The sequence below is a fragment of the Canis lupus genome, chromosome 31 (genome assembly GCF_011100685.1).
Source record: "Canis lupus familiaris isolate Mischka breed German Shepherd chromosome 31, alternate assembly UU_Cfam_GSD_1.0, whole genome shotgun sequence".
Lineage (NCBI taxonomy): Eukaryota > Metazoa > Chordata > Mammalia > Carnivora > Canidae > Canis > Canis lupus.
The window spans coordinates 36818608-36960212 of record NC_049252.1 but is presented as its reverse complement, the minus strand read 5'-3'; the positions used below and the strand labels follow the sequence as shown (position 1 = coordinate 36960212).

The window sequence follows — 141605 nt, the reverse complement described above, 5'->3', positions numbered from 1 at the left end:
AACAGATTCCATGTCAGAGGCTGTTCAGTTTTTTTTTTTTCCCCCAAGCCTGGCTTTTTACTGTGAAATGAAAGCAAAGTGGCACTTTCTAGGATTCTCAGTGGGGTTTGCCAGTTTTTGAAGCAGAAAATTGCAAGCCCTACATTTGGTGTTCTGCTTTGCTGGTTCCAATTTCGTGACAAAGAAATGAAAAAACTAGAATAATAAAGCTGTTTTCATGGCTCCTCTGGTTTTTGTTTTTATTTATTTATTTATTTTTTTGCTGGCATGCTGGGAGAGGGAAGATGTCTGAAGGAGAAAGAGCCTGCTCAGGGTCCTGGCATGTCTGCAGGGACCGGGACCTGCGTCCATGTGTCCTGCCGGGTGGCTCACGTGGGGCGGCATGCGCAGGGACAGTGACGACAGAGAAGACGCTCTCGTGAGCCTGCACTTCCAGGGCCAGAGGGGATGGCATACAGACCATCAGCTGGAGAGGCCAACAGACTGAAACCTGCCTCACAAGCAGCTCGGCACAGAGCCTCTGCTCCTTGTGTGAAATACTCTAATGAAAGAAAAGGAAGTGGTTTTTAGGTCCAGTGCAAAGTGCTACTTTATCCTTTCAGCATACGGGGCTTGTTTTGCAAAGCAAACAAGGAAGCACTGTCCTTCATTTAAGATCCTGTGATTATTTGCCTCCATTCCCCAGTTTTTTTAATCTGACCCCAAGAGCAGAAATAGCACCATATACACGTGCTGGACCCGTGCCCAGTTAAACTTGCCAGATCGAGTCTGGCTTACTTATAACACAGCATGCCCTTGGTCCCTGTAACGCAGCGTGCTCATGGTCCGTATGGCGCAGCGAGCCCAGTCTTCTGTAACGCAGCACTGTCCTCACAGTCCTGGGGGCTGCACGCCCAGGGTCCCTGTATTTTAGCAGTTGATTCCTGGTTTGAAGTTGCCTTGAACCTAACAGAGTGAAATATCCAGAGGTCCGTAAAGCTGATACCACGGATGTAAGCAGGTGCTTGTTGTAAAGCAGGTCACTGCACGCAATGTGAATAGCATGATTTTAAAAATAAGTATACAGACTAATAGAGGTATTAAGAAACTATCCCTGAAAAACCATAGGCCCTGGGGATCCCTGGGTGGCTCAGCGGTTCAGTGCCTGCCTTTGGCCCAGGGCATGATCCTGGAGTCCTGGGATCGAGTCCCACGTCGGGCTCCTGGCATGGAGCCTGCTTCTCCTTCTGCCTGAGTCTCTGCCTCTCATGAGTAAATAAATAAAATCTTAAAAAAACAAAACAAAACAAGAAAAACCCCATAGGCCCAGATAATTGCAAGGGAATTTTACCAAACTTCAAGGACCAGATAGTCCTAGTGTGTCAGAGTATTTCAGGATTGAAAAGGAAGGAACACTTCCTAATTCTTTTTTTCTTTTTTCTTTTTTAAAGATTTTATTTATTCATTCATGGTAGACAGAGAGAGAGAGAGAGAGAATGGCAGAGACACAGGCAGAGGGAGAAGCAGGCTCCATGCCGGGAGCCTGATGCGGGACTCGATCCCAGGACTCCAGTATCGCGCCCTGGACCAAAGGCAGGCACCAAACCGCTGAGCCACCCAGGGATCCCCTACTTCCTAATTCTTTTTTGGGAAGCAAGTATACTTGGATACTTAAACCAGGTAAAGACAGCATAAAGGAAAAAAATAATGTACTGGTATCAGTGATGAGTAGCAATGCAAACATAGTAAGTTTCAGCAGCCGGCATCTAGCACCACTTAAAAATAATACCCCGTGGCTGAGAAGGATTTATCCTCAAAATGTAAGGTTTGTTCAAAATTAGGAGATCTATTCCTATAATATATTAACACATCTGAGGAAAAAATTCACACGCTTATCTCCATAGATACCAGTCTTTTACAAAACTCAATATTCTTGATGAAAAATACTCAAGAAAATGGGAATTGAGGGATATTTTACAGATCTTGGTGAAGACACATGTAATCTGGCATTTTAGCCGTGTTCAAGTGTGCAGGTGAGTGGTAGTAAGCACATTCACATATGTTGTCAACCTTCCGAAGGATACATCTTTGGCCTGGTAACATTATATACCTTCATCCTAAAGCCTACATCTTACTGTGTGAAGAGACCGGAGGCATTTCCGCTAAGATCAGGACCAAGGCGAGAGTGCCCGCCCCTCTCCAGTATGGTGCTCGGGGTGTTCGTGCAGCTGCACGAGAGGAATCCGTCGATCAGAGGCATCACAACTGGTGAAGAAGTCACACCATCTCTACTTGCAGATGACATGGTGTATCTGGAAAACCCCAGAATCCGTGAAAATAGTCTCCATATACCATATACACAATAAACAGAAGACATAATAAAAATTCCATTTAAAATAGCAACAAAGAAGGGTTTGCTTAGAAATGAGATTAAGAAATGTGCAGACTCCTGTAATGAACACTTTTTTTTTCTTTAGACGATTTTATTTGAGAGAGCACAGGAGAAGGGAGAAGCAGGCTCTGTGCTGAGCAGGGAGCCCGATGCGGACTCAATCCCAGGACCCTGTGATCATGACCTGAGCTGAAGGCAGATGCCCAACTGACTGAGCCACCAGGGGGCCCCTATAATGAAAATTTTAAGTCTTTGAAGACCATAAAGAAGACTTGAACAAATGAAAAGGCCTCTCTGCTCTTGGGTAGGATAACTAAACTTTGTTTGCCCTACTTTATTAAATTTAAAGTAATCCCCATAAAAATATTAGCTGTTTTATGGAGTTGGCAAGTAGGGAGTGAAGTTCATGTGGAAAGTCACACATACAGAAACAGCCAGGGAAGCAAGAGAAACGATGAGGGGGACTGACTGTCCTAGCCTTAGCATGCGAGTGGGTCTCTAACCACAGCTGTGGCACAGGCATGTGTGTGGACAGACCAGTGGGGTGGCTTCGAAGAACATGCAGAGTGGTCTCCGTGTATGTGGACGTTGAGCGTATGACAAGGTGGTGTCTCCAATCACTGGGTAAGGAGGAAATTTTTTTTTAAATTAAAGATTAAATTAAAGATTCAGTCTCACTCCATACACAAGAATGAAATCCAAATGATTAGGAAGTAAATAAATGAAACCACACAGTGGATTTCTTGTAACTGATGTAGGGAAAGTCTGACAAAGCCTCAGAATCCAGAGGCAATAAGGAAAGGGTCTGATAGGTTTGGCTACATACAAATAAAAATGTTTTACATGGCAGTACGGACTGGAAACAAAGTACAAAGTTGGAAAAATAGGGCAGCCCCGGTGGCTCAGTGGTTTAGCGCCACCTTCAGCCCAGGGCGTGATCCTGGAGACCCGGGATCGAGTCCCACATCGGGCTCCCTGCATGGAGCCTGCTTCTGCCTGTGTCTCGTGAATAAATAAAATCTTTAAAAAAAAGTGGGAAAAATACTTGGGACACATGCCATAAAGAGTTGCCTCTGTCCCTTTGTGGTATCTGTGACCTGGCGAGTGGTTAAAAGAAATGAGAGATAGGACCCAAAACCAGGTGAAGTGGGAGGACAACACGAAATAATCATGAAAAAGATCCAGTAAAGACTTTCAAACATGGAGAAGAATCTGGACAGGCTCCTACCTAGAGAAAGGCCGGGTGAAGGGGCAGTGGAGCATTTTCTCACCGGATGCCCGGGGCGTGCGTACGGGGAGGCCCTCCCCGTGTTGCTGATGGGGACGCACATGGACGCTGTTCTGGAGGGAAGTCGGCAAGACCTGAGGAGCGACACCTGCTCCTGCAGATCCTCGTCCACCGGTGTGAAAATACACCCCCACGAGGTGGCGAGCATGACCTGTCCTCGCCACGTCCGAAACCGTGCAAGCGTCCATCCCCGGGAGGGTGGCGAGGGAGCTCGGTGTGCCCGCGCCGCGACCAGGTGCAGCTCCCGCGGTGGCGGGGGGGGGGGGGGAGTGGGGTGGGTGTCCGCCAACGGGCAGAGGCGTTAGCGGGATGTCCCGGGCCACGGCAGGCTGCCTCTGTGTACGAAGAACATGTGCAGCGCCAGGGCGTGTACGCAGTAGCAACACAGGAGGGTTAACCAGACCCTGGAGGGAGTGGCGGGAAGCAGGGGCCAGGGGTGACGAGCAGGGGTGACAGGTAGTTGGTGGGGAAGGGATGTGCACGCAGGCCACGGACCGTCTGAAGGGGGCGGGGTGGGAAGAGCCATCGTGGGTCGCCGGGGAGCACAGTGGTTTGACCGGATGCTGTACGTTGACGGACAGGGCCAGCGGGAACACCGTGCCGCGGAGTGTGGACCGTCCCCGGGGGCCGGGCTGGCCAGGCCGAGTCGCGCACCCGGGGGAGGGGACCTGTCAGCGTGCCGCGGACCAGCCGGGTCCTCACTGTCCCAGCGAGAAGTTACAAGTGGGGAAGAGCGGGGCTGCGAGGGGCGGGTGCGGCCGGGTTGGAGTCGGATGGGCGGGAGTCTGGTCTTCACGCACGTGGGCGCACATGCCTGTGGCTTCGGCGCGGCCCGCTGCCCGCCGCTCCCATCCGTTGGCAGTGAGCACCGAGCCCTGGCTCCGCATTACCGTTCGCCCGCGTCGGGAAGCAGGGCCCCGGAGGACCGGCACGGGGAGGCGCACAGGCCGAGCCGGAGCGTCTCGGAACCAGAGGCAAGAAGTGCTGGAAAGAGCCGGGCGCTTGTTGGAAGCACCCAGAGCCACCCGAACAGGGGTCCCGGTGGTTGAAGCCGGGACGCTTCGAAGATGACCAGCGATGATAGAGTTGGATTATAACCCAAGCAGAACGTAAATACCCGCAAACGCCTGCTGCCGTGAAGAAATCACTGGAGACAAAACACCTCGGGGAGCAGGGGTGGCTCTTTCTGATGGCACAATTCCAGCTAATAAACGTGGGACAGCGGGGCCCTGGGATCTCCCCGAACACCCGAACACCGCGGCGGTGATCGCTGCTGCGGGACCCCCGGGGGCTGCCCAGTGCCGTGGGCAGGAGCGTCAGCAGCAGCAGGAGTCATGCACAGGTGCAAGTACCTCCCTCGAGGCATTTATATACTTATTTTTAAAAGATTTTATTTATTTGAAAGAGAATAGGAGTGAGGGCCTGTGATGCGGGATGCAGCAGAGACAGAGGTAGGAGCAGACTCCCCCTATACACCCCGGGACTCGATCCCAGGACCCTGAGATCATGACCTGAGCCGAGGGCAGACGTTTCACTGACGGAGCCACCCAGGCGTCCCTGTTTTAATTTTTTATTAAAAATTTTTTTCTAAAGATTTTTAAAGTAATCTGTACACGGGCTCAAACTCATGACCCCAAGATCAAGACTTGCCCAGTTCCACCAACTGAGCTGGCCACACCCCAAGTGCAAATGCTATTTATTTATTTATTTAAATCAATTAATTAATTTGCAGATGCTCTTTTAAATGTGGGACGCGCTTGGCCTATTTGTGGGAAGGAATAGGCAGAGGGAGCAGTTGATGAGGTAGGGAGGAGGATTGAGGGGGGGAGGCCAGGCAGGGTGAGAGGCTGCCCTTCCTGCCTCCATGGGATCGGCTGCATTTTGGGGTGGGGGTTACCTGATGCGCAGCAGGGTGGAGAGATCTAAAATGCTGGCAGCTGAGGACAGAGAGCGCTTCTGTCCCCCCAGCAGCTTTCCTGGGCTCCTCCTGATGCCTCCCCCACCCCACACTTGGGACCCAGTGTGAGAGGGACCCCGGGCCTTGGGGCAAGTCGACAGGTTTAGCGAACAAAAAGACCTTGGCAGCCCGCCTTGGGGATCCCACACGTTGGGTCGCCTTCCTTGGTACTTGCTTGACAAGGGCTGCTCTCTGTCGTCTTCTTTCAGGGTCCACCGGCCCTCTGTCCCCCCACCTCCCGGGATCAACCAGGCTGTCTGGCTCTCCACTGCAGGGACCTGTGTGTGTGTGTGTGTGCACGCACGCGCACATGTGTGCAAGTGTGTGTGCCTCGCTGCTGCCCGCCCTTCTGTGTCCTGACGCTGCCCCACCTCCCCTGGAAAGCACCCAGAGGTGATGGGGCAGTGGCAGCTGGCCTTTGCCCCAGGTGCCCCTGTGCCCTCCGGGTGCCCCCGTGGCTGTCTCCAGGACAGTTGCCTCATCTGCTTTGCAGACTCCACACCGCGTGCCAGGCATTCCTGGGAGTGGCCGCGCCCTTGCTGCCTGCACCGAAGACCTTTGTCCTTTCTGGCCTCTGCTCAAGGTGGTGATGTCACACTCACCCTGTGGGGAAGGGGACAGACCTCCTTGTTCCACACCCAGCCCTCTGCTGTCCCCACTCTTGACCCCGACCGGCAGTGTGGAAGGCCGGGCCTGGAGAGGCCTGGGATTGCAGTGATCACCCGAGGAGTCCAGGAGCGGGCGTGGCTGGAGGACACCGTCATCCGGAGAATTCTCAGCAGTAAATCCAACCCAGCCAGGAGACGAATGATCACTCACACCTGCCTTTGTGGTCACCATCCGCTGAGCGTGTGAGAGCCCCTGGAAGCCAGTATTCAGGGCAGCGTGATGGATGGTGCAGCATCCGAGTCCTGGCGGGCCGGCGGGTGACGGGGCGTAGGGAGCTCAGAGGCGGGAAGACCCAGCATGTCCCGGGGAGCCACTGCACTGGGGGTGACAGCTCCCCTTGCAGCGGGAGACGGGAGATTAGCAGGGACCGCACATCCGCAGGTAACGGCGAGGGACAGCGACCCTCTCTGCCCCATGTTCCAGGTCTTTCCTACTATAAGCCACAATGTAATATCTTTTTATTTTTTATTTTTTTAAAGATTTACTTATTTATTTATGATAGACAGAGAGAGAGAGAGAGAGAGAGAGAGAGGCAGAGACACAGGAGGAGGGAGAAGCAGGCTCCAGGCAAGGAGCCCGACACAGGACTCAATCCCAGGACTTCGGGATCGCGCCCTGGGCCAAAGGCAGGCGCCAAACCTCTGAGCCACCCAGGGATCCCTGTAATATTTTTTAAACCAAATTCTAGGGCAGCCCAGGTGGCTTAGCGGTTTAGCGCCGCCTTCGGCCCAGGCCGTGATCCTGGAGTCCTGGGATCGAGTCCCACGTCGGGCTCCCTGCATGGAGCCTGCTTCTCCCTCTGCCTGTGTCTCTGCCTCTCTCTCTCTCTCTGGGTCTCTCATGAATAAATAAACAAAATCTTAAAAGAACAAATTCTATATACAGTCAGGATCCCCTGCAAAAAAAGAGAGGAAATAAATATACATATACCTACATATGTGTATGTATTTAAGAATTCACATGTACATGCCTGAGGCCCTGCACACCCCCATCGGCAACTCTTGTGGGTATTTCTATCACCACGGGTTAGTGTGCTGCTTCTAGAACTTCATGTAAGCGGAATCAGGCAATATGGGGTCTTGGTCTGGCTTCTTTGGCTCTGCATGGTGTTTCAAGACTCATCTGCTATTGTGTGTGTTAGCGCCTTGTTCATTTTAATTGTGTGTCTCCCTCCGGATGAATGTGCCACCGTTTGATTTTTCACGGACTTGGTGGTTGGTTTTCAGTTTTTGGCCATTGTGAATAAAACTGCTGCGAGCACTTCTGCACAAGCCTTTTTGCGGACATATGTGTGTGTTTGGGTTGAGTGTCTTGGGATAGGATTGCTGGGTCCTTGGTGCCTCTGTAACTATTAAGAACGGCCAGTTTTCCAAAAACGGTTATATCATTTTACGCCCCTGCAGGTGGCGCGTGATGGTTTCATCCACTCCACACCCTTGCCAATGTGGTATCGTTTTGTTTCTGCTTTTTTGTTTGTTTGTTTCTGCTTTTTTATTTATTTTATTTTTATTTTTATTTTATTTTTTTAAAGATTTTATTTATTTATTCATGATAGTCACACAGAGAGAGAGAGAGAGGCAGAGACACAGGCAGAGGGAGAAGCAGGCTCCATGCAGGGAGCCCGATGTGGGATTCGATCCCGGGTCTCCAGGATCGCGCCCTGGGCCAAAGGCAGGCGCCAAACCTCTGCGCCACCCAGGGATCCCTGTTTCTGCTTTTTTAAACCATCATTTTAAAGCATGGTTTGATTAGAGATGTATGTTCATAGTGGGAGAATGAGAAAATACAGACCTGTTGGAAGATACTAGTCTGTTTAGTCTCCTCTAACAGAATCCCACAGACCGGGCAGTTCATCAACAACACACATGTATTTCCCACACTTCTGGAGGCCAGGAGTCCAAGACCAAGATGCTGGCAGATTTGGTGTTGGGGAGGCCCCTTCCTGCTTCACAGCTGGCAGCTTCTTGCTGAGTCCTCAGGTCGGGAAAAGGAGAGGGCACTCCTGGGGTCTCTTTCATAAGGGCACTGGTCCCAGCATGGGGCTCCCATCTCATGACCTAATCACCTCCAAAGGCCCCGCCTCCTCATGCCATCACCTTGGGGGTTAGGTTTCAATATATGAATTTCGGGGGGGTGGGATGCAAACATTCAGTCTATAACAGAAGGCTCGGACAAGATAGTTGACTGTGATCATGGGAAGTCATGTAGCTTGCTCTCCTGCAGTCTCCTCTGCACAGCGGGGGTAATAAGAATGCTCACTCCCTGGGGTTGAAGAGGAATCCACATGTATTCATCTGTGTCTTGCTTGGAGCACATGTGTGGCACATGATAAGCCCTTACTAAATGTTAGCTCGTTAGATACAGAGTGAGAAATACGTATGTTTTATATATTGCCATATTTAGAATTGTAAGCTGTAGGACACTGTATTAAATCATTGAAGAAATAATTATTAAGCTCTATGTGTCAGCCTCTGGGGATCCAAAGCTGACCAGGAATATAAACTTTTAAGAATTACTATTTTAAAAGATTTTATTTATTTATTCATGAGAGACACAGGCAGAGGGAGAAGCAGGCTCTCTGCGGGGAGCCTGATGCGGGACTCGATCCCAGGACCGCCCTGAGTCAAAGGCAGATGCTCAACCACTGAGCCCCCCAGGCATCCCTAAGAATTACTATTATTGCAGTTCTTTTATACCAGCTCTTAATCTACATATATTGAGGGAAGGGAAGTTTAGATTCAGTAGACAATCCAGAGGTGCCAGGAATATGCAACAAGCGGACCCTATTTGGACAGACTGTTTATCCTTGCTCTGCTGTTTCCTCTGACCTTTTATAGACCACGCAGGATGGGGAGCTGGGTGGAGGGACGCCCAGGTAACTGCAGGTAGGCTGCAAAGGAGTGGGGGAGGCTGGTGATGAGAGCTCAGGAGGTCATCTTATTTTATGTAGACCGTGCAGCAGAATGGATGGGATCGCTCGCCCAAGGCCGGGTTGCTCTGTGTCTGTTCTAAAGCTTACCACGCCTGTGCCATTCGTATCCAGATCAGCCACCTGAGCCCTTGGTACTTTCCACATCCCATGCACCATCTGGCTGTCCACCTTTAATTGCAGAGGCAGCCGGCATCCAAGGACACCCCCTCCTGGACCCACCGAGGCCGTGGGCAGCGAGGCTCGCCCTCCACACCTCGGTGGGCGTTCATCAGGATATGCCGAGCTACGATTCAGGCACGGCGTGCAGGCAAAATGCTCTTGGCTTCTGGTTCAGAACAGCTTGTGCCGATCAAACCCTGCTCACCAACATTTTCTATTTTTATTTTCTAACCTGAACATGTTAGTTTACCAGCCTGTTAGGGAGACTGTCAGCCAGCGTGCACAGATTGTAAGTGCACAGCACATGCCTTTGTGTGTGGACACCACAGCTGGGTTTCTCCCTGTCCCGACTGCTTGTGTCTGCTGCTCTCAAGTCAGGGGACAGAGCAGCAGCAGCAGCCTGTGAAAGCCCCTTCCTCTGGAGCCTTCTTGTGCTCCCTGGTAGCCATACTCTGATTGCTATCACTGCATATTGGTTTTGCCTGTGTTTGATTTTTTTTTTTAATTCAGAGATTTTATTTATTTATTTAGAGTGAGCGTAAGTGGAAGGGAGGAGCAGAGGGAAAGGGCAGAGAGAGAATCACAAGCAGACGCCCCGCTGGGCATGGAGCCTGTTGTAGGGCTCAGTCTCACTACCCTGAGATCATGACCTGAGCTGAAATCAAAGTCAGACACTTAGCTGACTGAGCCACCCAGGCGCCCCTGGTTTTGCCTGTGTTTGAACTTGATATTGGTAGAATCACTATGTTCCTTTCTATGTCTGGCTTTTCTGTTTTACATCGAGGTGTGAGAATCACCCTCATTGTTGGGAGTAGGCCTTGCCTTACAGTTTCCCTCGTTCCCTTGTGCTGCACTGACTGACCTCCTGTGCATCACGATTGCCAGTGCATGTCTCCGAGTGAGGGGCCCCACAGAGGAGTTGGGGGAGGCCAGGCTGTTGCTGCTCAGGAGTGCACACAGCCGCAGGTGCCAGAGCCAGGGGCTGAACTGGTTTGACCACCTCCAAAGTCCAGCCTTGCCTATGTGATGAGTCATGGTCCCCTTGAAATAAGACACTGTTTTCTTTGTCTTTATATACCTGAGCCTCGTGCAGCTCTCCCCAACACATAAGAGGCACTCAGAATTACATGGGAGGATCCTGGGAAGATGGTGGAGCAGGAAGCACCAGGAATCAGTCTCCCCATCTGGACAACTATTGCCCTGGCACAATCTGATGTGACCATTTTGGAACTCTGGAGTCACTGAAGACTTGCACCTTCCAGGAGAGGGCTTGGATTGTAAACTGTGGTTAATTTTGATGACTTTCAGCTTGTAGCCCTTTTTTTCCCTTCATTTTTCACTTTGTTTTGCCCATTTCAGAAGCCAGAAATTAAGGACTCGGACTTTTTTTTTTTTAAAGATTTTTTTAAAATTTTTATTTATTTATGATAGTCACACACAGAGAGAGAGAGAGAGAGAGAGAGAGAGAGAGAGAGAGGCAGAGACATAGGCAGAGAGAGAAGCAGGCTCCATGCACCGGGAGCCCGATGTGGGATTCGATCCCGGGTCTCCAGGATTGCGCCCTGGGCCAAAGGCAGGCGCCAAACCACTGCGCCACCCAGGGATCCCCTTAAATATTTTATTTATTCATTCATGAGAGATGAGAGAGAGGAGAGAGAGGAGAGAGAGGAGAGAGAGAGAGAGAGAAAGAGGCAGAGACACAGGCAGAGGGAGAAGCAGGCTCCATTCAGGGAGCCCGATGTGGGACTCAATCCCGGGTCTCCAGGATCACGCCCTAGGGCAGAGGCAGAGGCTCAACTGCTGAGCCACCTAGGTGTCCAGGATTCTGACATTCAAAAACAACTGCACACGTGGGGGAAATTAGAAAGTGACTGTGTACGTCAAGGTAAGGGTCAGAAAAGAACTGAGGTTTTAAGTTTATACCTCAGGTTGATCCTTGGCACAGAGACAGCCTACATCAATCAGAAAAAACCGATAGACAATAATGAAACCCTAACAAAATCAATAGAGCAAACCTTGGGGAAGGGGGGATAATCTGATTTTCACAGTTAACTGTGTGATTAGATTCAGACATCCAGTTTTCAACAAAAAAATCACAAACAATAAAGTGTGGTCTATTCAAAGGGAAAAAATAAATCAATAGAAACTCTCCCTGAAGAAAAGACTTGATGGCAGATCTATTAGAGGAAGACTTTTAAACAAGGGTCTTAAACATGCTTAAAAAATTGAAAGGAGATGGAGAGAGAGAGTCAAGAAAATGAATTGCGAACAAAACAGAAATACCAGCAAAGAGAACTAGAAACCAAAAAGAAATTCTGGGACTTCACATTAAAAACTGAAGTGAGAAAAAAAAAGAAAAAAAAAAAGAAGAAAAAAAAGAAAAAAAAAAAAAAAAAAACTGAAGTGAAAAAATGCACCAAATGGAATCGGAGGCAGATTGGGGGCAGAAGAAAGAATCAGCACACTTATAGATAAGACCATTGAAATGATCCAGTCTGAGGAACAGAAGGAAAGAAGAATGAAGAAAAGTGAATGGAGCCTGTGGGCCGTGGGCCACGGAAGGTATCAAATACAGTTTTGTGACATCTGGGCAGTGACAGAGCCATTTTTGTATGTGACTGGAAGTTAACCTGTTATGCATTCAGATTAGAGGGCTATAACTTTAGAAAAAAAATTTTTTTTCAATTTTTATTTATTTATGATAGTCACAGAGAGAGAGAGAGAGGCAGAGACATAGGCTGAGGGAGAAGCAGGCTCCATGCACCGGGAGCCCGATGTGGGATTCGATCCCGGGTCTCCAGGATCGCGCCCTGGGCCAAAGGCAGGTGCCAAACCGCTGCGCCACCCAGGGATCCCAGGCTATAACTTTAGGATGGGAAGTGTGATCTCCATGATAACCACAAAGAAAATAGCTATAGAATACACCAAAAGAAAATGAGAGAGGAATTTAAACATGTCATGATTAAAAAAAAAAAAAAAAAAAGTCAAACACAAGAGAAGAAAGTATTGCAGGAAATGAGCAAAAAGCTGTAAGGCATATGGAAAATAGTAGCAGAATGACAGAAGTCCCTCCTTATCAGTAAATGCTTTAAATGTAAATGGATTAAACTCTCCAAAAGACAGAGATTGGCAGAACAGATAAAAACACATGACCGAGGGGCGCCTGGGTGGCTTAGTGAAGCGTTGGCCCTCCACTCTGCTCAGATCACGATCTTGGGGTCCTGGGATCGAGCCTCGAGCCTCATGTTGGGCTCCCTGCTCAGTGGGGAGTCTGCTTCTCCCTCTCCCTTGCTCCCCCCCATTCTCTTGCTCTCTCTCAAATAAATAAATAAATAAAATCTTTAAAAACGAAGAAAAAACACATGACCCAACAACATGCTGTCCATAAGAGACTTACCTCCAAAGACACAAAGATATTCCAAGATATTTTTTTGATTCTATAGTATTCAAAAGAGAGCAGGAGTGGCTGCTAATATCAGACAAAATAAAAGGCCATAAGACATGAGAAGGATGTTATATATTAATGAAAAGTTCAGTACAGCAAAAAGATGTAAGCAATTGTAAACATTTACCCACCAAATGATAAAGAATCAAAATACATAAAGCAAAAACTGAGAGAACTGAAGGAGGTAGGAGACTCAGTACGCGCTTGCAGTGATGGATACGACCCCGGGCAGAAGGACTCGTGAGACACAATAAAGTGACTATTCCAGCCAACGTGTGCAGGACGCTCCACCTGCAGCCACGCACATGAGCTTCTCCAGTGGACATGGACCTTCTCCAGGATGAAACACCTGTCAGGACACAAGTCTCAGTAGATGTAAAAAGATAGATGTGATGCAAGGGCTTTTCCCTGCAGTGGGATGAAGATAGAAGTTCCTAACACAAGAGCTGGAAGACTCACAGAACAACACTCCCAATCAACCAGTGGATCAAAAAAGAAATGACAAGGGAAATTAGAAAATAATTAGGGACAGATGAAAATGAAAACATACCAAAGCTCACAGGATGCAGCAAGAGTGGCGCTAAAGGGAGAGTTTATATCTATCAATGCCTACATTAAAAACCAAAGATCTCAACTCAACAATCTAAGTTTCTGGAAGAAGAACGAGTGAGATGCAAAGCTAGCAGAGAGAAGAAAGAAAGATTAGAGCAGTGGTAAGTGAAATAGGGAATAGAAGAACAGTAGAGAAAAGATCAAGAAAATGGATAAACTTGTAGCTGAGCAGACTAAGAAAAAAAAAAGACTCAAATTGTCAAAATCAGAAATGGAAGTGGGGGCTTTATTTTATTTTTATTTTTTTAATTTTTATAATAAATTTATTTTTTATTGGTGTTCAATTTGCCAACATACAGAGTAACACCCAGTGCTCATCCCATCAAGTGCCCCCCTAAGTGCCCGTCACCCAGTCACCCCCACCCCCCGCCCTCCTCCCCTTCCACCACCTCTAGTTCGTTTCTCAGAGTTAGGAGTCTTTCATGTTCTGTCTCCCTTTTCTGATATTTCCCACACATTTCTTCTCCCTTCCCTTCTATTCCCTTTCACTATTATTTATATCCCCCAAATGAATGAGACCATATAATGTTTGTCCTTCTCTGTTTGACTTACTTCACTCAGCATAATACCCTCCAGGTCCATCCACGTTGAAGCAAATGGTGGGTATTTGTCGTGAGTACACGTCTTAACGCAATTCTGTGAGGCCAGTATTCCCCTGATACCAAAGTCAGACACTATAAGAAAAAAACTACAGACCAATATCCCTGTGAACATAGATGCAAAAATCTTCAACAAAACACTGGCAAACCAAATTCAGCAGCAGAGTAAAAGGATGAATACACCATGACCAAGTGTGATTTATTCCTGGGATGCAAGATGCTCTAACATGAAAATTGATCAATGTCATAAACCATTGAATGAAGGGGAAAAAAAACCCACATGATTAACTAAGTGTGGAAAAAGCATGTGACAAAATTCAACAGTCTTTTGTAATAAAACACTTGACAAACTAGGTATAGAAGGGCCCTCCCTCAATGCAGTAAAGGCCATCTGTGAAAAACCCACACTGAACATTATACTCTATGGGGAAAGACTTAAAGCTTTCCCTCTAAGACCAAGAACAGGTAAGAAGACTCATTTTTGCCACTTTTATTCAACTAGTACTGGAAGTTCTAGCTGGAGCAGTTAGGCAAGAGAAATAAGCATTGGAATAAACATTGGAAAAGAAGTAAAATTATTTCAGTTCACAGATATATGGTCTTATATGTAGAAAACCCTTAAGTTTCCATTTTAAAAAAGCCCCCAAGGGATCCCTGGGTGGCGCAGCGGTTTGGCGCCTGCCTTTGGCCCAGGGCGCGATCCTGGAGATCCGGGATCGAGTCCCATGTCGGGCTCCCGGTGCATGGAGCCTGCTTCTCCCTCTGCCTATGTCTCTGCCTCTCTCTCTCTCTCTGTGACTATCATAAATAAATAAAAATTAAAAAAAAAATAAAAAAGCCCCCCAAAAAACAACTGTTGGGACTAAAAAAAATGAATTCAGCAAAGTAGCAAGATGTAAAGTCAACACCCAAAAATCAGTTGCATTTCTATATACTAGCAATGAGCAATCTGGAAAGGAAATCACAGGGGCACCTGGGTGGCTCAGCCGGTGAAGCATCTGCCTTTGGCTCAGGTCATGATCCTGGAATCCCGGGATGGAGCCCTGGGTCAGGTCGTGCTTCCTGTTCAGTGGGGAGTCCACTTCTCCCTCTCCCTTTACTCCTATCCCTGCTTGTGCTCTCTCTTCCTCACTCTAGTTCACTCACTCTCTCAAATAAATAAATAAAATCTTAAAGAAGAAATCACAGAAGCAATTCCATTTACATTAGCTTAAAAAGCAAAAAAAACAAAACGAAAACAACTTAGTAGTTAACCTAGAGAGACACTTGTACAATGAAGCATTTTTGAAAAGAACATTTTCACGATTTGAACATTTTTGAAAAAAATTAAAGAAGACACAAATGGGGATCCCTGGGTGCCTCAGTGGTTTAGTGCCTGCCTTGGGCCCAGGGTGTGATCCTGGAGACCCGGGATCGAGTCCCGCGTCGGGCTCCCTGCATGGGGCCTGCTTCTCTCTCTGCCTGTGTCTCTGCCTCCTTCTCTCTCTGTGTCTCTCATAAATAAATAAAATCTTAAAAAAAAAAAAGATACAAATGGGAATACTTTCCATGCTCATGGGTTGGAACATGAACATTGTTAGCATGTCAGTACTACCCAGAGCCATCTACAGATTCAGTGCCATAAGTATCAAAATCCCAAGGACATTTTTTGCAGAAGTGGAAAAACTGTAAAGTTCAAATGGAATCTCAGGGGACCCTTTATAGCCAAAACGCTCTTGAGAAAGAACAGAGCCAGAGGACTCACACTCCCCGATTTCAAAACTTATTATAAAGCTACCGTAATCAAAACACTGTGGTATTGGCATAAAGACAGACACATAGACCAATGGAGTAGAATGAAGAGCCCAGAAATTACCTTGGCCAGAAATGACCTTTGCATTTATGGTCAGATGATTTCTGATGAGGGTGTCGAGACCATCTGATGGGGGTAAAGGACAGTCTTTTTATCAAATGGTGCTGAAAACTGGACATCCACATGCAACAGAATGAAGTTGGACCCCTGTCTCACACTGTGTCCAAAAATTCATTCAAAATGAAGAAAGACCAGGATGTTAGACTTAAAACAATAATGCTCTTAGAAGAGAACATTAGGAGTAAGATTTCACGACCTTGGACTTGGCAGTGGTTTCTTGGATATGCTGCCAAAGGCATAGACAACAAAAGGAAAAACAGGCAGATTGCAGCTCACGAACATTTTTAAAAATTGCATGTCAAAAGACACCATCAAAAGAGTAAAAAGGCAACTGCTAGGATGGGAGAAAATATTTGCAAGTCATATATCTGATAAGGGATTAATACAAAACAACCCAATTAAAAATTGGACAAAGGACTTGAATAGCTATTTCTCCAAAGAAGACATACATGTGGCCATAAGCATGTGAAAAAATGCTCCCTATCACTCATCATTAGGGGAATGCAAATCAAACCCACAAAAAGCTATCATCTCACGCCCCTTAGGAAGGCGATCAGCTTGGCTCTCTATTGATTCACTTCTTTTGACATGTCCCATTGCGCCGAGTGCTCTCGTAGTTTCTAAACAAGGAGATTTCAGGTTCATCTGGTACCTTCCCTGCCCAAGCCCTAGCTAGGGTCAGCATCTCTCCAGGGAGGCTGGTTCTATAGGTTGGGGATGGGCATTTGGAAACCAGGGCCTGGGTGCTGGTTGCACTTGTGGCTGTTGCGGCCTGAGCCCCTCCCAGGGGACAGCAGGAGCCCACGGGCCTGAGCACATGGCTTCCACGTGGATGCATTTCTATGTCCACCTGCAGGCACTGGAGACCAGGAGCACCCACGGAGCGAGCCCTCCAGTGCAACGCCACAGAGTTCATTCTGTTTTCTCCTTTTCCACATTCGCAATTCCCCTTTCCAACGGCAAGAACCGGATCAGTCCCCTGGCCCTGACCAATCCCATGGATGGCACCACTGCTAGTGTGGAGGCCCTGCCCACTCGCTCTGGCTGTGATGCCCGGTGGCCACCACCCTGGCTGCTCCTTCTCCCCACTAGTGAGCCCTCCCCACCCTGTGGGGCCTGGAACTCTGCACCGGGCCGCGCTGGGGCCAGAACCTGTGGCTGCCTCCTCGTCTTCTGAGCTGCGCCAGGCAGTGGACACGGGGGCCTCACCGGCACAGACCCCTGCTCTCCCTGGGCCCAGCCCCTGCATCCCGCGAGGGGCCTGCTGCCTTTGCACCCCTGCCACCTGTCCTCCGAGATCCGCGGTCCTGCAGCAGCACGCCTGAGCTAAGCCACAGCCCTGCCCAGCTACTGGCTTCCGGATGCGCTGTTACAGGAAGGGAAGGAAATAAGGCCAGGGTCTGTTAATTCCTTCTTGTGGTTTGGTTTTACATATTTTTTTGAAAGTGTTATTTAGCGGTTCATAGGCTCAAACTTTGTCTCCCGGTTCCTAGGGAACTGTTCCTTTTGTTACTGACCAAGGGACGTTCATTATCCCTGGCCATGCTCTTGGCCTCAAAGGCAGCTTGACTTAGTGTCAAGATTGCAGCATCACCCTCTCGTGTGCTTGCCCCACCCCCTTCCCGACTCCTTTTTGCTTCTTTACATTTTAGGAATATTTATATTTCCTGTAAATAGCAGGTGGCTGAATTTTTTTCTTCTCTAAGAAATCTGTCTTGTGGGGGTGTCTGGGTGACTGTCGGTGAAGCGTCTGCCTTCGGCTTGGGTGGTGATCTCCAGGTCCTGGGATGGAGTCCCGCATCGGGCTCCCTGCTCAGCGGGGCGTCCGTGTCTCCCTCTGCCCCCACCCCCAGCTCATGTGCTCTCCATCTTTAATAAAATAAATAAATAAAATCTTTAAAAATTTTTAAAAAATCAGTCTTTGTTTGATTTATTATTTATTTATTTTTAAATACATTTATTTTTTATTGGTGTTCAATTTGCCAACATACAGAATAACACCCAGTGCTCATCCCGTCAAGTTCTCCCCTCAGTGCCCGTCACCCATTCACCCCCACCCCCCGCCCTCCTCCCGTTTTATTTATTCATATATTAGGAACCATATTTAGCCAAATATGATTCTATGAGCTGTAATTACTGATACATCAGCCCCAAGTTGACCCATCCTGTGTTTTCAGTTTACCGCACCCCGTGCCTCCGGGGCCTCCTCCCACCCCCTTCTCTCTGGTGGACGGTACTCCTCCACCCCCGTGCTCTGCTCATACATTCAGCTTCTCTTCTCAGGGCCATAATCTGATCAAACTAAGGACATTTGTCATTGACAGTCACGGGATAACGACCTCGTCCTGGCAGTGAGTGATCATTAGTCACCCCGGGCCTGGGCTTGCACTTGATAAGGAGGCACAACAGCCACCCGGAAGCTCTGGGAAGACGGGACGGCACGTGTGGCCAGGCTCAGCCTCAACAAGCCTCTCCCACCAGGCACGCGCCCTCCATCACATGTTCTGTCCCCTGCCACCTTCTGTCTTCATCTTGTCCGCTGCAGCTCACCTCCAGATGTGAAATTTAAGTTCACTGATACTTAGGTTCATCTTACATTTCTCCTCTTGCCTGATCTCTGCCTGAAGCTCCTCTTTGCAGCTTGCCCACTTCTTCCATTTACCAGTTGAGAGACAAAAATAAAACCTCAAAGGCACACAGAGAAAAAAGCTAAATGTTCTCTGTGGCAGCTATGGGCTAACAGCTGACATCTCAATAGCAGCAAGACAGCTGGAACGTAGTGGAATAATCAGGCTGCACACTGAGGACTGGTAAACGTGGCTAAGTTATTGTTCATAAGTGAAATACAGACATTTTTGAACAAGCAATGGCAAAGGGGGCTTACCCAAGACAGGAGATGTAAAGCCAGAGCGAGAAAGTTATGATGCCAAGGGGAAGGTTTACAGAGTGGGAGATGTGGGTGAATAGGAACGTGTTGGCTGTAAAATGAAAATAAAGGTGAGGGAGACTCATGTGAGTTGTTAGAACAGCAAGGGTAGACCCCGCAACCCAGGCCACAGTGAGGCAAACAGCAAGGGCAGTCGGGGGAAGGACCCAAGCGATGTGCATGCTGTAGGACAGGCAGAGCTGGAACCTTCAGATGGGCTCGATCTAGGCAGACAGTTAAAAATGCGAGTGGCCCCACTGGAAAACTGAAAGGAGAATAAGTGTATGACTCTCAAACAGTAGAGAAATGGAAGAGAAAAATTTTAATCCAGAAAATGAGGAAAGAACATAGAGAGAAATCCCCCTGCCAGCAGGTGGTGGGAAGAGGTTTGAGGGTCCAGGGGTGCTGGACCAGTGGATGTTCTGTGCTCATCTTGGGACTAGTGATGGGGGTCCTTGGGCTCCGGGCCAGCTGATGCTCTGTTCTCTTGAAGACTTAAGACTAGTGACAGGGATCTATGGGCACTGGGGCCAGTGGATGCTCTGTTTTCCTGCAGACTTAGAACTAGTGACGGGGGTCCATGGGCAGCAGGTCCAGTGGATTCTCTGTCCTCCTCCAGACTTAACACTAGTGACATGGGTCCGTGGGCACCAGGTTCAGTGCATTCTCTGTTCTCCTGCAGACTTAGGACTAGTGACAGAAGTCCGTGGCTGCCAGGCCCAGTGAATGCTCTTTCCTCCAGACTTGAGACTAGTGATGGGGATCCCTGGGCACCAGATCCACCAGATGTTCTTCTCTCCTCCAGACTTGGGACTAGTGATGGGGATTCCCTGGGCACCAGATCCAGCAGATGCTCTTGTCTCCTCCAGACTTGGGACTAGGTGATGGGGATCCCTGGGTGCGAGATCCAGCAGATGCTTTTCTCTCCTCCAGACTTGGGACTAGTGATGGGGGTCCCTGGGCACAGGGCCAAGTGGATGCTCTGATCTCCTCCAGACTTGGGACTGGAGATGGGGATCCCTGGGCGCCAGATCCAGCAGATGCTCTTGTCTCCTCCACACTTGGGACTGGTGATGGGGATCCCTGGGTGTGAGATCCAGCAGATGCTTTTCTCTCCTCCAGATTTGGGACTTGTGGTGGGGGTCCCTGGGCACCAGATCCAGCAGATGCTCTTCTCTCCTCCAGATTTGGGACTAATGATGGGGATCTTTGGGCCCAGGGCCCAGTGGATGCTCTGATCTCCTTCAGTCTTGGGACTAGGGATGGGGATCTTTGGGCGCAGGGCCAAGCAGATGCTCTGATCTCCTCTAGTCTTGGGACTAGTGATGGGGATCTTTGGGCGCAGGGCCCAGTAGATGCTCTGATCTCCTTCAGTCTTGGGACTAGTGATGGGGATCTTTGGGTGCAGGGCCTAGCAGATGCTCTGATCTCCTCTAGTCTTGGGACTAGTGATGGGGATCTTTGGGCGCAGGGCCCAGTAGATGCTCTGATCTCCTTCAGTCTTGGGACTAGTGATGGGGATCTTTGGGCGCAGGGCCCAGTAGATGCTCTGATCTCCTTCAGTCTTGGGACTAGTGATGGGGATCTTTGGGTGCAGGGCCCAGTAGATGCTCTGATTTCCTCCAGTCTTGGGACTGGTGATGGGGATCTTTGGGCACAGGGCCCAGTAGATGCTCTGATCTCCTCCAGACTTGGGACTGGTGATGGGGGTCCCTGGGTGCCGGATCCAGCAGATGCTCTTCTCTCCTCCAGACTTGGGACTGGTGATGGGGATCCCTGGGCACCAGATTCAGTAGATGGTCTTCTCTCCTCCAGGCTTGGGACTGGTGATAGGGGTCCCTGGGTGCCCCATCCAGCAGATGCTCTTCTATCCTCCAGACTTGGGACTGGTGATGGGGGTCCCTGGGCACCAGATTCAGTAGATGGTCTTCTGTCCTCCAGGCTTGGGACTGGTGATGGGGGTCCCTGGGCGCCGGATCCAGCAGATGCTCTTCTATCCTCCAGACTTGGGACTGGTGATGGGGGTCCCTGGGCACCTGATTCAGCAGATGCTCTTCTCTCCTCCAGACTTGGGACTAGTGATGGAGATCCCTGGGCACCAGATTCAGTAGATGTTCTTCTATCCTCCAGGTTTGGGACTGGTGATAGGGGTCCCAGGGTGCCCCATCCAGCAGATGCTCTTCTCTCCTCCAGACTTGGGACTGGTGATGGGGATCCCTGGGCACCAGATCCAGCAGATGCTCTTCTCTCCTCCAGACTTGGGACTGGTGATGGGGATCCCTGGGCGCCAGATCCAGCAGATGCTCTTCTCTCCTCCAGACTTGGGACTGGTGATGGTGGTCCCTGGGCACCAGATCCAGCAGATGCTCTTCTCTCCTCCAGGCTTGGGACTGGTGATGGGGATCCCTGGGCGCCAGATCCAGCAGATGCTCTTCTCTTCTCCAGACTTGGGACTGGTGATGGAGATCTCTGGGCACCAGATTCAGCAGATGCTCTTCTCTCCTCCAGGCTTGGGACTGGTGATGGGGTTCCCTGGGCACCAGATCCAGCAGATGCTCTTCTCTCTTCCAGACTTGGGACTGGTGATGGGGATCCCTGGGCACCAGATCCAGCAGATGCTCTTCTCTCCTCCAGACTTGGGACTGGTGATGGGGATCCCTGGGTGCCAGATCCACCAGATGCTCTTCTCTCCTCCAGACTTGGGACTGGTGATGGGGATCCCTGGGTGCCAGATCCACCAGATGCTCTTCTCTCCTCCAGACTTGGGACTGGTGATGGTGGTCCCTGGGCACCAGATCCAGCAGATGCTCTTCTCTCCTCCAGGCTTGGGACTGGTGATGGGGATCCCTGGGTGCCAGATCCACCAGATGCTTTTCTCTCCTCCAGACTTGGGACTGGTGATGGGGGTCCCTGGGCACCAGATCCAGCAGATGCTCTTCTCTCCTCCAGACTTGGGACTGGTGATGGAGATCCCTGGGCACCAGATTCAGCAGATGCTCTTCTCTCCTCCAGGCTTGAGACTGGTGATGGGGATCCCTGGGCACCAGATCCAGCAGATGCTCTTCTCTCCTCCAGACTTGGGACTGGTGATGGGGATCCCTGGGCACCAGATCCAGCAGATGCTCTTCTCTCCTCCAGACTTGGGACTGGTGATGGGGATCCCTGGGCACCAGATCCAGCAGATGCTCTTCTCTCCTCCAGACTTGGGACTGGTGATGGGGATCCCTGGGCACCAGATCCAGCAGATGCTCTTCTCTCCTCCAGACTTGGGACTGATGATGGGGATCCCTGGGTGCCAGATCCAGCAGATGCTCTTCTCTCCTCCAGGCTTGGGACTGGTGGTGGGGGTCCTGGGGCACCAGGTCCAGTGGATATTCTGTATTCCTCCAGATTTAGGATTAGTGTTGGGTGTCCATGATTATCAGGTGTAATAGATGCTCTGTTCTCCTCCACACTTAGGACTAGTGACAGGGGTCTGTTTCCACAGGGCCCAGCGGGTGCTCTGTTCTCCTGCAGACTTAGGATAAGTGATGAGGGTCCATGGGCAGCAGGTGCAGCAAATACTCTCTTCTCCTCTAGATTTAGGACTAGTGATGGGGATCCATCAGTGCTGGGGCTAGTGGTTGCTCTATTCTCATCCAGTCTTAGGACTAGTGACAAGTGTCCATGGGCACCAGGTCCAGTGGATGCTCTATTCTCTTGTTGATTTAGGACTAATGGTAGGGGTCCGTGTTCACCAGGTCCATTGGATTCTCTGTTCTCATCCAGTCTTGGGACTAGAGATGCAGGTCTCTGGTCATTAGGCCCAGTGGATGCTCCGATCTCCAGACTTGGGACTAGTGATGGGGTTGCTGGTGCACCAGGTGTAGTGGATATTCTGTGTTCATCCAGACTTAGGACTAGTGATGGGAGTCCATCAGTGCTGGGGCTAGTGGTTGCTCTGTACTCATCTAGACTTAGGACTAGTGATGGGGGTCCATGGGTTTCGGGTCCAGTGGCTGCTGTGTTTTCCTCCACACTTAGGACTAGTGACAGGGGTCTGTTTCCACAGGGCCCAGTGGAGGGTCTGTTTTCCTGCAGACTTAGGACAAGTAAGGAGGGTTCATGGGCACCAGGTCCAGTGGATACTCTGTTCCTCTGTAGACTCAGGACTAGTGATGGGGGTCCATGGGCACCAGGCCCAGTGGTTGCTCTGTTGTCATCCAGGCTTGGGACTAGTGATGGGGGTTCATGGGCACCAGATCCAATGGATACTATGTTCTTCTCCAGTCTTAGCACTAGTGACGGGGGTCTGTGGGCACCGGGTCCAGCAGATGCTCTGTTCACCTCCTGTCTTGGTCCTAGTGATGGGGGTCTGTCGGGGTGGGGGCCAGTGGATGCTCTGTTCTCCACCAGTGTCTGGCCACATGGAGGACACTGAAGCTGTAGCTCGAAATGTAGCAGGAGTGGCGTTTATCCTCTCTGCTTCCTGCAATGACATAAGGTGTGTCAGGAGCATATGTGTTTTCTTCTCAGCTAAATTGAGTCGTGAAGGCAGAGACTGTGATATATTAAAAAAAGTGTATTTATATAAATCATTCTTCAAAGAATGCCCTTGAGTGACATTTAGTGTATTCACTGTTTTGCAAGCACAGTAAGTGTGTGGTGAGTGTAAAAGGACACAATGGGTTTTGAAAACTTAGTTGGAAAAAAGAATGTGAATGGTCATGAATAATTTTTATATGGATGTTATGTTTTCTTATCGAGATACCATTTACATAATGTAAAACTCACCATCTTAAAATGTATAAATTCGGCAATTTTTAGTATATTCATTTTGTTGTATAGCCCTTACTGCTAATTCCAGAATATTTCCATCACCCCAAAAGGAAACCCACACCCACTAAACAGTCACCCCCATTCCCTCTCCCAGCCCTAGGCTCCCACCAGTCTGCTTTCTGTGTGAAGATAAGTTTCTGTTTGACTCACTGTTCTTCACTTCTGGCACCAAATATGTGGGGTTTCCACACCGAACAGATCTCCATTCCTCTGATACCATGGGGCATCCTACAGTTCAGTTCAATCCGGCACTAAGCCAGGCTCAGCCCCACCAACCACCCTCCCCAGATGCTGGGGACAAGGAGTCAGTTCCGGGTTCCCACACTTTGTCTGACTTGGCTACAAACTGGGGGTTCCCTCAGCTCCCTCCTTGTGTTTGGTCATTTGCTAGAATGGCTCACAGAACTCAATTTATTTTAAGTGATGCTGATAAGCAGCCAGATGAAGAGGTACCAGGGGCAGGCCCAGAAGCCCCGAGCACAGGAGCTTATGTCCTATGGTGTTGTGGTATGCCACCCTCCTGGCAGGTGGGTGTGTTTACCAACCTGGAAGCTCTCTGAACTAGGATTTTATTTATTTTATTTTATTTTATTTTATTTTTGTTTTTTTCAACTAGGATTTTAATGGAAGCCTCAGTACATAAGCACTATTGATTAAATCATTGGCTGTCGGTAATTAATTCTCTAAGTCCTCAAGGATATGAATCTTACTCCTCTTTCAAGCCTGGCAGCTGAAGCCCAGAAGGTTATTAGCAAAGGATAGGTCCTAAATTTGGATCCAGCTATTTGGCTTCAGAGGCAAAGCCCAGAGTCCCTGCTGCCCCGGGGCAGTGCCCTGTGGCTGCACCTGGGAGCCTATCTTCACCCCCCTCACCTCCCACTCAGAGCCCGCAGTGTCCCAAGGAGGACACTTCAAGGGCATGTGAAGAAATGCACTTCCAGGCTCTTCCCGAGGCGGTGGGATGATTGGATCTGTGTCTCCTGAGAAGCCCTCTCTCTGTCAGCAGCAGTCAGACGTGATCAGAGAACTAATGCCCATTAAATTGTCAATGATGCATCAACTCTCCACTTCTTTTTAGCCATGAAAAAGTTTCTAATCCGATAATTTCTTATTCTTCCTTTCAATTACTCTTGCTTCTAACTGTGCAATCAAAGCAGGATCAGATAATGCTCTTTTTCCCTCCCGAGGGTTTTTAATTTCCATCTCCTAGAAGGGATTAGAGGTGCTTTCAGTTTTTCTTCATAGATTGAGGTTTGCCACTGGAAGCCTCTTCCTTCCTCTCATTTTGTATTTGAATAACGGACACTTCCTTAAATGGGTTTCTGATGGAGGAATGAAAAAAAAAAAAAGAATTTTCCGTGGGGAGACTTAGTGGCAGGCAGACCCCGCATGTGATCCTTAGGTCGGGGGGGAGTTGCACTTCGTTTCTGGGGGGCAGGCTACACAGATGCAGCTGCAGGAAAGTGCAGAGCAAATCATCCAGAGCAGAACTAGAAAGCACCTTCTCATCCAGTGTTGACAGCAGAGAAAATTGAGAGCCCCAGGGGAGGAAAGGCGAGTGGAGTGAGAATGTGCATGTGTGCGCACACGTGCCTGTGTGCCCGCACATGTGCGTGAGTGTGCACGTGTGCATGCATACGTGCATGTTTGCAGGGTCTGGACCCTTTGCTGGGAAGGAAATGCACACAACGGTCACTCTTAGTTCCTGAGAACTTTGCCCCAGAGGGCTGTTGGGGAGGCTTCGAAGCCTCTGGGCTTGCTCCTTCCTGCCGCGTGTCTTCTCCAGAAGCACTCCTCCTGCTGTCCCAGCTCCCGGTGGGCCCTGTCCTGACAGCACATTCAGTCTCCAATGTGCAGAGGACCCGTTTCCATGCATTTCTGGAGAACACGGGCTCTCTCGTGATCTCGCTTGGGTTTCATTTCTTCTTTTCCAGAGCACATAAACTCTACACGTCAGAAGGCATGAATATTCTGCAGCAGAGGTAGTGCTCCAGCCCTGGGGCTCTCCCCTGAGTTTGGTGGAGAACCCATGAGCCCCGCACGGAAGCCCCCAGGAGTCCCTGATGGACATCTCCACCCCATCAAGGTGGGCTTCGGCTGCAGTCACTCTTTGTACTTGGGCAGTCGCTTAAAGCCAGTTCTCCGAAGAGCCAATTTGCCAAGTGACCAACTCCCGGAATTTATTGTCTCTTTGAACTAATTCGCTTTGGCTGAGCAGTTTTCAATTTGTGTTCCTATCAGTATATTCCCATTGCTCTCTTGTCTCTGCCTCAGTGCTGTGCAGATGGACAGAGAGGGGGCTCAGAAGACACCGGGGAGCACATTTTATGCATATAACTTTGACTACAGAGAGTTCTAATCAGCCAGTTCTTTATTAAAGTAATTATCATAAACAACTTTATACTGAAAAACGGATTCAAGCCTGTATTCTTATGGATTTATTCCTTCACTTTTTCCACATGAAGAATCTTTCCATCTGAGAAAGAGGCTGCTGGTTGCCTGGCCAATGTCTATACTCCCTTTTGCCTTTAACAGAAGCCCCTTCTTTTGTGGGGGCATCACTGTGCCCAGTAAACAAATCACATCTCCCTGCGAGGTCTAGAGAGATGTAAGCAAATGTGTCTGGATGGGATCCTCATTTTAAAAGTCCTGTAAAAGGTCTCACCTGGGAGGCATGCTCTTTGCCTGTCTGCTTGACTTCCTCTCTACCTGGAATGTGCTCGCAATGATGGATTCTGCAGTGAGACCATGAGGTGACTCCGGTGATGAATGCTCAGAAACCAAATATGCAAATGGACAGTGGCCAGACCATGTGTAAAAGTAGAACTCTAACCCCACAGGCTCCAGCCCAGGAAGCCAGCCCATTATCTGCAGTAACCAGCCCAGGAAGCCAGCCAGCATGTTACAAGGCAGATGTGTAGGAATTCAGACTACTATCTCCAATAACCAGTTCAGGAAGCCAAACGATAACCCCTGTCACAATTGGCCCCAAATGTCTATGACTTGACAGCTTCTCTAATTTTTTTCCCTGCCCTAACCTTTGGACCAACCAGAGGAAACCACACATACATTGCTAATGAATCATGTAGGATGACCCACTTCTAGTTACCTGCCCACAGCTTCCTCGGGCCACAACCTCCACTCAGGGCATGCCCAGAGCCTTCCTGCTCTCCACAAGGAGGCTTCCCCACTCCTCTGCCTGCCTGGGAGTTTCCACCAAAGGCAGATGACCCCCTGCGGTAGCAAGCTCTGAATACATAGCCTTTGCTTTTCTCATTTGGGTTTCATTTATTTCCATGCTGCCAGGTGTTGAGGATGGTGAAGCAGAACCATGAAAGGACATGGAACTCTGATCAAAGGGCAGGTGGTCTACTCGCCCAGGACTGTGTGGTTGAGAGCAAAGTGTCCTCCCGATCAGGAACACTTCTCCACAGAGGCAGAGGAGAGAGAAAGCACTTTTATTACTGAACAAGCATTTAGCTAGAATGTGGCATGCATCATAGGCAATCAGCTAAAGAGACTGCAGACAGAAAGGGCTCTTACTCTTGTATGAAGCTATGTAGATATGGCCCATTATCGTCGTGCGTCCAAGATGGAACTACCGCATTTCTCATAACTTTATGAGCAGGCGTTTGTTTGCATTTGGAGTCAGGTGCCAGCTGAAATCATACCCTCTCCGCCCTGGGTCAGGGAGATGGGGCATTGCCTTCCCTGATGGTCATACTTCAGAGGCACTCTCCTGGGCCCATGAGGAGTGAGGCCTGCAAGAGGCTTGTTTCACTTTCAATCTACAATGCCTGTCTCCAGCCTTCGCAACACAAAAGAAAATAAGCCTTTATCATGTGTAAGCCACTCTCATCTTGATTTTTTTTTTTTTAATAATTAGTAGCTAAACACAGTATCCAATGAAAACACAGTTTAGTGTTTTTTTCCCCAAGTCTGGACAATTCTCTTATCTTGAATACTGATTGCCACTCTCTTTGTTGTTGTTGTTTTAAGATTTTATGTATTTATTCATGAGACACACACAGAGAGAGGCAGAGGGAGAAGCAGGCTCCCTGTAGGGAGCCCGATGCGGGACTCCATCCCAGGACCCCAGGATCATGGCCTGAGCTGAAGGCAGATGCTCAACCACTGAGCCACCCAGGCGCCCTGCCACCCTCTTTGTTCTGTCCTCCGAAGCTCTCATTCTATCTTCCTCATCTAAAGTTTTCTCTCCATGCTGCTCAGCCTTTATCTCCCTGTACCACACATCTGGCGTCCGGTTCTTTAATTCTCTCTTCCTCTGCTATATAATCCTTATGTTAAGTGTTGTATTTTAATGAATAATAGGTATAGCTCACATTTTTGTTTTCTTTTTTGAAAGTTCTTCTTAAAAAAAAAGATTCCCTGTTTATGCATCAAATGCTATCCCTCATCATTATGCTTAAAGGAAGCCTCTTCAAATACAAAGACGTACATACATAGTTAAAGGTGTAAAGGATACATTGTGTAGACACAAATGAAAACTGTAGCTGGAGTGGCAGTAGCGATATTGATCAAATATCAAAGCCAATTTCAGCGGGAGGACTGTCGCCAGAGAGGAAGGGGTCAAGTGATCGGAGATACCAGAATCCTAAATGCGTATGTCCTAACATCAGAACTTCAAAATACATAAAGAAAGTCCTGAAAAAACTGAGTCTTGAAGCAAACACACCCACAGTCACGGCTGTAGACTTCTGTGCCACCTTCTCAGTAATCAATAGAACAAGAGAACGGAAGGCCCTGGGCCTGGGGAGTGGCGTGCCTGCCTCATCTGCGGGCCTTCATGTGGGGTTGAGCTGTCTCTGCTCAGGAGCTGGCTGCCCGGCCTGTTTGGGTTTGTTGTTGCCATGGTCACCTCCATGCAGATGTGAAGCCCCTCTGACTGCAGGCTGCAGTGGCCTCGTGGAGCGGGGTGCCGTGCTGGAGGGGAGGGTCTTTCTCAGGCTTCCTTGGGCCTTCTCAGCTTCAGCTGTCCCTATAGGACGGCCCCATAGAGGGGGTCCCTCTTCAGGTCCTTACGCCTCCTGACACTGCTGGGTCTGCTTCTGCCCCAGGGGTGAGACTGTCTGATGCCTTTCCCTCAGCCAGAGGCTTTGCTTATGAGAGTCTAGGAAGCACGTGGATCCTGAGGAACCACTGGTCACCCCATGCGCACCTGTGTCACCCAGAGGGCTCTCCGTATGGGACTCCATCTGTTCCCAACTGTCATACTGATCAGCCTTTAAAAACTTAAGATTTACCTGAACCTCTCTCTGTCCATTTGTGCGGTGGTCACATCTTTCTTCTGTGCCCCATCAAAGATGAAACAGTTTGTGCCCTTTCTCTCTCTCTCTCTCTCCTTGAAGGGTCTCATTCCTTTTTGGAATTCAGTTTACTTTGTTCCTTTGTGACTCATCATCTGACTTTCACCGTTGCTAGCGGGGGAGGGATGTTCTGTGCAGCTTTTGGCATTCTGAGTGGAAATGCAAGTCTCTTAGGTATTTTATTGCAACCCAAAGCTAACTGTTTCACTCTGTGAGTTCATCTTTTGGTGAGAATTTCCACTGTAGGAGTCCAGGGTAATAGCAGTATCCCCTGAGATATGTATCCTATCATGAGGCCACAGCAGGAAACAGATGGTACAGAAAACTGGGTCACCTAGGAAAGTGACAATGAGGGGAAGGCAGGGCCAGAGAACCCAGTGTCCTAGGGCTCACAGGAACAGGTGCTGTGGCATCTGGAAGGGTAAGGTCTGCAAGGGCGAGGGAGGAAACGTTCTGGGGTCCAGAGAGGGTGGCCACATGGAGAGGACTGGCAGCAGCTGTGTCCATCAGTGAAAGGTCTCAGCCAGTTTGTGGCTAGACATAAAACAAAGGAGGATATAGGAGAACTTAACACTGTTACCAACCAAGAGGACCTAATCAGCATTCACAGGCTGCTTCCCCCAACCACAGCACAGAACACACGCTTTCTCTCTCTCTCTCTCTCTCTCTTTTTAAAGATTTTATTTATTTATTCATGAGAGACACACAGAAAGAGAGAGAGGCAGAGACACAGGCAGAGGGAGAATCAGGCTCCATGCAGGGAGCCCGATGTGGGACTCGATCCTGGGTCTCCAGGATCAGGCCCTGGGCTGAAGGCAGCGCTAAACCACTGAGCCACCCGGACTGCCCAGAACACAAGCTTCTCAAATGTTCATGGAACATACCCCAAGGTAGATGACATCATGAGCCATAAAACACACTTCAACAGGTTAGAATTGAAATCATGCAGAGTATGTTCTTGGGCCACAGCACAGTCGAACTAGGTATCAGTAACGGGAAGCCAACAGGAAAATCTCCAAACAGTTGGAACTAATGAGCTCACTGCCAAAGAACCCATGAATCAAAGAAGTCTCAATGAAAATTAAAAACAAAAAACAAAAAACATTGGATTGAATGAAAGTGAAAATACAACACATCAAAGCAGGGGTGAGAAATTTTTAGCACTAAATCCTTATAATAGAAAAGAGGGAAAAATCTCAAATCAGCAGTCTGGGCTCCGCCCTTAACAAAAAGAAGAGGAAAATAAACCCAGAACAAGCAGAAGGAAGGAGACAATAAAGATAAGAGATGAAATCAATGAAACTGAAGACAGAAACAATAGAGAAGGTCAACAAAACAAAGCTGGTTCTTTGAAAAGATCACTGAACCTCTAGCAGGATTGACAAAGACACAAGGAGAGAAGAGACAGATAACAAAACCAGGAGCAGAAGTGGGGACATCACCACAGACCCCACGGACGTCAGACGGGTAATAAGGGGACACTTTAAACAAACCCTCCACACAAAAGTTTTATGACTTGTATGAGATGGACCACTTCTTTGAAAAGCACAAACTAGCAACCTCACCTATTATGAAATATATACTTTGAATAACTCTGTAACTATTAAGGAAATTGAATCAGTCATTAAAATCTACCCCCCTGCCCTGCACCCAAATTCCAGATCTAGATGTTCCCATTGAAGACTTCTTTCAGGCTTTTAAAGAAGGACGACGACCAGTTCTACACAATCTCCAGTAGAAAAAAGACAAGAAGGAAGCCCTTCCCAATTCATTTTATGAAGTTAGTGTCACCCTGACAACAAAAACCAGACAGCACAAAACAGGAAAACTAGACCAGTACTCCTTAGGAATATAGATGCAAAAGCTCTGAACAAAGTTTAGCAACTGTAATTCAGGAGTTATGTATAAAAAGAATTACTGCGACCAAGCGGAGTTTATTTCAGGGATGCAAGGCTGGTTTAATATTCAAAAACTAACCAATATAATCCACTACTTTAACAGACTGAAGAAGAAAAAAACCATAAGATCAAATTAATTGACGCAGAGGAAGCATTTGATGAAATACAGCGGCCGTTCTTGAGAAGAGCTCTCAGAGAAACAGGAAGGAGCGGAACTCTCTCAAGCCGATAAAGAGCATCTACAGAAGTTACATTCATGCTTTGCCCCCTAAGATCCAGAGAAAAGCAGGGTTGTCTTTTCTCACCACTGTTGTTCAGCGTGGTTTTGGGTATTCTCGAAGGGCAATCAGGGAAGAAAAGGAAGGAGAGACCCACACTTCTCTCCTGTGCCGTGGGCTGCAATGGTTGTTACTGTGTCAGCGTCTCCTGGGGTAGAGCAAAGGACTGAAGAGCAGGGTCCCCCCTGCGGAGCTGGCCGGGCCAGGGGTGGGGGGGCCCAAGGTCAGGGAGTAGCTGTAGCCACCAAGTCTAAGATCACTGAGCGCTTCATCTCTGACAGGTCCTCTGGCCAGATGACCATGGGCACCCATGTGCATGTTCATGGTGTGATACCAGGAGCGCTTCTACAGAGCCCAGCATCTTCCACCTCACTGTCCCCACCCAAGCCCCAGGAGGCCGACCAGGGTGAAAGTGGGGCTGTGCCCAACCCTCACCGGGCCAAGTCAGAGGCCTTCTTCCACGAGGCAAGTGGGTGTGAGCCCTGTCCTGTGATCTCAGCCTGTGGGGCCTCCACCCAGAACTTGACCTTGGGCCCTGCTAGCACGCCCTTGGGCCTCCTGCACCCAGGGGCCCTATTGTCACCTCCGCAGGCACCTTACCTCAGAGGACTCTGGCCATGCCAACTCCGCAGTCCCTTGCCCTACCCCCGATGAACAATGTGGTGCCCCTAGCGCCGGTGTGATGCTGTCCCTGACTTCCCAAGGTTGGGACTGATGCCACTCATCTCAGAGCTGGCGGGAGAGCTGATAACAGAGACCACGAGGTACGTCTGGGCAGCCCTCCAAGGACCACATGGAAGCTTTCAGGAGCTTCAGAGCTGAGCCCCTTCAATGGGAGTTGGAGGCTCGCAGCATCAGAATGGCAAAGTGACTCTCTGGCTGCTCCTCCTGGGGTTTGCTATGTGGGCCTTCACTCCTGAAATCGCGTGGGTAGAAGAGGGAGGTTAAAACGGGGCAGCCAGAGGGCCTGGGGCAGCCAGAGGGCCTGGGGCAATGCTGCCAGTTGTGTGTTTAGATGGTGGGTGTCCTCACTCGGGTAGATGGCAGGATGTATGTCCTTCTGTCATGAAGTGGAGTTTGTCCCTGTCCCCCTTAAATCTGGGCTTGACCAGGTGACCTGCTGTGGCCGATGGGACATAATGTAAGAGCTGAGTGCATGCCAAGGCATGGAAAGTACTTGAGCACTGGGGCTTACCCTCTCTGGCTGCTGGGACCATTCGCCACCATGAGTGTGGACCATGTTAGCTAGTCTGCTGCATGGTGAGGGTGACAGACACCTGGCTGAAATTCCAGCTGACATCAAACACTCCAGAAGTGTGGCCAAGGCCATTTAGGCCAACCAGCTCCAGCTGAGCTGGGCCAGACCAGAAATCCTGTCCTGCTAACCTGCAAACCCATGGGAAAGAGTAAGCAACGTTGTTCCAAGTCGCTAAGTTGTAGGGTGGTTTGTTACGCAGCAGGAGCTGAGACACTCTGCATTCAGAGGCAGATGCTGGAAGGAGGCAGCCACTGTGGGATTGAGTTTGCCCGAGCACATGGTCCCAGCTTGTCTTCCAGGACCTGAACCTTCCTGTCACCCTTCCCTTCTGTCATCTGTCCCCTGTGAATCCCTCTGCGCCCTGGGGCCTGGTCCTCCCAGACACCCTGCTGGTCTAAGTCTGCTGTCCTCCCACCTCATGGAAACATGCCCCCGAGACTGAGCCCCGACCCTGCCCTGGGCAGCAGGTGCATGGCAGCAGTGGCCCCGGAGCAGTGACACCTTGAGCCCTGGGGAGAGAGGCAGGCTCCTGGGGGGCTGCTGTTGATAGAGCTGAGAGCCAGTCATCATGCCAAGTGCTTTGCACACATGTGTATGACTATATGACGGGAGAGGCAGGGATCGACACACAGTGACTGGGAGGGAGTAGGGGGTTGACCTGTGTCCCCCCCCCACCCATGAAAGGGTCATGACCACTTGCACCTGTGAATGTGAACTTGTTTGGAAACCAGGTCTTTGCAGATATAATGGAGTTAGGATGAGGCCGCCTGCAGGCAGGCTGGACCCGGATCCAGTGACTGGTGTCCCCACAGAGGACATTTGGATGCACAGACACACAGTGAGGGGACATGTGACAGCAGAGGCAATGTGGCCACAGGCCAAGGACCGTGGGTAGCCACCAGAATCAGGAAGAGGAGAGGAAGGACCCAGAGTGCAGCCCTGCCCACACCTTGGTTCTGGATCTTTTGCCTCCTGAACTGTGAAAGAATTCCCATTAGGCCACCAAGCTTGTGGTGCTTTGTGGTGGCCGCCAGAGGACACTCACGTGGAAGGCGGGTGGTGCTCACGGGTGGTGGGCAGAGAAATCCAGAAGGGCTCAAGCTCGCTCTGGCCAGACTCTTGGCAGAACAGGTGGCCTCTGGATGACCCTCCATGGAGGTAGCAGATGCTGGGCCAGGAGGGCAGGCGCTGCCTTGGCGGGATGTGGGCGGCTGGGCTGCGGCGGGGGGACGCGGGCTTGGCAGGCGTCGCCCGGGTTCCCGTCGGGAGGGATGGGCCGGCCCGAGGGGGCGGGCGATGTATAAACAGAAGGAGCATTTCTGTGCAGTTCCTTCCCGACCGAGAACTGCGGTGGGCACGGTGGGCACGCATCTGCCGGGCGGCAGGCGAGCAGGCGCTCCCCCGAGGCGGCCGCCCGCACCGAGCGGGCACACGCGGTACTTGGCGGCGTCTCCGGGATCCAGCACGGCGCTGAGCACGGCAGGCCGGTCAGCCAGCGCGGTTGTTTAGTATTTCCTTCTGTTTCATTCCAGTTGGCACGTCCAGTGCATTTTGAGTTTTCTGTAAAATAACTTTTTAAGGAAAACAGCAGAAATCAGTCCAGAGTTCTCACTGCCATGAATAATTGCTGGGTGCCGCCGGACGCTTCCGTGCCCCGTGTCGCTGCTCCGCCCGTCTCCTTCACGCCAGCCCCCTTTTCCCTTAATGAAGCCCAAATGCTCCTTGTTTTCACCCAGTTTGCCATCAGGTCTGCAAACGGAGCGGGCACGAAAGCTCGCCGTCTACCCTCAGCTGGGAGCGAGGCCAGGTGAGTAATAGGTGAGTAATAGGCGCACAGATCCTTATCGACGTGCACGCACACAGCCCCTTACTGCGGATACGCACGCCTGCACGAGTGTCCCTGTCTTCATCATGAGCACACACGCACACACACACATACGCGCGCCCGTTTTACAGTACGATTTTTACCCTCTTGCATGATTCTTTAGATTAGTGATCACAGACCGACTCACTCATTCAGTTGGCAAATGTCTGAGTTCTGAATACGTAGATCACCAGCAGTGTCCCTAAGGTGTGTGGGGTCCCGGGAGATCGTTTTGTGTAGATGTGTGTCTTTTTTTTTTTTTTTTAAGATTTTATTTATTTATTCATGAGAGACGCACAGAGAGAGGCAGAGCCATAGGCAGAGGGAGAAGCAGGCTCCCTGCGGGGAGCCCGACGCGGGACTCGATCCAGGACCCTGGGGTCACGCCCTGAGCTGAAGGCAGACAGACGCCCAACCACTGAGCCACCCGGGGGGCACCAGGGTGTGTGTCTTTATAAACGGTTCAAATCACTCCAAACCAGCCTTTGGGCTGTTGGGGCTTCACTGGGAGCCGTGACGTGGCATCGAGCCGGGACGGCCAGAGCACAGCAGGGCCCAGGCACCACGGGTCAAGCCCATTCGGTGGTGACCACAGGTGGACCTCCCCTCCTCTTGTCCTCACACCTGACCCCTAAGTCCAGCTGGACGTACGGCCTCAGTGGCCCCTCAGACCCCACTCCCTCTCCTCCTGGATGACCCGGGGTGTTGCCCTCACTGGCCTCTGGCCTCTCCGTGTGGTCATTCTGCACAGCCTCACCCTAGCCCAGGCCCCACCTCGTCCCCATCTTGCCGCTCCACCTGGTGGCCCCGTCCGCACACCCCGAGTCCACAAGCCCACCGCTCATCCTGGCTGCGGGGCCTCGGTCACCCTGCACCCCGCCACGGATGCAGCCTCGCCAGGTCTCCGGGCTCACTGCGTTCATCGCCCCACAGGACCCCAGGCTGGTAGTGAGGCCGGGAAAACTCGCCAAGGACACAGGGGACGCTGTGGGAATTCACTGTGAGTCCCTAGCACCCTCACCCAGCTCCTCTTGGCCACTGAAGGAGAACAGCTCCCCCCCAAATCCAGAGTGACCATTTTATCCTCCCCTTCCAGAGACTATGGTTCAATTCTTTTGACTTAAATGTTAAACACTCTCCTGTGGCGGTATCGGAGGAGCAGAAGGCCGGAGCAAGGCCTCCCGTGCCGCGCACCTGCCCGGCCGCGTCCCTCTTCTGCCCTTCCCGGGGCGGGGGCCGCAGCTGCCCTTGGGGTGACAACACAGCAGGGCATTTCTTGCGGCAGGGGGACGCGGCGGAGCCGCTCTGTGGCCCCGGCCCAGCGGAGCAACTGGAAGCCAGTGGCTGTCTGGGATGAAGTATTGTGTGTGTTTACTGTTCATGCAGAGTGGATTTTCCCATGTGACTTGGTTGAAGGCCACAGCCAGCGGAGGCTGTCGCGTTGGCTTTGGACAGTATGAATGGAGGAAGCCGCAGACGGTGCCCGTGGTCTGAGCCAGGACGGCGTAGGGCGCTGGGCCTGGGGTCACCTCCCAGGTGGGAGTCTGGACATCTCTCCTTTGTGTCTCCCGACCCGGAGGTCAGGATGGAGCCACGGAGGCTGCGCTGGCCTGCTGCCCGGCAAGGGGAGGAGCGGGGACTGGGCGCTGCATTCCCAGGGTGGCCTTGCTCCCGTGCCCAGCGGGCGCACGGCATTTAGGACCGAGATGTGCGGAGTCTGTAAAGCATGCTCTCATCCCCCTCGTGTGAACAGCAGGTGACGGAGGCGTGGCCGGTGCGCAGGAAGCAGCGGCCAGCTCCGTCGTGTTCTGGGACGTGCAGCGCATTGTGTGTGTCCCTGGATGGGCAGGCGGCCCTAAGCGTCCTACCCTTCATGCTGACTTAGCACTGACGGTTGTGCGGTGGCCACGTTTCCCCCCAGCTTCCAGTGCTGATGTGGTCACTGCCCTGTGCCCACCTGGGTGGCCTCTCCTGGGGCAGGGGTGATCCAGGCTCTGGGGGGGGGGGGGCCCGTCCACGGCTACAGAGGCTGGTCTATAAGGGAAGAGATGTGCCCAGGTGGAAGGGGACTCAGGCCAGGGCCTCGTCACCCCCTTGGGCTCAGCTAACAGGGTGCAAGTTACCCCAATACATAAACATTCTGGGGGCAGAAGGTTGGAGGAGGCATTTTTCGGGGATCTGATGCTCTTGCGCCCGTTGGTAAGGTTTCCGCTGATGGAAACCAGGCTGCCGCATGACACGGGGGCTGTCACAGAGGTTCTCTCCTCACAGCCCCCTCCTGGATGTTGGTTTCCTTGTTCCAGGACTTGATGTAACCTCAACCCAGTAATGTGAAGGGTGTTAGAGTGTGTATACGTGCGTGTGTGTACACGTGTGTACCCGTCATTGTGGTATATGTGCACAGAGGTGTGGTTGTGTGGATATGTGTGTGTGGGTGCAGCAGCAGTGAATTCAGTAAGCCCGGTGTGAAGTCTGACAGGGCGGAGTGTGACGGGGTGGCATTCGGACCAAGTTAGCAGGTGGGAGGTGCTGGTCAGAGCTCTTCCACTGGGGGAGCAGGTCACAGAACTTTCCTGCCAGGTGTGTGGGCCGGTGTGCGGGCTGGCGTGCGGGCTGCTATGCAGGCGTTGTGCAGGCTGGTGTGTGGGCCGGTGTGCAGGCGAGTGTGCGGGCCGGCGTGTGGGCTGGTGTGCGGACCGGTGTGTGGACTGAAGCACATCGCCCTCCAGACCCCGACTGAGTTTGGGGTTACTGTAGCTGAAGCTGCCACCGTACTGGCTTCAGCCGGATTGAAATGAAAAACAAGACCACGGAGGGATGTAGAACCCAAGGCCCACGTTCATACTGAAATGGATTCAAAAAGTGATGGAAAATGTCACAGCACGAAATGAATTATTCAAGGATGGAAACTATTCAAGGATGGAAATTCTGGAATTCGCCGAGACGGACTGAATGCTGGAAGGACACTAATCAGCACCAGATGAAGGGCCGGCGGAGCGCAGATTTTGCGGCGGCCTTTGTCAGCAGGCTTCCTCAGAGCGGAGCCTCTTTCGTCCCCAGAGGCGGCAGAGGAAGTGTGCGCGGCCCTGGGGAGCATGGAGGGGTCTGGATGCACACGGGGCGCTGGGGGGCTGGGGTGTGTGCTGCCCGGATCTGGGGTCTGGACGCATGCGGGGTGCTGGGGGGCTGGGGTGTGTGCTGCCATTCAGAGCTTGATGTCCGCCAGCCGGGGTTGACTCTCCCTTTATGGGCACAGGGCCTTGTCCCTAAAACAAGGGCAGGAAGAAAGGCCAGCTGTCCTCCCCTGGGACAGACGCCCTCCAATGTGCCGAGCACAGTCTGCCTGCTGTCTGAGGTGGCCAATGCCCACCTCCCTGCAAACGGGGGCCAGCCTGGTGCTGCGTTCACACCTGCGTCTGAGCGAGCCGCCTCCGGCCCCACACCTCCCGGCACACCGCCACCACCTCCCCTCGCTGCTCACAAACAGGACACGGGCACGTCCTTGTGCTCCGGGCACCGCCTGAGATTTAATTCTGAATTTACACGGGATGGGGCATCACATCACACCGGGCAACCGTTCTCGATACATCTGCGAGCAAAGCACAGTTCCTCGTCTCCCCGCGAGAGCTCCGGGGGGCTCTGGGGACCCTCAGGAGCAGCCCCAGGATACACATCACTACCAAAGAAGAAGTACAGTACCCGTTTCTGTATAAGAATATATTATTTAAAAGACAGTTTAAAAATAAAAATTCTGTACAGCATCATGAATTCCTTTTTTTTTTTTTTGTATCAGTGAACAAAACAGTTCTTAGAAAACGCGGTTTTGTGGAGTCGGGCGCGGAGTCAACCTCCCTGCGTGGATGGCTCCCCCGAGGCTCAGGCCCGCCTGGTCCAGGACCGCGGCCCGTGACTGTCCTGCCTGCTTCGGGCTCCGTCTGCTTGGAAAAGGAAAGAGACCACTGGTTTGCTTCTGTCGGGATTGAAAACGTGCAGGCGCGTTCAGGACGTCACAGGATGACACGCAGACTGTGCTGGAAAACCACACACACCGTGGATCACACTGGGGCCAAATACAACAATTTAGATCCATTCTTCCGAGCTGTCAAAAAAATATGCCATAACTGAAAAACAAAAGGCTGGTGTTTACAAGCTCTTGGGGTTCCCAGCGTTCCGCTCACTTAACGGGACAAAAGCAGTCATATTAACGGTAGTAGTCCCACTAGTTGAGCGACTGGGGCTCTGAGGCCCAGAGAGGTTGAGACCCTCGTGCGGCTCACTCAGCGCGTCCTCAGCTAGCGCGTTGCTCCCTCTGCACAAAAGCAGGCCCAGCTTCCCACCCCCTGCGCCTGGCGCGCTTCCTAAGAGAATCTCCCCGGTGGTGCTTTGGCTCAGAGGGGCTGGTTCGCCTTTGACACGGACCACATGACCCGCTCGTGTCAGGTGCACGGGAAATGCTCACGGCAGCGTAACCGATTCGGCATTTCCCAGAAGTAGGTTTTTACAAGCTACGTGTCCTTGTAGGCCGCCCTCGTGCTCACTATCCATCTCGTGCCGTCACCCAAAGCGCGTCCCCCTTCCCTCCGAGCCTGTGTGACTCACCGGCAAGGAATAAAAGTCTCACTTAAAACCTGGCCGTCATTTGGATTCTCTGCCCTCCCCTCCTCCGACCCTCCCCGCCGCCCCCACAGATCTTCCCCGTCGCCCCGGTTTTCGTCTGAATTACCATACGAGTCGACGTCAATTCAGAATGGCATTATCTTCGCTTTTGGTCGCATCTCTGCTTCCCTCTCTCGACGTGTCGGTTTCCCCGGAGGACGTCAGGCTCTCAGTCTTCTGTAACGGGGACAGGGTATACAGAAGGCGACAATCAGGTGCCCGGAGCCCGTGAGTGCCTGCTAGAGCGCCGCTGTTGGCTGACAGCTGCCCACGCGCCCTGTGCCGAACCACGTGGCTGCGCGTGAGCCCCCTTCCCTGCTCCGGGACAACCAGCTCACCCTGGCTGCAGAGCCCAGTGGGCCGGCCGGGCTGAGCACGGAGCCCGCGGCCCTTTCTCTTTGGCGGGTCTGGCCTTCCTGGGGGCGAGGAAAGCATCCTGGGGGGGGGGCCCCCACGGGGTGGCCGGGCCTGGGGCCTTTCTAGTGGTGGCTCTCGGGTAGCCCAGGAGCACCAGGGCGCTTTAGCAATCCTGCCGGGGGCCCCACAGGACACCTGCTCGGACATCGCTCCCTGTACCATTTGCTTGTAGGCTTTGGGGTCTCAGGACCTCTCCGTGCCCCGGGAGAGGGATCCCACCAACCAGCAGGCGGTTCCTGAGCACTGACGACGAGCCTGTGTTGCACACAGAGCAGTTTGGGGGGACGTAGGAACACGGGGCGCCTGGGAAATCACTCGGCGCTCAGCAGGGCGTGGGGTTCCCACTGGCAAGGCGGGGGTGGGGGGCCCATCACCGGGGAGCCCTGACTCCAGTGAGCAGTGGAGAACGGACGGCCTGGGGCGGGTGTGTGGCTCCCGACAAGGACCAGGTGTGGGCGGCAGGGACGCTGCTCTAGCTCCACCAGGGCCCCTGCCAGAGGGCAGCGGTGGCCGAGAGAGGCTCACCCGGGGCCGCTGGCCACCAGGCGGGGGTGGCCTGCGTGGGTCTGGGAGGCAAGGATCCCGAAGGGACATGAGCACGCACAGAGGCCCTGGCGAGGCCAGAGCGGCTCACGGGCTTTGCACAAAGCCTCTACGCCGCTCTGAGCGTGAGCTGGGCCTTCCCTGGAAACGCTACCAGACCCAACTGCCACCTGGAGCCAGGCCCGGTCTCCCGGACCCCGAGGGGCCGAGCTGCCATGCGCGAGGGCTCAGGGGTGCGGCTGGGCCTGGAGCTGACCCGGGAGGAGGACAGGGACCCCCGTGGGGCCAGGGCGCTGCTCTGGGGGGGTCCGAGCTGCAGAGAGACCCTGGCACACCCGACCACACCACAACTACGGGGGACGGCGTCACCCTCCCCAGGGCAGTTTGGTTTCTTGGGATTTCGGGGCGATGCAAGTGAGCTCTGGTCCAGAGGGCCCTGCTGCAGGGGTGCCCGCTGCCGTGCCTGGAGTGCGGAGCCTCACGGTGGGGAAGAGCACGTTTCCCACGCGGCACGCGTTACCTCTTTCATGGCATCATCGATTTGCTTCAGCTCCTCGTAACGATCCCTGGATTCCCAAAGGGGCTGCAGCATGATCTCCTCCACCACGGGGAAGAGCTGGGGAGACAGCGGGCTCACTCAGGCGGCCCATCGTTCTGGGAGCAGCAGACCCAGGCGTCCGCGGAGCACGTGGCAAGTGTTCTCGCAGCCCCTGGGCCGCCACCCGCGGCGGGGTCCACGGACACCCCGGGTCTGAGGCTGGCTGGTCAGCGGCTCCTGGACACCCTCACACCCGCCACCCACCCACCCGCCTCCGGGTCCTCTCACTGCACACGCACCTGTCCCCCACCTGCCTGTCCCCGAATGTCCATCGTTCAAATGCCAGCCTCGCCTCTAGTTTCCTGACAGCCCCTGTGGCCGGAGGAACCAGACGGTTCCCCACCCGCCTCCGCTCACGCCATCCTGCCACCCCTGCCCCCGGAACGCTGCGCACGCAGCCCTCGCCCGGTGACGCCCTCCGTGCTTCCCCTGTCACATCCCGGGCCCGCTGCGCCCCTGCCCCCGCTGGCCGTGATAAAGGCCCGGAGGTCTGTGGCAGGAATGTACAGGAAGGCAAGTCCCCAGAGGAGCTGCGGTCAGTGGGGTTTACGGAAGGACGTGCTGAGGGGGTTCCGGAAGGCTGGCGGGTGGCACGGGGCCAAGGCCAGCTGAACGGGCGCACTCCGAGGCGGGGGCGTGAAGAGAGGTGAGGACCAGGGGCTGTGGGCCATCCTGCAGGACAGGAGCGCCGGGGAGGGCGGGGGACTGGGTGCAATGAGGGGGGCACGGGAGCCATGGAAGGTTCAGGAGACAGGCAGAGTCAGCCCGGGGTGGCCGTGCGCCGGGTAGAGAGGGGCAGGTTAGGAGGTGCTTCTGGAGGGCCTGGGGTGGCTCCTGGGGGCCCGGAGGCGAGAGGGCGAGTGCAGGGGCACCTTATGGGGCCTGGCAGGCGGCCACCGCATGCTGGCGTGCGTGTGCACACGGGTGTGCTCAATGTCGTGTCTTCTGGCTCGTGGTGACGGCCACTCACCTTGGTCACCGTTTCGAACATCGGGATCAGGACAAACTTGATGAACCCAATTTGGGCCGTGGCTTTGGTCACTTTGTCCCGGTCCATGAAGGGGGCCACAGGGAGGCCCTCCGACTTCTCGCGGTCGCTCTGCGGGGATGCAGGGGGCCACAACGTCAGAAATACCCCTGGGGACCCCTGAGGGTCTGAGGGCAGAAGGCGCGTTCATGTGCCAACCAGGCTGCTCGGACATAGGGACATGTCACGTGGCCACTGGAGCGTGCAGTGGGTGTGCGCGGCCGAACCGTGAAGCCGGGGCACAGGGGCAGGCGGCCTGCCCGGGGTCCCCCACGCTGCTGTCGTGAGTCCCTTGCTGGCTGGCCCAGCATTTTTGCACACAGGCCAGCCGGTTTCCGTCTAGGGCCCCCCCCACCGGGGGCTGGACGTGCCGGCCAACCTGCTTGGTCTCCCCCGCCCCCGGGGACCCCTCCTGCCTCTGTCACTTCTCTTTCAGGCCCTTTGCCCGACGCGTCCACCCCCCCAGCTGCTCAACTAATGGTCGAGGCAGCAGTTTTCAACGTTGGCTTTCCCAGGCTGTCACTGGCTCTCCTACGGCACCTTGTACCCGCTCATCGTGGATGTGCACCTGCTGCGAGGGCTTTCCGGAGGCCGGAGGCCAGTGACCCAGGCCACCAGCACCCTGGGCACACCCATCACCTTTCCAACACGGAGCCCGTAAAGGGGCTGAGGCGAGCAGCAGGGGCTGGTGGCTTTGGGACACTCTTACCTGCATGAAATACTCTTCTAACAGGCAGTCCACCCAAGGCTCCGCGACTTCCATTGGACGGACCTCATTGGAGATGTCACAGCATTTTATCAAAATCATCTTCAGCTGGAAGAGAGATTTGGGATCAGGCCTGGGGCACAGGGCGCGTCCCGCTGCCGCGTCTGGGTGTGCGCTTGCCGTCCCGGGGGACGGAGGGCGGTGCCGCTGGCAGTCTGCATCTGACCCCCAGCTCCACCCCGAGCACGGGGCCACCACCGCACCCCCGAGCGGCCCGAATATGTTTGGGGGGCTTCAGTATAGGAGAGTCCGTTTGACACAGATGAGTTTCATAAAACTTAAATTGTAAAGTTTAAAAGTATCCTGTTGAGGACACACAGCCAAATACAGAAAGAAGTCACCGTTAGCACGTGGAGGTTAACAGGGTGATGGGAGAGGGACGCCTGGGTGGCTCAGCGGTTTAGAGCCTGCTTTCGGCCCAGGTTGTGATCCTGGGGTCCCAGGATCGAGTCCCACGTCAGGCTCCCTGCGTGGAGCCTGCTTCTCCCTCTGCCTGTGTCTCTGCCTCTCTCTGTGTCTCTCATGAATGAATACATAACATCTTTAAAAAAAAAAAGGGGGGGTGATGGGAGAGACCCAATCCCGCCTGCCCCTCCAGCCTGGAGTCAGGCGGACCACACGGAGGTGGAAGGCGGTGTGGGCTCCTGCCCTGTGCCCGGGACCCGCGACTCGCCTGTGAACCAAGGCTCTCTGCCCCCGGGGCCTGGGCACCTTCTGCTCAAGCCACCACCTGCAGACGCCTCGCCTCCTTCTGCTCTGGCCCCTCCGTCCAGCCTTCCTGGCCACCTCAGCTCCAGGCGACGGCCCCAGGAGACTAGCCTCCGAGCCTGCTGGGCTGTGGGCCCGAAGTGGGCCGACCCCCCAGCCGGAGCGTTCCCACCTGGGCTGAAGGTGCGTGCTTTCAGGACCAGCTGGAAGGTCGGCCCCGTGTGGCCTGGCCTCCCTCCAGCACACCACTGTCCCTGGGAGCCACTGGCATCCTGGGTCAATGTGTGGGCCACCGCTCAGGGTCTGGAGGTGACCCCACGAGAGTCCATCTGGGCACCCCAACGCGGGCCGTGGGCCCTGAAGGGGCCTGGGCTGTTTGCACCGGGTCTTCCAGGACGGGGGTGGGCGGCGTGACTTGGCACATCTGCTTTCAGCCCAGCATCTGGCACAGCCCCAGCTGGACCTCGGGGTGCCTCGGCTGCACTGTCCCTGTCCCTGGTCACCACCCTTCCTTATCAGTGCCCGGGAGGCCATCCAGGCCTCCTTTGTCTGCTTTGGGACTTGGCTCCAGAACACAGGTCAGCAGTGGGTCCGCCCGGCAGGCCTCTGGGGGAGGCTGTCCCGACACGGCCTGGGGCGCAGCTTGGGCAGGGCCGTGCTGCGGGGAGTTGTGCTGGGATCTCAGGCCCTGGCCACGCGGGGCACAGCATCCAGGGCTCCTGCTGGGGGCCTCGGCGGAGGCCCTAGAATCCATCTTGACCCAGAACCTTCATGTGTGCGGGCTTTCCCCTCTACCTCCTCCAGCCCGTGTCCACAGAGACGTGGGAGCCTCTGGCCGAGGCACGATCCTCTGGTCTGTGCTGCAGGCCACTGACCCTCGCCCTGTGTTGGGGGTGGACGGAACCCTGGGGACCCGGCGACTCTTTTTCCCACTTGCTTGGACAGTTGGAAGGAGGGGGTAACGGTGTGATGGTCACTCTGTGTGGCTCATCTTCCTGACCGCTCGAGTCCCGGCAGCCCAGGCCTCCTGCCCCCAAGGGCCTCTCCTTATGTGTCAGAGGGAACACGGACGCTCTGAGGGGGCACAGTCCACTTGTCCGTCCTCCTCGTCCTGCCGTGGGGGGGGCAGCGGCGCGTCCCACACCCCGCTGGCTTTTCAGGAGCCAGGCCCGTCCCTCCAACATGACCCCATCTCCCCGTGTCCTGGCCCATGAAGGGAGGGCTCGGGAGGCCTGGCTCGCGGGGATGTTTTCTCCTGATGATCACTTAGGGAAAACGCCAGGTCCTTCCCTGCATAGCGTGTTAGCTATGGGGGACGGGATGGTCACAAGGTCAACCGGATCTCAGAGGGCTGTCCTTGTTAATCAGCTTCTAGGGAGGGAAGGTGACCAGCAGTTTTAAAGAGAGAGAGAAGGGGGACACCTGGGTGGCTCAGTGGTTGAGCATCTGCCTTTGGCCCAGGGTGTGGTCCTAAGTCCTGGGATCGAGTCCCACATCGGGTTCCCTGCAGGGAGCCTGCTTCTCCCTCTGCCTGTGTCTCTGCCTCTCTCTCTTTCTCTCTGTCTGCATCTCTATGAATAAATAAATAAAATCTTAAAAAAAAAAAAAAGAGAGAGGGGCCCCTGGGTGGCTCAGCGATTGAGCGTCTGCCTTTGGCTCAGGGCGTGATCCCGGGGTCCTGGGATCGAGTCTCGAATTGGGCACTGCCTGTGTCTCTGCCTCTCTCTCTGTGCCTCTCATAAATTAAAGAGAGAGAGAGAGAGAGAGAGAGAGAAATGCCAGAAAGCAGGCCTAACACCCAGACCAGGCTCAGCGTCACCCCTTTGGCCACAGACCCGGGAGGACGTTCCCTTGCATCTTCCTCTTTAAAGGGCAGGCCTGGTGCAGCCCCGGGTGGGGCGGGCTCTCCTCGCTGGTGGGGTTCTGTGTCCCCCCTGCTCCTAGAGGGGCGAGCCCGGGAGCGGCCCTGCGGCCCCCTGACGTGCCCGCCCCGGAGCTGGTGTTCAGAGTGTTTTCTGGGGCAGTGCCTCCCCGGGAGGGCCAGCTTTGTTCTCAGGAAACCAGAGCAAGATGGGCTGCCTCACCCACTCCCCACCTCCAGGTCAAGCGAGGAGTGAGAGGGGCCGCCTCCAACGGGGGGATGGGAGATGCGCCCGCTGGGGGCTCTCCAGGTAGGTGCTGTGACTGCACCCGCCTGAACCAGGCCTCGCTCCCTGGCCAGGCTGAGGGTTCGGGTCGATCCAGCGGCTTCCAGTCTGGGCTGAGCGTGGGGCTGGGGGTGGGGGCCCAAGCACCAGCCCCCAAACGACGAGGAACAAGCTACTTACAAGGGTCACGTGCTCCTCATTGCTGTAGTCAAAATTCTCCATCGTTTCTTTGAAAGAATCCATAATTTCTGCGTGTCTTGCCATGTCGGTGGCTAAGATCAATGTGATCATCCCCTGAAAGGTGAAAGCAAAGCGTTGACCCCGGGCACAGCCCCCGCATTACGCAGCGAGTGCCAGCTGTGTGCCCAGCGCCCCCACCGCGCACGGCGGACTCCGCTCGCTCCTGGCGCCAGCTCTGCGTGTGTCTGAGGATCCCTGGCCTCATCTTCAGGACCAAGGAGGAGGCCGGGAGCCTCCCAGGCCGCCGCTGGCGAGTGGAGGCTGGACTTTCAAGCCCACGCATGCGCTGGGAGCAAGCCTCGAATGCCGAGTCCAGGAGGAGGCCGCCCTGCCAGGCCCTGTCAGGCCCACTCGCGTGCTGACGACAGGCGCAGCACCGCGCTTCCTGGTGACGGCTGGCTTCGGCCACGGACAGATGCTTCCCCCTGAATCCAGCAATCCAGGGATATGGCTGATCTTTCACGTCACGTTGTTGGAGGTCAATCACCGATTTTCCAGGAGACTGTCCCCCTTCCCCCCCCACCCCCGTTATCTGTACGTGACTCTGTGCGTATAATGCTTGGGAGCAACCAAAGTCAGGTTACACTGGACAGCACTGTCCTACTAACACGTTTGTAAATGAGAAGGCCGTGATTTAAAAAAAAAATTCTTTTTTTTTTTTTCCAAGTAGACTCAGCGTGGAGCCCAACGCGGGGCTTGGACTCAGGACCCTGAACTCACGACTCTGGGATCATGGCCTGAGCTGAGATCGAGAGTCGGACACTCAACTGATGGAGCCCCCCAGGCGCCCTGAGGATGCAGTGGTTTTTAAAATACACATTATTACCTCGTTCACCAAACATCGGGTCAGGAGAAGCAACATAATTCGAAACCGTGAGCATCCGTCCATCCACCCCGAACGCATTTATGAGAACACAGCTCTGCTGCAGAGTGTGGTCCTTTCCAAGAAAACAGCACGACAGCCTCGGGTACAGGACTGAAGTCAGTCGATTCACAGCACGTCCCACGTCCCACGTGTTTCGGGGGAGGGGAGCGTCACTGGCATTTCGAATTATGCGGTTTCTCCGTAAAGGTTTAATTGTGTTATTGGTGAAGGATCCTCCCGTGTGAGGAGTGATCCTTGGTGACGAAATATCATTAAAAAGTGGGGCAGCAAGGACGCCTGGGGGCCCCCGTCGGTGAAGCGTCCGCCTTGGGCTCAGGCCACGGTCTCGGGGTCCTGGGATCGAGTCCCGCGTCAGGCTCCGTGCTTGGTGCAGAGTCTGCTTCTCCCTCTCCCTCTGCTCCTCCCCCTGCTCATGGTTCCTCTCTATCGCTAAAATAAATAAATAAAATCTTAAAAAAAAATTGGGACAACTGGTTTTATGCTCAGAAAGTCTCATTTTAGCCTCAGCAAGTGTTCGAGGCAGGACAAGCCTCGTGTGTCTCCGTGGCAGGCGGGGACGGGTCACGCACCAAGGGGACCCTGCTGCTCTGCTCCTCTAGGTGGACCCCCCCCCCCCAGGAACCTCTCCCAGGGCGGCCGCCGGGGGCTCTTCGTGACTCGCGCCCTGTCCCACCTCCTCCTGACAGCACGGGGCGCCCCGGCCAGGCGGCTCCGCAGCGTGGAAGAGCGGCGGGAAAGCCCACAGACGGGAGGACGTGGTTGTGCCAGGATTCATGACTCGGTGGCGACCGACCTTCAGCCTGCCCTGGGCTCTGAGCTTCCTGGAAGCACGGCAGGTGATGGGTGACACGGTTTATGAGGCTGTTGTCCTCTGATAAAGTGAAGCTTATCAGACCTCCAGGACGGAGGCCCCGGAATCCCGCGTGCTTACCAGGTGCGCCCGAGGCAGGCAGCGAGGACACGGGGTTGTCCGTGGCGCGGCGGAGTGTGGCTCCCCTGCACGCACGCACACGGGTCCCCAGGCTGCCGGACAAGTGCCACACGCGGGGTGACGGGGAAGCCCAGAAAGCCACCCTCTCACGGTCAGGACGCCTCTAGGGGCCTGGAGGGAAGGTATGGGCAGGGCCGCACTCCCTCCCAAGGCTCCGGGGACGCGTCCTTCCCGGCTGCTCGGGCTCCCGGCCACCCCAGGCGCTCCTGGACTCCTGTCCCCGTCGCTCCCGCCTCTGCCTCCCCTTTACACGGCTTTCTCCTCCGTGTATCTGTCTCCCCTTCTGTGTCTTCTAAGGACACTTGTCGTTGGGTTTAGGGCCCACCTGGACAATCCAAGCTGATCTCACCCAGAGACCCCAAGTACCGGCGGGTGAAGTCACACCCACAGCTTCTGGGGTCAGGAGAAAGGAAACACACAATTTCTTTGGCAGAGGGGGCTACCATTCAACCCAGCGACTCCTCCGAGAGGTCACCCTGGTCTCTCCCCTCCCCTGAAAACCCCGGAGGGTGGCACCCAGAGCTCAGCCGTCCTGCCTGGAAGCGGCCCTGCTGCCGGTGAGTTGGCGGTGTGTGTCTCAGGACATGAGGGCTCTGTCCCCACCTCCCCAGCGGCCCTTACGTGAGGTGGGCGGTGGGGCCGGGGAACAGCCGGGGTCTGCTAAGGTGGATGCGGCAGGTGCGTCTGCCCGGGGCCTGCATACGCTCACCGCGCGCCTCTGGTGAACGACCCACCCCCAGAACACGCGCTGGAGGAGGGACGGGTCTCAAGGGATCCGGTGAGATGCTGGACGAGAAGTGCAGACCCGTGGGGTCCCCTGGACCTGTGCCGAGGGCACGCCTCCCCTTGGGGCGCCACTGGCCTTGGTGACGGAGGGGTGACCGGGGGCCTCAGTCCCTGGAGAGCAGGGCTCTACCCCGCGGCGTGCTCATCGCCCCCCTCTGCGCCGTCAGAGGGCCCTTGCCCCTGCACACCTGTCTGATCTGCTTGAACCCGTCCGGCTGCACGTTGGCGAAGATGTTGCACTCGGGCTGGGCGAGAATCTGGAAGGCCACGGCGCAGTGGTGGTTCTCCAGGGGCGAGATGTCGTTGTACCGGACGGCCAGCTCCGTGCGCGCGTTGATCTGGTACCTGGCATCGACAGAGAGAGCACACGGAGCCTCGGGTGCCTGCCGGGGAGGCCAGCCTGACCCCCCTGCAGTCTCCTGACTCTCTGCTGCCCCTTTAACTAGATGCCCTCGAGGTTCTTTAATCCCACCGGCTAGACACCACCAGTACACCTCAGCTTCTCCCGGGGACGGCGCCCCGAAGGTGACCAGGCCTCCCGTTGTGTCCCCTTGCAAACATCAGCATGTGCACAAGGCAGGCACGTGGGAGGAGCACCAGGTGTGTTTCCCGTGAGAGCTGTGGCTGCCACCCCTCGGTGTGAAATGGGGGGAGAGAGGCCTGTGGCACCCGCCTCCTCAGAGGAGCGTGGGCAGCCACACCTTGGGATCCACTCCCGTCCGGATGGAGGCCCGCCACCAAACACGACGGTGAGCTCTCGGCCACGTCGGATGTTGCCGCACAAAGACATCTGCTAGAACAGGCGCATCACTGGGGACGCAAACCAGGGCTGCACGGCCTGGACCTGGTTACGCGGGGTGGATCTGGGCCTTGCCCCCGCAGATGCGGGAGACGGTCGCTGTTCCGGGGAAGCCTGGCCTGTCCCCCCGCGGGCTGTGCACCCCTCCCTCCCTGCCCGTCTGCGCTCCTTCTCTCCCTTGGTCCCGGCCCCCTGCCTTGCTCCTGTCGGGCCCAGGCTGGGAGTGGGATCCAGAGGACGGGGCATCTTGTGCGGCATCGCTCCTGCTTCAGGCTGAGGGGAGGTTCTGGCCACCACCGGGCTCTGCTCTGTCTGTGCAGATCGCAGATGCGGGTCTGGAGCCAGGACCCCAAAGGTAACCCAGAAGGCTCTGCCCCGGGAGGCCCAAGGCCCAGAGTGGGAGCTGTGTCCCACGGGGGCGAGCTGGGGGCTGGCGAGGCCCTGGCTGACAGCCCCAACTCAGAACTGGTCTCCGTGTTAGGCTGAAGGTCACCTCTGGTAACCAGCGAGCCCTTGGAAGGGGAAGCGAGGGGCGCCCCGGGGGGCTCAGCGGTTGAGCACCTGCCCCTGGCCCAGGGCGTGACCCCGGGGTCCTGGGATCGAGACCCGCATCGGGCTCCCCGCGTGGAGCCTGCTTCTCCCTCTGCCTGTGTCTCTGCCTCTCTCTGTGTGTCTTTCATGAATAAATAAAATCTTAAAAAAAAAAAAAAAAAAAGGAAGGGGAAATGAGAGAGACAAATCATGAACGTACGTGTTGTTGTAGCCTGGATGGTCCAGGTCATGGCAGATGGCCGCCGTCATTAGAATCAGGATGTCCATTTGGGAAAATTTCTCCTGGATGAGACAGAGGGTGGGAGGGGGTGAGGAGGGGGTGAGGAGGGGTCAGAGCGGGAGAGAAGTGATGCCGGCAGGAGGAAGCCCCCCAGCAGCAGGCCCGGGGCGGGTACGGGGGGTGGGAGGGACCTGCCCACTCTCTGGGGCGGGGTCAGCAGGGTGGGTGCCCCCCGCAGGGCGGGGTGGGCTGTCTTCCCAGGAGGGTGGGGGAGCCTGTACTGGGGGCTGCGTCTCTGGGTGAGGCACTGCCCGCCGCCCCCGTCCCGGCGGAGCCCCCCAGAGACCCACCTGGAGCCTGCAGAGCCAGATCATGCTGTACATCATCTGGGTCACGCAGAAGCAGTGCCGGAAGTTGTGAAAAGGGTTGTTTCTGTAGTTGTCGTGGACGCAGAGCTGCGAGGGGCAGAGGGTCCCAGCTGCCACGTCTGCCGCCCGCCCTCCCCGCCAGGCCGCCCGGGCCCTCCTCCCTCCCCACCGTGCCAGCCGGGCCGCCAGCGCTGCGGGTGCTGTGCATGACCCTCGCTGAGCCAGAGGCCAACTGCGGGCCTGTGCTTGCTGGAGGGGCGGGCCAGGTGGCCCAGGCGGCCCGAGGACGTCCCACTGGCCACCCTGCGCCCCGAGGGCAGGTGGGGGACAGGCCTCCACCTGGGCTCATGGACTGAGGTGGGCGGGGGGCCGTCAGAGCGGCTCCCGGTCATCACCACACCTTTCCATACTTTAATATTTAACATGTAGACTTTTACTCCTTGGTTCTGAGCATTATTTTACTTAAAATAATTTGTCGCTAAACACACCCTCACACGCACATACCCCTACACGTGTCCCCTCCCCCCCACGCTCACACCCACACAAACTCACGCACACGCCTGCACACATGCACACAAATCCACACACACCCATAAGCGTGCACACACCCGCACACACACTCCCAGACTGCAACCCTGGCCCCGACCCGGTTCTTCCTATTTTCTCGCACAGGCGCTTCGGGGCACCGAGTGTTTCCGTGGGAGACGGACAGAAGCAGGCCTCATGTCCTCCCAGAACGCTCGAGGGAACGTCACCCCTGGCTGCAGGAAGGCCCGGGCCACCAGGAAGGGCCCGGCTGGTCCGTTCCCCAGGAACGCTGCAGAGGGACGTGAGGGGCCTGCACTTACCAGCCATCTCCTGAGCGTGATGGGGTTGATGGAGAAATCTCTGACCAGGCCCAGGTCGTGGTACATGTGCTCCAAGCAGCTCAGCATCTGCGGGCAGAGGAGCAGAGGGTGGTCGGTGGCAGGGGCATCCGGGAGATGCCTGCAGAGCCAGCCGGCAGCTTCACCAGGCCGTTCCCTGGCGGGTGAGCCTAGCCCCCCCCCCCGGGGGCCTTGGGACCCCTAGAAGGGATGGGGTGCTTGAAAGAGCAGTTGAGGTCAGAAGTCAAGAGAGTTCCATGGAGAAGGGACAGCGATTGGTGAGAGGCAGCGCCCGCAAAGACCACGTCAGCCTCGGCGAACACGGACACACGAGAAGCCAGGCTGAGGTGCTGGGACACGGCGCCACGGGACGCGCCCGAGAGCAGGTGCTGTCGCCGACACAGGTGAGCGCCCTGTGCTCGCTGAGACCCGATGGCCCGTGTCCCCAGCACGCGTCGTCGTTCACCCCGTGGGGCCCGCTGGGACCAGACACCCACTGTAATGCGTTCATCGTTCATCGTTCATCGTGGGGTCTGCAAGGTAGGCCGCGTGCCGGGTGAGCTTCCCGTCACCGAGCTGTCTTCTACGGAAATATTGCTCCGGTTAAAATAGATTTTGTTTTCAGTCCCAAAGAGGATTGATTGTCACTGGCGCGGTCTATTTACAGCTCGGAGCCGCGGAGCTGAGTGAGCCAGGGAAGAGAGTGAGGGATCGTTCAACGCTGAGAGTCTGACAACGCGGGCTCTGCGGACTGGATAACGGGCGGGCGCCAGGCTCTGGAGGTCAGGGAGTGGTCGGAGTCCCGGGCGCTGGCGTGGGGCTGGGGTGCGGGTGCCCCGAGGCCTGAAGCCCCTTGCCCCTTGCCCCCCCACCCGCGCGCACAGCTCCGGGGATCCCAGTGAGCCAGGAGGCTGCTGGTGAAATCGGGAGTCCTAGTTGGGGGTGATGGGCAGGCGAGACGATCTGGTGCCGCTAACGGCAGGTGCGCGGCGGGAGGGCGGTGTCTGTGCCTCTGTTCCCGCGCTGGCAGCCCCGGACGCTGGGGGGTGCGGCTGGGCGGCTGCGTGGGGCGCTGTGGGTGCTCACGGGACAGCAGGGGCCCCATGGCTCGCAGCCTTGCGCTCAGGGGGGCTGTGCTGGCCCTGCTGCTGCCACACGTCGGCCGGAGGGGACAAGGGTCGGGAAGGTGTTTCCTCGTCCACGCTGTGACCTGGAGGACGCTGGCCGGGCCGGGGGGTGCCGGGCGCAGTGAGAGCCCCCCTCGCAGGATGAGACGAGAGCCCCCTGCCGGGGCCTGACATTCCAGGCGGCCAGACGCAGTTTTGCGGGGCCTTCAGGCCCCACAGTCAAGATCCATGGCGTCTCCAGATTTGCCAGAGGTGAGGGCTCCCGTCTTTGGGCATCTCTGGTTTCTGGCCGCCTGCAGCCGGGATGTTTCTGGAAACCCCGGAACCGCCGAGCAGAATGCGCTGCCTTGAGATGCGCTGGGAGCCCACCCAGAGGCCGAGCCCACCGCCGGGAGCTGCTGGCTCTTTTGCCCCGGCCCTGACGCAGTGGGCAGCCGGCCCTCCCCTCGGGGCTGCGGGACCCCCCCGACCTGTCCCCGGCGCCCTCCCGGGCCACCAGGAGCCCAGGCCCGGCGGGATCGCTGGCAGCGGGTGTTCATCTCCACGAAGGTGCTTTGCCGTCGGGGCTCCGGCTTTGCTCCTATTCCCGCCGCGCTGAAGCCAGAACGATTTCCAGGAGGGCGGCTCTCCGAGAGGCGTCCGTCCACCTTCCAGAAGCAGGAGCCTGCGTGCTGAGCCGGGCCGCTGCGTCCACTCGCCGGTGGACGGGCCTTGCCCAGCCTGGGCCCCCCGTTCACACCTGGTCCTAATAGTTGTCTTCAAGGACCTAACCGGTGTTTCTCCTGGCCACGCGGCCTCCCACCCCCCGGGTCACGGCCGCTGCGCACTGGCCTCCTGCCCGGCCGAACCCACGCTCCCGTCCTGCACGCTCCTGGGGCTCTGGAGGATTTGGGGCACACGTGTCGTCTGGCCTGGTGTTTGCTATGGGACCGCCCCTGGGATGGTCACACAGAGCGCACAGGGGGGCGGGGGTGGGGCTGGGGCTTCTCCTGTGCCGGAGCGGAAGCAGGAGAGTCGGGGACTTCAGAGACCCCAGGCCCCGGCGTGCCAGCCAGTGGCTGCAACCTGCGGGGAGCTTCCTGGAGGCCAGGTGCCCTTGCTGCACGTCTGTGCTACTGGAAAGCTGGAGAAGTCGTGGATTTGGTGGGTCTCAGGGCCGTGATGAGGGACTTTTGCTTTCTTGGGGTTCAGGAAGGGAGAGGTACAACTGGTATTACTAGATTATACTGAACGAACCCAAAAATGTCCATTTTAGTGTTTTCTCAGCCAAAGGGGAAACTGGAAGGACGGTCTTGTGGTGGGGGTCCTGCGCCCCCAGTCCCCTGGCTGCGGACAGCACCCCCCGGGCTCTCTCCTTTCGCCGGCCCCAGAGGGTGTGTGGAGGGGTGTGGGGGGCCGGCCTCCCTGCCCTTGACCGCCCGTGCCTCCGCCCCGACTCCCCCTTCCCGGGCCCTGTCTCCGGGCCAGAGCGGAGGCAAGGCCCCGGCAGGTCCCCGTGTCGCTGGCTCCGGGTCTCCTCACTCACCTCGTTGGGCTCCCAGAGCCAGACGTCAAAGGTGGGCTTCCGGAGGGCGTCTATGGTCTCTGGAGAGAGCAGGTACTGAAAGCACAGAGGCCGGTCAGGGGCGCCGGGGCAAGGCTGCCACACGTCCTCGGGCCCCCGTGTCAAGGACACCCGCGCTCACACTCCAGGGCCACCACGCCACGGGTTCTGCGCCGGGCTGACCTCGGGCGCTGACAGCCCGCAGTGGCCGGTGGGGTCCCGGGGCTCGTGGAGCCTGACTCGCTCCCGCCCACAGCGCTGTGCTCCGCGGGGCTCCACCGGCCTGCGAGCCACCTCCCGCCCCGACGGCGGGGAGCACTAGTGTCAGCGAAGTCAAGGGAAGAGAAGTAACCTGGCCTGAAGGCCCACACCGGCCCAGAGCTCTCGGCGCTTCTGTCTTGGGCCCAGGCTAACGCGGTGCAGCTTGCTGGGGTGTGGACGGGGGGGACGGTCAAAGTGGGTGTGTAGATGGGGGGATGGTCAAAATGGGGGTGTGGATGGGGGGATGGTCAAAGTCGGGGTGTGGATGGGGGGACGGTCAAAATGGGGGTGTGGATGGGGGGATGGTCAAAGCGGGTGTGTGGATGGGGGGACGGTCAAAGTGGGGGTGTGGATGGGGGGACGGTCTAAGTGGGGGTGTGGATGGGGGGACGGTCAAAGTTGGGGTGTGGATGGGGGGACGGTCAAAGTGGGGGTGTGGATGGGGGGATGGTCAAAGTGTCATAGGACATGGGCTGTGGTCCCACATGTAAGACCCGCACAGTGCTCCGGGATGAGAGGTCATCTTCCCTGGGGTCTTTTGGTTTGTTTGGTTTTACATTTACTTATTATTATTATTATTATTTTAGAGCGAGCGAGAGAGCAGGAGGAGGAGCGGAGGGAGAGAGTCTCAAGCAGATTCCGAGCTGAGCGCAGAGCCCCACACGGGGCTCAATCCCTGAGATCGAGACCTGAGCTGAGATGGAGAGTCGGACGCTCACCCAGGCGCCCCTGTTTGGTTTCCTATAAGCAACTGCAGTGGACGATGGACACCTTTCATTCTGGACGTCGGCTGGGCTGGGGGCGCACAGCCCTGCTCTCTCCGCACCCCCCTCCCCGCCGCCCCGCTGGCCAGAACTCGCTCTTACCTTGGGATACGTGGGGACATCACGCCGAGGCGTCAACCTCCTGTTGTTATCCACTAAACTGTACTTGCAGGGACAGCTGGTCCTGAAGGGGAACAGTCGGGATTAGTTCTGGTTCGGCCGCGTCGGACGTGGTGCCCGCGGGGGCCCCTCCTCCGAGCAGCACCCCAGACGCCCAAACCAAACCCCCGCCCCACGGGCCACCTCTCTTATTTGTTACGGGAGAATAAGTCGTCAAGCCGGTGACCTCTCATTGCTCACCCCCCAGGGACCCTGCCTGCGCCTGTGACGGTGACGGTGGGGCTCTCATTCCTAAAAACCTTTCCAGGATGCAAGTAAAACACTGCTAAAAAAAAAATTCAAACAAGAAGGAAGTGGGCAAAGTTAAAAAAGAAGAAAGCAAGCCCCCACGTTACCTACTTCTTTCAATCTCACACCCTGGAAATACCTTCTGTTAAGTGTGGGGTATCCTTCCAGAACGTTCCTAGGCGCGGACACCCAGGGACAGTGCCTTGTGCTTTTTTTTTTGGACAAAAATGGAATGGAATTGTACCAAACTTACTCTTTTGCTACCCTCCCCCCCCCAACCTAGCATACGGCGAACACTCCTGCCTGCAGCTTCGGTACAAGGCACGTCCCTCGGCGGTGCTCCCGGGGTGGCTGATCCAGGCTCCCACCGCGGACTCCTAGGACCTTTCCAGTTTCCCCCGGTACCTACCTTTGAGGGATGAACGTTGCTACCTGACTTCTGACTCTGTTTTCCTTCCCTTGTTAGTCTCGAGGAATTGCCCCATAAGGACAGAACCAACGGCGCCAGGGGTGCTTTGGAGGGAACGCACCTTCCAGCATCCGGGGGTGGGGGGCTGCTGACCTGGCGGCATGCGGGGGGCTGATGCGCATGGGACCCTACCTCCCCGGAAGTGGACGAGCTCCCTATCCTCACACGTTACCAACTTTGCGGGTCAAGTCCCACCTCTCGGGAGCCAAGGAGAAATCCATATCCTCTAAGCCTGTGGCGTCTACGCCGGGGAATTTATTTCAAGAAAAGAATCAGATGCGAGCAAATCGGTCCATTTGCTGCAACGTCATCTGCTGTTATCAGAACACGTCGAACCGAAGCCGCCTAAATGTTGCAGGACGGGACATCCTCTAAACCATTGTGGTATCAAGGGGACGGCCGATCGTTGTAAGATGATGATGGGTGTCACGCAGAGTAAGGAGTTTCAGGGGAAAGGGGGGAAAGATGCGCTGCACGCTGCATGGACCAAGAAAAATCTACCAAGGTTCGAGGAGAAAGGAAGGCATCGGGTGGGTTGAGGTGAGCGTGGACCGTGGCCTCCCGGGAAAGCACAGCAGCTGGATGTTGGTCCAGATCTTGATTCGTTTGTTGCTCACAGTGTTGCAAGCGAAGAAAGGTCGCAGCACAGTGCTTCTTTCCAAAAGGAGGGCTCCACGCCCAGCAGCACACCGGCACCTTGGTGTCCAGATCTCAGGTGGGGGGCGCCCCGGCGTCCGGCCCGTCTGGAGGTTTTCCCCGGGCAGGCGCCAGGCCGCTGGCAACCTCGGAGTAATACCAAGTCTGTTTCCTTCCTGAGAAAAGGAGCCTCCCGCTTAGCCTTCGGGGTCCCGCTCTCCCTCCCCTCAACGAGGTGCCGCATCGGGCTCCGTGGGCGGGGGTGGGGGGATTTTTAATGCGGGTCCAGCAAAACGGCGACCAACGTGCCGTGGACGGGGACCAGCCGGGTGACCCCCACTGCCGCCCTGTAAAGGAGGAGTCGTGCCCCGCACGTTCGTGAGCAGTGTCGCGCGCTTGAGAGAGGAGACCCCACGGTCGCCCTCGCCCCCTCCCTGCGCTCAGCCCCTCCCCTGCAGACACGCACACCCGCCGCGCCGCGTGCAGAGCTGCGTGCAGAGCCGTGCGCATTGCCCGGGGACGCGGGCACAAAGCTAGACGGTTCACCTGCTGGAATCGCAGGGTCCGGGGCGTCCGCCGGGTGCCCTGTGACCCTCGTCAGCACCCCCACCCCCCTACCTGGGCCGGGCGGCCCTGACAGCTCCCTCCGTGCCCCGTTGCCACGGGAACGGCATCTTCCAGCGACAGAGCAGCTGGCACGGCGCCTTTTCTTTTCATTCTATTTGGGGCTTATGTTTGCTTTCATTTCCTGGGCTCCCAGCCCCCCCCTTCCCTGTGGCTCATCCGGTGGACAAGGCCATTTGGGATGAACGTGGAGACCACAGACCCCGAGCCCTCCCCGCCGGGGACGGTGGCCAGCTCCCGGTGCGCCCAGCGAGGCCCGGCCCTGGGGGGAGCAGGAGGGCGGGCAGAGAACCCCTGGGCGTGTGTCTCAGAGGAGCGCAGCCTGTTCGGGGGGCGCTGGGAGGCTGCCTGCGACCCCCCCCTCGGCTGCTGCTCCCACTGCCAGGAGGCCCCGTGGGGTGGTCTCGCGTGGGGGCCCACGTGGGGCAGGACTTCAGGCTCGTCGGCCTTCCGGGTGGGTACGGGGCTGCCGCCCTGGTTCCGTGCGTCCTCCCGGAGAGGCTCAGCACCACCCAGCGGCTCGATGGGGCTGCCAGGGGTGCCCGTGTGTCCCCGTGGGCCAGGGACGCCGAAAGGACTCTGGTGGACCCCTCCGGACAACACGTCCGTGTTGGGGCGCGCACGCGGCGTATCCTTGGCCATCGGAGTTCATTTCTGCGTAAAGCGAAGCGAAGGGCTGTTTGTGGGGGTCACGGAAGGGCCGCCGGTCTCCTGCACCAGGCTTCGGGGTGGCCGGCGTGGCTGTGGGTTAGACCCGAGCCCAGGCTGCCGGGTTTCTTTCTCCTAAATGTATCAGCAACGTTCGAAATTTTTACCCCACTCTGGTTTTGACTGAAGAGTCACATTTACCCGTCTCTCACCTACGTGGGATGCTGTGAAAACCGTCTGCTGAGAATATCGCCTCTGCAAGCAGTTAGGGCACCGGGAAGTCTTTGCTTTGGATCATGGCATTGTGAGCTCTAAAAATGTACTTTCTGGGCGGCGAGGAAGGGCCCCCAGTCCTCGGCGGAGCCCGGGCGCCTCGGCTCAGCCCACGCGGCCAGGTGGGCGCCCGCGGGTCACGCGTCGCCGCTCGGCTCGCCGGGTGGGCCTCTCCCCGTGCGCTCTAAAATCGGGTGCGTCCACGTGGGCTGTTCGACTTACGCCCCCCAAAGGTGAGAAGGGGAGTCCTAGCCCCTGGGACCTTTGGAAACAGGGTCATCACGGGCGTCGTTACTTCAGATGTGGCCATCCTGCGGGGGCGTGGGCCCGCATCCAAGAGGACTGGTGTCCTTTTACAGGCGGACGTTGGGCTCCTTCAACGGGGTGAGGCTTCACGGGGAGCGGGCCGCGTGAAGCCGGGGGCTGTAGTCGTGCCGGGGCCGGCCGGGAGCCCCAGGGCCTGCCGACAACCTCCAGAAGCTTCGGAGTGAGGCTGGGATGATAGACCCTCCCTGGAGCCGTCGGGGGGAGCGTGGCCTTGTGGACAGCGTGGCCTCTGACCTCTGGCCATCAGAACCGAGACGGAGCACGTTGGTGGTGGTTCAGGCGCCCGGAACGTGGTGCTGTTGGGGCGGCGGCAGGAAACCAGTACGACCTGGACCAAGCGAGTTCTCTCCGCCTGTGGCCCGAGAGGTGGCAGCAGGGACGGCACACGCCCCCTTCCACGGGGGAGCCGCAGGGAGCCTGGGATGCCGCCAGGTGGGGACCGGCCAGGGCAGGGCCTGCGACTCACCCCCGCCCCCCGCTGCTCTGGGCGGGCGGCAGGACTTGGCCATCTGAGGAGGGACCAAAGGCTGCTTTCTAGAAATGCCTCCTGCAGGTGCTCCGTGGGCTCTGTGGGCGCAGCACGTTTCTGAGGAGGTGATGCCCACAGAGGCGGGAGGGGACCTCGGGGGCACCATCCCGCTCCAGAGACACCCCCTCGGCCCGTTGTGCAGACGGGGGAACTGAGGCCTGTGCACGGAGCCTTTTGTCTCAGGCTGAAGACAAGCTCCAGTTGGAGCCCCTGCCCCGAAGCTGCCCGAGGAGGCCGGTCACGCTGGCGAGGCTGGAGGCCCATCCTCCGCCCAGCGGTCTGCCCATGCCAGGCCCCGGGGAGAGGGTGGCTCCCGGGCACAGGGCCACCAGGCCCTCAGAGCAGCGGCCACGGGCGGTCCCCGGCCATGGGCTCGGGCTAAGCGCCGGGCCTGGCTCGCTGGCTCCTCGTACTCGGGCGTGGGGACTGGCCACAGGAGGGAGGCGCCCGGGGGTGCCTCCGTGACCACAGCCTGACCTCCTTGCCAGCCGCCTGCTCCAGCCAACCCCAGGGCTCTTCCCTGGTCCCGCGAGTGACTCTGCCTCCAGCCCCTAAAAAGCCTCTCACTCAGGGGATGTCCGGGGTGAACCACTCACTCCCAGTTTTCTGCGAGTTTCCACAGACCCCTTCACCCCGATGTCCTCAAGTCAAATGGGATGAGACATTCCCAGATCCTCGTCAGGTGCCAAGTGGGTGTGACATAAACGTGGTGCGGTCCCTGTAAGGCCCTACTAATCAGGCTGCCCTCTGAGCCCAGCAGGGGCAGCTCCACAGCTCCCCCCTCACCTCCTGCAGGTGCAGCCAGCCTCCCCCCACCCCCCGAGCTGCTTGCCCTCAACGCTTTAAGTCAGGGGATGATCTCACTGGCAGGTGAGCTTTCAGAGACCACCTGCTGGGCGTGCGCAGGGCTCTTCCTAGGTTGGTCCCCAGCAAACCCCGCTGAGACCCGGCTGGGCCTTCAGTGGTGCCTGGCGGTGCCCCGTCCTGGGAGGGAGGAGGCCACGTTGTCCCGTGGGTCCTCCTGGGTGGGTAGCGGTGGTTGGGGGTGGGGTGGGAATCCGGCCAGCAGCAGGTGTCAGCCCCTCCCCCTGCAAGCGCTCGATGCATGTGCTCCTCCCTCATCCTCTCCGCCGTCAACCCGAATGCGTGCCGTGACCACCGTTCCGGTGGAGGGGCCTGCTCGTACAAGCACTTGCTTTTGGTGGGGAAGGGGACACATAACGAAGCCCCCAGTCTTTTTCCCTGATTTCGGCTCCCCTGGGGAGCACCCCTCGTTCTGCACAGTAAGTGATCTCGGCTTCGAGATGGCCAGAGCCCTGTGGCATCTCTCCCGTGACCTGCTGCTCCGTGCTGTGGGGACGTCCACGCAGGAGCTCGGCCTCTGGACACCGCAAGCCAAAGCCCTTTCCCTCTTATGGGGCCCCTTCTTTACGCATCGATGCCAACTTCTCTCAAGCTGGATAAGTTGATCCTAACACTTCGATCTGCGGGAGGATTGTTCCCCCGTGACATGAAGCCATCCTCCTCGCCTCTACCTGCCGGACACTCCCTCTTATGCTAGGAAGGCCGTGTCGTTGACAAGCACATCCTAGCCCGGGGCCAGGCTGCCTCCGTGCCATGCTCCCCCCAGCCAGGGCTGGGTCCCAAAACAGAGCCCAGAGCCCCCTCCCGGGGCCCTGTGTCCGGGGGAGCTCTTCCCAGGCCCGGCCTTACCTGCTGCTTCTGGCTGCCAGCTCCTCTCGCATCTTCTTGATGTCACTCTTGCATTTCTCAATTTCCACCACTTTCAGGCCTTCCACTGGGACAAAGAGAAACAAGGGGGTTACCATGGAAACACACAGAAGCCCTCTCCAGGCTGGTCACCGGGGGCGGCCCTGCGAGAAAACCTGGCTCTGGCTCCAGCCACGGTGCCCGCTGCCGAGGGCTGCTCACGGCTCAGGGACGAGGGCCCCGGCATGTCCTGGGCCCAGACGCAGCGCCGCACCCCTCCGTGCGGTTTCTGCAGGGCCGAGCCCCTGCTTCCCTCCCCACACTGCTGAGGCTTCCTGTACCCACTTCCCGCTCTCTCTCTCCAGGCCCCTAAGCACCGGCGGAGGACAGAGGACAAAGAAATCTCTTATCCCAGGAAGAAAAGGAGGAAATGTGGCCGCCGTGTGTTAAAACACGATGAGAAGCTCAGTGGGCAAAACCCCAGCCTTCCTGGCAACGACGAACTCACGTTAATATAAACCCTTCAAAATGTTAAGGTCCCGCTGGAGCACCTAACCAGGGGAAGCTGTGGACTTCGGGGAAATGCAAACTGGCCAGGTCAACGGGGAGCAGAGCCCGGGCTTGCTCACCTTCCTGCAGCCCCAGACGCTACTGTTGACCAAAAAACGCACCGGAGCTCATGCCTCCCAGCGAGTGTTCACCTTCAAGGCGTTCACTCTGGCAGGTGCACACGGAGCCTGAGAAATAGGGCCACGAAGCAAGTGGCTTTGGAAAAGCTTTTAGGTTAGAGTCGGTTTTTTGTTTTTTTTTTGTTTTTTGTTTTTTTGTTGTTGTTGTTGATGCTCCGGAACCACACCTCAATTTTTATGCAAAAAGATGCTACCCACGATGCTCCTCTCTTCCCCTTTCCCTCAAGTATGGCCTGAATACCTAAAAATACAACGTGAACGCTTGCTTTCTCAAGGAAAAACAGTCCCCTCCCACGGCAAGTGTCGGGAGAGAGAAACACCCCGCAGGTGCTTGCCTGAACCCTGAGCCCCCAGGGCAGTTCTGTAAGCGTCTCCAGGGCCAGGGCCCAGGCAGGGACAGGGCTCCGTGAAGAGACTGCTTCTTTCTGCCCAAAGTGATGGGAATCTGGAGGGTCTGATAGCTCTGATGTGGTCCTGGCGACTCGGTTCTGGACCCCCTGGGGGATGTTGTGTGGGGCCCCTCCACCAGGACACGGGACCGGAGCGTGGGGCCGTCGGTGCAAGGGGCTGGGACCAGCCAGGTGCAGCAGCGCAGGGAATCTGATGTCGGGGACGCCTGCTCCCTCACCAAGAGCCCACAGCCTCCTTTGGGGGCGACACGCTCTCTGCGCTTCCTTGCCTCGCAGACCCCATTAGGAGGCGGCTGGAAGGCACGGGTCCTCCTCCGAGAAGAGCGCAGCGGCTCGCACCCCGTCTGGTTTGCATCTGGACCTCCCGGGGCGCCGAGCCCGGGCCACACCGCAGGCGGCTGTCGGCCGCGGGGACACTGTCCTCTGTCCTCAGCGCGGGGCAGGGGCCGCGTCCCTGGGAAGGAGCTCAGCTTTGTTGACACGCGAACGGCAGAAACGTCCGGAAAGCGGGCGGCTCTGGAGGAGTCCGGATACGTGGGATAGACTTTGATCCCCAAAGCCAAGAGACACGCAGCATAGAGTCCAAACAGGGTGGCCGCGTCCTGGCGGCCAAAGTCCACGGTTGCCTTTACTGCGTTTTAAACATCGTTTCTCCCGAATACATCTGATCGTTGTAGACAATGGAGGAGACACAGAACGCCTCAAAGAAGAATGTTTTAACATTTATCTGTGGTCCCAGCGGCCCAGAGAACAACCCATTTATTCCGTATGTACCGGTGTGGATCTTTCCAGGTGTTTCTCTCCCGCCGCCCCGCCCTCCATGCACGCCAAACAGCCGTCTGTCCATCCGGGGTTTTAAAAGACAAAATGGGGATCCTGCTGCTTGCTGGGTTTCCTTAGTGGCTTTTTTACCGTTATCATGACATTAGGGACACGCCCCGGTTAGCAGCCGCCCCCTGGCTCACGGCTTGCGGTGGGGGCGTCATGTTCGATTATTCGATATTGGTTCACGTAGGTCAGATTTCCAGGCCGTCTACTGGGGTTGACGTTCAAAGTAAACCTTTTGGGCGACACAGTACAATATCGCTAGTTCGGATCCCAGGGATTCAGGGTCTATGACGACTACGCTTCTGAAGAGCCTGGTTGCCAAGGAAATTGATAGCGAGTAACGAGACGCAAAGTTGCGCATTAATCAGTGGAGAGAAAAAGCCGGTCACAGGATTAGAGGCGGGCCTGAGGCGGGGGAGCCCGGGGGCAGGAGCCAGAGCACCCCACACCCGTGGCCGCCGCTCCCGTCCTGTCCAGGCCGCCTCCGGAAGGTTCCACGGCTCGCCTTTGGCCTGCGCCAGCCCCGCTCTGCCCCCCGTCCCCCAGGAGGGAGAGGGTCCGGCCCAGGAGCGGGGCCCACCCCGGGGAAGTCCTGCATAGACCCCAGCAACGGCCCCGAGTGAGGCTGAGTGTCAGGTCCCTACCGTCCACCCGCAAGCTTTAAACAGGTGGGTGCAGCGCAGAACCCCGAACTAGAGCGCTGGAGGGCTGCTGGAGACCACCCACGAGGAGCACCCCCCGTGAGCCTGGGGGGTCCCCTCCAGGACTTCAGGAGTCATGGGGGCGCAGGAGGGCTCTGCAAGTCACCCTGAAGGAGAACCTCTGGGGATGATTCTCGAGGAGGGGTGCCGGCTCTGGGGAAGGGGCCTCAGGGGGCAGAGGCCACAGCGCAGCCAGAGAGGCCGCTCTGCCCTCGTCCTGCCCACCGGCTCGCAGGGCTCTCCCGAGAGGCCGCCTCAGCTGCCAAGACCCCCCTTCAGCGGCGGAGCTAAGGAAGTCGGTTCAAGTCCCGCATGGCTAGCGCGCAACCTCAACACTTCCTCCAAGGGCTCCGGCAAAGCATGTGCATAAACCACACGTCCCGAGCGGCACAGAGGAAAGCCTGGGTTTTGGCCTCGAGTCTCCCGGATTGTTTGTGTGTCCTGGCATTGAACCCTGCCCCGCCGGCCAGCTGTCCCGGCCTTTCGGTTCTGGTCCAGGCCTGGGCGCGTCCCACAAACAAGGGAGGGAGTCCCTCCCCCCAACCTGGGGTTTCATCTCCAGCTGGGAGGCGGCTGAGGACCTGGGTGTCCCGTGCCCATGACATCATTTCTAACCTAAGCAGGACCTCAGACTCCCTTTAATGAAGGAAAACGGCTTACGTAAGAAGGAAGGAAAGCTTCTAAAGTGAATTAAGAGAAATTCAGATGCTTATATCTGATTCAGAGGAATTAGGCTTGAGAAGGTTAAAAAAACAAAACAAAACAAACAACCCAGGAGATTCCACTCAAAACAAGTCAAGCCAGCGTAATGTGGGGTACAGACGGCCAGGTTAGCCGCGCCTCCTGGAACTCAAGGACACGTACAACAGCTCACGTATACCAGCTAAAGCAAGGGTGCGCACGTATGTGCATGAGTCACTGTGCTTACACACACATGCCTGGGAGGTGTGCACGTATGTGTGTGCCTGCCTCTACATCTTCATGTGTGTGTTTACACATGTGCAAGCAGCTGCATGCCCATGTCTCTGCATGTTCACACACGCGCTTACGTGTGCGAGCATGCCAGTGTAATGTGTGTGCATGCATGTGAGTGTGCGTGTGAGAGTCCAGGCCTCTGGACTTCGCTTCCCCATCCGAGGTCCCTGCCGTGTCCTGGACACTCACACGTTTGGGGTTAAGGAACCGCTGTGTTGGGGCGGCTTTTTGGAGCTCGCGCCGCTGGGGCTCGGCTCAGGTGAGGCTGCCTGCCCCTCTGTGCTGGGGCGCAGGGGCCTTGGAGACTGGGGAGGGGTGGCCGGAAGCCTGGTGGATGGCCGAGAGCCTGTCGGAATCATGCGCAAGTCCTGGTGGGTGTGCTCCCGCGAGGACGGGGCAGCCAGGAGGTGGGGAATGCCGGCTGTGGGACGCCCCACCGATCCCGTTCCTGCTGTGCCTGGGTGTCTGGTGCCAGAGGCCAGCACAGTTAGTAACAAGCTGATCCCAGCAGAGGCGGCCGAACCTGCGCCCCGGGGGAGGGGCCTAATGCACTCTCCAGGTGACCCGTGTGTGTTCGCGTGACCTGTGATGTGCACGTGGGCGTGCAGGGAGATGCTGTCCCTCCGAGGAGCGAGCGAGCTCAGGAGGATTCGGGGCGGGCCCTGGCAGGGGAGAAGGTCACGGGCGCCTGGCCCTGCAGTCCTCAGTGCACACACCGCCCGAAGGCAAAGTCAAAACCCTCCTGCGCTGAGCAGCGTCTTGGTGGCCGGATGCTGGGAACCTCGCCAGCTGAGGTCCACACAACATTCGGGAGGAGTTTCGAAAATTCATTAATGGCCTCTTGGACTCTCCTGTTTGCAAGTGGCCGCAGGAGCCGGGGCTGGCTTCTGGGGGAGAAGCGGGGTGGGGAGAGGCTGGCGCGCTGGACTGGCGGCCACCTGCCGCCTCCGGGTGCGTCTGGGCGCCTCTGCGCTTCTGTAACGGAGATGGGGAATCAGCAGCAAATGCCCTTTGTGTCCTTTCGCCGACCCCCTTCCCACGGCGTCTGGACAATCCCTGACTTTCTGGGGCTCGGTGGGAAGCTGAGCTTGCTTCCACTGCAAACATGCTCTATGGTGGGTTGACTTGTGTCCCCCAAAAGGATATGCTCACATCCCGACCCCCAGAACCCGTGAGTGTGACCTTACTTAGAGCAAGGTTCCTGTGGATACAACAGATTATGGCTCTCCGGATGAGACGGTCCTTCCAGGAGACAGGCAGAGGGGTCTGGAGACATGGAGACGTGAGGAGGGGCCGTGTGAGGATGGGGTGGTCCGGGGCATGTGGCCACAAGCCAAGGATGCTGAGCCGCCGGCAGCTGGAAGACGCAGGAGCAGATGCTCCCTCAGAGCCTCCAGAAGGACCCGCCCCCCCACCCCCCTGTCCCCCAACCTCCTGGTCTGGGACTTCTGGCCTCTAGTGCTGCGAGACAATCCTCTTCTGTTACTTTACACCCCTCCAGATTGTGGTACTCCGTCACGACGGCCACGGGCAACTACCGCCCTCCCCTGCAGCCAGGGTGTGGGCACATGGCCAAGCTCCATCCAGACTTTGGGTCTGTGGCCAGTTTAAGGGGAGCAGCCCGATGTCCACAGCATGAGGGCTGGGGGGCCCGAGCACAGAGCTCTGGGTACTGGGGAGACAGCAGGCACCTGGGGCTCAGGTACAGTATCTTCAAGGCATCGGCTTTCCATGGGATTTGGGACCTTGCCCCTGCTGCATAGCCAGTGAGCAAGCCCTGCTCCTGAGACCTCCCAGCCCCCTGGGGGCTCCCCAAAATCCCTTAGGAAGAAGCCCCTTGTCTGCTGAATGCAGCCACAGCCGCCACGTGTGGGCCTCTACCCTGCCCTCCCAGGCGCCCGGGGTCCTGCACAGCTGGAGCGGCGCCACCCAGACCTCGAGTGCTGGTCCCAGTCTTTACTTTTCCAATTTGCTGGATGAGCTTGAGCAGGTCACTTAATCTCTTTCTGGCTTCTTCATCATCACTGGGGAAAATAAATCGGTTTTGAAGACGGAATACCAAATGGGTTTTCTAAATGTCAGCCTACTGAGAAGTAGGACTATGTAAGTCATGCTTCCAGTTATTAAGGTGAATGGGGTTTTTGCATGATCCTGAATATTCTTCTTGAAAAAAAAAAATCCAGGCAATTCGTACAAGATATGGGAGGTGACATTCGGTACGTCCTGTGAATACGAATCAGCCAGGAGGCGTCTGGGGATGCCACGGCTCTGCCGGCCTCGGGTTTGGATTTCGTCTCGTCATCCCTGAGCTTAATAAATTCGCTGCCCTTTGCCTTGGCATTGACAAAGATGTGTGAGTCCGGATGGGGAATCACGAGGCGTGAGAATCGAGCGTTGCTCCTTATTTTACAGACGAGGACACAGAGGGTGAGACACTAAGGCTGTCCCCCTCCCAGTTTTAGCTGTTTGGCCCCTGAGTCAAGACCCGAACTGACTCTCCCGGCCTTGCTGGAAGTTTTTCCAGTTGCCTTGGCGGAGACTGGTCACGAGCCGATGCTTCGGCAGGCGTATTCCGAAACCAATCGTGAAGACACCGAGTGCCTGGGATTGCCTCGCTTATGGGAAAAGAAACACGAAGACGTTCAGCACAAGTTCCTCTCCCAAGGGGGCTGGTCTGGGGGTGGGGGCTCCTGCACCCAAGGCTTCCACGTGCTCCTACCGAGCAGGTGCGGTGGCCCGAGCCGTGGTGGTCTCCTGACCTGTCACCTGTCACCAAGCGACTCTCACAGTAAAACAGATGCTCGCCGTTGGCGCCTCCGTCAGCATCCAAGGTCATTTCCAAGCATTTCACAAAGAGAAGACATTCATTCTTCCCCCCAGCCTCCCCTCGCTCCCCTCGCCACCCACCACCAGGCGAAGCGGTTCATTTAAACAGGAGTTAAAAGACAAGCAAGAAGGAAATGGAAAACTCACTCACATTCGACTCGCTTCTCTAGCACGGCCAGGTGATTTGCGACTTCAGCTTTCAGTTCGTTGATTTTAAATGCTCTAGGCGTGGGGAAAAAAGTCAAGTCGTGATTTAAAATTCTCAAGGTGCAGTGGGCTTGGCAAACCTCTACGGCACCCCTGCCCTGGGCGAGGCCTCCCAGTGGGCTCACCCCCTGCACCCCACCCTCCGTGGGCTCACCCCTGTGGGGGGCACAGACGCCAGGGGTTGCTTTTAAGGAGCTCACGGCCTCCAATGATCTCCAGGGTCTATTTTCCATAGAAGGGACAGCAGCACCATGCAGGCGGGTGTGTTTACCTCTCCACCCCTGGGCGCTGAGCACCTGCTCTGGGCGGCCGCCCCGGGGCCTCCGCTCACCACAGGGACGGCCCAGTCCCGGCACCCTGCCCTGCTGGGCACAGACCCTACAGGGGCCCCAGCGTGCCCTCTCCGGGCTCTAGTTCCTTCACTGCGGCCACTCCTGGGCTTTAAGGGTGGGTCACCCGTCTGCCCCGGGGCAGTGAGATGCCACAGTACAATTCATTATTTTGGAACTGGCAGGATAACTCATAACAGCAAGAAGCCCCACGTCTACACAGGATCTCCACGGCAATACTTCTTCTAAAGCCCATTGAAAAAATGGTGTCAATTCTCACAGATTGAATCTGAATCCCAGAAGAGTGAGTGGAGAAAAAAATCTGGGCGATACAAGCTCCCCCCCTAAAAAGTGCCCACTCGCAGTGTAGAAGGTAACTGCTTCCCGGACCCTGTCCGAACTGGCTTAGTTACTGAAGCCATGAAAAGACTCCACCTGGAAGGCCGCTCCTCCAGGTGAGTGATGCGCCAAAGCCTGCCAGCCAACACGGCCTCCCAGCAAGGGCCCACCATGGCCGCGCACAGAGACGCACCCCTCCTGGGACTATGTGTCTAGAAGATTCTGTACCTTGAGAACTGCTCTGCCACCTGGGTCAGCACGCTCTGGATTAATTCTTCTTTCTCTATAAACCAAAAAAAGAAAGACAGATGCAGTAGGGGAAAAGTCTGTGGATCACCGTGGCCCGAATCGGAATGTTGTGGGCAGGTGGCACCCACGGGGCAGCAGGGAGCGGCCCGGGTTACCTGGAGGGATGCTCTGGCCCACCGTCAGCACGCCAAGGCCTCGCCAGGGCCCGGAGCTTCCTGTCCGCCTTCAGAGGCTCTTTCCCTCCTGGCCTGCTCCCACCAACCCGTCTCTCAGTGGTCTCTCGGCAGAGTGACCCGACTCTGGTCCTCCCGTAGTCTGCACCAGCCATAAAAAGCAGGCAGGACTGGGTCTCTAAATACGGGAAGTTTTCACTTAGTGCCCTGCTCTATTTTATGGGGGTAATTACTAGGACAAGGCGAGTTCAAGGCATATTTCACATGTAAAACACAATGTTCTCATGGCAGGTCCCGGAGAGAGGAAGCAGGCTGGGGTAAGCCCATTTGTCTCTTTGTGGCCTGGCACGTCAACCTGGGCTGGGTGGTGGCTTCACAAGGTTCAGGTCCCAGGCTGAATATAACCTGCCAGTTTTCCTGTTTTCTGACTGGGCCCGGTGCCAGAGGCCTCATAGGAAGGTACAGACGCTCACGGCACTATTCTTTCCAGCACTCCCTGCTCCTGGGAAGGGAGAGAGCTTGCTCTGGCTCCAGGTGGCTGTTAGTTCACACCCCAAAACCTGGAGAACCTACACAGGACCTACTCCTGAGTCACGTAATCTCTGCTGGCTGTGTGCCTAGCCCTCTGTGAAAACTCAAACAAATGAAATCCAAACCAAACCAAACCTGCCCAAACAAACAAGAAATCTCAGTTATCCAGTTTGGCGATAGGGCTCAAGGGCAAAAAAAAAAAAAAAAAAAAATGTTCTCACGTTCTGATCTAGTGCCTCAATTTCTAGGAAGGAACTTGTGCATACACATAGAAGATGTTGGTCAGGGTGTTATTTAACCTGGTGAAAGCTGCAACAGCCTAAGTGACCTTAAGTAAATGATTGTGTATTTGGCCTGTGGAAATATATTCTGCAATCAGAAATAATATTTTGGAAAATATTCATGTCTTTTGTTAAAGTAAAAAAAAAAGACAGAGATTGTAAAACCGTAATAACAGCGTGATCTTATTTATGAAGACATTGGGAAGATGCACTCCAAAATAATGACAGTAATTATTTTTTGGTTGTAAGATCATATACACATTTTTTAGTTTCTCTACATCTAACACATTTTCATAATGAACATATGTTAATTTCGTGAAACATATTTAAAAACCAATCCATCTAAATTAGCTTCTTGAGACCTCTCATCCTTTCATTTGCCAAATGGACCAGTGATGACTCAACGTTATCTCTGGCTTTAGCATCTGAGGACTGGGTGAGAAGAAGGAAAATGATGGCTTGTATCTCCTGAAACTATAAGAGTAAATCTATCACAGAGCCCTTTGTGGAGCTGCTGGCTGATCCAATCCAAGGCCCTGTCGTTCAAGGGGACCTGCACCCATACCAGAGAAGAGAAACAGTGACTCCACTGACAAAAGCCACCAGTGAGAAAGTTTCACCGTCCTCCTTGGTGAATTCAGCAGAATTTTAGATCACTTATTCTGAATCTTAGGAGAAATAATGTATCACATAACCGTTGAGAGCTAATGATCTTAAAGACTTGACATACATTGAGAAGTCCATCAAACAATCAACAGACCACTCCCCCTAACAACAGCAGAACACATATTCTTTTCAGATGCCTAGGAAGCATAGACCAAGACAGAGATATCCTGGACCACACAGAAAACCTCAACAAATTTAAAAGAAAACCATGCAGAATATGGTCTGGGACCATAAGAGAATCCAATTGGAAATCAGTAACAGATCATAGGAGAATCTTGGAAATTAAACAATACACCTCTGAGTAATTCATGGGTCAAAGAGGAAGTTTCAAAATAAATAAAAATGGACATTGAACTGAATGAAAATGAAAATAGAATACACCCAAACTTAGCTGTGAGACATAGCTAATGCAGTGCTGAGAGGGACATTTATAGCAGTAAATGCCTACATTAGAAGGGAGGAGAAATTCAACTCCATAATCTAAGAGACTAGAAAAAGAAGAGCAAAGTAAATCCACAACAAGAGCAAAAGAAGGGGAGGAAGTAATAAAACCAGAAATAAGTGAGAAAGAAAACAGTAAAACAATGCAGAAAATCAATGAAGTCAAGAGCTGGTTATTTAAAAATATTTATAAATTGATAAATCTCTAGCAAGATTGGCAAAAATACCACAGGGAGAAGACACAGCTTTGCAATATTTGGAATGAAGGGGGGAATAGGACTACAAACACTGAAGGATAATAAGGGTCACTGCACACAACTTTACACACATAAATTTGAAATCTTGGGGAAAAATAGAGCAATTTCTGGAAAAGCATGAACTACCACATTCACCCAATAAGAAATAGGTAATTTTAAAAAATATTTTATTTATTTATTTGTTAGAGACATAGAGAGAGAGAGGCAGAGACACAGGCAGAGGGAGAAGCAGGCTCCCTGTGGGGAGCCCGTTGTGGGACTCGATCCCTGGACCCCAGGATCATGACCTGAGCCAAAGGCAGATCAATCACTAAGCCACCCAGGAGTCCCTGAAATAGGTAATTTGAACAGCCTAAAACTATTAGGGAAATCGAATTTGTCATTTTAAAGCTCTCCCCAAAGAAATTTCCAGGTACAGATGGTTTCACTGTACCATTTGGAGAATTCCACCAAACATTTATTTATTTATTTATTTATTTATTTATTTATTTATTTATTTATTATTTTATTTTTATTTATTTATTTTTTTTAATGATAGTCACAGAGAGAGAGAGAGGCAGAGACACAGGCAGAGGGAGAAGCAGGCTCCATGCACCGGAAGCCCGATGTGGGATTCGATCCCGGGTCTCCAGGATCGCGCCCTGGGCCATTGGCAGGCGCCAAACCGCTGCGCCACCCAGGGATCCCTCCACCAAACATTTAAAGAAGAATTAACACATTTCTAAACAATTCCTTCCAGAAAATAGAAGAGGAGGGAACACTTTCCAATTCATTTTGTGAAGCCAGCATTAACTTAATACCAAATCCAGACAAAGATGATAAAAAAAGGACAGATCTTTATTCCTCATGAATGTAGATGCAAAAATCCTTAACACAATATTAGAATTCAGCAAAATATAAAAATGATTATACATCAAGATTAAGTGGGGTTAATTTGAAGGATTTGAGGCTGGCTCGATATTTGAAAATCAATGAATGTAATCTACTATTTTAACAGCTAAAGAAAAAAACACACAATCATATCAATTCATTAAAACATTTGAAAAAATATTTAATATTTTTTATTAAATATTTGGTAAACTCTCAGAAAAGCAAGAATAGAGGAGAACTTCTTCAAGTAGATAAAGAACATCTACCAAAAACCTGCAGCTCACATTATACTATAATGAAGTATACTTCATTATACTTCATAGTGAAAGACTAAATGCTTCTTGCCTAAACTGTGATGAGGCAGGGACGTCTGCTCTCACTATTCTCATTAAACATTGTGCTAGAAGTTCTAGCCAGTGGAACAAGGCAAGAAAAAGCCAGCAAGCAAAAAAAAAAAAAAAAAAAAAAAAAAAGAAAGAAGGAAAGCAGATCATAAAGGAAGAAATAAAATGGTCCCTGTGTGTCAATGACATTATTTTCTACACAAAACATTCCAAGGCACTTACAAAAAACTCTCCTAGAACTAATAAACGAGTTTAGCAGGCCACAGGATACAGGGCACATATACAAAATTGATTGTATTTACATATACTAGCAATGACCAGACACTGAAATTAAAATTACAATACCACTGTACAAACACTAAAAAAAAAAAAAAAAAAAAAAACCCTCAAAACTAAGATATAAATAGAACATAACAGAACTACAAAACACTGATGGAAGAAAAAAAAAGATAGAAATAAAAAGACATACCATGTTCATGGTTTGGGAGACTTCACATAGTAAAGATGTCAATTCTCCCCAAAGTGATATATGGTTTTAACATAATTCCTAGTAAAACTCCAGCAAGATTCTCATGGAAACAGATACAATTATTCTAACGTTTATATGGAAATGCAAAGGAATTAGAATAGTTAAAACAATTTTAAAAAAGAAGATAAAGGGGGTTGAATCAGTCTATCTGATTTTAAGACCTTTTATAGGCAGGCCTTGGAGATACCACAGATTTGAGTTCAGACCACTTTAATGAATTCGAATATCACAAAAAACTGAGTCAAAATGAATTGTTTGGTCTCCCAGTGTATATAAAAATTATGTTTATACTATACTGCAGGGCATTAAGTGTACAGTAACATAATGTCTAAAAAATTTACATACTCTAAAAAGATACTTTATTGCTAAGAAATGCTAACTGTCATCTGAGCTCTCAATGAGTCCTGATCTTTTTGCTGGTGGAGAGTCCTGCCTCCATACTGATAGCTATGGACAAGTCAGGCTGTGGATGTTGAAGACTGGGGTGGTTGACAATTTCTTAAAATAAAATCCACAGTGAAGTCAGCAACATCCACGGGCTCCTCCTTTCATGAAGGATTTCTCTGTAGCATACAATGCACTTCGGCACCATTTTGCCCACAAGTAGAACTTTCAAAACTGGAGTCAATCCTCTCAAACCCTGCCTCTGCTTTCTCAATGAAGTTTACGTCATATTCTAAATCCCTTGTTGCCGTTGCAACGATCTTCACAGCATCTTTACCGAGAGTAGATGTCATCTCAAGAAACCACTTTCTTTGCTCATTCGTAAGAAGCAACTCCTCATCTGTTAAAATGTTATGAGATTGCAGCCATTCAAATATAATAATAATGAAAAAGTTTGGGCTATTCCAAGAATTACCAAAGTGTGACACAGAGACGGGCAGTAAGCAAAGGCTGTTGGGAAAATAGTGCCTACAGATTTGCTTGGTGCGGGTTTAGCACAAATCTTCAATTGGTGAAAAAAACCCAATACCTGCAAAGCCCAATACACCATGGTAGGCTTGTACACAGCTACAGTATTGAGGCCTGTGTGATGTGACTGGAGGGGTAGACATGGATCTCAAGGAACAGAACAGAGAACCGGAATTGTATCCATACATATATGCCCGACTGATTTCGGCCAGCGCGTTAAGGTAACTCAACGCAGGAGTCTTTTCAGTAAATATGGATCAAATACTCCTGGCAGGACAATGAAACTTGACCTAAACCTCACAACTCATATGAAAATTAATGCCAAATGGACCATGGATGTAAAATACAAAACTATAAAGCTTTTAGAAAAAAAAATAGGAGAAAATCTCCAGGTTCTTGGGCTAAGCAGAATTCCTAGGCTTGACATCATGAATACAAGTCATAAGAGGGAAAATGGATAAACCGAATTCCATGAGAAGCAAAGCTCTTGCTCTGAGAAAGGCCAGCCGAGAGGATAGGAGGATGAGCTACGGTCTTTGCAAGCAGATACTCGTAAACTGCATCCGACGACTTGAATATAGGGCATGAAAAGAGCTGTCAAAACTCAACAGTAAGCTCCATGAAATAAATTCTGCAGATTGAAAAAAAACAAACACCAAAAAAAGTCCCTCAGTGGTAAAAAACAAAACAGCCCAATTTGAAAACGGGCAAGAGACACTAGCAGACATTTTTTTTGAAGAAAACACGCAGAGGGAGAGCAAGTGCGTGAAAAGATGCTGAGCATCGAGGGCCATCAGGAGACGCAAATTAAAACCACAGTGAATGATCACGGCGGACTTGTCAGAAAGGCTAAAATTAAACGACAACCCCCTCCCCCCCAAAACAATGACAACCCTAAAGGCTGGTAATGGTGTGGATAAACTGGACTGACTACTCACACGTTGCTGGTGGGAACGTGCATGGCTTAGCAAGTGCACCCCAGGGCAGAGAGATGAAAATTTAGGGTCACACGAAAACCTGCACAGGATGCTCAGAGCACCTTTATTTGCGACAGCCCCAAACTGAAACAACTCAGACGCCCTTGGATGGGCGACGGGCTAGACGGGCTGTGGTCGGTCCACCACAGGGAACGCTACTCACTTCCAGAAAGAACCGAGCTAGTTAGGCCACACGGCAGCCTGGAAGGATTTCCAGGACACACGGTGAGTAAAAGAAGCCAGTCCCCACAGTTCCCTACTGAGACACATTCATAGAAGGCTCTTGAACGGCCAAGTGACAGAAACAGAGAACAGAGTGATTGTCAGGGGTCACGGAGGAAGTATCTCCGTGGGGCTGGAGCGCTCTGTACCAGGACTGTATTCACGTCCACAGCCTGGTTGAGGACATCCTACCATGTGTGGAAAGATGCTACCATGGGGGCGGAGGGGGGAAGGGGCACGCAGACTCTCGATGTAGTTTTCTTTACAACCGTGTGCTCTTCTACAATTATCTTAAAATGAAGAGCTTAATAAACCTTTTTATACACAGGATGGATTCAAAAAGTTAAGGAGCAATTTCCCATTGGACTCCTGAGGTGGGTTCCTTTGCGCATCTCAGCATTTTAATGCCCACTTTTAATTTCCAGCGCGTGCACCCCTACTGCTTTTCCTCCTTCACCCTGTACTTCCTCTGCCCCCGGCTCAGTCCACGGGTGGCCGTTCGTGCTCTGGTCCACGGGACAGCTACGCCTCAGCCCAACTCCAGCCAGCACGTTCCAGGTTCTCAGAAAGGGCCCGGTTCCCAGAAAGGGCCCGGGCGGGAGGCTGGGCTCCCCGTGAGATCAGCCCCTGGGCGCTGTCACCTGGGTCACCGTGCTGTCCCCGATGCCCTACCCGGAGCAACGCCGCAGCCCCTGAGTGCTTTCGATACAGCGCAATCTGCATTCTTTTGCAAGGGGACGGAGGCAAAAATGCCTGTGTGCACAAAGGCCAACCACACCCACACATCCATAAACAGAGCCCTGATCAGGAAATGGTGCCTCCCCCTCCCCAGCCCGGCTCCCTGGAATTCCTGCGGCCGCCACCGCTTCCTCCCAGCGGATTTCAGAACTTGAGATGAATTGTGATTCCGTGTGCACGAGTGCAGCCCCTGTTGGCCATTGCTGCGGCTGGCCTGGACGGCCACATGTCCTTCGGGACACCCTTCCCTCCTTGCAGGGCCTGTCCCGGTGAGTCCCGGCCCACGGGGGGCACAGGCTGGGCTCTGAGAGTTACGTCCTGCTTGTGCCCCACTGAGCGTGTGCTCTGCACTCTGCTGCCTGCCTCTGGAACCCTCAGAGGGCCCTGAAGCCCTGGATGTGGGGCAACGAGCAGTGTCCAATTGCAATGTTAGTCATTCCCCAGCCTTCCAGGTACACCCTACCAGAAAGATGTGACATTAGTAGGAAATCCATCTCTTCCCCCTCAATGCAGCGTGGCATATATTGCATTTTAAAAACTAATGCAAAAAAAAAATAAATAAAAAGTAATGCACATTCCTGCATCTTGCTTTGAGAATTTCCTCATCACTTTGAGACCAGCCAGCGGTGACGAGGCATGCCAGCGGCTCGGCGCTGGAAATGCTGGGTCCTTGGGGTCGGGAGACGGGGAGGGTGGGAAGCAGGCCCGGCGGGCACGGGGAGTCGGGAAGGACCACCGCTGCCCCACGTGATGGAGGCGGGGGACAGCCAGCAGGTGTCCACGGGCAACCCACATGCTCTGCAGAGACACCTGTTCCAGTGGAGCAGCTGCCAGACTGTCTGGGAGGGTCCCCACCTGGGCATGGCGGGGGGCTTCACGGGTGCAGCTCTGAGCTCCCCGGGACTCAGTCCTCAGCACCCAGGGCTCCAATACCGGTGAAAGATCGGGGCGCCCACACGACCAGGCCTGAGGACGGAGGCGTCAGCAGGCCCGTCATCCGCCTCTCACCCCTGCCCTGGCCTGCACGCCGGTGTCAGGGGTGCCAGTCCGCTGGCTTCTCAGGTGATGGGCCCCTGTGCGTATGCCGCTGGGGGCAGACACTCACAGGACCTTAAAGGAGGTTCCTTTAGTTCCAGGGCCATCCCGGAGTTTGGCGGAGTCTGGCCAGCTGGTAGGACGCCACTGCACCAACCTACCGGCTGCGGGCTGCAGAGCTGCACGCGCAAGGCCCCGGCCCCGGCCCCTGGCACAGAGCCACGGGAGTTCGGGGCTCAGGGGCAGGATGGGGGAGTGGGGCGCCCTCCCCTCCGTGCTCCCCCAGCTGCTCTCGCAGTGACGGGGGAGCCGCGCACTCACCGCTGCTGGGGGCTCCTCGGCCGCCGCAGACGCTTCAAGGAACCTGCCTCCGCCTCTCCCGGCCCTTCCAGGAATTGTTTACTCGTTTCAGACAAGTCCCAAGTCTCCCCCACACCGGAGTGGCATGGAAATCTGGTTTAACTGATCAATAGGACAGCCTAACGTATAATTGCTACTCTAAACAGCAGTTGACATGATGCACTAACTCGATTGGCCAGCCAGCTGGCGGGCATATCTCTTCATCGGGTGCTGAGCAGGAGGATCACAGTGACGGCCACGCTTACGTCTCTCCGCTCACCTGAGCTGGGCTGGGCATGCACCCTTCTCCCCCGGAGCCAGTGAACGCAAGCCGGGCCCTTGTAACACGCTGGGCCCCGAACCTGCACTCCGAGGGCAGGGGGCATGGGGACTCAGGCTGGGCACTTGACCCCCTGCGGGAGCCACGACTGGTCCGCCTCTCGGGTTGGGGGGGCAGGGTTGCGCAACCCCACTGTGGAGCTCCGGCTGTTACCTGAGGCGGGGAGCCAGCGGGGTTTCCCCTTACCAGTCTCACCCGGAAGCCTGGGGTGAGATGCTGAGCATCCTTCCAGAGACGTTTATGTGACAGACATTCTCCCAAAGTATTTACAGAACAAACACGGCTATGGCTCCAGAGAAGGGCATCTTACATTGCATTTGGGAAAATAATCCACATTATCGAGCACCCAAGGGACACCCCCAAGACCCTGAAGACTGGGTGGGGTGGGGGGTGGCGCATTTATTTGTTACCACTCTTGTCCAGGGCTCTGCCTAGGGGGATGGGGAGGGGGCCTCCTGTCTACCCTCCTTCGCAGGGTGTCGCCACCCTTCTCCAGGGAAGCAGGAGGGGTGAACTCACCTCTGTCCCACTTTTGCTCTCCCGGCCCCTCTAGCCTGACAGAGGACATTCTGGCCCAGGGCACAGTCATCGGCAATTCAGTGTTTATGGATGTCATAAAACAGACGTGCAGAACGAGGATGTTTCCCTGATAACCCAGGAGCACAATAAAGTTATATGATTAACAGTGACTTCACCTTGTTGTTTAAAGGCACAGGTGCCCTTTCTGGGGCCTGGCTTACCGGGAAATCACTCACATTTATCAGCGGCCAAAGGGATGCTTCCCTATGGCTGGTGGTGACCTCGGCGAACGCTTTCGCCTCCTGTTAACCTTCAGATGGAACAGAGAAAGCAAGGTGGACCAAGGTTATCAGGGCCCCGATAACCACATCGGAAATTCTGGTGTGTGTGTCTTGCGACCGTCTTGGCCAGGCGATGAGCAGGATCATTATGGACTCGTGGCACCTCAGAGGCAGGAATAGGGTGGAGGTTTACCTCTTCCGGTTTTGGAGAGGGCGATTTCATATTCTGCAGAGTTTAATTCGATCCTGGGTGTCTGGGTACGATTTCTCCCTCGGCCCTTCTCCTTAGGTTCGCTTTGCAAGACAAATGCCTATAAGGGGAGTTGCCTCTGGGACAGCTAGCAATGCACATTTCCTTTATTGTTTTATAGATCGCAGCAACCATAGCCATCTTTATTGAGCGCTTACTATGTTCTAGGCACTGTTCTAAGTGGTTTGTACATATTGGTCATTTAACCCTCTTAGTGACCTGATGTGGCTGTGTGATATAAGAGAGGTTTAGTCATGACAAGGCCAAACTCATCCTGCCCTCTACCCCAGTCATGTTCCCATTCAGGGCTGCAAAAATCAGGCACTGTGGCACTTAGCCACGGAGGAAGAATGTTCTGCACATGCTCCTCCTCTCTCCGAAATAACCCCCCTACGGTTGATGAGGTGTGGTGTACTTTTGAGGGAAAAGGGTGCGGGTATGATATTCTAGTGAGAATGCCCTGGACGCATTTGAATTTGACCATGAGCAGTGGATTGTACCTGTTGGTGGGACTCTGTCCACTATATGCGTATGTCAGGATGATGCCATAAGACTAGTTTCTGGAAGAATTCTGTGAGGAGAAACTCTGATCTAATCAATGAATGGGTTATGGTACAAGGGACAGGACTTTTGCAAAAATCTATTAAAGACTGAGTCTTTGGGCAGCCCCAGGGGCCCAGAGGTTTAGCGACACCTTCAGCCCAGGGTGTGATCCTGGGGTCATGGGATCAAGTCCCACATTAGGCTCCCTGCATGGAGCCTGCTTTTCCTTCTACCGGTGTCTCTGCTTCTCTCTCTCTCTCTGTGTCTCTCATGAATAAATAAATAAAATTAAAAAGAAAATGAAGATTGAGTCTTTTGCAAATTAAAGGTTTTACTCCATCTACAGACTTTTTAGCATGTTGCACACACCTGTAGAGGCTATGGTAAGAAGAATAAAAATTGGCTAACTGATCATTTGTAATAACCAAAGATGAGAAACAACATAGATATCCACTGATGGGGGACTAATTGGATAAGCTATGGTACATAGTTCTCTAGCTGTGCTGCTAGAGAAGAAAGGAAGAAGATTTCTATGTTCTCGTGTGGCGTGAGCTTACAATGGGAGCTGGCTAGAACTTAGGCAGAAAGCTACAAGGTCACTGGGTTTCAAGGGTTCAGAGGGCAGGGTCCAGGGTTGTCAGAGAGGGTAGAAATGAAAGGGGAAATTCCCAAAGGAGGAAGTTCTGTAAGAACTTTCCTATTCCTCCCCTAATCCTTCCCTGAATTGCACATGCATGTGCTCCTGGCAGGACGAGAAAGCTTAGCACAGATTTCAGTGTTGCCCACCACATGCAAGACAAAGCTTGGAGTCTGAGTCCAGTTAACTTAGAGGGCTCTTGACAAACACCTCAGGCTTCCTGTTGAAGTGCCAGAGGGGCCACATTTAGAGATGTATCTTTTTTTTTTTTTCTAGAGATGTATCGTAACAAAGCATAAAACCAGGCCTCCACAGTTCAAAGTGATCACTTAGTAATTTAATTGGCAGCTAGAATAAGAACGACAAAAAATCAACACTCTTCAGAGGAAGATAACAAAATCCAGGATCTCTGCAATGTAATATTCATAAGTCTACACTAAAAAAGTGAGATGCAAAGAATCAGGAAAATGTGACATGCAGCAAGAAAAAAGTCACCCAACAGAAACCCTAGATGACTCAGATGGTGAAATTAGCAGACCAAACCTTAATGAAGCAATTATAGTTATGTCTAAGGACCTAAAGGAAAGGATGTCAGTAAATAGTAAGCAGATGGAGGATCACAAGATGGGAATCTATGAGTAAGAATCAAACAAAAATGGTAGAATTTAAAACTGTACTTCAAAACATTCATGGATGGGCTTATAGCAGTTTTGAGTAAACAGAAGAGTCAGGAAAAATTGAGGACAGATCAACAGAAATTATGCAATCTGTAGACCAGAAAGAAAAGAGATTAAAAAATAACAGAGCCAACCACTTGAGGGACAATAGCAAACTTCTAACATACATGTAATTGGATCTCAGAAGAAAAGTTGGGATAGAATGATGCATAAAATACATTTAAAGAAATAAAGCTGAAAAATTCACAAATTTGGTGAAAACCAGAGTTTATAGATCACAGAAACTCAATAAATACCAGGTAGGACAAACAAAAAGAACACCAGAGCCAGGTACATCATAATCAAACCGCTGCAACCCAAAGATAAAAGACAAGCACCTTGAAAGCAGCCAGAGGAGGCAGGGAGGGGGGAGGGAAGGCACAATTTTTACAGGGAATAATGATAGAGTGAAAGCTGATTTCTCATCAGAAATGATGAAGGCAGAAAAAAATGATTCAACATCTTTAAGCTTCTTTCAAATTATAAAAACAAACCAAACCACAAATGCAGAATTCTATACCCTGAGAAACCATCTTTCAACATGAAGGCAAAATAAAAAAACATGTTCGGGTAAGCAAAAGCTGGGGGAATTAGTCATTAGCGGTTCTGCATAGCAAGAAATGTTAAAAGAAAAAAGAAATTCATCAGGCTGAAGGGCTATAACACCAGTTAGAAGTTGGAATCTACAGGAGTAAGTAAAAGCACCAGGGATGACACATATGTATTAACTATAAAAAATTATCTTTAGGGGCAACTGGCTGGCTCAGTTGGAGGAATACGTGACTCTTGATCTCAGGGTTATGAGTTTGAACCCTATGTTGAGTGTAGAGATTACTTAAATAAAAACTTAAAAAAAGATTTTATTTATTTATTTGAGAAAGAGAGATAGAGCACTAGAGAGAGAGAGCACAAGCAGGAGGAGTGGCAGACAGAGGGAGAGGGAGAAGCAGGCTCCTTGCTGAGCAGGAGCCCAAAGTGGGGCTTGATACCAGGACCCTGGGATCATGACCTGAGCTGAGGGCAGACACCCAAAAATGACTGAGCCACCCAGGTGGCTAAATAAAGACTTCTAAAAAATGATCTTTAAGTTTCTTTTCATAATTTCCTGAAAAGACAACTGGCTCTTGAAAACAAAAATGGTAATATTGTATTACATAGATTGTCTTAGTCTGTTTGGTCTGCTTGAACAGAATGCTACAGACTGGTTTTAATTAATTAATTAATTAATTAATTAATTAATTTTTTTTTCAGACTGTCCCTCTACTCCTCTTTTTATTTATTTATTTATTTATTTATTTATTTATGATAGTCACACACAGAGAGAGAGAGAGAGGCAGAGACACAGGCAGAGGGAGAAGCAGGCTCCATGCACCGGGAGCCCGACGTGGGATTCGATCCCGGGTCTCCAGGATCGCGCCCTGGGCCAAAGGCAGGCGCCAAACCGCTGCGCCACCCAGGGATCCCCTGGTTTTAATTTATTTCTCATAGCTCTGGAAGCTGGAATTCCAAGATCAAGGTGCTAGCAGATTTGGTGTTTGGTGAGGGCCTGCTTCTTTGTTCATGGATGGCTGTCTCCTTGTCGTGTCCTCAGATGGTAGAAGGGGCAAGGGAGTTCTCTGGGGTCCCTTATATAAGGACACTAATCCCCTTCATGAGGGTTTTGTACTCATGACCTAATCACATCCCAAAGGCCCCACCTTCTCTGGGATGCCTGGGTGGCTCAGTGATTGAGCATCTGCCTTTGGCTCAGGTCATGATCCTGGGGTCCTGGGATCGAGTCCTGAATTGGAGTCCCCACAGGGAGCCTGCTTCTCCCTTTGCCTGTGTCTCTGCCTCTCTCTCCATGTCTCTCATGAATAAATAAATAAAATCTTAAAAAAAAAAAAAAGCTGCACCTCCTAACACCATCACATTGGGATGAATTTCAACATATGAATTTTGGAGGAATGTCTATAGCATAGATGTAAAATATATGGCAAACACTGCAGGGGAGGAATTAAACTGCTACAGAGTTCTTACTTTTTATGTGAAATAGTATGACATTAATTTTAAATAGACTAAAAAGTTAAGGATGATTTAAAAATAGGCAAAAGATCTGAAAAGACACTTCAAGAAATGAGGATATACAGATGGCAAATAAATATATGAAAAGATACCCAACATCATATGTTAGGGAATTGCAAACTAAAATAACAATGAGATATACCACCATACACCTATTAGAGTGGTGAAAATCCGAGACAACACCAAATGCTAGGCAAGGATGTGGAGCAGCAGGAGCTCCCATTCACTGCTGGCAGGAAGGAAGGATGGTGCAGGTACTTTGGAAGACAGTTTGATGGTCACGAAGGTAAAGGTACTCTTACCAAATGATCCAGCAGTTGCGCTCCTGGGAGTCTACCCAAAGGCATTGCAAACTTACTTCCACACAATACCTTCACACAGATATTTATGGCCACTCTGTTCATCATCACCAAAACTTTGAGGCAACCATGATGATGAATGGATACACTCCAGAGCATCCATACGATGAAATATTATTCAGCATTAAAAAGAAATGAGCTATCAAGCCATTAAAGACATAGAGGTATCTTACCTGCATACCACTAAGTGAAAGAAACCAACCTGGAAAGGTTGCATAGTGTATGTGCCAACTATGGACATTCTAGAAAAGGTGGATCTGTGGAGATAGTAAGAAGATCAGTGGTTGCCAAGAGTTTGGGGGGAGGGATGGATGAACAAGTGGAGCACAGAGGATTTTTAAGCAGAGAAATGTCATGATACTGTAACAGGGGTACATGTCATTATGCCTCCGTCAAAACCACACTACGTATGACACCAAGAGTGAACCCTAAAGTACACTATGGACTTTGACTGGTAATGACATGTCATTGTTGGCTCCTTTAGAGCTCTAATGCAGGGGTGTCAGTGGCGGGAGAGGCTGAGTGTGTGGGTGGAGAAGGACTACACGGGAACTCTCCATGCCTTTTATTCCATTTTGCTGTGAATCTAAAACTTCTCTAAAAAATAAAGTCTAGGGGTGCCTAGGTGGCTTGGTTGGTTAAGCATCTGCCTTCCACTTAGGTAATGATCTTGGGGTGGTATTGAGGCCTGTGTCAGTCTCCCTGCTCGGCAGGGAAGTCTACTTCTCCTTCTTCTTCTGCCAGTCCCCCTGCTTGAGAGCTCTTTCTCTCTCTTAAATAAATAAATAAAACCTTTGAAAAAATAAAAAATAGAGTCTACAATTTAAAAAGCTGGGAATCCCTGGGTGGCGCAGCAGTTTGGCGCCTGCCTTTGGCTCAGGGCGCGATCCTGGAGACCCGGGATCGAATCCCACATCGGGCTCCCGGTGCATGGAGCCTGCTTCTCCCTCTGCCTGTGTCTCTGCCTCTCTCTCTCTCTCTCTCTCTGTGTGTGACTATCATAAAAAAAAAAAATTAAAAAAAAATAAAAAGCTAAGGATGCATAGTGTAATACCTAGAACAATCAACTGAAAATAATGCTAAAAAGCATAGTATTGGCTAACAAGCCAATAGAAGGAATAAAATGGAATGCAAAAATTAATCCAGTTAAGCCAAGAAAAGGCAGAAGAAGAGGAACAGGAGATGAAGCCCAAGATCAATAAAAGGCAAATAGCAACATGGCAAACCTAACCTCAACCATATCAATAAATACATTACATATAAATGGACAGAGGAAGAAATAATAGCAAAATCACATACAATCTTTCAGAAAATAGAGAGAAGGAAGCAAACCTCGCAACATGTTCCATAAGGCCACCAACATCTCACCATACAAATATAACAAAGACGTTATGAGAAATAGGTTATGAAGCAATATCCCACTTGAACACTGATACAAAAATCCTTAAAAATTCCTAATATTATTAGGAAATAAAATTCAGCAGTTTATAAAGGAGAATACAAAAAAAAAATAAAGGAGAATACATCCTACATCAGGGTAGAGGGCCTGTGCCCCCTTTTAAAAACTCATTCCTAAGTATTTTTCTATTAATACAAGTGGGGTTATTCTGGAAAAGCAGAGTGCTTTTAACATCTGGAAATCAGTCAACATAACTCACTATCTGAGCAGACAAAAGGAGAAAAATCATATGATCATCTCTAAATGAAGTGGAGTGTGTGACAGCATCCAACACCTGTTTATGATAAAAGCCACTAGAAACCCAGGAATAAAAGGAGATTGCATCAACCCATCTCAACAGATGCAGAAAAACACCTGATGCAATTCAACAGAGAATTGTGTCAAAGAACATTTGACAAAAAAAATGTTTAGCAAACTAGGAGAAGACTCCCTCAACCCAATAAGGGGCACGTACAACACACCTGTGGCTCATGTCACGCTTAGCAGTGAGAGAATGCATCTCCCTGAGCCTGGGATAAGCTCTCACTTTTACTTAGCAGTATTGGAGTTTCAACCAGGGCAACAGACAAGTGAAAGAGATAAAAACCAAAAAGACTGGAATGCTAGAAGCAAAAGTCTCTTTATTATCAGAAGATATGACTGCCTCTATGGGAAATCCTAGGAATCTAGAAAATAACTACCCAAAATAATAAATGAATTAATAAGCAATGTCAGAAGAGACTATGTCAATATACATAAATCTGCTGTATTTTTATAAACTAGCAGCAGACAAATGGAAAATTAAATTCAGATCCCCTTGACAATAACACCAGAAAATGGAAAATGCCAAGGAATAAATTTAACAAAAGATATGCAGGACCTAAAAAAAAAAAAAAAAAAGATATGCAGGACCTTTATCTTGAATGCTATAAAACTTTGTTGAGAGAAGTTAAGGAAGATCTGAGTAAGTGAAGCGATGTATCGCGTTCATGGGCTGGGACACTCAATGTAGTTAAGATGTTAACGTTCCCAAATCAATCTCTAATAGGATGCATTCCCAATTGAAGTCATAGGTGGCTTTTTAAAAAGAAATTGATGTGCTGATTCTTAATTCTGAAATTTATAGGGAAAAGAAAAGATCCATGTAACTGCAAAAAAAAGCACAAATATGTTCTAGCAATTAAGCCAGTGTATTATTGGTGTCAAGACAGACACACAGATCAGAGAAACAGAACAGAAACACTACAAAGAGGCCCACACTTAGAAAGACAAGTAATTTTCAAGAAAGGCATCTAAGTGATTCAATGGAACAAGGGAAGTCTTTTTAACACATTGTGTTATAACAATCGAATAAGAAAAAATATGTATCAAAAAGAAAAAAGACGGTCAACCCCTACCTCACACCACAGACAAAAATCAATTTAAATTGGATAATTGCATTCCTAGACTAAAATATAACAGCTGTAACTCCAAATCTTCTAAAAATGTATGTTATCTTTCTACCTGGGGGGCAGAAAAAGGATTCTTAGAGAAGACACAGAAAATACAATTCATAAAAGAGTAACTTGTTAATTTAGACTTTATCAAGTTAGAAACTTTTGTTCATTAAATGCCCTCATTAAGAAAATAAAAAAAGGGGTTGCCTGGGTGGCTCAGTGGTTGAGCGTCTGCCTTTGGCTTAGGGTGTGACCCCGGGGTCCCAGGATCGAGTCCCACATCAGGCTCCCCAACAGGGAGCCTACTTCCCCCTCTGCCTGTGTCTCTGCCTCTCTCTCTGTGTCTCTCACGAATAAATAAATAAATCTTTAAAAAAGAAAAAAGAAAAAAAAAATGAAAAAGATAAGCCACGAAATAGGAAAAAATACTTGTTATACATATATCTGGCAGATGAATTATATCCAGATAATATGGAATTTCCTACAAACTAGTGATTTAAAAAAAAAACCACGCCCACTTACAAAATGAGCGAAACACATAGAACAGACACTTCACAAAATAAGACATTCAAATAGTCAACAAGCACATAAAAACATGCTCAACAATCATTATGTGATCTAAGAAATAGAAATTAAGGTGATAAGGAAATACAGTTTTACACCTTCTGGAGTTCTAAAAATTTAAAACACTGAGAAGGTCACACTGGGTTGTTTGTGGAGCACCTGGTCACTCCCACACGGCTGGTGGGACTGTAAAACCACACAACCACTTGGGAAAACAGCGGGCAGTTTCTTAGAGAATTAAGCTTACATTTATCATATGAACCAGTGACATCACCCCAGGGTCGTGACCCAAGATAACCGACGGATACTGTCACGGGAAGACAGTCTGTGCGCTGTTCACAGTGCCTTACGCTGAGACCACCCACGGAGGCCCGACAGGCGCAGCGGTGAACCGGCACCGAGTACTTGTGCGATGGAACTCTACTCTGCATGCGGAAGTGAATAAGTTACATGCGTGCATCTTAAAGTCACGATGCTGATGGAATCCAGACCCTGCTCTTGCGGGAGGTTCCAGGACAGTCAAGTCGGAGCAGTGGCTTCATAGGGTATGTGGGGACGCACGGGGAAGGAGGGCCGGGGGGATGTTTCAGGGTGACACAACGGCTCTTCACCTTGATGGGGAGGTGGTTACACGCACGGGAGCTTTCATCAAAATGTGCGCAGGTCCCAGGAGGCTGGAGGGGTCGCGGGCACGTGTGGCTCTGCCCAGCCCTCCAAGTGCCCAGAGGCAGACGGCGGCTCCAGCTGAGGTCCCCCCAGTCATGTTTGGACACCACCATTTCCGTGTCACCCAAATCTGTGGTCAGGACGCAGATTCCCAAGGCCTCGAACGACTGTGCACCACCAGGGTGTCCGCCAGCACAGCGAGGTGCCGCCGCAGCCATCGTTGGCGGGACCACCCAGAGACAAGACAGCGGGAAGGGGTAAGCCCCTCGAGGCAACCCAGCGCCAGGGTTCATTTTCACGGCCCCGCCGCCTCCCTTCTGTTTCAAAAATCACGCGAGTCGGGACGACTGAGGCTGATCATGAAGCTCTTCCCCAGGAAGCTGTCCTGAGACTAGAAAACACTATTAAGGAGCATTATTATCTCTTGTAAGCGAAGCATTCGTGCTCACATTGCAAGTGCACCCCTGACCGACGAGTGACTGCAGGCAGCACCCCGCGTGGTCAGCTCAGGGCCGTCCCCGTCCTGTTAAAGCCAGCAGTGCCACAGAGCCATGACTTCAGCCACTCAGCCACGCTCTGGGTCGTTACCCATGTCGGCTACGGTTTACTGAGCTCTTACCACTTGGCAGGCTCTGGCCTAAGCATTTTGCACGAATTGCATCATTTGTCTCGGTGAGGACCCTGCCGGGTGGGTGTGTTTTCTGCTTCCTGTTCTGCAGGGAAGTTGAAGGGCAGTGTGGTGGGAAGCTGTCCTGAGCTGCTTTGCCAGCTGACAAGTGACTGGGGGCAGCTCTCAGGCTGGTGCTTGAAAGCAGACCCATGGATGGGGAGCTGCGTGCAGCCGTGACCCTGGAGACTCTGGGGTGCGTGCTGTGGGCCTGAGCGAGCGAGGGAAGAGATGGACCCATGGAGCGCAGGTCAGTGCATGGGGGCGGACAGCCCATCACGGGGTGGGGGGTCCCCTGAGCAACGGTGCTGGGTGCTGGCGACCTCAGACACCTGCCCAACCCCGGCAAGGATGCTGTGCATTTGTCCCTTGGTGCTCCTTCTCTCTCTCTCTCTCTCTCTCTGGGACTATTCCCAGGGCGGTGAACCCTCAACATCTTGGGTGACTTTGCACTCGGGAGGTCTGCAGGCTGTGGGGTGGGAGGGCCCGGGACTCGGGTCAGAGGAGACTGTCCGGCTGGTGGCACCTGTAACCTCTGGTCTGCGCTGCCGAGCACGTGCCAGACTTTGAAAACATTTTAATATTTTATTTAAAATAAATAATTTTAATAAAATAAATAATTTTAATTTTAATTTTAATTTTAATAAAATAAATAATTTTATTTAAAATATATATCTCCAAACACTTCGTTTCAATATGTATCACATGAAAATGTGCAGACCCTCGGTCACCACCGCATCCCTCGTAGAGGCCAGAGGGGAAGCCACCCAAATGTCATCAGCTGATGTGTACTTAGACAAAATGTGGCTTGTCCTCTTGATGGGACACAGTTCGGTCACAAACAGAGATGAAGCGCTGAACGCGCTGCCTCACAGAGGAGCCCTGTAAACGCTGTGCTCCGTGAACGAGGCCAGACTCACAAGGCCACATACTCCATCACGGGAGACATCCAGAGCAGGCATCTCCATAGCGACAGTGGTTGCCAAGGACCAGGGCAGGAAGGCAAGGGGAGTAAATGCCAATAGGTGTGGGATTTTTTTTCTGGGGGGTGTGTGTGTGTGTGATGGAAATGCTCTGGATTTAGACGGTGGTGGTGGTGGTTGCATAACATAGTGAATATATTGAAAGCCACGGAACTGTCACGTTAAGACGGTGCATTTTATGTTTGAGTTATGTCACTAAGAAAACACGAAATCAATCTGAAAGCGATTAGCGAGGTATTTTGCATCCTTTTATACGTGCAGAGTCTTCGCAGTCTGGTGTGTATTCCACACGCACCACACGTGGTGACCCTTCTATACGCTGGGTCCCCTCCTGGTGCGACGGCTCAGAAGGAGCCTCGTCAGCCACCCGGCTCTGTAGCATTGAGACTTGGCAAGTCCTGGTCATTAACTGTGACTCCTGTTTTGTAAGCTCCGGAGACCCAGTTTGGGGGGCTCGGTTTCTCTAAGACACCCAAGCAGACAAGCGCGCGTGGCCCCTCCAGGCGGGCCCTTCTGGCCTGGCCTCCCCGTGTCTTGAGATGGAAGCACCAGCACTAAAGCTGCGAGCCTCCCCGTGGGGAACGAGGCAGGTGTGTGCCCCACGGACGGGGCTGCTTGAGGCCTGCTGCCGTCCTGGGGCGCACCCGTCACTCCCGTCCAGCCACCCGTCTCTGCTCCACAGTGGCTCCTGGTGTGTTTATGACTCACTTTCATTTTCTGTCCTTGGGAACGAGGACAAGGATGCTGTTGGCGGCAGGAAGTCCTCGAGTCACCCATGATCTCTGCCCAGGGTGACGGAAGCCAGAGCCAGGCTGGGCCGCAGCCTCCACGGGGCCTCCCCACCGGCCTGCCGGACGAGCGGCCAGCAGAGGCGTCTGGGCAGTGTGCCGGGTCGTGGTCCCAGGGATGGGCAGGAACGGAGGGAAATCGGCAGCACCTGTGTCCCTACAGCAGGGCCTGTGCCGTCCTAAAGCTGAATTCGCTCCGTTGGAGAAGGGTGACGCGGGGCCTAACCGTGGAGGGGGCCGGTGCCCACTGGCCCTGGGCGCTTCTGCACGACCCCCCGAAGTACGGCGAGGTGAGGCGGCACAAGTGATCCTTGACACCAAAGTGCCCCAGATGGAGCCTCGCACCACCTGCTGGGCTCGGGGAGGCTCAGCCCAGGTGGGGGCCTGCCTTCGGCTCCAAGGACCCCCTTCCCCTCCAGCTCTGGTCATGGTGGTTAACCGAGGGTGAGGCTGTTCCTCCCGTGTTCTCCTCCATGGGCTCCTGCGGGCAGAGGGCACGCGGGCGGGCACACGATAACTGGGTGTTCAACACTCCGCACCACTCTTCTCAGAGGATGCGTAAAATCCATCCCGTGGTCTTCGCAGTTGCTGTTAACTTCCTTTCATCCGTAAAAGAGGAAACCAGGCTATCCATGTGGTTGTCTCCCTTGCTGAGGCAAAGAGTATTTTTCTTTCTTTCTTTTTTAAAGATTTAAAAAATTTATCTATTCCTGAGAGCCCCAGAGAGAGAGGCAGAGACACAGGCAGAGGGAGAAGCAGGCTCCATGCAGGGAGCCCAAGGCGGGACTCGATCCTGGGACCCCGGGGTCACGCCCTGAGCCTAAGGCAGGCGCTAAAGCGATGAGCCGCCCAGGTGTCCCAGCAAAGGGTATTTTTCTAACAAGGTGCTTGGTAAACACAGAACCTCCCCATTCACGGGGACGTTAGGATTCCTGTTCTGAGGCTCTTGTCCGCCGCGGCTGTTCCTTCCTCTGAAGCATGTCCCCACAGCTGTCACAGGTGTGGGGCCCAGGCCAGGACATCTTGACCATTATTTTCTATGAAAAGTCATGTTTTCCACACTACTCTTCACTTTCCTGTTTCCAAATAGTTAAGTCACGGGACAGTCAGACCCTGGGCATCTCTGCCTTGAAGGCCTCTGCCAGGATGAGTCTGGAGCATTTATTGAAATGTGGGGTCAGCGGGAAGGACGGGGGCCCCAGGAAAGGCCAGGGCCAGGGACCTCGGCAGCTGCGTGCAAGTCTGGACCCCTGGCACCTGCTTCCTTTGCTGAGCTGCTTTTTCCTGCCGTGGCACGTGTGGCCTGTTGACTCACGGGCCGCGGGGGTGCCTCTTTCTGCCACACTCAGGGCTGCAGGGCCCGGGCTGGTTACCCACCTAGGGAAAGGCTCCGAGGCTCCCGGGCTAGGCTGGGTGGGGCTGGGCGCTGATGCACGGGCGAAGGGAGGGGCTTTTCCCCGCAGAGAGCCCGGGGTTCACGTGTGGAGAAAAAGTTCCAGGGGAAAGACGGAGCTCCATTTTCTTAACTTGTCTCAGGAAGGCTCAGGCCGTGGGGGTCTGTCCTTGAAGGAAAAACCTAGAATGCCAGGGGTCCGTGTGCACCAGAGCCAGGGAGAGGCAGGGCTGGGCTGACCGGAGTGGGGCTGCCCCAGGTGGCGGTGTTCAGGTGCGGGGGGATGCACACTTGGGAGGAGATCCACTTCTTACACTGCAGGGAACGTGAGTCTCTGGAGCAGGAGGCCGAGTGCTGCAGGCAGCCAGGTGCGCTCCCTGCGGCTCTAGCTTTTGCTACGTTCTTTCCCTTGAGCAGCACAAACCCACTTCTGCTGGTCCAAGTTGGGCCCCAAAGTCACACCAAAATCCCCCCCGTTCTTCCCCCAGAGACGGTCTGGTACACAGCTATGCCCAGTCTCCCTTCCTGGAGCTCCGTCCTGCCCGGTTTGTCCCACACTCAGCCTGCTTTTGCTTCTCTGCTCCTCAAAGGCTTCGTTATTCTGGCCCTTCTGTTCCAGAGGCTGATGAGAGGCCTTCTTCTGATGGAATCCTGTGCCCGAGCGCTGGGTCGCAGGGCTTCGCCCTTCCCCTGGGAGCTCACCAAGCCCTGGCTGCGAACACTCCCGTCATCCATCACCGCCACCAGTTCCAGGGCACGTCTGCAGCTCAGAGGGAGCCTCAGCCTCCTCCAGCACATCTACTCAGCATTGGTGCCCACGGCCATTCGCACTGATACGTCCCAAAGCAAGCTCCTGTGTCCTTCCAGAAGCTGAGATACCCTCGGCTTGTTCCCTTGTGGGAGGTGCTGTTCCACCCTCTCAGTGACCCTGGAGGCTTCTGCTCTGACTCCTCTTTCTTTCATAAGCCACATCCGCTCAGTGAGGAAATAAGCTGGGCTCTTCCCTCAGAACATGCCAGAATCTGACCACTCCTTACCACCCCCACAGCCCCCACACTCCCCTTTGCCTCCTGAATTAGAGCAGCAGCTCCCTGGTGGGCCTTCAAGTTCCCACGTGATGAACCCCTGAGAGCTCCCAACCTCATCTCCAGTCAAGGGGGACTCCAGAGGCATCACATCACGCCTTAGCAACAGGACCGAACTATATCCCTGGAGTTAGTGTCCTCTACAACGGTCATAGCAAAGCCTAAAAAAGGGTCTCAAAGATGTCGAGCGATTTGTAAGTTAACTTAACCACCTGCCAGCACAGAGCCCACACTCTTTAATGGGAGAAAACAAAATCCAGATGATCAACAGTATAGTAAAAAATGCACACATGGATCTTTACAACGAAATGTAGAGGAAATACAATTGTTGAAAGCAAAAAATGACTAACAGTGGATTATGGGACTTAAAACATATGCAGCATAGAAGTACAAAGTATGACATAGAACACAGGATGGGGGAAATGCTCTCAGACCCACATCATCAAGAGGTAGCATAATATAATTTGTGATATGTCAATGATACAGAGTGTGAAACCCAGAGCAACCCAGAAGAAATAAAACAGAGAAGGACAGCTCTGAGACTGAGAGTGGAGAAATAATGCTCAGTATCCAAAAGACATAGGAAAGGAGAGAAAAAAAATAAAATAAAATAAAAATGAATGAAATAAACAAAATGAGTAGTAGATTTAACCCAACTGTATCTATGATGATGTTTATTGTAAATGGCTTAACAGCACTAGTTGAAAGGCTGAAATTGCCAAAATTGATAAACGTTGCCAATGACAAACCTGCTTCAAATATAGAGACACAGATACATTAAAAGTTAAAGGATGGGAAGAGTATAACATGTGAGCACTAAGCCTAAGAAAGCCTGGGTAGCTGTATTAATGGGAGAGAGATAAGGAAGACATTCAAACAAAGAATGGAACCAAGGATAAAGGCCACATTTTCTTAAGGCTAAAGGGATTGATCCATCAGAAGGTACAACAATCCTAAATAAGTATGCACCCAATAACAGGAATTGAAAATGCACAAAGCATAACCTGACAAACTGAGAAGCAAGGAACACGTCACAAGGGACTTGGGAATTTCAACATGCATCATCTAGTAATTGATAGAACAAGTAGACAGAAAAATAAAGATATAGGAAACTCATACTACACTATCAACTAACTTGACCTAATTGATATGGGTGGAATAGTCCACCCAATAACAGCAGGATACACATTCTTTCCAAATGTATCTGGAACAGTCTCTAAGATATACTATGCCTTTTAATAAATTAAAAAAGACAGAGGTCATATGAGGTCCACTTCAAAGCACAGTGGAACTAACTTAGAAATCCATAACTGAAAGATAGCTGGAAAATATGCAACCATTTGAAAATTAAACAGTACACTTCTAAATAACAAGTGGGTCCAAGCAGGAACCACAAGGTAAATCAGAAAATATTTTGAGCTGGATGAAAATGAAAACACGACACATCAAAACCTTCCAGATGCAACTCAATTATACTTAGAGGGATATCTTTAGCTTTAAATTGTTATATAAGAAAGAGAAAGATCTAAAATTAATGATCGAATTTTCCACCTTCGGGAGCCAGAAAAAGAGGAGCAAACTAGAGGTGGGGTGGGTAGAAGGAAGGAAATAAAAGGATAAGAGGAGAAATTATCGAAATGGAAACCAGACACACAATGGAGAAAACCAATGAAGCTCAAAGCCTGGCTCTTAGAAAAAAGAAATCAATAAAAAATATAAATCAGGCTGATTAGCTTAGAAAGGGAGAAGATACACATTACTAGTATCTTGAATGAAAGAGTGGGGTCTCACTCCAATCCCAGAGACATAAATAAAAGGGATGGCAAGGACTTTCCAAACTCCATCATGCCAGCAAATTCTCAGATGAATCTTCATTGGAATGGGCACCTTCCCAAGGTCAATCGCAAGTACACAGAAAACCTTGACATGCTTATCTCTTAAAGACACTGAACTCATAGTTTAAAAACTTCCCATAAAGAAACTCCAAACACAGAGCATTCACTGGTGAATTCTATGAAACATTTAAGGTAGAAATAGTGCCACCTGTATACAAACTCTTCCAGAAAGCAGGAGGGTAGAGTACCTTCCCCACTCATCCCATGAGGCCAGCAGTGCCCTAAATGCACTAGGAATTCAAGGTTAAAGTTTTAAAACCAACTAATAAATCCACCATTAGTAGAACAGAGGAGTAAAAAACATGATCATCTCAATAGAGGCAGGATACATATTTGACAAAGTCCAACACGAATTTTTAATTAAAACTCTCAACCAGTTACCAATTAAGAAAAGAAGACCTTCAACCGGATAAAGGGTATTTATTTAAAAAAACCCTACAGGTAACATCATAACTGATGGTGCAGAACTTCACGTTCTTTCTAAGATGAGAACAGAGCAAAAATCTGGATTCTCACACTCTCACAAAAATCTTGCACTTCTCTTGTATTAGATACTCTAGGTAGTGCGACCAGTCAAGAAAAAGAAATAAAAGAACCCAAAGACATCCAGACCTAAAAGGAAGTAGCAAGTCTCTATTCGTAGATGTAGAAAAGCACAGGAAATCCACAAAAAGGCACTAGATCTACTAAATGAATTTAGCTAAGTCAGTACACAAAACCGATTATATTTTTATAATTGGAAATTGACCTAAAAAATCCATTGACAATAGCATCACAAATATTAAATACTTAGTGATAAATTTATCAACAACTATTCAACAACTCTACCTTGACAATTACGATATATTGAAAGATATTAAGAGAAACCCAAATAAATCGAGAGATACCACATTCACGAATCAGAAGACTCAACATTATAGTCAACATTATAGATAGTAATTCTTTTCAAGTTGTTCTATGTACTTAGTATAAGTTCAGTGTCTCCGCAGACTTTTTTTTTGGTAGCAACTGACAGACTGATTCTAAAATTTATCTGCAAATAAAAGGGACCTGGGATAAGTAAAACATTTTTGAAAAAAAAGAAATCAGAGGACTTGTAGTTCTCGGCTTCATGATTACTGTAAATGCGCGGTAATCAAGACAGCGCGGCAGTGATTGAAGGACAGGCATGTATGTTGATGCAACAGGACGGCGAATTGCAAACTTGGTCAACTGATTTTTGACAGGGATGTCATGATAATTTACTGGGGGAAACGTTTTTAGCAAACGTTCTAGAGCAAGTGGAGATCCATACAGAGAGAATGAATGTCAGCCCTTTTCTCTCCCTCTTGAAGATGGGCTAGACTGAGCTATTCCTTCCAAAGAACAGAGTAAGGAAGGGTTAAAACAGTAATTTCCCAGCGGAGAAGCCAGTGAGTCAAGAGGATATCATGGACCCCCCCATTCTTTCCCCAAATCCATACCCCTGGGCTGACCCTGAGGAAAACATCAGACAAACCCAGCCTGGGGGACGTTCTATAGATGCTCCGAGGCCCCCATGGTGGGTTGTCACAAGCACGGAGAGTGTGAGCACCTGTGAGACCCCAGGGCCGACAGAGGAGGAGCCCCCGTGATGAATGGACCATGGACTGCACCACGGCTCGGATGCTGGAGCAGAAAAATGACATCAGGAGAAAAACAGGTGAAATCGGAATAAAATATGGGGTTTAGTTAATAAATGGTGTAAAAAAAAAAACACATTTATTACCAAGTCAAGGGCTCAATTATCTTCTATGTTAAAAAGGAATTTTATCCTAGAAAAAGTTAGAACTCCTACTTTATTCTAACATCTCCCATCAAGAGGATTGAGTTAAGGGTTTTTGAAGAGCTACAAAAGCATTAAAGAAGATTTAAAGCAATCAGTATCTATGTGTAAACGCTGTCACTTCCAAGAGGAGGAAAGGCCCAGACACACCAATGTCTCATCACACACCGCCCAGCACCTGACAGGTGGCTTCAGAATTCTGTTCTGTAGCCTTCAATCTTACCAAAAAAATCAAAAATTAAATGAACTGCAGAGTTTAAAAAGGGAAATCAGCCTCAGCTTCTGTCTCAGGCCATACACGAAAGTCACCCTGAGACACGGATCACAGACCTCAACGTAGAAGCTCAAAAAATAAAATAAAATAAAATTTGAGAAGGAAGCCCAGCAGAAGACCCCGCAGATAGGGGATGAGCTAAGGTCTCTCAGATAGGGCATCCAAAGCACAAACCATAAAAGATCAAAATTGGTAATCCGGGCCTCATCAGAATTTAATACTTCTACTCACTGAAAGGCATAACAAGAAAATGAAACAGCGAGTCGCGGGCGGGGAGAAATTGTTCACAAGACATATCTGACTAACGGGGTGCGTCTGACGGATCAGGAGGGCTCACTACCCCACGGTTACGGGAAGCAAGTCTCGACTACTGCAGCAGATTCCGGAAGAAGATTTATGACCGGTTAGTAAATATTTTCCCCGTCATGGGCCACTAGGGAAGCATGAACTCAAACTAATGCAGTATCGCCGCACACCCAGGAGAATGGTTAGCATGGAAAGTGCCGACAATTCCAAGTGCAGGCGGGGAAGTTCGCGCACTGTGGGTGGGACTGCAAAAAGGTGCTGCCCCTTTGGAAAAGCGGATTGATGGTTTCTCAAAAAAAAAACAAAAAAACAAAAAAACGGTGAAACCAATATAATCTGGTTTGGTCCATGAGAAATGAGAACACGTGTCCCCACAAAACCATGCACTTGAATGCTCCTAGCAGCTGTGTTCGTAAAAGCCCCCAGACTGGAAATGACCCGGGTGTCCTTCAACAGGTGGACGGGGTAGTCACGCTGAGGTCCCGCCACACCATGGAGTGAACGCTTCCAGCAACAAGAAGGAGTGAGCCACGGGGACACCCAACCCACAGACGAGCCTCAAATGCGTGAGGCTGAGTCCGAAAGGAGCGTGCACACCGTGTGCTTTCTTTTATACAAAGCTCTAGAAAAGACAAATCTACAGTGTCAGGAAGCAGGTCAGTGGCTGATAAGACAGTAGGGGTCGAGGGCGGGCGTTAACTGGCAAGGGGCACGGGAGGACTTTTTCAGGGAGTATAAATGTTCTGGGCCTTGATTTTGGTTAACGGCTACAAGGGGGCATACATTTTTTTCAAAGCTCATCAGAATATACACTAAAATGGGAGTATATTTTATGAAGCATGAATTGTACATAAATGAGAGGGAGGGAAGATCCAAAAGGAAATGGGATTTTACCCAAACAACACCAGTGACTGCATGAAGCATCCAGGGAGGCTGGGGGACTGCAGACGGCCCACCTTTGCGGCTCATGGTCTGGGTGAGCGGTGCAGGCACCGCGTCCGGGAAGATAAGGACAATGTCACCCAGTGTCTACGTCGGTAGGGACAGCACGGGGGGAGGCCCCCCGAGGGATCGTCAAGGGTAGAGTGTCAGACGGGGCCATGGATTCTGTAATAGCACAGGGTTTTAGGTTCAAATGCTTACCTAATATATATTCAATCACAGGGGCAGCCTGGAGCCTTCTTTTTTTCTTTTAATTTTAAAAATGATAGCAGGGCCTTACCAGACAGTTGCTTGACGGCCACGGGTCTCACTTTGTAGGGAGTGCTGCAAGAGAGAAGAGGGTCCCACCGTGAGATGCCGTCAAAGGTGTTCTCGGCGCGTCTGCTGCGAGAGATAAGCTGCTCGGGATAAATTAGAATTCAGTGGATTAGGGTTTTTTTTTTTTTCCCCCTGAAATTAGTTTCTTTGGCTGTTCGGAGCTTCCTCACTCAGAAGCATTCCAAATACTTTAAATATATCATTTAAAGGATGAACTTCCTTTATCATGTTTCATAGTGGGTGAATTGGACAAATTTTGTGATCAGTACTGGGGCCCCTCAGGTGTGGAATGGCAAAGAGCACCAGAGCCGCCCACGTCCGACCCAACACCCGACTGATGGAGCGAGGCTCCTGCCCCGGCCTGGTTCGAGCTCACGGCAACCGCATCTCCCGAGCGCACGAGAGAAGAGGGGGCTGCTCAGCTGAGGACGCACTGGCATCTTGGTGATGTCATCACAGGAATCCCGAGGCCTGGAGGGGATGGGGAGGGAATGTCTGCCCCCCCCCGCCCCCGGCACACTGGGGACCAGAGGTGGGGGAGAGACAGCGGGGCCCACGGCAAGTGGGCAAAGAACAGAATACGCAATTGTTGGTGACAGGTTCAAAGAAAGGTGCCTCAAGAGAAATCCCTTTTATTCCCCCAAGCAGTTCAGCCAAATTTCGAAGACTGCTCACAGGGAGATGCGATGCTACGGCATCGGTCTTGGGGAAAGTCATCTTGGCAGGACTACTTAACGTGAAGATGCATAATCCGGGGCGCCTGGGGAGGGGGGACTCCGTAGGTGAAGCGTCTGCCTTCGGCTCAGGGTCCTGGGACCCAGCCCCACGTGGGGCTCCCTGCTCAGCGGGGAGCCTGCTTCTCCTTCTGCCCCCACTCATGTCTTCTCTCTCACCATCTCTCTCTCTCAAATAAATAAATAAAATCTTTAAAAAAAGTAGTTGAAAAAAATGAAGACACATAGTCCTTTGATTCAGCACGTGAATTTACGAACCAAGGTATCGGATGAAACGCTGGCACACGGAGATGCCCTCACGCTGTCATGTGTCCTCGTCATCCATTTGTTCCTTCATTCAATAAATTGGTCACTGAGCGGAACTAGGTTCAGGTGATCAAACAAGACAAAAGTGCTCCTGTCCTCACGGAACTGACATTCCACGTTCAAATACGCAATGAAAGGGCGGGTACAGGTGCACTGGTTGAGCAGCTGAGCTCTAGAATTTCCCTGGCCCCCTCAACTGGGTGGATCAATCAGTTGTGCCACGGATGGTCACTCGGTTGTCAAAGACGAGATCGACGTGAAGTAATTGGCCTGAGGCGATGCCCACGACCCCCCCCGGGAGGCAGACAGCGCAAGTCACAGTCTAAGTGACACCGAGAGGACGAGCACAGAAAGTCCGGAGAGGCTGGTACGTACCAGACTGTTCACAGGGATCCATGGGATACCTGTGCTGTAACAGGCTTGGGCACGGGGAAAACTCTGACAGCTGCAAACGCTAGGAAAGTGTAGAGTAAGAAACACACAGCCCGGTGATCCTGGGTGATGGCCTGGTGATCCTGGGTGATGGCTCGGTGATCCTGGGTGATGGTCTGGTGATCCTGGGTGATGGTCTGGTGATCCTGGGTGAAGGCTTGGTGATCCAGGTGATGGCTTGGTGATCCGGGTGATGGCCTGGTGATCCTGGGTGATGGCTTGGTGATCCGGGTGATGGCTTGGTGATCCAGGTGATGGCCTGGTGATCCTGGGTGATGGCCTGGTGATCCTGGGTGATGGCTTGGTGATCTGGGTGATGGCCTGGTGATCCCGGGTGATGGCCTGGTGATCCCGAGTGATGGCCTGGTGATCCCGGGTGATGGCCTGGTGATCCTGGGTGATGGCCTGGTGATCCTGAGTGATGGCTTGGTGATCCCGGGTGATAGCTTGGTGATCCTGGGTGATGGCTTGGTGATCCCGGATGATGGCTTGGTGATCCTGGGTGATAGCCTGGTGATCCTGGGTGATGGCTTGGTGATCTGGGTGATAGCTTGGTGATCCGGGTGATGGCCTGGTGATCCTAGGTGATGGCTTGGTGATCTGTATGATGGCCTGGTGATCTTGGGTGATGGCCTAGTGATCCTGGGTGATGGCCTGGTGATCCCGGGTGATGACCTGGTGATCCTGGGTGATGGGTACACAAGTCTCCCCCAGGGATTTCCCCCTGGCATAGTGCCCAGCAGTGAGTCCACACCTGTGAGGACCCTGCTGCCCCTCAGGAAAAAGGCCCTGCTTCCAAAGATCTCCTGGAAGTTGGTTATTTGGAAGTAGGGGTTCCTTCCTCTGGAGACTTTGTCACACTGGCAGATCCAGCGACACCTTATTTCGAATCTGTATGGGTTTGAAGTGTGGCCCTACGTGGAGAGCTGGGGATGCACGGTGGCGTCACCGGCCTGGGCTGGAGCAGAGGGCCTGAGGGGGTTGAGGGAAGGCAGTCAGCGAGCAGCAGTTCTCACAGCCCCAAGCGCAGTGCTGAGCGCCGAGCAGGGAAGTCCTCCCAGCACATCAGCCTCATCGACTTGCTGAGCTCCCCTGACACTTCCTCACGCTGTTGAAGCATCTGTTTGTCTCCTTGAAGCGTCTGTTTGTCTCCTTAGAGGAGGGTTTTGATGCAGTGGTGGTGGAAATGGAAGGGATAGGACTGTCACAGGATGGACACCGTGGGATCCGGAATGTTCCCCTGCCCAGAAAGAGGCACTGGGACCAGCAGCTCAGGGTTCCAGCTGGCATTCCCTGAACACGGGTGGGCCGTGATCTGTCAGTCATGAGGGCTTAGGGTTGGACAGCAATCACAGTGATCTTTCCTACCAGCTCCGAAAGAGCAGAAGCCATCTGGCAGGTGGCCTGACGAGAGCCTCTCTGATGGAAAAGGATAGAAATTCAGATGGTGCGTGGCAGTGGGGAGCGCTCGGACTGGTGTGGGGACTTGGAGACGTGTGTTAAGGTGGATTGGGGCCAGATGTTCCGGGGGTGGGGGTCTGGACAACATCTCGTGGCCAGTGGGCCCCCGAAGAACACCCTGTCGGGGAGGCCTGGGCTGAAGCTGTGCTGGAGGCCAGGGGGCACCCAGAGTCAAACCAGGAGGGCACCGAGAAGCCCGGACAAGAAGATACGGTCTGAACTAGACGCTGGCTGGGACCATCTGAGAAGGCGTGAAGGGGAGAAGTGTTTTGGGACACCTGGGTGACTCAGGGGTTGAGCATCTGTCTTCAGCTCAGGTCGTGATCCCCGGGATCGAGTCCCGCATCCAGATCCCTGCAGGGAGCCTGCTTCTCCCTCTGCCTGTGTCTCTGCCTCTCTCTGTGTCTCTCATGAGTAGATAAATGAAATCTTAAAAAAAAAAAAAAAACGGGGGTAGGGGAGAAGTGTTTTGAAGGGAGAATCAGGAGGTCATGACACTTGGTTTGAAATGAGCCCAGAAGTACAGGCCTCAGAGATGGGCCCCTGGGACCCCGCCTCCGATCAGCACCCAGGGGCTCAGGCATGAGCCCTTGGAATTTGGAGCAGGGACCCCGAGAGCCTCTCCTGTGAGCGTGTGGCGGGGGATACCAGCACCACCCCCTTCCCGTGGGCTGGCTTCCGAGTCTGCGGCCAGGGAGACGAGTAGGGGACGAGGCCCCGCTGAGGCCACGATCGTCTCCTCCAGAAGTGGAGGCTGACCACACGCACGGGTGGCGACTTGGCTACTGTTTGCTGGGAAGAAACAAGATTTATCCGGCACCTCCCAAGAGGGAAATACCCCATGTTTGGTGGACACGACCTTCTGGTGAGCACCAGCCCGGGGGCAAGAGCATTTCCTTATAGTTTCTACACCTCCCATCAGTGGCCCTCGCCCGGGCTACACACTGGAATCATCACCTGGTGAGCTCTAAACGCTCCCGGAAACTCCTTGAACTGGTGGTTTTAATCCGAGGTGGCGCTGGAAGTCGCTGGGTTAGAGGGACTGATTGTACTGGAACGGACAACCTCAGGCAGTAGGATTGGAGAGGACAGAGCAGATGAGGCCTTGCTGGGGGCCGCTAGGACGTGACCTGGGGAGGGGGCCCTGGCCCAGTGCTCAGCACACCACCCCTGGGCTGTGGTCAGGGGGCCTCCCGGCGAGGGCAGCAGGGCAGTCAGTGTGCGGCCCTGGGGCCTTGCTCCACTGCTCCTCACTGGCCTCCTGGGCCTCAGTTTCCCCTCCGTCCCTCCCCAGAGACTCTTGTTGAGAGTGAGCCCTCAGAAGGGCCCCCGAGCACGCCTGCACTTGTGATTCTCTTGGGAAGTGACTGGTCACGAAGGAACAAGCCTCCCTCACGGCCTCTCCCACCCTCACCCCACCTTTGGTTTAAATTCAGATTTCCCTACAGCAGTAAACCAAGGGGAGCCCATCCCGCGTGTGCAGAAAGGTGTCGGCGAGGCCCCTGCTTACCGCTCGGAATTGGCGGGCATGGTGGGGTCGATGGACACCATGGCGTCGTCCGCGGTCAGCAGGGAGATGGTTGTGTTCCTGGAAGACACACGGCGTCAGCGTCCCTGCGCCCGAGGGGACCACAGCACGGGTACCGGGCCCGCCCGCCCCAGGACCTGGCACTGCATGCGCACGCACACAGGTGGCCGTGCGTCATGCCAAGGGCTTTGTCCATTTTTTTTTTTTTTGCTTTGTCCATTTTTAAGTAATTTAAAATGGGAATTGGAGGAAGTCAAGCTGCGGAGTTGGGATGGACGGAGGAGGGCTGATGTCGGCCAACGGCCAACGGTGAGCTGGGCTTGCCCTGGGCTTGCTGCCCATGGGAGCCTGGGAAGCAGGGGACGTCTCCTAGGAAGCAGTTTCCAGCAGGGAAACTGAGTCTCCCCCCGGCCTCTCGTCCCCAGGGCCTCCGCTGAGCAGGGTGGCCTTGGCCACATCACTGAAGCCTGTCTGGTCTCAGGCGGCGTGCACTGGGGGTGACCCCCGAATCCCGCACTCGAACGGGCTACTGATCTGGGGAAATAACTCTTCTGGAATCGTGACGATTCTATGAGGGGGTTACGGGCCTTTTCGACTACTTTCTGAATGTCCGTCTTCCCAGACGTTGCTCTGCGGGACCCCCTCCCCCACCACGCCCCTGAGATAGAAAATCTCACCTGCTGGATCGTTTGGGCCTGGGGGGGCCAAAGCCAAAACACAACCACCCTCCTTTGGCCTTTTCTTCAAAAGCAAAAAAAATAAATACAAGGGGGGGAAAATGCTTTTAAGACGGTGGTTTCTGCCTAATTCCGCCCCTGGGATTCCCGCGCACACAGAGCGGTACCTGTCGGCAGGTAGGGGGAAGGCTGGGGCACAAACCTGCAGGCTCTCGTTCACTGATGGGAAAGGGCTCCCACGTGCGTGGGGAGCCCACCGCGCCCTGGCACACCTGTCATCCCTCCGACCCTGGGCTCCCCCTACCTTCCCTGGCACCTTCCTCTCCAGGGGAACCGGTCCTGGAGGCTCGGTGGCGGCGGGGGTGGGGACAAGGCGCCCTGCTGGCCCACTCACCGAGGCAGGCCGGTGGCGATGCAGAATAGGTCCATGATGTCACTGGAGTTGCAGTACTTGCTGAAGACCACCTGCAAGACACGAGCGACAGGGCGGTGAGGGGCCGGTGAGAGGGGGTATGTGGTTTCCCCCACATAGGGGGACTGTCAGGGTCTGCGAGCTTTCTCTCCAGCCCAACCTGTAGGTTTATCATAAAAAGGAGACGACGTAGCTGGGGGCACAGGAATGCCACATGTCCATCTTTTTTTTTTTTTTTTTAATTTTATGTCCATCTTTTCATTTAGTCCATCCGTGAAGACTCCAGGAAACACACCTGCCCGTGACGGTGCTGCCGCAGAGCCACCATCGGAGGCGTCTGACGCATAGATCGACACCCTTGGTTTCATGACCCCCCATCACGGAGAGTCTCTAATGACTCTTGGGGGCCGTTATGTGAAAAAACAAACAAAATCTTTTTGTTTATTTATTTTAAAGGTGTACCTTTATTTACTTTAGAGAGAGAGCCAGAAAGGGAGTGTGCAAGTGGGGCGAGGGGCAGAGGGAGAGAGAGAGAATCCCAAGCAGACTCCCCATGAGCGCAGAGCCCCACGACCCCGAGATCATGACCTGAGCCGAAATCCAGAGTTGGACTGATTGAGCCGCCCAGGCCCCTCCCCCCACCCAAATCTCTTCAAAGATCATTGGTTTAAGAGGAAAGCTTCGGGGCCGGGCTGAGGCTGTAGGACTAAATCCGGGACGCATCACAATGGGAAAGCCCGAAGCGGCCCCGCGGTGTCCACAGTAAAGCAACCTTGAGCGGGCAGGTGCACGGCGCCTGGGGATCCCGCGCTGGGGACGCAAGAGAAATGCGACTACATCAGCGTCTTCCGTCCAGGGGTCCTGACCGTGCGTCTCTGCTCGGGATCCCTCCCTGGGAGGGGCCTCACGTACAGTGAGAGATCTGATCTCCCCTCTGACGGGGCCTGGGCAGTCCACACCAAGGCCCCCCATTTCCACCCTGGGAGACGGCTGCCTTTCACGTTTCCCTGGCTGACTGCCCCCCCTCATCCCTGCGTGGGCGAGCAGCAGGCCTGGGGAGGGTGGGCGCCCAGAGCCCCGCTTTCCCACCTAACCATGTGCCTGGCCCGCGTACCGAGGACGGCGCCTCCCCAGGGGCCCGGCGCAGGCCTGAGCGCCGTAGTTGGTGCCTCGGCTTCTCTGGCTGCGCCGGGGGAGGGGAGGGGCGGGCGGGCTGGGTCTGGGGTCCTGGCCGTTCACCCCCCCGCACGGCTCTGCTTCGGACTTTCTCCTCGTGAGCCTCTGGGAAGCTCATTTCCTCGTGGTGCAGGTTGACTGGGCTCCTTGCCGACCCCAGGGAAGGGCGGCAGCGGGCGGAGGCAGAGGGTTTGCAGGGGGGAGTGGAGTCTCCCGGAGCCCTGCTTAGAGGACGCTCCTCGGAGTGTGGGTCTGGGTGCAAGAAGGCTGGAGTGTGGGTCTGGGTGCAAGAAGGCCGACTTCCGGACCCGGCTCGGGGATGCCGAGAGCCTGGGCTGGGGCCTGGGAACCTGCATCTGGTGTTTCCCAGGCTCCCTGGTTAGCAGCCGGCACTGAGAGGTGTGGGGTCCCCCCGGCAGAGCGGGGTGGCTGTGGCGAGCACCGAGCTCCTCCCTGCCTGGCTGCAGAAGGTCCCTCTCAGTTCTGCCCCCGGGTGGGCCCCCTTGCACCAGGAGAGGGGGCGCCCCGGCTTATAGAGGTCGCTGCTCCTGAGGGGCTCGCGTGCCCAGCGGCTCCCCACGGCTAGTTGGGGTCCTGTTCCAGCTTGCGGTGGCCGTGGGGGGCGGTCACCTCTGAGGTTACTTCTCTCCAGCGTCTTCGGGCACCGCGGCTTCCCCGCGGCTCTGGGAGGCCTGATGGCAGGAGGCCCACTCCAGGGCGCGGGCTCTCAGCTGTAGCAGTTGGGGTGACAGTGTGGGACCCGGGGCCTGGGGGCCCCTGATGCTCTGCCTCTCGCTTCCACGACCCCAGGCAAGCTTCTTTCCGTTTCAAGCTGCTCTTCTGTGGAACAGGCAGGAACGGGGACAGAGGGCTCTGTTCGCCCCGGACACCTGCCCGAAGCCTCTGCCACCAGCTACGGGCCAGCCCGCGACTCCGCTGGGAAGGGCCACCTTGCAGCCCCAGGGGGAAAGACACCCGCTGCCCCCTGGACGAATAACCAAGTGGTAATTGAGGTTCGGGTCGAGTTGTGCAAGCTGAGGAAGACGAAAATGCCGGGAGGGGACTAGGGACCGGGCAGGGGGTGGGGGGCTCCGTGCAGGCGTCCCGGGCACCTCCTCCGCGAGGCCGGCCACCACCTTCACCACCACGGGGACCATCTCATGAAGCCGGCGGCCCGGGATGGCACCGGTTATCTTCGGAAATCACAGAGCTCGTCTGCCGCAGCTCTCAAAATCATCAGGAAACTAGCTGTGTCAGACGTGTGGCGCGTTTGGGGCCGGCTGTTGTAAAACAAGCACTCACGTTCATTGTCTCGCTGTTACTGCGCTCGCCGCCTGCGAGCTCCTCACTCAATTGCCTTAGCAACAATTTTCATAGGGCTGCTTGGAACTCGGAGTGACGAATCTCAAGCAAAATTGTCCTCGTTATAATTCTTCCGTAGCGTGGCCCCCACCGAGTGATTTTACGTGGCTCCCGCTGAAGAAGCGGAGCCAGGTCTGTAGACACCACACTGCTGGGGACGGAAGGGAAGAAGGGAAGAGGGTGCTGCCCCGGGCATCAAGCTGCCCTTCCCGCAGGGCGACCGGCGAGCTCTGCTCCGCCACGCGGGGACCCCGCCCCGTGCTCCTTCCTCTGGCCCATCAGAACCGGACGCTTCCGGGATGTTCCCTGCCGACCCCTTCCTTGCTCTGTCCTCCCCGGCTCCTGATCTCAGCCCCCCTCCCCCAACGTCTCCCACCTCGGCGTGAACGCTTCACCATGCGTGTGTTTGCTCTTGTCATGGATGATGACGCTATTAGTTACGAATGTCACGCTGACGTCGGAAATCTCCGCCCAACCAAAACCAGGGTATGACTTCTGCAAACAGCCATTCGGACCTCTCAGAAGACGGGAGGAGGAAAGCAAACGGACAGTAGAGGAAAAGTGATGGGCGGCCCAAATCTGGAAGCAACCCCGAGTGTCAAACACGCGGGGGTCTGTGCACGTCCCAGAACACCACTCAGCAAGGGAAGGGGAAAGAAATGATCGAGCCGCACGACAACCGGATGGCTCTCAAGGGATCGACGCCGAGTGAATAAACGCTGACCGACCCCAAAACGTTCCATACTGGGCAATGCCGTTTATAATGACATTCCTGAAATGACAAAACTGGAGAAATGGAGATTAGCGCTAGCCGGGGGTCAGGGACGGGGTGAGTGAGGGCAGGAGGGTGGGGGAAGCAGGTGGAAGGGTTCTAGATGGGGAAGGACTGGACTGTTCCATCCTGTGACTGTGGTGGGGGCTGCGGGGACCCGTACGTGTGATGATATCCACGCTCGGACACGCACAGTCCAACGGGTGAGGTCTGAGTAAGCTGGTGGCTTGTCTCGCTGTCAAGATACCATAATTTTGCAAGACGTTACCATAGGGGACACTGAGCAAAGGGTACGTTGTTCTGTCTCCGTTATTTCTTACAACCCCACGGGAATCTATAATTATCTCCAAGCGTTTACGTGGTATAGCTCTGGGTGGCGGGGTGGGGGAGGCGAGGGGTGCTCTGCCCAGAATGCTTGTCCGCACGGCCCCGGTGCAAGGCCTCTGAACCAGAATGCCTTTTCCAGGAATCGCTCTTCAGGAAATAATAACAGCAAACATAATAATAAGAGCATTTACGAAGTGCCAGGCTCCATTCGGGCACTTTCCTCCAGTGAGCTCGTGTCTGCAGCGAGCCAAACCCCTGGGCCGCGTCGCCGCTCCGTAAGCAAAGATGCATGGCCGGGGGGGACGGGTCCCCTTGCACGACTGCTCGCCCAGAAATAAAATTAAGCTAAACATCCCATCGCCGATAGAACGGTTACATTTTAGGACGTCTCCATGACGGAACATTATCCTGGCACTAAAATCGTGTTTTTTGAAGACTCCCTAATGCTACATGGGAAAGTACTGCTGATGTGATGCTGAGTGAAGTGATCAGGATAAAATAAATTATGTAAAACACACACACACACACACACACACACACACACACACACACACACACGAGAAACCAGGAGAGGTCCCGAAACGTCTGCGGGCGTGATGATGGATTCTTTTCTTTTTATACGTTCCGCATTTCTCAAATATTCGATGATGAATATGCAGGACTTTTATAAGCAAGAAGAGAGTGATCCAGATCTAGAAGCCGAGGTTCATAATTGATAACAGAACTCGCTTCCGAACCTCCCCTCCCGGTAGCACGCTGCACGGCATGTCCATGGAATTCTTATGAGGGAGAAAACAGTCTTCGCCGTTTTTTTATTTGGAAAGAGTATTCTTTGGCATCAAGCCAAGCAGATGAGGAAATTAACCAGAGGACAAAACCCAGGATTTAAATAGCTCCCAGCAAGGGGAGGGGGGACAGGGTGGTGGGGGGGGTGGCCTCAGGAGAGCATAGGAGAAGTGGGGGGTCGCAGAGACAGCCAGGGGGTGGCAGACGAGGAATCCAGAGCAGAGAACGAGGCCAGGTGCCTCCGGGGATGGAGCAAGGAGGGGGTCCGTGCCTCTGAGCTGGCCACGGGTACACGGGCCCAGCAAATGAAAGAAACTCAGGGCCTGGAGCAACCCCATGCGGCTCCCCATCCCCGGGGCTGGGGGGGACTGGCCGGGAGGTGCTCCTGCCCTCAGCAGGTGTTCTGAGCGCCTAGGACCAAGCCAGGCCTTGCTCCCACAGGCCAGTCTTTCTAGGTGAAGAGTTTCTCAGCTCCAGAGCTTATCTGAGCACCCCTCAGACCCTGCTGATGTGGGGTTTCTGGGGACCAGGAAGGGTGTGGGGGCCCGGGCCTGTTTGTCAGGAGGCTGGGCAGGGGCCCCGGGGGGTCGGGGCCAGCAGGCCGGCTGAGCGCTGCTCAGGTGGGGGAGCCACAGCCGACTTCCGAAGGGGGGCGTCCTGGTCGACCAGAGCTGCGCTGGGACCTGGGGGTGCAGCCCCGGGCTCAGATTTCCTTTCTGTGAGTAGGATCGGCTTAAATTCCTTTAGACATAATTACAGAGCAAACCCTTGGCTCTAATGACCTAAATATCAATGATTTGAGGGGGGACATGTTATCTTTGGGGTCAGGCCCACTCGGTTGGTACCAGAGAGGCTGCCCAGGACCACTGTCCTAAGACCCAGTCCTGGCCCCCGATTTGTAGGGCCCCACAGCCCAGGCATGCGGGCCTGTCCACGCAGGCCGCGCCCTCAGGCAGCGTTTTTGGGGACCAACAAAACGCAGTGCACCTAACTGAGGCTCAGGCTGGGAGCCCGCAGGAGCCACCCCGAGCTCCCAGGTTCCAACTGTGGTGTCCACGCAAGGACCCTATTCTGTTCCCATTAATTCTGCAGTGGGCGCTATGGATTTGAACCTGTAGAACAAACGGGTACTGACACACGTCGCTGAACTCTTCATATAACCTTCACAGTTAGGGCTGCGTGTGAGATTTGGGTGAGGCGGGGAGGCGTTTGGCTGCCAACATTGTGCAAATCGCAGCACTGCCTCTTCGGCCATGAGGGCAGAGGAGGGCTGGCAACGAGGACCGTCAGCTGAGTGAGCCGCTGCTCTGGGCTGGCTCTGTCTGAACCAGCAGGTCCCAGTCTGTCCGGAGCCTGTGCCGCTCCAGCTGTCTCACACCCCCTGGATCACCCCTGGGCGGCCGCTGGTGTTGTGCACTGCTCTAGGCGCATGCAGGACGGGGGGAGTCAGAGATGTGAGTTCAGTTCCAGCCTCTCCCCTTACCAGCTCAACTCAGAGCCCATTTCTTAGCCACTCCGAGGCTCTGACTCTCCTGCAGGATGAGGACAACTCTCCTTTGCCTACGGAATGTTAGGAGGGGTCATCAGGACACAAGCTAAGTGCTAAGTCCTGTGGCTCCTGTGATTACAGGAGGGGCCCCCTGACGCCCCTTCCTGGGCTGGGGATGGGGAGGCTTCTCTCGACCCCCTCTAAGGCCGTTTTCACTAACCAGAGTGGTGCATCGAGGGCACCAGCTTTGACGTCCACGTGTCCGCATTCCCGTTTCAGTAGAGCGTGAGCCAGAAGGACGAGTTATCTTGGGAATCTGTCACAAAGCACACTCTATTGCTCCGCTAGCCCCGTATCAATTGTCAATCACATTCAACTCTATCCAAGCTGCGACACAAACTGGGGCCACATCAACTCAAGTATGTGTTGATTCGTTAATAGAATCACCAGGTAGGAGTTCAAAACAAAACAAAACTTTGGGGGATCCCTGGGTGGCGCAGCGGTTTAGCGCCTGCCTTTGGCCCAGGGCGCGATCCTGGAGACCCGGGATCGAATCCCACGTCGGGCTCCCGGTGCATGGAGCCTGCTTCTCCCTCTGCCTGTGTCTCTGCCTCTCTCTCTCTCTCTGTGTGACTATCATAAATAAATAAAAATTAAAAAAAAACAAAAAACCCCAAAACTTTGTTAGGCTCAATGATCAACTGGACTTCACTCTTGTTTAGTGTTCATTTTCTCTTCCAGTGAACATGGAAGGTAGGTCTCTGGAAGATGAAGTCCCCATGGGCAGAACCTTCTCATCCCACTGGGCACAGGATGTGTCCATCAGGGGAGCACCAGTGCCCAACCATCCTCCTGTCCAGAGGAGCTGAGGCTGAAATTTCCATCTGCTGGTTTATATTACACCACTACTGATGCCAGGGCCACCACCACCGCCTCCACCATGATCTCCTCCACTACAGCATCACCACACCACTGTCACCTCTGTCATCACATCTACTACCACACCCACCATGGCCTCTACCATCACCAGCATCAACACATCACCACCATCTCCACCACCACCTCCACCACAACCTCCTCCACCACCAGCATCACCTCTGCCATCATCAACACAATACACTGCCACCACCTCCACCACAACCTCCACCATGACCTCCTCCACCACCAGCATCACCTCTACCATCATCAACACCAATACACCGTCACCACCTCCACCACAACCTCCACCATGACCTCCTCCACCACCAGCATCACCTTTGCCATCATCAACACCAATACACTGTCACCACCTCCACCACAACCTCCACGATGACCTCCTCCACCACCACCATCACCTCTACCATCATCAACACCAATATACCACCACCACCTCCACCACCACCTCCACCATGACCTCCTCCACCACCAGCATCACCTCTGCCATCATCAACACAATACACCTCCACCACCTCCACCACCACCTCCACCATGACCTCCTCCACCACCAGCATCACCTCTACCATCAACACCAATACACTGTCACCAACTCCACCACCAGCATCACCTCTACCATCATCAACACCAATACACCACCACCACCTCCACCACCATCTCCACCATCACCAACATCACCACAGCACCACCACTTCCGCTGTCACCACCACCTAATAGGATTGGGCCTATGCCTGGGCCAGAACCTAAGCCAAGTGCCTTATAAGCCCTGTGAGCCCGGTTCCTCATAAGAACCTCATAAGCTTGGTGTCATCATCACCCTGTCATGGATGAGGACTCTAAGCCATAGAGAGAAGAAGCTGGCTTGGCCAGTGTGGTCCCGCATATGCAAACTCAGACCCTCGCCCCCGGGTCTAAGCCCAGAGACGGGCTGGCGGGAGAGCCCTGGTGGAGGTGTGCAAGGGCAGCAGGGGTGGTCTCTAGGCCTCTCTGCTGCCGTCACTGGCCCGTAATGGCATGTGCATTCTCTGTTTGCCTTGTTTTCCAATCGCTGGTATTTCCGATGGCATGCTTGGAACAAATATTGACTTAGGCTCCCCTCCCAGAGGAAAATAAGCCAATTCAAATTCCTTATCTTTCGTCTATCAAGCCGTGATTCATTTTCTCTGGCTTTTATAATCTACCAGGGTTTTACATACGCTTCTATAAACTCTTATAAGGCTTTGTCTGCCCTCGAAGCAAACCAGAGCATTTCAGTCTGGATCTCACGCCCCAGCTCCAGGAGTTAGAACTCCACCCGACCAGCCCAGAGAACAGTCAAATTACAACCCATCTGTGGAATTGCAACTTTTCTATCTTAGGGGAAGTTAAAAGGGAAATTTCCATTGGCTTATTAGTGCCCAAGAATCACAAGTGTTTAATATAGAAGACAGGCTAAAAAGAGACCAAGACCAACATCCCACATTTTATGTTTTTAAATACTCAAGAAATAAATGCGTGACACTGAGGAAAAGATTGTAGGCTATCTACCTCTCCGTCTACGTGCAACTGCAATCCATCTGCAATTCACCTCTAATTATAAATTTCAGAGACACACAAACTTGAGCACATTAATCACCCTGTTTTGCTCCTTGTTTTAGGAACACTTAAGGAAAACATCACAGTCAGAATGGATCACAGTTAATCGCCAGGCAGGCAATGGCTAAAATAAACTCTGCGTTAGGCCTCATTTCCCTTTCCGAGTCAGGAGGTATTTTTCTGGTCACTGCGTTTGCAAAGAATATGAAATAATAGCAGAAAGTACCCTTTCTTACCATGGGCCAGACTCACTGCATACATTCTTCTAAAGAAGAGAGGTGCCAGGGGCGCCTGGGTGGCTCAGGCTGTTAAGCGCCTGACTCATGACTCTGGCTCAGGTCATGATGTCAGGGTTGTAACACCGAGCCCCACGTTGGGCTCCACACTGGGCGTGGAGCCTGCTTGAGGAGTCTCTCTCTCTCTCTCTCTCACTCTGCCCCTCCCCACAGCAGGTGCATGCAATCTCTCTCGCTCTCACTCTCTCTCAAATAGATAAATAAACAGAATCTTCAAGAAGAGAAGTCCCATATGTTGGAAATGCTCGAGCGTCAGCAACAGCAGAGCCACACCTCCCACCTGCCCAGCCAGAAGCGGGTCTGCATCCCAGCTCCCCCACCCTTCTACGTGTACACCCACACCTCTCTATCCCTGGATCTTCTCTCTATCTCTGTATGTCTGCATCGGGGTCTTCGGGGCATGCTTTGAGGATCAGAAATAGTATGTATGCTTCACCAAATAAATGGAAGGAATGGAAAGGGGACGAAACACGTGGGTAGAAAGAGACTTTAGGAGACAACAAACACACACGGTGCCTGGGCCTGCTTTGGATCCTGACTTGAAAACGCACGCACACGTGTGTGTGTGTGTGTGTGTGTGTGTGTGTGATATGTTCCCCTTTCCTTTCTTGGCCATCATTTGGTGAAGGACGCACATGATCTTTGAACGTCAAAGCATGCCGTGAAGGTGGGTATCATTCTTCCCATTCTGCAGATGTTAAGGCTCAGAGGGTTTCCAAAGTCACACAGCAAGTGAGCGGCGATGAGCAGGGAGCGTGCGCGTGAGCATCCAGCAGGGAGGTGATTGATGGTCAGCGAGGGAGCAGGGAGGAACTGACGGCGGGGGGTGACCGCCGTGGGACGTGGAGGCCACCGGGCGGAGCTCGGATGCAGCACGTGTACAAAGCCTCCTGGAATTGTAGGAGAGTTAGTTTGGGGGCAAACACAAGGCGGGGGGAGGCCCTTGCAGAGCCCATCCCTCCTCAAGCTGGGGGTAATATCAGCCCCACCTGCTTGGAGGCACTGTGAGCCTGCACGGGGCGGTGTCTGCACTGAGCCCGAGCCGCTGGAGTGACCATCACACCCCCCTTCCCCTGAAGTCTGCGCTGTGGGGCACGGAACCCAAAGCCAGCCTTCCTGGCCCCACCCCCAGCTCTGGTACTCGCGCACCCTGGGGCCGCGGGCAATTCTGTATTGCACACTCCCCGCATCTGCAACGTGCGGCAGACGCCAGGTGGCTCTACAGTCCTTACAAAGGTGTGTGCTATGTCGTGGGCGCTGTACAGGTGTCTGCTAGCAGGTGGCGTCCCCATTTTACAGATGTGGAATCTGGGCGTCAGGATCATGCAGCTGGCCCTACAGCAGTGCAGATGCAAACCCTGGTCTGCCCGGCCCAGGGCTGCTGGGTAAGCAAACAGGGTGATGGCAGAGGAGGGAGTGGGGCGGGGGGTTCAGCTAGTGACCTGCGGCACGCCACGGCCTCCCAAGACCCGTCCCTTTATCAAGCATCCTCTCTCCGCTCGGGCACGTGGGAGGCCCTCAGGAAACGTCTATGAGGGGAAAGGCCTTGGGGGGCACCGTTGCTCAGCACGGCAACAAGATGAAGCAAAACTTGGTGTGGGAGTCGAGAGACATGGAAGCCCTGGTTTGTGTGCAGCCAGCCGGCAGGCAGGGGACGCCGTGACGTCAACACGCACTGGGCCACCGGAGGCCAGCAGCAAGGTGCACGGGGCTGCAGGTGAAGGGACGGCGCGATGGGCTCTCTGCACCCCTCGCCGCCTCCAGACCCATGACACCGCGAGGGGACAGCCACTACGTGAGGAGACTTGGGGACAGGGAGTGAGGCCCAGAGGCCAGAAACCCACAGATCTGCGTGCCTCAGGCCCTGTAGCCCCCTTCCCCACCTTACGTGGCAAAGTCTCTGCAGACAGGATCAGATGAAGGATCCCGGGAGGAGATTAGCCCAGATTATGGAGGGGGGAGCGGGGGCTTAAATGAAGTCACAAACTGGCAGGCAGCAGAGGGGGAGGTGACACACAAGAGGACGGGTGGTGTGAAGACGGGATAAGAGTCCCGAGGACGCTGGGGCCGGGGGTGTGCTGACAGCCCCCGGAGGTGGGGGAAGCAAGGACCGGCTTCCCGCTGGAGCCCGCAGGGCAACGAGAGCCCCGCAGGGCCCTGATTTCGGGGCCGGGGATGCGGAGCCGGGACTCTGGCCTCCAGAACCGCGAGACCATAAATCTGTGCTGTCTCGGTTGTGCCGATGAGTGGGAGGGGGCCGCAGCAGCCCCAGGAGCTGGTGCCCCCGGCCCCCGGCCTCTGCTCTCGGGCTGCACTCGGGACAGGAGCCCCTGCAGCTGTGGGAGGCGCGGAGCCTGCCTATGACGAGTGGGAGCAAACCCCTGGAGAGCCCGGGGGTGGGGTGCAGGTTCCAGGGGGAGGCCCGTCCCCTTGCCGCCCAGAAGAGCTGCTGTGGGCTCGGGCTGGAGCAGGGGCGGGAGGGAGAGGAACGGTCTGCCCAGGCTGGTGATGTCCATGAGCAGGACGCAGCTGGCAGGCCGTCTGAACACCCCTCCAGCTCGGGCTCCCGGGGCGTCTCAGGGCCCGTGTCCCCGCGCCTGCGTCCACCAGGGGCCGAGGCCCCCTCTGCACTGAACTCGTGTGTCACGGCCCATCCGTTCATGGCTTCTGTCACTCTTCTGGGTCGCTCTCCTGCTTTTCTACTTCTGGCATCTGAGGTCAGTCTCCCCGGTTATAAATAATGGATCACAGGGGACTGGAGGTGCAAAAAGCAGAGAGCCCAAAGGCCAAGAGCTGTGCGGAGATGGCGCGCCCTCCCAAGGACTGCTTTCCGCCAGGACGTTTCGGAAGGTTCTCTCTGCATTCAGTTTGCTTTACTTCCTGAGTTCCCGTTCGAATAGGAGGTGGCTCTTGGGGCCTGACCCTTGCATTCCCCACACCCCCCTGCACTGGGCCCCCACCCGCTCGCCCGTCTAATCTGCACCCCTCCTTCCAGGGTCTCTGTCCAGCCCTGCTGTCTCAGGGTGCCGAGTGTGGGGCGGTGCGACCCACTCCAGGGTACGGGCTCCTTCATGCTCCGGGGCGCTGGGGAGGATCACCCACGGGACACCCCCAGCATGCAGCCCTCAGCTGCGTCGGTCGGGGCTAAGGGGGGTGGCAGTGGCGGCGGGGCAGACCTAGCCTGGGAGGCAGGAAAACCCTCCCCACCTGGGACCCTGAGCTCGGGCACTTGGGAGGGTGAGCACCCCGGCTCCCACCCTCTTTCCCAGCAGGGAGGACATAGGGGCGCCAGGAGTGTGTGGTGGAGGGGCTGCTGGCGTGGGAGCTGGTCCTGCCTGGGTATCCTTGGGGCGGGTGACAGGTGGCCGCAGAGCCTTGGCCACTGTTAGGAGCGGGGCGCAAACCCCGAGAACTCCAGGCGGCCCAGGCCTTGCGGCCCTTTCAGGGGAACCTGTGAAGGCTTTGGGAGGAGGGCTGACGCATCTTCCTGCTCCAGCCTCCTTCCCGGGAGGTACACGGGGGAACCGCGACCTCACCCAAGTATTCTCCAGTAATCATTCACCACCCCCGACCTTCCCAAGACCCACGCTGGGCTCTGCACTTGCTTGAAACCCGGAATCCAGAGCAGAGACAGCCCAGGACGAGAGGCAGAAGCGGGTCAAGTTCTCACGTCCTTCCGTTCACCCCCGCTTGGCTGGCCTGGGAAGCAAAGCCCAGTCCCTCCAGTTAGAGACCCCACGGGAACCACGGGAACCACGGGGACCACGGGGACCCTCCTCCCGTTACAAGGCCACGTTGTTTCAAGTGCACGAGGCAGGCGCACGGAAGGAGGCGTCTGTTTTTATTCAAAGTTCCTTTTCGTGACGCTCCTCAAATAAAACATAATTTTACATCGCCTTTGAAATAATTATAAACCCCCCAGAAGGACGGCGGGGCGGTGAGGGCGGTGAGGGCGGGGACACCTCATCCTGCAACAGTCGTCGCGTGAGCTGGGGACGGGCGCGAGCCGAGGCCAGGGGCATGGAAATCCGAGACGTGGGGCAAAGTGGGCAGCTCAGCGGCCTCGGGGACGTGGAAGAGAAGTCTTTCCTGCCTGCCTCTGGGCCTCCTCGGTCCCCTTTTCTTTATATGGCCTTGAAATTTCATTAGAAAAACTGCACACGGCTTTGCGGCCCGAAGGGAAGCGTGTCTGAGTGTGTGGGCGAAGGGGTCTCAGGCCTCCCTGCCCCCCTCGTCCTTCAGAGGCTGCTGGCCCCCATCGGCTCCAGGGTGGCCTCTCAGGCTGTCTGCTCTCTCCCTCTGGAGGACGTGCAGAGGGCTCGCTGCAGGGGCTGAGGCCGAATCAGAAATCCAGACCTGTGGGGCGGGGCGGGGGGGCCGGGAGGGGCCGAGTGTCCCAGGAGGCCTGGCATCCAGCCTGTGGCCTCAGCTGCTCCTGCACTAATACCCGGGGGGACCCAGGGTCCCCCATCCCTGGAGACCCGTCACTTCTCAGCGCCTCCTTTGCAAGGGCCGCCCGTCCCGCCGGCCTCCAGACACTACATGCACCTGCATCCACGCAGCTCCCCGAGCCTGGCACCCTTTTTCTTCACCTGTTTTGCACGGTGCCACCAGCACAGCTTCCAGAAACATCTGTGGGGGGAAATCCATCGCTCCTACACTTCCCCCATGCACTCCTTTGCTACGGCGAGCTCCTCTCTGGACCCCGGGCTCCTTGGAATACCTGGGGCTGGCTTTGCCAGCGGGGCACGGATGCCATCTCCCACCTCTGCTATTTGGGGCACAGCCTTCCAAACAACACATGCAAAATGAGTTCAAATGTGTGCTGGGACCACAGCCATGCATCTGGGCAGCTCCAGGAGGTTTGGGGGGCGGGGGGAGTCTTCAGCCCTAGGGACTCCAAATGGCCAGGCCTCATTGGCCATCCGTGGGGTCACATTTTCCAGCCCTTCTGGGGTCTGTTCCGAGCCCCGGATGCTCTGTGATCCGCGGCGCCGGCAAGATGAGGACGGGGGGCTTGAGGGGCTTCACCGAGAGATTTCAGGGTGTGCATGAGCCTCGAACCACTGCTCACATCTCAACTTTGCCCTGCGTGAAGTTTACAGAGCTCCACTCTGAGCAGAATCACTTTGGGGGCCGCTCCCCACGCGCTCTGGGGATGGCCCGGTGACAGCCTGGCTTGCCCGCCTCGCCCTGCGGCTTCCATCCACCGCCAGCTCTCCCATCTGCTCTGGCAGATGCAAATTCAACATTATTAAAGATCTCTAGATGATAATGTCAACCGCACTGCCTCTTTTTCTGTTATTTGTAAGGCTATAAAAGTTAAAAAAAAAACCAAAACCAAAACCAAAACCACAACAATTCTCTAAAGGCAGAAGCTGTGAGGATAAAGAGCCTGAATCACTGGGCTCCGTTAACTGTTCTGTTTACAAAATAAATCAACCCGGTGTGCAGCTGACCCCCAGAATGCCCGGACGCCATCTGGACGCCCTCCCGGCCACCCTCCGCAGCTCTTTGGTGGGGCTGATTGCGGGACAGGGTGGCGGCTTTTCCTTATGGTCGTGTTCTGGGCTAAACGGAGAGACGTCGTGCCAAATCCTGCCAACTCCTGCCATTCCACGGGGGGCTCTGACTTTGTTTCCCCAAAGCACCTGCGCCTTGTCTCCCCCAGGGCTGAGCAGCTGCCCCAGGCTGCACACGGTGCGGGGTGGGGGGCCGAGGACCTGTGGGGGAGGCGAGGCCAGCAGCCCAGTGGTGGCAAAGCTGGCGGAGGCCTCCCCACCCCACCCCCGGGGCCGCCACAGCCAGCGCCCAGCCACACACTCCGCCAGCACAGCTCCTTTCAGCAGCAGAATTACTTACTGTTAAGTGCTGTGGGCATCACAACCACCCCCTCCAGCAAAATAAATGCAGCTGAAGCCTGGAACCCTAATGCAACCGGAGAGCTGGCGTGCACTCGGGGCTGGTTGTCCTAGTTCATCTGGGCCCGCCTGCCTGAGAGCTCACCCCGCCCGCCCGGCCCCCTCACTGCAGGCCCCCAGCTCCACCTCCGACATGGTGGGAGGGCAAACCAAAGGCATCTGTGGTCAGGAAGCATGGTACCACCGAGCTGGAAGGACCTCGGGGCTGGACGGGCCCGCATGTCACCGAGGGCACCTGGACACGGGCCCCATGTGCGCAGGGACGGGGGCCATCTGCCAACCCTGGAGCCCGAAGCCGGGGGTCTCGGTTAGACTCTCCCAACTAGACACGGAGATCTGACTGCCTTCCATCCACAACGCGAATAAATAGAACAAATAGATACAAAGGACAAGGCCTTTTCTGTGGCGCTTGCCACATACCGGCCATGCTTTAGCGCCGGACACGCATTTACGCCTTTCATCAGAGTGACCGCGTGCGGCAGATGCTCCCTTCACCCCACTTCACGGGTGGAGTCACCGAGGCATGGAAGTCACTCGCGTGCCCAGGGCTCCTGGCAGGAGCCGGGTCCAAGGCAGGCGCACTCGCCCCGGAACCCGCGCTCTCGACCCTGACACCACGCGGCCAGTAGACGGACGGGGTGTCCCTGCATCTGGGAGGCACCCACCTTCCCCGAGTGGTTTCCTTCCCCGCCTCTTACATGTCACCCCTCACGGACCACGCCACACGCAACACCGATGAACACGACTGGGTTGGGGGGGGCTTTCGGGAAAATGGCATTTTCCAGAAAACGCAATAATACGCCCATTGCAATAGACCTAGGCTTTGCACACTGAGGAAATGAGACTGTTGACGGTCACCAGGCGGGTTCACTGGGGGTGGAACCGATAAGCGGAACGCGGACGGGACACACAGTCTTAGGAAAGGAAGAGAGCCGACCGGTGCCATGACGTGGACGGGCCTGGAGGACGCCGCGCTCAGGGAAACGAGCCAGGCATGGAGGGATGGTCCCGGGGGACCCGGAGCAGTGGGATCCAGGGGGAGAAGGTGGGCGCCAGTGGATCGGGGGAAGGGGGGAAGCCGGGGAGTTAGTGGGGGACGGAGCTCCAGTCCGAAGATGGAAAAGTTCACGACGGGTGGCAGGCACAGCCACACAAGGACGTGAGTGTGCACCACGCCACAGAGCTGTGCACCCGGCAACGGTTAGGATGGCAAATTTTAGATCCGTAGTTTGCTATCACTTAAAAAAAAGAAAAGACGTCCTGCAGGGCGTGTAAAGCAAACGCGCTCGCTGAGACGACCCGGCTCTCGGTTAACCTTCTAGACCGGGCTTTCAGGGGTGCCGTGAGCTTCTCTTCCGGCAAATGGTCCCACCAGGGGATCAGCTCGGGGACCCGGGGAGCAGATGTGGCGCCGTGCTGGAGCTGAGGGGGGACGGGTGGACAGGGGTGGGTGCAGTCAAGGCCAATAAACCACTGTCAACTATAGAGATTTTTTTTGAGGTTGCAAATGTCCGGGGCCATCTCCAAAGAGCTGAGCGCCGTTTGTGCAGTGGGCCCCCCAGGTGACCACACAGCGAATGTGCCGGGGACAGGGCGCTTGCGGGGTAGCGCATGAGCCTCTTTTATTCCTGCAGCTGCATTTTTACGCGTGCATTCTTAGAAGATTTTTTTTTTTGAAGATTTTATTTATTTATTCATGAAAGACACACAGAGAGAGGCAGAGACACAGGCAGAGGGAGAAGCAGGCTCCCTGCACAGAGCCTGATGCGGGACTCGATCCCGGGTCTCCAGGATCACGTCCTGGGCCGAAGGCAGGCGCCCAACCGCCGAGCCACCCGGGCGTCCCAGAAGATTTTTTTCTAATAAGGATTCAGAACGCTGGAAATGCACATGCTCAACTCAAAATGGGGAGGAAACAGCCCCACGAGCTGAGCAAGAGGCTGTGGTTCCCTCTCGAGCCGTTCGAAGCGGGGCCACGAGCTTGCAAACTGCACCGGGCTTGGAGCCGGGTCCCCAGGCTGGGGCTCTTGCTTCCGGGGAGGATGGCAGGTAATGCTGGGCCGGCACGTGCCAGCCCGGTGGTCACCTCTCACCTCAGCGTCCTAGTGGCCGACAGGGAAGTTCAGACGCGGGGGGCCTCCTTCCCTGGGGTGGGGCCAGCTGGTGGGCTGCTGCTGTCTTGTCGAGGAGGATACCTGGGGGTCCCTTGCGTCTGCCGGGTCCCCTCTTAATCCTTCCAGCCAAAGACCTCCGTCAGCTCCCAGTAAGCGAGGTCTGCTCGGTCATCAGAGGCCTGGGGGCAGGTGACTGGGTGTGGATGGCTCAGCCTGTGCCCTCCGCCGTGGGAAGGGCGTCGGGGGCATGCCCATCCCCCCCAGCCTGCAGAGCCAGGACAGGGGCTCCCGTGACCAAGGCTACCTGTGCACCCGGTCCCGCCGTCTGACTGCGGGGCCGTGTCCTGGGCTCCCCGTGGCTGGCTCTGCCATCAGCTGCTCGGCCCAGTCCCTGTTTCATCTTTCATCTGCACGTCAGTTCACGTGAGCTGCTGACGGGGACACCATGCCCTTCGTCTGCTCTTGCTTCTCCTCCCTGACGGCCGGAGCTGTGCTCTGCACGTTTCTGAGGCCAGGCGGCCCTGAGCCCAGGCTGCCGGCCCTCCCGGCTCTGTTTCCAGCAAGTTGGAGATGAAGGTGTCCTGGACAGGGGGACGCAGAGGGCCCGGGGCCTTGGCTCAGGCTCACAGAGGGCTCGTGGGGATACAAACCAGTGACAGGAGCGTCCTGGGGGAGGCGGGAGCCTGGGTCTTCATGCAGGACGTGCTCACTGAGCCTCCCCGCGTGGCCGGCTCACCCTAGGCCCTTGGCTTACTGCTTAGCGCCATCTGTGGCCACCCAACGGGGCCACCACTGCTGTGCCCACTTTTCCAAGAAGGCGACTGCCCTCGGTCCCCCCATCCCCTGGCTGGATAGAATTCAGAGAGGCTGCGTTTCTAAGAGTTTCCGTTTGCACAGTGCCCGTGGGGGCACCGCGGGCCGGCAGGCCCATCTACTCGTTGAGGAAGAGGCTCGACACCCACACGGTGTTCTTGTTCAGTCTCGCCTCCCAGTTGTGACGCAGCTGGAGACAGAGGGGTCATCGCCAGCTGGGGGGCGGGCCTGGAGGCAAAACGCGGCCCCCATCGCTGCCCGACCATCTCCAGTTCTACGCTGCAAACCAAGACGGTGTGGGACGACTCTCATCTCCCAGCTTGGAGTCTCCACACATCCCAGCGTTGCAATTCGCTTCTGCCACCATTTCAGTGTCCGCGGAAATATCCTGAGCCATAAACACTCGACGGAAGGTACACAGACGGTGCTCGAGCCACCGAGGGTGGCCGAGGGGAGTCCCCGACACCCGGCGGGGGTGCGGGGCGAACTAAGAGCAGCGCCCGCGCCCGGAGGACTCGTCGCCCGCCTGCCCGGCCGGTGCACCCAGCCCCGCGCGAACCGAGAGCGAGCGGGCCCCTCCGCGGCCGGGGCTCCGCTGGCCCTGAGCGAGGGCAGAGCCGGTGCGCACGTCTTAAAGCGAAAGGAAGTGTTCGCTGGGCTTTGCCAGGTGGCAGGACAGACGTGTTTTCCAGGAGGGGGAAAGGTGCCCAGGAGCCCGGGGCCCGGAGGGCCCTGCCGTGCTGACCACACGGGACTAGGCGGGGGCGGCTCAGCTGCACCCTTCAAAGAAGAGAAGACGGGACTGCTCTGAAGGAGCGAGGCCAGCCTGCGTTTGCACCAAGGCCAGAAACAAGAGTGGAGGAGCCTGAAGCCCCTTGGGGGGCGCAGGGAGGGGGGTGGCTGGCCGGGCTGCGGAGGCCTCAACTCCAAGGGCAGGGAGGAGGGCCTGGCCACGAGGAAAACCGGATCAGGGCCCTGCAGGCGCCCGGGGAGGAACTGCGCACCGCCTGGGATCCCGGAACCCCCGCACAGCGGGCCCTGGGCTGTGTGGACGCTGGCTCCCTGGGAGGAGGCGGGACGGCCGAGCGCACTGGGCCCGGGGAGGGGACAGCAGTCCGCCGCGGGGCCCACCCGCAAACGGTGAGCCGGGAACCCTCTTCTGTAGATATTTTAACAACCTTCCAAGGCTGCTCTTCCTTTTGGTTTTTTTCTCATTTGTTTCCTTGTTTCAGAGCAGAAACCACTTACCAAAGTCAAGTGGCTGTTTTTTTTTCCGACATGGGTTCCAGCTGCAGAGTGAGGCTGGGGTCCCCGCTGCAGTGGGGCCGGGACGAGGACGCAAGGGCTCCGAGTGGCCGAGGGTGGTCCGGGCAGAGTGCCATGACCGGGGCACTGTCCCCGAGGGAGCCACCAGGCCAGGGCAATGCACCAACGGAGGTGTCCCTTCCAGAGGCGGTAGGAGCTCCGGAATGGCCATTCAGGCCCAGATGAGGGTTCTCAGCAGCCGCAGCCCAAAGCCAGGCCCTAGGGTCGCACGGACGCCTCACTCCTCTTCATGCATAAGATCATGGAACTCATGCCTGGACCTGCTACCAGGCGGGGGCCCCTCCCCCTCCACAATGCCAAGGGCATCATCCTGGCACCCCCAGGACGTCCCAGCTGAGCACGCCCTCTCTCTGGATGTACCGTGGGCAAGAAAGGAACAGGTACTGCGGCCAGGGGCAGCAGACGAAAGAAAAAAGCAAACCCTCTGAGCAAAGCAGAGAAGCAGCAGCTTCTAGAGAAGAGTCCTCTGGAGATGGGGTCCCCAGCTATGCAGGTCTGGGGACCCTGGCTCCCAGCTCTCGCCTCCAACAGGAGCAGAGGAGGAGGGATGTAGGGGACAGGTGCACGGAGTGAGGCTGTTCCCTCGGCCATCCAGCTGTTCCTAACCTGGGTCCCCCTAAGTCTTCCCAGTCTGCAAACCACCCCACCTGCAGGGCCCCCCCAAGCCAGTCTTCACCAAGGGAGGGAGCCTGTTCATCAGGCCCCCCCACTGCTGGCACCACAGCCCTGCCCCACTGGGAGGGCCCGCTGTGTCCTCCCGTCCGTCCCTGGGCGCCCTGCAACAGCTGTGGTTTACTCTCTGTGAGGCCATGGCCTGGTGGAACCGAGTCGCGGGCGTCACGTTCACACAGGACCCAGGCCTCGGCTCAGGGTGGCTGATTGATAGCTCGTCTGCAGAGCGGGCTAAGGGACTGGCCTCGTCAGGCCGATTCCTCGACGGGTATCCCCACCTGACGCAGAGGTTGATCTCGCCCGGCCGCGGGGAGGGAGGCGAGGCCCTGGGAGCAGCCTGCACAGCTCCCTGCCACCCTCGCCAGCCACCCCTGCCCTCCGAGCCCCCTCCGCACAGCCGCTGAGGAAGGGCCGCAGATGGAAGATCGGTCCCCCCAAGGCCACCCGGGACCCCCAGATTCCCACTGCTGGTCTCATGCTGTATCACCCCGGGCTGGTGGGGGAGCTGTGCATCTAGAATTCTCTACATGTCAGAAAGCTCTGAACCAGCTGTCTGAGCGAGGGCTGCAGGGTTTCTTCAAGCACCCGAGACGCCTGCAGTGTCATCACCCCAGGTGCGTCCTCAGACAAGGCAGGTGGCCTCCCCTCAGACAACTGGGGACCGGTCCCCCTCAGCTTTGCTGGGGCAGGTTGCACCGGCAGGAGTCACTGCTGTGACGGCTCTCCCCCCATGTTTGTGCCCTCTCGGCGGGGAGCATGGGGTGCCCAAGAGCTGGGTGACTGGAGCAGCAGAGGGCAGAAATGAGGCGGGGCCACAGGACTGGGGGGCGCACAGCAGTGCAGACCCAGCGAGCAACCCCCCCCACAGCACGCCCTCCCCGAGGACTCACCAGAGGGGGTAGGTGTCTGTGTCCATGACCTTGCGGGGGAAGAGCTCTGAAGGATAAAAGGGAGACAGAGCACCCCCGAATCCAATGCTTGGGGCCTTAAGGAAAGAGCATTTGCTGCAAACACTCTTAGTGGAGACGTCTGAGGTCCCCACATGCTGCTGGGTGTGAGGTGAGGGGCCCAGTGTCATTTTGCAGCACAAACGTGAAAACCCCAAATGCTTTGGGTCTCAGCTCTCAGCCAGGCCCAGAAGCCCAGGGATGAGCCTCCAATGGCGTCAACAGCAAAGGCAGAGGACGCAGAGCAAGGTCAAGAGCCAGTAAGGGACGTTGGGGACACGGGAGAGGTGCAAGGGGCACAGCCCACCTGGGCCGCCCCCTCCCCTGTTGGATCAGTGAAGGCCACTTGTGGACAGAGAGGGACTCGTGCGCGGGGCCGCCTGTTCCCACAGGGCCCCAGCCTCTCCGCTTGCACCCTCGGGGGTGCTTCTCACGACCGTCCATCAAGCGGACACGGGAGCGGGTGGCTCACAGCTGCCCAGGGACTTGCTCCGGGCCACGGGGCGAGGTGGGGCGAGCACTGAGCAGCAGGTGCGGCCCCTCCCAAGGCACGGCCTCCCTCCCGAATGCAGGTGCGCCCACACGGCTGTTCTTCCCGCAGGTCACCCCAACCTCAGGTGTGTCAACTTCCGAAAACCAGCCAGGCCGCGATGCCGGCAGAGCTCGCCAGACCACGCTCACCTCCCACCCTCCGGCACCTCGCTCCCACTTTTTAGCCACTTCCAATCGAGCTTCTCGGGGAGGCCTTTGGGAAGTTCTGGGGAGCAAGCTGCCACTTCTGACCTGGTGGCAACATCTCATCTCCCCTCTTACAAAAGATAAAAAGGGCCAGTCTTTGAGAATTCTCATCTGGTGGGGTAGGGGCATGTGTGCGGTTTGTGCACGGGCGTGCATATCCGTGTATGCCTGTGTGCGTGTTGTGCGTGGACACGCATGTGCACATGTGTATGTGCACGCGTGGGCATGCTTGTGCGTGCGTGTGTACACTGAAGCAGAGAAGTATTCAGCCGAGGGGCCTATCTTCCTTTGAGGGGGCTGTTAAATCCCGGCTCAGTCACAGGGGCCTAGTCCTGGAAGCCGGGGGGCCGGGGTGCGGTCCTGCCCCCGCCACTGCCCGACTGCCCAGCACCGATGAAGTGAGAGTGTTGACAACCTGGCCTTGCGGAGGCTTCCTGTTCCCGGCTCTCTGATTCTATTAAAGCGGGTGGTGGTGGGGGAAGGGGAGTTCCACTTCCCTGGGATGGAGATGGGGATGGCGAGGGTGCGGGTGGCTTGCCGGCCAGTCTGTCAGCTGGCAGAGGCACTCCGGAGACCTCCGGAGAGACCCCCCCCTTCTGCCCACGCCTCCTGGCCGACTGGCTGGGGGGCCCTGCCCCGGGGGGGGGGTTGTGGGTGGGGGGTGGTCCTTGAGAAGAGCAAGGTGAGAGGTGGCAGCTGCAGGGCTTCCCTGAAACGTCCAGCTGAAGTTTGGGAGTGATTCCTCACTTGGCTTCCCCCCACCCCCGGGGTTGGGGGGGCTTCAGGAGGAGCTAAAGATCCCCCCTCCAAGCCAGCTCTCTTATTGTTCCTCTCTGCCAATCAGAAGCAGGGGCCCAGGGCTCTGGACTCAGGCCAGGGGCTTAGAAAGGGAGGCGCCGGGAACAAAGGGGGTCTGCTCTGGACAGTGGAGCCGGTTAGGGCCGCTGGACACTGGGAGGGCTTCGGGGCTCTGGGGAAGGGCAGAGGGACCACAGGGTTGGTCCAGCCTGGCACCCGGCCTCTCCCTGGGCCCAGGGGCAGGGCCAGCCTCAAGGAGCCCCTCTGCTGTCAGAGCTGTCCATCTGCGGGTCCGGATGGGGGCCAGGAGCGGCCCCTGGTCCCTGCAAGCCCCGCCCCCCCGCACCTGCTCCCCGCCACTGCCTGGGGTGGGGTTGGGGGGGTCGCGGGTCCTGGGTCACCCTCCCGCCCCAGTCGCCACCCCTGCACCCGGACTGTGTCCCGTAGGGCAGCCTAGGGGCTCGGCCGCTCTGGGGTCTTTGGGAGGGACAGGGCGCGCTTCCTGCACCAGCCCCTGAACCTACAAACTCAGTGCGATGAGACCCGGAGGGGGGTGCACAGCAGCCCCGCAGCGCCCGCCCCCAGCCCAAGTTCTCGGAGGCTGCAGCCTGGACTCCGACCCTGGGACCCCAGCGCTGCCCCAGGGAGGGGGTCCCCGCAGGGGAGGGGTGAGCACGGGGAGGGGGCTACCTTCTGAATGCGCCCATCAATGTCCAAGTAGATGGCCTTGGGCCGGTAGCTGGAGGAGCCGGATCCCATCTTGCGCCCAGCGGCGGCACTGGGACTTTTGACTGTACTTTCTCGACGCCAGCCGCCGCGGGGAGGGCGGGAGTGGGAGGGAGGAGGGGGCGGCGGCGGGAGGACGGCGGGGACCAGCCAACCAGGGCGCTGCCACCGCCACCGGTGCGGGTCGGCTGCCGCCTCGGGCCGCGTCTAGGCTCTGCTCCGCCTCCGGCCCGGCCTCCCTCCTCCTCCCTCTGCCTGCCTCCCCCCTCCTCCTTCCCTCATTTCCCTCCCGCCCCCTCCTGCCCTCCTCCTCCTTCTCCTCCTCCTCCCCCTTCCTCCCCATCCCTCCTCCCCTTCCCTTCTCTCCTCCCCTTCCCTTCCCTCCTCCCCTTCCCTTCCCTCCTCCCCTTCCCTTCCCTCCTCCCCTTCCCTTCCCTCCTCCCCTTTCCCTTCCCTTCCCTCCTCCCCCTTCCCTCCCTTCTCATATTAAGGCACACCCCCTCTTCTTCCGTTTGACTCCGGCTGCCTTGGGGACAGGGCCAAGCGGGAAGATTCTCTCCAGGTGACCTCTGGACAGGTGCCCATAGTGAGTGACCCCTCTGGCTGCAGTGCTGGCCACCTCCCGTGTGCCAGAAATTCCCAGAGCGACCCCCTCCGGCTGCAGCCTGGTCACCTTCCAGGTTCCAGAAATTCCCAGAGCGACCCCCTCTGGCTGCAGCCTGGTCACCTCCCCTATTCCAGAAATTCCCAGAGCGACCCCCTCTGGCTGCAGGCTGGGCAGCTCCCCACATGGACAGTTGCCCTTAGCGATTCCTTCGCCCCAGGTGGCTAATCAAGCACTTTAGGGACCTGGGGCCCTGAGCCGCGGCGGTCATTACTGTCATCCTGGCACCGCTTAGCATCAGGCAACTCCCGAGGCTCAGCCTCTCCCTGCCGTGATTGCCACCCTCCTGTAACTCGCCTAGGAAATGGGAAAAGTTGCTTCTCATTCATGCGCATCCTTCTCCTAAGTTCTCTGTACATTCTTGGGAGTGACAGCCTCTTCCAGCTGCACCCAGAGCTGAAATGGCAATTTTATTTCTGTCCTTAATGGAGCCAGAGAGAGGATTACCCAGCCACCGGCTCTTGCTCGATTCAGCGCTGCTCTGCCCACCGCCACCCCCGCCCCCGCCCGCCACCTCCCTAATTGCTACGGGGAGCGTGGGAAAGGCAGGAGGGATTTCAGGCAGTTAGTGACCTGGGATTTCAGGCAGTTAGTGACCTGGAGATCACACTGGGGGCTTCCTCGCGGCTCCCAAGTCTCTGAGAGCTCCCAGTGGGAACCAGTGGGGGGAGGGCTGGTGAGTGCGGAACGGCTCCAAGTGCCTGTTGCTTTTGGAAGCGGGTGTCAAAGCAGCCAGAGAATGCACTTATTGTTCCATTCTATGTGGATTCCAAGCCACTGCCTTCCATCTGTTGAATGTCTGGGTTTTGCTTATTGAGAGAGCGCCTGGTGCCCGCGGGCTCCTGCCTCCCTCGGGGCCTGCTCCAGCCTCGCCGACCCGGCCCGCGGTCATTGCCTTTCCCTTGTCTGGCCCTCCGGCCTCCACCCGGAACACGAGCCCTCAGAGTCCTCCCGGCCGCCTGGAGCACTGGCCAGGATGGAGCCCTGGGGGCGGCGGGGCTCGTGCCCTTTAAGGAAGCATTCTTCCCCAGCCTTTGGACAGTCTTGCAGGTGTCACTTCGTGTCCCTTGCTGGCTGTCAAAGAATGATGATGGCTTTGGCCTTGCCTCCAGCCCAGTGAAGGGACCGCATCGGAGCCCGGGCACCATGAGACTTGCTTTAGAAGTGGCTAGAAGGGAGAGATCGGGGCCGCGGGAGACCTTTGAGCTGGGGGTAGCCTCGCTTGGGTGGTTAGAGTTGGCCGCCTGACTCATGGTCGGGATAACGTGTCCCCAGAAAATTGGAGCGAGCGCGATTATTATAGTTCAGTTTTGTCGTTGAACGCTCGGATGTTATTTGGGCTAATCCAGTGATGGACCTGTGGGCCGGTGTGCTGCCTGGCGTGGAGACCTCACCGCCCAGCAGATGGCTCGTTAGCCCGATGCTTATTTATTCCCCATGTATCCCAGTCACCTGACCCGACCCTCTCCAGTCATCTCCTTCTGGCGCCCTGGAAGGACAGGTGTCCGAATGCCGTGTGCGGCTCTGAGGAGCGTGCACATCTCCGTCCGGCATCCCGTGGGGCGCTGGGGCCTCCTGGCTGCCTGGTTCTGTAGCCAGAATAATGATCTCTCTCGTCAGCGTGTGAGGAGCTAGGATGCCGCCGCGGGTCCGGTTCAGAGAGACTTAGCTCTCGCCCCCGAGAGGAGTCCTTGCCTTTGCCTCATGCCCGCGTGGGGCAGTGGTTCCAGCGCGCATCAGCACCGCTGTGCGTCCGCGCCTCCCCTGGTGCTGGCGTTCGGGAGGGAATACACTAAAATCTCGGGCTGGAGGAGCTGGCGTTTCACTGCGAGACACACAAGGTGGGACAAATAAATGGAGCATGTCGCGTGTTGGATCGTCATGAGTGCAAAGGAGAAAAGTCACTTGGGGAAGGAGATTCCAAATGTGGCACGTGGGGGCTTGACATATTAAAGAGTGAGCCAGGCACAGTGCGCAGGAGTCGGGGAGCCAGGAGCCCAGGAGGAAAGAACCTTCTAGCAAAGGGTGAAGAACCTTCATGCATGGGCCGGGGGTGGAGGTGGGGTGCCCAATGCAGCTGGCAGGGGGAGGGGAGGGAACAGGGGAGCTGCAATGGGGAGCGAGTGGCAGGCCCCCGTGTGGACCATGCAAGTGACCCGATGCCACTCTTCTGGATGCCAGCCTCATGGTATGTGGAGGAGGAGGCATGTGGCCTACTCGCCTGCTGGTGTTTTGACAGGATCATCCCGCTGCTGGGTGGCAGGGCTGCAGCAGGGAGAGCTGCAAAGACACTGCTGCTGTCGCTTTTGCAAACAACACTGGCGGTCGTGGACCACAGCGGTGAGAAGTGGCTGGATTCCGCACCCGGTTTGGAGGTTGCTCACATCTTTCATTTCTGCTCATCGCTTGGGTTGATGTCATTTCGACCTGTTTGCTCTCCTTCCCTTTTATATCGTGTGGTCCTGCCTGAACTCCTGCTCCCTCATCCTGGACGGCCCCTGGGGTAGGTAAGGTCCGAGGAGCCAGCGCTCCCCTGTATGTCCTGAATCAGCCCAGGTGTCTCCTGGGGTCCTCGACCTGCATTCCTGGCCACCAGGCGTGCAGCCGGTGTAAGTTCCAAGAATCAAGACAAAACCCGAGAAAACCACCTGCCTCTGCCTGCTGGGCTGGGGGCTGGGGGCAGGATGGGGAGCCTGGGTGGAGCGGGAGGCCCAACTTGGAGTTCACGTAGTCCCAGGGGGAGTCACAGGGAAGGAAGCCTCCGATTGTCTGGGATGTTCCGAGTGCGAGCTCCTGCCTAAACCTCACAGGGAAGGGGAAGTGGTGAGGGAGCGCCCGGAGATGCAAAGCCACCGGGCTCCTGAGGACCAGAACCGAGTCCAGCCTCTGTCTCTGGCCCCGCGTGGACTCTGTGCTTTCTTCCGGTGCCGAATGCACAGGTGCGTTCTGTATGCAGAGCTTACTCGCTAACCGCCGCAAAGACCGCACCAAGGGAGAATTTCAAAGTAAGGCATCAGAGCCAAAATGAAGAGCAGAGGGACCAAGCTGAGACACGGTGGGAGGGGCTGGCCCTGGTCCCCGGGTCCCACACAGGCTCTTCATCTCTGGCTTGAGGACGCGAAGCCACGTGAGGAGGAAGAGCAGGTCTCCCGTGTCTCTGCAGGGAGGATGCAGAGATTAGCAGGGAAGTTCAGGGAAAAGTCCAGAGGACGACGTGTGTCCGGGGTGGCTTGGCCAGGCGGAGCATCCTCCCTTGCGGCCAGCAGCGCCCAGCACCTGCTCCCAGCACCTGCTGCTGGTCTGCCCCGAGGGCATCCCCCTGCCTGTTCTTTTCCTTGGGCCTACCTGGTGTTTTTAATAATTGCTCTGGGAAGGATCCAGTGGCTGCCTCTACCAATTCTTTTTCTGAACCAGGGGTGGGGTGGGGGGCACCAAATGAATGTATGGAACAAGCCAAGTGCATTGGTGCCAACTGCATATATGGCGCTGAGCAGGCTTTATGAGGGGAGATTGGGGTGTGCCGGGCTCTGGGAGCCCCGTAGGACGGGATTAAAATGAACACGCTCACTGGATCTAAGACGCTTTACACTCTGACAGTTTTATCATCCGCCTCTTGGAGGGATCAGCCTGTTTCATACATACATAAGGAACTGAAAACCCCGTAAACTGCTCTAACCCCCTGGGGAAGCCGCTTGGCAGGATGCTCCAGGATCTGCCCCGAGCTTCGGGGCGAAGGGAGGAAAAGCGTGTGCAGCAAGGGCCCGTGTTACCGGAGTTTGATTTGTACCCACGTCAGCTTGTGTCTTTTCATGGTGTTGGTAATTATAAAATTATTACTGTTTGTAAATGTTTCAAATAATGCAGTGCGAGAGGCAGGGTCCCGAACAGATCAGGACGTGGAGCCCCACCGTCTTCTGAATCCTCGGCCCGTGGCTCTCTGACTTGCACATTTTCTTTTTTCTTCTCTTGTTCCCTGCGCGGTGGTCGTTGGGATCTTCCCAGGATTTTGTGGTTCCGAGTAGTATAGGCAGGAACCTCATGGGCGTCCTTGGGGAGCCGTGCTGTTAGTCTGTAGCACTGATCCTGGGACGTCAGGCTTCAGGGTGGAGGTGTATGCACATCTAAATTTTTGATTTTGGGAACACCTGGGTGGGGTCGGCGTTTGAGTGTCTGCCTTCGGCTCAGGTCGTGACCCCGGGGTCCCGGGATCGAGTCCCGCATCGGTCTCCCCGCAGGGAGCCTGCTTCTCCCTCTGCCTGTGTCTCTGCCTCTCCCTCTGGGTCTCTCATGAATAAATAAATAAATAATCTTTTTAAAAAATCTTTAAATTTTTGACTTTGCTGAATTGCCCTCTGGATGGTTATAGCACGGTTCTGGCTGCCATCAGCAAGCGGAGAGGTCCTTTCTGCCACACTTTGAACAAAATGAGATAGCCGTGATCCTGTTTGCATTTGCCAATCGAAGAAGAAGAGAAACATCTTTTTTTCCCTTTTTTTAAACATTTATTTGAGAGAGAGAGAGAGAGAGAATGCATGCACAAGCCAAAGGGTGGGAGGAGGCAGAGGGAGAGGGAGAAAGAATCCGCATCAGAGTCCTCGCCGAGCATAGAGCCTGAAGTCGGGCTTGATTCCACGACCCTGAGGTCATGACCTGAGCCGAAACCAAGAGTTGGACACGTAACCACCTATGCTACCAGGCGCCCCAGAAACATCTTATTTTAGCTTGCATTTCTGTGTTTTCAAGTGAGATGAGACAGCTCTCCTGCTTGTGGGCCGTTTGTGCTTCTCTGGCAAATTCATATTCTTTGCCCTTGTTTTATTAAAAAATATTTTTTATTATTGATTTTTACCAGCTCTTTCTGTACCACCTATAGCAGCTCACTGACCCTCATGTATTTTCCAAATATTTCCTCCAAGTGAGTGGCTTATCTTTCAACTTTATGCATAGTGTCCTTCTGATGTGCCTTTTATGTTTGCGCATCCTCAAGCCGCTGCTCCTCTTCCCGTAGGCACTCTGGGTCTCCTGTCAGCTAAGAAAGCAAGTATCATTTGTAACACAAATTTTTTTAAAGAAAGAAAGATATGACCTACATTTCCAGAGATCGGTACTGGCTAATTAACTGTGGCACATTTGCTGAAGGGAAACATCAAACAGGAAAATTATGGTGAGTGCACGGAGGCCAAGGGAAAGGTCACGGCACCTCCAGTGACACAGAATCTGCAGAGGTGTTTACACGCTGGCTGTGCATTCCCACACGGGACCCGTCTGTGTGGCACGAGCCGCAGGCTGGAGCTGGACACCAGCACGGACAGGCCCAGCCCCTCCTGGGATGCCCGGGTGGCCCAGTGGTTGGGCATCTGCCTTGGGCTCAGGGCATGACCCCGGGGTCCTGGGATCGAGTCCCGCATCGGGGTCCCTGCATGGAGCCTGCTTCTCCCTCTGCCTGTGTCTCTGCATCTCTCTGTGTGTCTCTCATGAATAAATACATAAAATCTTAAAAAAAAAAAAAAAAAAAGAACCAGCCCCTGCCGCACAGAGTTCACCCACCAGGGCTGGTCCGTGAAAACCACCACAGGGTCGAACCCCATTGGAAAGGGGATATGAAATGGGTGGTAGGGTTCCAGGCATTTTCTTCTTCAAAAAAATTTTAAAAAAATTCTGTGATGTTAAAAAAAAAATTCTGTGATGTTATTTTTTTGCCATAAAATTGGGAAAAGGGGAAGCAAGCAGTAAGGTGGTGTACGTTGAGCGCGGGCAAATCTGTGCCCTCCCACTTTCTTGGAAGGGGCTGGATAGGGAAGGTCGCATCTGGTTTCCAAACATGGTGCCGGGAGCCTTTGTTTGACCCTGTGGTGTGGAGTTACGCTGCTTCCCCTGGCGGACCTCCCTCTTCCCCTCGTCATGTACAGTGTTGGTCTCCGTGGGAAGGTGGCTGGATCCAGGACTTTTTTTTTTTTTTAAGATTTTATTTATTTATTCCTGAGAGACCAAGAGAGAGAGGCAGAGACACAGGCAGACGGAGAAGCAGGCTCCATGCAGGGAGCCCGATGCGGGACTCGATCCCAGGACCCTGAGATCATGACCTGAGCTGAAGGCAGACGCTCAACCACTGAGCCACCCGGGAGCCCCTGGATCCAGGCCTTTCTTCCTGCCTCTCCGTCCATTTAGCGACCTCCTACCAGGGATCCCGGCCGCTCTCATCTTTCCGGAGTGCACGTCCCCAGGAGCTTCCTGGTGCACAGCCTGGCGCTGTCACTTCCCTGGCTGGCCAGTCTGGGGGCCTTTCTTGCCCCCCAGGGTGGCATACCTGGCATCTTTCGCCTCCCTTGTCCTTCTCGGTCCACACCTCCAAGGAGACACCAGATACTCGCTGTCACGTCCCTGACTTTGCACCCCATTTCACCGAGAAGAACGTCCCTTCCCCTCTCCTCCCCTTGATCACCTCAGAGATCCTTTCAGGTGTCACCCACACGGTGCCGACTTCCCCGAACCCCTTGACCTCTGGAGCAACCTCTCCCCTGGGTTCCCCGAGCCCCAGCGCACCTCTGGGATCCCATGTGTGGCCCCGGACAATTTACGAGCTCTCCCCAAGCCTCAGGTTCCTCGCTGAGCAAGTGGGGGTGACCACGCCGGCCCAAAGCATCCTGGAGATGGATCGGGGGCATGGGCTGGTGCGTGAGAGGTGGGCACGTGGCGGTGGGCTCGTGCGCTGTAACAGCTGCCATCTCCTCCACTAAATCGTGGCCTTGGGGGTGCCGACCGGGTCGTGGGGGTCTTCCCGACACAGGCTGGCCCTCCACCTGGAGCTGGACGGACCGTCACCGTCCACCCAGGAATGTCTTCTGCGACTCGGCTGCCAACCTTCCTTCGGTACGTGGCCCTGCTGGATCTGTGACCTCACCTCCGTCGGCATTAAAACAGTCCTGGGAGCCCCTCGGGCCGCGGCGGTGTTTCCTCGTGCTGACCCCGAAGGCTCTTCCTCCCTCCCACGGAGCCGGAGCCAGCTGACCCGCCAGCCCTCGTGTCTGTCGTCATCTCACCGCCAGGTCACCCGGGGGCCTTGGGCAAGGAGAGGAGGTGGCCGCCCGCGACGCCAGCCCAGGGGACGGGCTCCTTTCTGTCTGGGCCCCGGAGCAGGTTCTGGGAGGGCGAGGTGGGCATCTGAGCCTGTCCTCAGCATCCCCGGCCCCCAGGGCTCCCACGCTGACTGTGCGGGGCAGCTGCAGGATTTTAAGCCGGGGTCCAGGCTGATCCGAGGACCCGAATGACCCCCACGCCGCCCCGGCCCACGCTGGCTCCGTGGAGAGTCCGCCCTTGTGAGAGGAGCCCACTCCACTCACGTCCGATGATGTCATTTCCAGAAACAGCACACGAAGGCCTCGCTGTTATGCGGACCTGTCCTTGATTATTCGCCCCCCGCGCGTAGCTATAGATCCAGCACTCCGGCTGGATAGTTGTTAAGGAGGAGTGTTGTGTCCTATTATTTCGGGTGGATTCCTCGACACCTCAGAATATGTGACAAACACACCCAATGTCAGTTGGAGGGTCAGGTCCGGTGCGTGTTTTACTGCAAGAGACTTCCGTGAACTCCAAGCTCGACTGCGGCCATGGCCTCTGCTGCACTAATCGCCCAGGTGCCCGCCTGTACGTGGAGCAGGGAGTTCCCTGTCCTGTGTCCCCAGAGCCACCCTGTCCCTCCCGCATCACCCGAACCAGGCGTTTACGAGGCTCAAAAGGAGGGGCCTCTGACTCGTCCCAGCAGGTGGAGGATGTGGTTCCTTCCACCCCGATTCTCCTTGGCTTCCCCCGGAGCCCCCTCCCTCAGAAAGGTCCTCTGGTCTGTGACTGTCCAACCCGTAACTGGGTGAGGTCACGGCTGCCCGATGGGACACCTTTCTCCCATCCCGAAATGCCTCCCCCTGCCCTGTTCTCTCCCTTCCTTTTGATTTGCTCCCACAAACTCCATCTCACCTGTGGGTTTCCCTGGCAGGCTCCTTCTTTCCCTCCCCTGGCTGCTGGGGAAAGGCTCCAGCCCTGCGTCCAGGAGCGCGAGCCCGCTGCCTGCTGGGTCCGGCCTGTTCTCACCACCGCCCTGACACCCTTAAATGAAGGAGAACATCTTTCTTGATCAGTGTGGACCAGAGGAGGCTGGAGATTTTCAAAGAAGCTTCTTCCAAGAAATCAGGTGAAGTGGGAGGTAGAAGGAATCAAAGGATTTACCAACGTTTGGAAAAAATGAGTTTTTGGTGGCCTGTCTCTGAGGGCCAACTGTGAAGCAGGTGAATTGGCAGGACCTACCAGGCCTTCCACCTTCTGGGTCCGGCCCGAATATGGACCACAGCAAACAAAACTCACCAAGCACGGGTCAGGGTGAAGCCCGGGGCCAGGAGCAGGGAGCTGGGGGCCTGGAGCAGGTCTGGGGCTGCCTCTGCTCTGTGATGAGCTCGTGGGCATATAAAAGAGGAGGGTATGTGAGAAGAGCACATACTCCGTTTCCCTCAGCCTGCACATGTGCACAATATAAGTACCCTCTTGGGGGAGGCTTGCAGAAAGCTCTCTCGGTAAATAGGCCAGGCCGAGTTCTACCAACCTGGGACTTATGTTCTGGCGGGGAGACAGACCAGCAGCACCCTGGTGGGACTTATATTCTGCTGGGGAGATAGACAATACAAAAAATACCATACCATATAATGGATTGTAAAGACGTACAACGCCAGGGCAGAGATAAGAGCTGTAAAGTAAAAAAATAAAAATAAAAAAGAAACAGAGAAAGAAGATAGAGAATTCCTCAGGCTACTATTGTAGATATTATTGTGGTCAAGGAAGTTATCATGGAAGAGGTGAGACCTGAGCAGAGACGTGGTTGCAAGTGACACGGGTGCAAGGAGGCCAAGCTGCCCAGTGCAGTGTCCAGGCCAGTGGGGTCCTGGGGACTGGCCAGCTGGGGCCAGAACCCAGGTCCTCCTCGCTGGGCAGCACTGGGTATATTGCTTACCTTTCCTCAGCCTCAGTTTACCACTTTTTACAAGGGACTCATGTGTCCCCTGCAAGACGAGCGGGTATAGGTGTGGAAAGCACTCAGCCATGCACAGCGTGGCCCCGCCCGCGCCTTTCTTGTCCCTCGTACCGCGGCTTGCTAGTGTAGGAGGAGAATTTGAACGGCGGTGGGACAGCTCTGCAGGGCGAGCTTTCTGGTGTGACGGGCACGGGGTCACTGTTGCCATGGCAGTTGTGACTTCTGCCCCGGGAGCGGAGGCCTGAGGATTGCAGAAGGGCCCTCCTTAAGGGCCGGCTGAACACTACAGGAAATTTCTGCTCCCCCTTTAGGGTGGTAGGTCCCCGATGTTTTCCTTTTGGAGATGATCCCGAGCAATGCCCGGCTGCTGGGAGGGGAGGGGCGCGCCCCCACCACTTGCTTCCATATTTATTTTATTTTGATGTTTTACATTTTAAAAAATTTAAATGCAATTTGCCAACATATATAGTCTAACCCCCAGTGCTCATCCCATCACGTGTCCTCCTCAGTGCCCGTCACCCAGTCACCCCGTCCCCCTGCCCACCTCCCCTTCCCCAACCCTTTGCTTGTTTCCCAGAGTTAGGAGTTGCTCATAGTTTGTCTCCATCTCTGATTTTCCCCACTCAGTTTCCTCCTTTCCCTTATAACCTCTTTCACTATTTCTCATATTCCCCTTATGAGTGACACCGTATGACGATTGTCCTCCGACGGACTTATGTCACGCAGCATCGTACCCTCCAGCTCCATCCACGTGAAGCAGGTGGTGGGTGTTCGTCTCTTCTGCTTCCGTCTTTAGTGCCAGTGACCTGGGCCGACCCGGCTTCCCATCTCCGCCGCGCCTTCCCCCTTCCAGGAAAGGAGCCTGTTGGGGGCCACAGCCGCCAGAGCCCCGCTGGGAAGCCCGTGTGCACGCAGTCACCCTTTCCCAAGGCTACCTCCCTGGGCCCCGGCTGTCCGCGCTTCCGTGACACCTGACAGGAGCCGCTTGTCGCTGGGGTTACAGGGCACACCTGGGGTGTCGTGCTTGCTTACGCTTGGCCTTCCTTGGAGCGCAGGGCTGGGTGGATGGGGTAACCCACCCCCAGATGCTGGCGCTGTCATCTGAGGGTCAGCCGGTCCTCGGCCGCCTGCTAAGCGAGGTGGAGGCGACGCTGTCCGGGCCCCGCCGACAGGAAGGCTTGGTGCTTCGGAAGAAAATCAGTTGGAGCCTTTCACCGGTGAGCTGCTCCGTACAAATTTCGATTTCTTGCTGATGCAAGACATGGCTCTCCAGACTCCTCCCCGGTCTAAAGCACAGGACTTAACGGAGGGTAGAACGTCACATCGAGGCCGCAGAGTGCGGCTTTTCCAACCAGGGCACATGGGGACACTGGCATGTGCAGGGCCAGGCTCTCTCGGCTCAAGGGGACGTGAGCAAGGACCACAGATGCGCTGACTCATACGTGGAGTCTGGGGCTTGATGCAGTTAGACCCGAGGTCTCAGTCGGCGCGTCTGGCTGGCTCCCCTGCCCTCCCGATGGGCCCTTCCCCCGTGACCCGGGCCAGGGCTGGCTGGTGGCCCAGAGCTCACGTCCCGCCCGCCGTGACCCGAGTGCAAGGTAACTCCCTCGGGACCGGGTGAGATGCCGGCCTCAGGGGCCACCCGGGGCCCAGCATGAGTCACTGCTGCGGGGACTGGGTGCTCTGACCCAGGCGTCCGGGTCACCGCCGGGCGGTACGAGCCATGACTCACAAGCTTAATATGCTCATTACAGTTTAGAAAATAAAGTTTCTATGGCAGAAGTCTTTGAGGCTTCTGGAAAAATTGCAAAGGTAGTACACAGAGTCCTCGTCCACCCCGCTCCAGGTCCCCGGCACGAGCAGCCGGCCTTCCTTCGCGGGGCACGCGGGGCACGTCCCTGAGCCAGCATCGATCCAGCAGCCTTGACACAGGTCCAAGGCTGGGTCAGACGGTTTTGTTTTCACTTTGTTTTCCTAATATCCTTGATCTGTTCCGGGATCCCGCCCAGGAAGCCACATGAAATGCAGTCATCACGTCTCCCGAGCCTCCTCCTTGGCTGCGACAGCTCCTCAGAAATCTCTGGGTCCTGGTGACCTTGACAGCTTAGGGGGCGCCGGCCCCGGCTGCCTGGTAGCTACTGGCTGGCTGCTTGGCCCCTCCCTCGAGCTCCCGGGGTGGGGGGCAGGTTTGGGGAGGGGGCCTCGGGGGGGGGGTGAGGAGCGGGTTTGGGGAGGGGGCCTCGGGGGTGAGGAGCCACTCTGTGTCACGTCCAGGGCGCACACTGCCAACATGGCCAGGCACCGTCACCCTTGAGCTCGATCCTCCGGCTGGGGTGTGTCGTCGGGTCTCCTCCCTGTGGGGTCACCCCATTCCCCCGCCCCCCAGCATCTCCTTTGGGAGGAGGGAGGGTGAGGTGTGCTCCCCATCCACTTACATAGGTTATTCTGAATTCTTCTGCCTGGGGAATTTGTCCCTCCTCCCCCCGTGTCCTTTCATTCAGCTATTTCTGTTTATCCGGGGGGCGGGGGGGGGGGGGGGCTCTGGGAGGCCTGCGGAGTTCCCTGGTTATAATCCAGCGCTGCTGGTGTGTCTTCTGCTCACCTTGATTCTGGTCACTGGGAGCCTTTCAGTGGGCTCCGGGGCCCTCAGACGTCCTCCTCGGTCTGTTGAGAACCAGAAGGAGGGCGGGAGGGGGGAGGGAGGGAGGAGGGAGGGAGGGAGGGAGGAGGGAGGGAGGGAGGAGGGAGGGAGGAAGGAAGGAAGAAGGAAGGAAGGCAGGAAGGAAGGAGAGGGAGGGAGGGGGGAGGGGGGGAGGGAGGGAGGGGGGAGGATGGAGGGAGGGAGGGAGGGAGGGAGGGAGGGAGGAGGGAGAGAGAGGAGAGGAGAGAGAGGTAGGAGGGATGGGGGGGGAGGGAGGGAGGGAGGGAGGGATGGAGGTGATGGGGTGGGAGGGCGGGAGGGGGAGGGAGGTGTGAGGTGAGGGAGTGCAAAAGGAGACAACTTCTTCCTGGTCTTTATTTTTTTATTTCTTTAATTTTTCGTCATTCCTTCCTTATTCCTTATTCCTTCCTTCCTTCCTTTCTCTTTTTCTTCTCTTTCTTTCTCTTTCTTCTCTTTCTCTGCCTCTCACTTCTTTACTTTCTGGCACCACAAGAAGCTCAGCTCATCTTGGGTACGTCCTGCCCTCGTCCTAGAGCAGCCATATCCCCAGGAGCCCTGGTGCCTTGGACTGGAGAACTGTGTCCGAGACCAATATCTGGAGCTGGGTGTGCTCATTGCTTCTGGGCTGCCTCAACTCACAAAACTGGAAAATATATGTGTATATTCTGATCCATGTGTACACACCAATTCACAACCTTTGTATTTGTATCAGATCGGATGGAATCATATTGGCATCTTCAACTCTAATCTGTTACCACACTAATAATCTTTCTGGCCCCTCCTCTTGCCCATGCATGGCCCCCCTCCACCTCCTGTGGTGGGAAAGCTGGCTCCCATCACCCACTATCCATTGCTTAATTGTTCAAGGCCAGTATCCATGTGTCCCGATGTTTGGAGAGCCTGTCAGGGGTGGGTGGGATCTCAGGGCCTGGCCACAGGGATGCAGAGGTGAGGAGGGGTGCACAGCAGGGGCTGCCCTGCTCTAGGACCATTGCCATAGAACATTCCAGGCCCTGCAGTGTCCAGAGTTAGCCGTCTGCTGTGGAATTCACGGGCTGTGGAGATGCTTCTCTGCTCAGCGTCTGATGGAAGGCCTGGACAGATGCCCCTCTCCTACCCTGGTGAGGGCAGACTGTGTAGCCTGTAGAAAGATGGGGATAGTAGGAAGGAAGTTCTCATGAGAACAAACCGTGGAGGGCTTGCGAGAGGACGGATGAACAGACTGAGAAGGGCCCCATCAGACCAGCCAGGGAAGGTCTTAGCCTCAGGCAGGGTGTAAAAGGAATGAAGACTCTGCACATGCTGATCTTGAATTAAGCAGTGAGCCTCTTGACGGGAGGCCCAAGGTTGAAATAGCAACTTCAGAATAAACTGTTGAAAGGTGGCCTTCGTCTTGTCCTTCTTCCAAAGTGACCTGCCCCCTCAAAATCCCCAGACCCAGGGATCCTGGGCAGGGTCACCGGAAGCCCACCTGGTGAAGCTGCTGCTTTTATAACAGTATGTGGGGCAGGGTCTGCTCCCGGGATAGCGCTTCTGCAACAGGCGCTGGAGCCTTCCGTCGCTTTGTCCTCCCTGGACTCGCTGGGCTGTGAGCTTGGAGCAGGCTACCCTGCCGGCTGTGGTTGGCCCACTGTGTGCTGCTGCCATGGCCGGGAGGAACTCTGTCCCTGCTTTGTGGATCAGCAGAGCTTCAGTAGTTTGCTCAAAACTAGCCCGACTCTAACCATCAGGACATAGGGAAAGTCCTTATAGGCACTGACCCCCTGGTATTGGTTTTCTGTTGACACATGACCTATCACTTGCAGAGTGCCCAGCGTGAAGGGAACCATCGTCTGTGTTCCCCTACACGTCTCTGTTACGGAGCTGAAACACTGCATCGCCTTGTCATCGGTCACATGCTCCTTTCCCCATCATGAGGATGAGATGTCACTTCTCAAGTGAGCTCACAGAGCTCAGAGCTTGATAGTTCTGGGAAAGAGGCATGGACCATTAGAGGCTGCTTTCCTCGTGCATGTGCGTCTGCTGAAAGATCCTATTTGCGAGCCCATTTGGCACCCATGGGGACTGGACACAAATCTGTTTTCTGGTGCATGCTGATTAATCTCACCCCACCTACAAAACACGCACATCCTCTGCGACTGACTCCATGAAAACCTCAGGATAGTGGCTTAAGAAAACATACAATCCTTCAGTATTCTAGAAATAGCCATTTTTATCATTTTTCAAGCGAGATTGATTCTTTTTTTTTTTTTGATTCTTTTTTTTTTTTTTAAAGATTTTATTTGTTTATTTGAGAGAGGGTCCTGGGATCGTGACCTGAGCCGAAGGGAGACACTTAACTGACTGAGCCACCCAGGTGCCCCCCGATTGATTCTTTTTAAGAGGTGCCGTTGTCAGGCACATGGATTTGATGTAGTAATGTGCACGGTAAAAATAATGTGCTGCCCATGTTCCCACAAATGCCGTTGTATTTGCCCTGTTTGACAGGTTGGCTTATAGACTGGCCATCTGCTCATTTTCCAGCTTTGAAAACAAAAATGGTGCATGGGATGCCATCTAACTAGAAAAGGCAAACATCTTTGGGGAGTTATGCAAGGCTTCTTTAGAAATGCTCCTTAACTGAATTATGGTGTTTGCAGAGTGTTATTAACATGTTACACAATAGTACATTATTACGGTATGAGTATTACAGAACAAGAAAACCATTTGCTTCAGTGGAAAGTTAGTCACTCTGTGGAATAAATATCTAGTAATTTGACAATGTAAACTTTTCCACTGGCTGATTTGATGTTCTGTAGACAGAACTTTAATGAATCATTGTTAAATCTACTTAGCTCCCTCACAGAGGCAAGGAAAAACCATCTCTAAATGTGCAAATGAAAAACAGAGAATAAAAAAAAAAAAGAAAAACAGAGAATATGCTCTAGAGCTCTCTGCCTTCTATTATTTGCTTTAACCAAGGGTGGGGGAATAGGATAAACTGCCACAACCAATTAGGGCTTCCCTGCCCACACCCACAAGGTGGGTGTGAAAATGTTCCATCTTGGACTCTTGGTCAGTGAGAGAGAGCTACTTTACATTTCTGTGGAGATGGACTATGGTGACCTAAGAGATGAGGATAATGTCATAAGCCACAAGCACCTGGTGAAGTGACAGGATAGGAGAATATACCGCAAGGGATAGAAGAATATATCTTAAACGGATAGATGGGTGGATGGATGGATGGGTGGGTGGGTGGGTAAATGGATGGGTGCATAGGTGGGTGGATAGATGGATGGGTGGGTGGGTGGATGGGTGGATGGATGGATGCTCAGATGGATGAATCATGGATCACAGATACTTGGATAGATGGATGGATCATGAATGCTTGAATAGGTGGTTGGATGAATGCTTGGATGGGTGGGTGGATGGATGGATGATGGATAGATCATGGACACTTGCACTGGCAGATGAGAGCTTGGATGAATGCATGAGTGGACGGGTAGATACTTGGTTATATCTATGAATGGGTGCATGGATGGATGGATGAATAGATGGATGGGTGGATGGGTAGATGGATGGATGACGGATGCTTGGCTAGGTGGATGCATGGGTGCACAGATGTATAGTCTGGATGAATTAACAAATAAAGATGTTTGGTTTGGTTTAGGCAAATGTCAGCACGTTCAATCACCAAAGTCCAGTAGGTAGGTGGACACTCAGTCATGGAGTATTTACTTTGTGACAAGCACAGTGCCAACATGAGGTTTACCTTTAGGAGGTGAGGACCAGTGTGGTTGGTAGAAGGTCAGGAAGCCATCAGAGGAGATGGCAACTGTCTAAGCCTGAGTGAAGATGGAGCCCATCTTGAGCAGGTAGGGTCTAGAGCTTTGCAGCAGGGAGAGTAACTATGGTAACAACAACTTGCAAGTCTGTAGTAAGGTGCTTGGGGCTATGTCCTCTCAGTTCACCCTCTGTCCCTTTTCTTCACCTGTCCTGGGGCTGACCCATATGGACACACCAACGGGCCCTCTTCTCTTCTGTCTTCTCATTGGGTTCAGCCAACAACGAGTCCTGGCAGGAGCTCAGAGTTGGAGGAAGAGCTCGGGGCCTTGATCTCTGTGACATTGCCCTCGTCAGGCTGTTGTCTCCTGTGACTGAAGGTCACTGCTCTGCCCACAGTGTCCTCCTATATATGACTATCTTCTTCCAGGCTTCTTGTAAATGCTCGCCCCTTCCCTATAACCCCTTTGGTGGTAACAGCTCCAGGTTACCACGTCATCTCTCAGGTGTCCCCTTGCGCCCTGCCCACACCTTTATAAATAGTTCCTTTTCCAAATAACCCCCCAAATTATCCTGATTCTGGAGTTGTTTTCTGTTGAGATCTTGACTTATAAGGTAGTTAGTATGAGGGGCGCAGAAAACAGATCCTCAAATCAAAACAGATCCTCAAAACCCATTCCTAGACCCTCCCAGGGGGGTCTGGGAATGGTTGGTCATATATTCAAGGAGCCCAGGAACAATCTCCTTGCCAGGGGAGACAACACAGGTAAGCACAGGCACAACGGAACCTTGATGATTCTGATAATCACTGGTGTCCACATGACAGTGTGGAGGGGAGCACA

At 54.6% G+C, this 141605-nt stretch overlaps 1 protein-coding gene and 1 long non-coding RNA gene across 6 annotated transcripts; one reads left to right on the top strand and one right to left on the bottom strand.

Annotated features, from left to right (window-relative positions):
* Positions 1–37815: 37815 nt before the first annotated feature.
* PDE9A (phosphodiesterase 9A) lies at positions 37816–124773 on the bottom strand. 5 transcript variants are annotated; one of them, XM_038581572.1, is made up of 19 exons: positions 124624–124773; positions 101871–101941; positions 100782–100859; positions 96301–96344; positions 67735–67789; positions 66783–66853; positions 60206–60290; positions 54681–54762; positions 53536–53610; positions 50866–50952; positions 50000–50104; positions 49629–49711; positions 48267–48423; positions 45356–45469; positions 42264–42368; positions 41498–41626; positions 40450–40545; positions 39037–39146; positions 37816–38412 (listed from the first exon to the last, which is right to left on the bottom strand). In XM_038581572.1, exons 1-18 carry the CDS (start codon positions 124690–124692, stop codon positions 39051–39053), a joined length of 1602 nt encoding a protein of 533 aa, XP_038437500.1. In that variant the 5' UTR covers positions 124693–124773; the 3' UTR covers positions 37816–38412; positions 39037–39050. The 5 variants fall into 5 exon arrangements, with proteins under 5 accessions (XP_038437500.1, XP_038437498.1, XP_038437499.1 ...); XM_038581570.1 differs by having other exon boundaries at positions 37816–38344; positions 124624–124692; XM_038581571.1 differs by having other exon boundaries at positions 37816–38251; positions 124624–124692.
* A 1073-nt stretch (positions 124774–125846) lies between these two features.
* On the top strand, positions 125847–130165 carry LOC119867027. Its single transcript, XR_005382023.1, has 2 exons — positions 125847–127348; positions 127563–130165. It is a non-coding gene; the product is annotated as an uncharacterized LOC119867027 (long non-coding RNA).
* The last annotated feature ends 11440 nt before the right edge of the window (positions 130166–141605 follow it).

Bases quoted from the DNA above. Each gene is read 5' to 3' on its own strand.
- PDE9A (XM_038581572.1), bottom strand. From the start codon at position 124,692: ATGGGATCCGGCTCCTCCAGCTACCGGCCCAAGGCCATCTACTTGGAC. The intron at 60,291-66,782 runs GTGAGTGAGTTT...TCTTTGTCCCAG, and splicing joins GCTAGAGAAGCGAGTCGAAT to TGGAAGGCCTGAAAGTGGTG. The intron at 50,105-50,865 runs GTAAGTGCAGGC...TGCCCCTCGCAG, and splicing joins TCACGCTCAGGAGATGGCTG to CTCTGCGTCCACGACAACTA.